The sequence below is a fragment of the Natator depressus genome, chromosome 5 (assembly GCF_965152275.1).
Source record: "Natator depressus isolate rNatDep1 chromosome 5, rNatDep2.hap1, whole genome shotgun sequence".
Lineage (NCBI taxonomy): Eukaryota > Metazoa > Chordata > Testudines > Cheloniidae > Natator > Natator depressus.
The window spans coordinates 71,920,929-72,065,107 of NC_134238.1; the positions used below are offsets into that span (position 1 = coordinate 71,920,929).

General features: G+C 42.8%; 1 protein-coding gene and 1 long non-coding RNA gene across 2 annotated transcripts; both read right to left on the reverse strand.

The window, feature by feature from the left end:
• Nucleotides 1-6,340: 6,340 nt before the first annotated feature.
• Nucleotides 6,341-32,797, reverse strand: CCDC112 (coiled-coil domain containing 112). Its single transcript, XM_074952980.1, has 10 exons — nucleotides 32,673-32,797; nucleotides 28,103-28,224; nucleotides 20,525-20,646; nucleotides 16,899-16,988; nucleotides 13,198-13,273; nucleotides 11,690-12,080; nucleotides 9,805-10,221; nucleotides 8,867-8,962; nucleotides 7,171-7,289; nucleotides 6,341-7,094 (listed from the first exon to the last, which is right to left on the reverse strand). The coding sequence occupies exons 1-10, from the start codon at nucleotides 32,706-32,708 to the stop codon at nucleotides 7,064-7,066; spliced, it is 1,500 nt and encodes a 499-aa protein (XP_074809081.1). The 5' UTR covers nucleotides 32,709-32,797; the 3' UTR covers nucleotides 6,341-7,063.
• Nucleotides 32,798-34,526: 1,729 nt separating this feature from the next.
• On the reverse strand, nucleotides 34,527-97,376 carry LOC141987550 (uncharacterized). The gene is made up of 6 exons (XR_012639564.1): nucleotides 97,214-97,376; nucleotides 51,606-51,678; nucleotides 48,590-48,728; nucleotides 41,528-41,684; nucleotides 39,894-39,945; nucleotides 34,527-34,774 (listed from the first exon to the last, which is right to left on the reverse strand). It is a non-coding gene; the product is annotated as an uncharacterized LOC141987550 (long non-coding RNA).
• Between the last annotated feature and the right edge of the window lie 46,803 nt (nucleotides 97,377-144,179).

Here is a 144,179-nt window from a genome sequence, read left to right on the forward strand (position 1 = left end):
CCCGTGCTCACTGCGCGGTGGAATGAATTATGGGAGCATCAAGCTACGATTACTAATAGTGATAGCGCTCTGGTTTGTTCATAGTTTGTATTTCCAAATCATTTTTTAACTTTTATTGCTGTGATTCGTAGACTACCCAATAAATGATGTTTGAAAGTTTCTTTATAACCAAGGACATCACCAACTGATGTTTTCACAGATTCAAATTTGCCTCAACTAATGTAGTAGCATTAATATTTCTCCTTAAATGATGTCTGAGTAGTAAATATATAGTGAGATGAGGCATAGGAACATAAGCATAGCCCACAACCTTCATCCTGTCTCTGTTCCATTCTCTCATCCTTTTAGAGAAGTCCTCCTTTCTCTTTCCTCATTCTCAGGTTCCCTGTTCAAACCTTGCCTCTTCCCATTCTCCTGTGCTTGCTTCCTATTCGCTCCTCCCCACTTCTCAAGCTGAAGAGCCCACTGCTAAACTCCAATTGCCTTCTGCCAAACTCCATCTTCTTTCCCTCCTACTCCCCAATCCAATCATCATAAGTCAAATCATGTGAATTTAAAAAATTTCTTACACAACAGTGTACACAAGATAAATGCCCTCTGATGCTGTTCTTCAAGCTTTTCTTCTTTTCAGAATATTGAAAATAAGATTCTTGCCACAAAAGGAGAAATGTACACTAAGTCTCTTAATTAGTCTGAAAAACTGTTGTTGTGCATGTAACTGTCGATGATGCATCTGATTTGATGACATAGTATCTGCTACATCTGAGCACAGACACTGTAGAATCAGTGGTAAGCCCATAATCATTTATCCCTCTCCAGTGATATAAACCAAATTAAAAGTCAGGGTTGAAAGTGGCACACAGGAAGCCCAGCAGAGATATTTATGATGTGCCTCTCTCTAGTCTCTAGGGAGGGTACTTGTTTCATTCCTCAGTCTTGCAGTCTGTGGTAGCATTATATTCTGCCTAATTAATTAAGGTTAACATTAAGTGCTCAAAGAAAGGCACCTTCCTTCTCTCAGGTGTTCATGTTGTTGAGCTATTTCTACATTGATTTTATGCTATTGACCAGCCTGTTTTCACTGCTGTTATTAAAGAAATCCTGGCAGTTTAGCACCTTTTTTTCTGCCCTACAAAGTATGCCATAGCATCTTGTCTAATTTTAGAGATACAGGTTCCAACCTCTGTCCTTTTGCAAGCAGACATATCAGTGGCATTGTAACTGAATTTTCTTCTCATCTGAGTACAGAATTTTAATAGAACACTTATCATATATACCTTTAGTGATCCATTGTTTCCATGTGCCCTCTACCAAAGGTTGGAACTTTTTAATATATTTATGGAATATAGCACACCCTATTCAGAGTCAAATACCAAATATTCCTATGATGCACTGACTATCTCGGGCATGGCAGACTTAAAACACCTTCCAACACATATAGCTTACTTATTTTAATGGAAGAATTGCCCTTTTCTGTCCTAATATATTGGACCATTTGATATATTTAGCTGCATTTGCAAACACTCCTTCAAATATACACTCTCATGTTAATCTTAAAGTGCAGTTGCATGGAGAACAAAAATGGAAGACGTACGCAACCAGTATGCAGCAAATATACTCATTTTAAAGAAAAGTGCCCACGAAGAATATTCATGTTTAGCCACAATAGAAGGTGTAACAAAAAACAAAAGGTAATTTGAATAATACTGTCAACTTCACAAGTTACCAAAAATGTATTTGTTTTGAGTTTCTCTCTACAGTGGAAGGAAATTCTCAACTGTGTAATTTAGAATAACCAATATGAGATGACTTTGTAGATCTACACCTATTCTTGCAGGGCAGAATTGTTCCCCAGAGTACATTTCATAGTGGTTTGATCCAGTCTTTTAACAGAACCAACAAATGAAGTTATTTGTGTGAATTACTTGTAAATTAAATCAACATTACTTTTTTTGTAATTTCATAATTTTAAATGAGTCATTTTTAAAAAGCATTATTCATTGTTTTAGAAAAGAGGTTCTCAACCAGGGGGTCACAAGGTTATTACATGGGGGGGGGTCTCGAGCTGTCAGCTTCCACCCCAAACCCCACTTCACCTCCAGCATTAAAAAATATATATTTAACACTATTATAAAAGTGTTTTTAATTTATAAGGGGAGGGGGGGTTGCACTCAGAGGCTTGCAGTGTGAAAGGGGTCACCAGTACAAAAGTTTGAGAACCACTGTTTTAGAAGGCTGTTTAGAATTAATTTATATTTTCCATCGCTCTATTGCTCCTGTGAATAACACATTACGAATCAGGCCTTAGCATTATGAAAATTCCAGCTTCTAGTACCAATACTTTGAGAAATTTAGAATAAATGGCCTGATTCTCCAGCATAAACATCGCCTAAACCCACCAGATCTAGTAAGATGATTTCCTCTGCACAGATCCTCAAGCGGCATAGAGCCAACACAGTAACTTAAATAGCACCTTCTTCCTAACTACTGGCAAAGGGGAATGGCTGAACCATGCGATATCTGCCATAACAGCTCACTGGGGCCACTCATGGCCAGTGTAATTTACACCATGGACTGGTCCAATGCCCAGAATGAAGACAGCAGATAGGTAGTTTTTACATCCTGTAGGAGGAATATAGGTCCATGTTAGAATTGGGTGAACTCTGGTTTTAAACAGAGTGTGGATTTTGATGCGAGTCAGGCCCAAAGCATGCGACCAAAAAGAATGAGATCATGAGAACGAAGGGTTGTTTGTGTCAAACTTGTAGTGATCCTGGAAATAATAGTATTATCTTATTTAAAGTTTGGGCTAAGCAATAGCAATAAAGAGAAAATGTTAACTGGGCACCAGGTGCAGTAAATAATTGGTTAGAAATGCAGAGTCCAGTAGCTACAGAAAAATAGGGCAAAGTGAGATAAGGGGAAAAAGCTTGAAGCAAGCAGAATATAGCCCCAAACTGCTTGAGTTAATTTTAGCTAAGGTCCAATAATAGCAGTGACATCATTTTATTGCAATAGCATGTAAAAAGCAAGGTTTTCTAGACATTCTTTGTCAGAGCTTTTCCTTACCCCTCTGGAGACGCACACTGGGAAGGTATCTCCCAGGCCTGACCCAGTTGTGAGTAGTCAGCCAATGCTTATAACTGCATTGTTGCTGGGTATAGAATATAAGGCAGTATATGCTTATATTGATATTTTGGATGTAACCAACACTAGCTGAGATTTCAACTAATAAAGGAATGCTTGTGTGGAAACTGAGTTGTGGTAAACCTTAAACTTAAAAGGGAAATTATTTCCAATACCGTCCGTATAGCAGTCCTTGCTGTGAGATGCACTAATTTCTCCTCAAAAACCACCTGGGATCTGGCTGAAAGTTTCTTTCCCAGTTGAGGAGCAAGGTATAGAGTTAATACTGTGAAAACTCAGATTTCTCAGGATCTTTAGATGTATTGTTTTACTGCATAGTAAAAAAATGGAATTTTGTGGGATTAATACATTCACAAAAAATATATATATACTAATTTGGGGGAGTGAATAAAAACTGTAGAGGCAGATTCAATTGCACAGAGCCTGACTCTTAGATAAGTTTCTCAGTGAGAAACTAGATTGACCCGTAACCACCATTTTAAAAAATACTGGATCAAGTATAGTACTAATGTACATTTTCTATTGGCAATAGTTTTCCTTAATTTTTGTTACTTAATAAATACCAACTCTGACCTGAAAAATAATGTTAAGAGTATTCAATGTACACACAACTCCTATAAATAAAACTGATGGAAATAAGAGTTCTTTCAAATCTTTGTTTATGGCACTGGTGATGTCATGTATGAATTAAAACTAGTAGATGAACCAGAATATCTGCACTCCAGATATTTCAGGATATTAAGAAGGTTGTAACTTAAAAAGTTATTTAAAATACAGCAATGTAGTCAGCACTACATGCTCTTTTACAATATTATTTTACAAATAAACCTTGGATTTAAAAAAAAAAACAAACCTCCAAAACTTAAATTGTTTAGATCGGAAAGCAGAACTATAAAGTATAGCTTTTCAAATGTCTGTATCACTTACACTGATTCAGAGTTGTGTGCTCCTGCAAAACTGCTAGCCATCAAAAGGTAATCAGTAGGCCAATGGGGAGGGAGGGGAAGCACCAGGCACACTGGATCATAGGCTGCACTGACTTACACCCCATTTAACCAATTATTTCCATAGCACTGCGCTGAGTACAAGTTAGCATGCTGTATTTATGTGATGTTGTCTTGCCTAGTGACGTCAAGGATCTCAATGCATAGTACAACTAACATTCTTGTCCACAAGTATTACTTGTAAACTGAAATAGTAATAGGATGAAATTTAATAATGAGAAGCGTAAGGTCATGCATTTAGGGATTAATAACAAGAATTTGAATTACAAGCTGGGGACGCATCAATTAGAAGCAACGGAGGAGGAGAAGGACCTTGGAGTATTGGTTGATCACAGGATGACTATGAGCCGCCAATGTGATATGTCCGTGAAAAAAGCTAATGCGGTCTTGGGATGCATCAGGCGAGGTATTAGTACCGTTATACAAGGCACTGGTGAGACCTCATCTGGAATACTGTGTGCAGTTCTGGTCTCCCATGTTTAAGAAGGATGAATTCAAACTGGAACAGGTACAGAGAAGGGCTACTAGGATGATCCAAGGAATGGAAAACCTGTCTTATGAAAGGAGACTCAAGGAGCTTGGCTTGTTTAGCCTAACCAAAAGAAGGTTGAGGGGGAGATATGATTGCTCTCTATAAATATATCAGAGGGATAAATACCAGAGAGGGAGAGGAATTATTTAAGCTCAGTACCAATGTGGACACAAGAACAAATGGATATAAACTGCCTGATACGTTTATGGAAGAGATGGCATGATGGGATAACATGATTTTGGCAATTAATTGATCTTTAACTATTCATAGTAAATAGGTCCAATGGCCTGTGATGGGATGTTAGATGGAGTGGGATCCAAGTTACTACAGAGAATTCTTTCCTGGGTATCTGGCTGGTGAATCTTGCTCACATGCTCAGGGTTCAGCTGATCGCCATATTTGGTGTAGGGAAGGAATTTTCCTCCAGGGCGGATTGGAAGAGGCCCTAGAGATTTTTCACCTTCCTCTGTAGCATGGGGCACGGGTCACTTGCTGGAGGATTCTCTGCACCTTGAAGTCTTTAAACCATGATTTGAGGACTTCAATAGCTCAGACATAGGTGAGAGGTTTATTGCAGGAGTGGGTGGGTGAGATTCTGTGGTCTGCATTGTGCAGGAGGTCAGACTAGATGATCATAATGGTCCCTTCTGACCTTAATATCTATGAGTTTAAAGTCTACTCACAACCTTTTCCAGAGAAGTAAAACTAAATCATCATCCAGGCTCCAAATATTTGGGCATAAATTTTAGAATTTGCACCCCTTGGCTCCAGTGGGTCAGAAAAAGAGAAGCTTGAGTGTTCTTGTCATTTGAACACAACACCACAACTTCAGTACATACCATGTGTAATTTTCTTTTATATTCAGGCCCTAAAAGAATGATCTCCTATTGTGAACTTGGTTTTATTCAACTGTTTCCTAATTTGTCTTTTGGAAGGAAGAAAGGGTCATCAAACTGTTGAAATAGGAGAAAACAAGGCATTTAAAAAAAATCTATTTTGGTATGGTGCAGTATAAATCAAATGAAAAACAGAGGTTTTCAGAGGTGATTTCCAGTTTTTGTGTGAGTAAGGAATGAATGCAGGCAGTGTCAAGGAAAAGATCTACAAGCTTGCCATCTTATAAAGGGAATTTTTAAATGTTATTGCTGAAAAATTGCAGTATAAAAGAACTTCAGCTACTAAGTGGGATATTATATTATATACATTAATTGCCTTATCTTATTTATAGGATTTGAATCACTGTAAAAGCCTATGATTTAAAAGGCTATATCAGCTACTCATGTCTTATACAGAGAATAAATTACTATGTTCCCAGTCAAATAAAGATTCTGGTTCAGACTGTAGACGACTAGTGACTAATAGGAAGACCAAATAAAGGGCCAGGGTACTAAAATGAAGCTTATAAAGGTGCAGGGTATGATTTAAGGAAGAAGGAGGAAAGCCAAAAAGCAGAAGGGAATGAGAAGAAAGAAAGTGATTTGAGCAAGATTTTACAGTTATGAATCTAAGTTCATATGCAGGCACCTAAATAGCCTGATTCTTTTTTAAAAGAAGTGCTAAGCAATGCACAATTCCCACTGACTTCAATGGGAAACCAAAGATCTATTCCCAGCTTCAGCATTAACTAGCAGTGTGGCTCAGGTCAAGTCACTTGCCCTGCTCTTCAATTTCCCCTTCTATAAAATGGAGAGAACACCTACCATTTGTAGGGCATTTTGAGATTCTTGGATGAAAGGCACTACACATAACCAAAATAGCATTACTAAAACAAGAAACAAACAAAATAAATATTTATTTTGCAAAACAGCATTGTAGTATTCTTTCTCCAAGTCAAATTAACACTAGTACAAAAGTTTGCATAGATTAGTCATTCTATTATCACTCAATCCAATTGTGAGACATCTTATTTGTTCAAATATAAAAAAACCCAATCTTTTAAAAGTTGCTAATTATGGACACAGCATATGTAGGAGAAAACATGAAGGAAATGAGACCCAGCATTTTTGTTCATTAAAAATACTATTTCTTCCATTGTTTCCCCAAGTGACTATATTATATATGGTCTAGGGTTTAGAATAATGTGTAAGAATGGCAATTTTGATATAATTGTTGTTCCATGACATTATCTACAGTCACCTTTTTATAGTCTATTATTTCATTTTCAAATTTATGGGATTGTGGATGATATGCCAGTTATCAAATACATACCATAATGAATACACTGCTAACATGACAAAAAATTAAATGGTCAGAACTTGAAACCCATGTAATAATACACAATATTCTTCATAACATAAAAAAGTTTTATGAAAATTTCTAAGGACCCAGTTGGTCACTTTATTTGTATGTAATTCATCTTCCTGTATATGCAGATGTTCAGCTATAACCCTTGCCTCCAGGTTGGGATAGCCCTATGGGAAAAAATAAGGATGAATAGCTGGTCATTAAGTCTATTTTAAAACATATAAATCTAAGTCTTTTTCTTACCTATGTGGAATATGTAAAAGTGGCTGCACATCTGTTGGTCCAATCTCTTTTGTGCGTTCCTCCCAACCCTTGGTAGGTTTGTACAGTCTAGATGGGTCCCTGGTTACGTGAACTTCAACCTGTCAACAATACATTGTTATGCAGGGGGAGAGGGAAGGGCAGTTGGGCAGTCACATCAACTCTTGAAGCTGTTGGGTGTGAAGCTGCCGGGTGTGAAGCTGCCTCCCATTCAGGCTACCCTGGAAGCTGCTTTTCTGAATAAATCCCTGGTATCAACTTGCTTACTTGTCTTCTACCTCTTTTGCATAAAAATAGAGTGCAGAATGTGCAACTGCATAACCTCCTGGGCAGTATACTAGTCCAGGTGATTAGAGTGAAGATTTGTACTGGGAGATATCAGAAATGCCAGTTAATAGAGCTTTCTGGTTGAAAGTGCCGGATAACAATTTTTTTTACTTGTATCTCACCCACCTTGTCCCTCCTCTTTTTTTTTTTTTTTTTTTTTTTTTTTGAGGGGGTGGGTGGAGGAGTGGGTGCCTTTCTGATAAACAATGCACGGACAGGGGATTGATTAGATTGCAGCTGTATGTCTGTGAGAGAGTAATGCGGCAAGAAACAGGAGAGCAGCACACAGATTAAACCAGCAAGGAAACCCCACACTGAGTCAGAGGAGGACTTATATTGTGATCAGGAGAAAAACACAGAGCGCTTTTGGGTAAAATGCTGGCAGGAAAACAGCTTGGAACTGTGACCAAAGAAACTGTTTCCTGCTGTTTGATTCCTTGTGCATTCAGGAAAACTGGACTTTGTAAATAAACAGGATTGCATCAAAGAAATACCTGGACTCCATTATCAATTTCTCCTAACAGAACAAAATTTGTAAGACCCCGATTACTGGCTAACAATAGGAAAAAACAGTGCCTTTCCATTTGTCACAAGAAATAAGTACATTGGCTAGATCAACAGCATAAGGAAGGTAGGAGTGTGCCTGTATGATAGTCCTTCCAAGAAATGCAATAAATCTCATTTGTGACAAGAGTCTTTGGCCCACATGGGGCTCACTGCAGGATTGATGCTTTTGCTCCATGTGCTTATGGACAAGAGCAGGGACAGTCTGTCTAACATATTTTCCCCCTCTCTTAATTCTTAGTGAAATTTGTGCAGGAAAAAGGTGCAGGATTGGAACCCTGAAGACTGACGTCCACTATAAATTGACAGAATGAGCAGCAGCTACTGGATGCTCAACATTTGTGAAAAACAGGCAACTTATTTTAAGTGCCTAAATAAGGATTCAGGTGCTTAACTTCAGGCATCCATAATTAAAAATTTTTGGCCTTGGTTCATGTGTGTTTTGATATCTTTATCTGCTTTTAAACCACTAAAGATAGCTATTTAAACACATTTCAAAAGGAAAATAAGTGTGTTGTTCTTTTTAACAAAAATTATGCACTTTTTCCACTATAAAAAGCCAAGACTTTTCCCATTCTGAGGTGGGTTGTTTATTATTTTGCCATGACAAAAAAATAATCTTCAGCTGTAAGGGGTCATTTGGATAGGAAAAAATAATTGCCTTTTAGAAGAAGGCAGCCGAAAGAATAAAGCTGTTAAAAAAAAATAAATTACAAGCATGAAGATATGTTTCATCAGATTATAACAAGAAAAATCAACCAATCAATTCAGTAAATATGTTAGTCACCTTCTCTCTTAACTTTGCCAGTCTTTTTTCTTTTTCTATTTTTTCCTCTTCTTTTGCCTGCTTTTCTAGAATCTTTAGTTCAAGTTTATGAAGATCCTGGAAAATATACAATGGATGAAATATTGAGCACTTTTGGGAATCAAAAAGAAGAATATGTTAAAGTACCAATAGGCTTTTCATATGATCAGAATTTATTTTGAATGCTTTAGAAACCAAATGTGTCCTAGATTTCACACTGTTTTAAGCACAGAAGTGACCATTTGATCATCCAGTCAGACCTGTATATCACAGGCCATTACATTTCACTCAGATACCACTGTAGGGAACCCAATTATTGTAGTTAAGACTAAAGCATTTCAGTCCTCCAGACTCTGAACTTTGTGTACCACAGGCAGAGTACAGGACAAAAAAAACAAAACAAAACCAAGGCACACAATTAAATTACAAGGCCAGTTTCTGAAATTTACCTTTTGGAAACAAACCCTTGATATTGTACTGTTATATATTTGCAAGATATAATTTCCATTTTTGAAAACAAATGGTAATTAAAACAAATATTGACAATGGACTGGTCCCCCTCCTAGGCCCCGATTCAGGAATATACTCAAGCATATACCTAACTTTAAACAGTTAATTAGTCCCACTGAAGGCAACAGGAGTACTCTTGTACTTTAAGATTTGCTCAAGTATCTTGCTGAACTGGAACACTGAGGAAAAGCAACAGAACATTATTTCAGACAAAAAGATGAGCTCTTCCCAGGACACAGACAGAGCTATCTTCATACAGATGTAGTTTGTGAATCAAAAAGAGCTCTTAAAGTTGAAATAATTGTTATTGATAATTAACTCCCTCGTCTTCCACACATTCTAATACTATGTCTACTCTGTACCACACATCCAGAAGATTTGAAACACAAGTGAGGGATGTGACTACTCACTCGCTCTTGAAACTTAGAAATTGCTTCTGCAGCAATTCTCTTCCTCTCTTCCCTTTCAGCCTCCTCCCTCTTCTCCTTTTCAAGTCTTTGGAGCGTCTCCTGTTCCTCCTTCTGCCGAGTGTACTTTTCTAACAGTAGCTTCAATTGGAACTGGCGCTGGCGTTCCTTCTGCTGCTTTTTCTCTCTCTCTTCTTCCTCTTTCTGTCGAGATGCTTGTTTCATTGCAAATTCTATTTCTTTATGTCTTTTCCATTCTTCAACTGCTGCTTGTTGCTTTTTCCTTTCCTCCTCTGCTTTTTGCTTCTGAGCTGCTTCGTGTTGAAGATTTTCTGTCTTGAGCATTTCCTCTGACTTCTGTTTCTGCTTTAAGATTTCTTGTTTTTCTTGTTGCTTCTTCATTTTCCACTTTTCAATAGACTGCACAAGAACAATAAGAAAAAAATTCCCGTACTTCTTATAAAATCTTACTCTTCCAAGAGGATTATTTCCAAAGGAGAGAATCAGGGGACAGAAAGGTGTGATCTAAGGAGAAGACTAGGAGGTAAGAACTCCAGAGTAGTAATTCCATCTCTGACATAGATGCCTTTTTACCTTGGCAAGTAGCTTACTATCTCTTAGTTTCACCACATGTAAAGTGTAAACAACTATTTATCTACCTACCTTACAGTTTTTGAAGTTTAATATCTATAATAATTTGAATATATAAAGTTTTATGGCATTCACATTGCTGCAGAATAATTATTAGGCTCCTTAGTTAACTAGAATCAGATGTTTTTCACTGTGCAAACATTTTTCAATTCTTTTCATATTTTTTATAAAATATAAAAAGTAAAACCAAATTTTTTCTTAAATAAATCTACGTTTATGCCAACTTATCTATTACCATGAAGGAGACCCAGGTCCAGGACCCTCCTCCAAATGTCTGTTTTCAGAACCAGTGGAGCCAAGGTTTGTTGCAACTGTTCTAGTCCTTCTCTCCCCGTCCTCCCCCCACACGTCTGTCTTGTCTATTTAGACTGGAAGTTCTTTGGGGCTGAGACTGTCTACTACTCTGTACAGTGTTTAGCACAATGGGGGCCCCCATTTTTGGTTGGTTCTTAGATACGCCTACAATAAACATGATTAATTGTAATATGCTCAGCTACTGCACACGGCACTCCAACATGTGCTTACAGCAGGGATCAGCAACCTTTGAGAAGTAGTGTGCCAAGTCCTCATTAATTTAAGGTTTCGCGTGCCAGTAATAAATTTTACATTTACAGGGGGCCCCCCTGCTGGTCTGGGGTTCCATCTGCCGCCCATGCTACTGGTCTGGGGTCCCGGCCGCTGGCCCCACTCATCCCACTGCTGGTCTGGATGGACGGAACCCTGGACCAGCAGCGGGCTGAGTGGGGCCAGCGGCCGGGACTCCAGCTGGCAGGGGCCGGCAGACAGAACCCCAGACTGGCAGCGCGTGCGGTACATGGAACCCCAGACCGGCAGTGCACTGAGCCGCTCAGCCCGCTGCCAGTCTGGAGTCCCGTCTGCCGGCCCCGCTCAGCCCGCTGCTGACCCGGGGTTCCGTCCATCCAGGCCGGCAGCAGGCTGAGCGGGGCCGGTGGCCGGGACCCTGGCTGGCAGTACCACTAAAAATCAGCTCGCATGCCGCCTTTGGCATGCGCGCCGCAGGTTGCCGACCCCTGGCTTAGAGCATCATCTGCTGATCATTCCTTAGAACACCACCAGCAGAGTGAAAATTTTAAAGAGAACTAGTTTTCTGCAGGAAAAAAGCTATGTCTGCCATCATAGCTGGAGGTGGATGGAAGAGGGTGAAAAGCGTGTGTGGCTTTTAAGAAATACACTTCTTTAAAATACATACATACTTTGAATCTTAGAATTCTCTTACCTCTTTTTTTCTTTCCTCTAAAATCAGAAATTCTTGATACCATGTCTCATGCTGTTGAATATCCTCTTTTGTTCTTCTAGAGAGAAACTCAAGGGCTTCTTCTATATAGGATGGCTTTCCTTTATGTTTTGTCCATACTTTCAAAAAGTGTTGATGATCATAATCATCCCAGCCTCCTTGTCGTCCTCCTGTTTGCTGAAGGAACCTTTCAAATTCTATTACTTCTTCAGGTAGATGATTTTGCAGTGTTTTGTCTACTGGAATCTTACCTGATGGCAACTTGAAAACTCTTTCTATGGCTGAACTACCCAGTGCCCATGTGTCAATTTTTTTCTGTAAGGCACTGAGCTCATTAGTAGCAGTCTTCTCCGCCTTCATAAGCTCTTCATATCTAAGTAAAAAACAAAAACAAATAAACAAACACTGATTTTTAAATAAAAGATCAGACAATACCCATGAGTTCACTTGAAACAGACTTTGTGATTATTCAATTCCCAGACCAACACTATGGTAAAATGGGACTAAAGTTGAGATTAAGTATCACTAATTTAGTGTAAAATAAATTACAGTAGAACTTCAGTTTTACAAACACCTCGGGAATGGAGGTTGTTTGTAACAGTGAACGAAACGTTACGGTTGTTCTTTCAAAAGTTTACAACTGAACATTGATTTACTACAGCTTTGAAACTTTAGTATGCAGAAGAAAAATGCTACTTTCCCTCCTTTTTAGTAGTTTACATTTAACACAGTACTGTGCTGTATTTGCTTTTTTGTTAGGGGGAAGGGGTTGTCTCTGTTGCTACCTGATTGTGTACCTCGGGTTCCAAATTAAGCGTATGGTTGATTGGTCAGTTTGTAACTCTGGTGTTCATAACTCTGAGGTTCTACTGTATAGAAATTTTGTAATTATCCCCAAACTAAGCATTATAAACCCAGGAAAGTCAGAGTTAAGGTTACTCTTAAAAGAGAACTAGATGGAAATGCACAGTTGGGCTCCCGAACAACCATAATCCTTTCCTATATTGATGCCATTGGGAAGGCAGGGAGATAGAAAAGAAAAAAAAAATGTGCGTTTAAAAATCAGTTTAATCTAATCCAGATCCCCACTATTGGAATGCCTTTACCATATTGCATGATACTACTATAGGTAATCTAGTCTTAAAAAGAAAAGGAGTACTTGTGGCACCTTAGAGACTAACAAATTTATTAGAGCATAAGCTTTTGTGAGCTACAGCTCACTTCATCGGATGCATCCAGCTGTAGCCACAAGTACTCTTTCTTTTTACGGATACAGACTAACACAGCTCCTACTCTGAAACTAGTCTTAAAAGTTTGCTTTGAATATATGTTTACTTAAATGATTAATTACAGAAAAAGGAAATAAAGAAACAGGATGGAAAAAAGGAAGAGAAGAGTGATTTATACCATACATTTAAGTTAAGTTTTGTTTTGGTTTTGTGCGACTGATTTCAGTTATCTCAAGAACTGAAAAGCATGTAGAAACATACATTAGTCGCTGTTCTTCTTTAAAACCATTTATTGCATTTTCAGCTTCTTCCATCATTTCCCTGAGCTTTTCAACAACTACAAAAAACAGAAAGAGGAGTAAATATCAGTTTCCCTATAGCTTAATATAACTTTTATATGCTAGACCAGGAGTCGGCAACCTTTCAAACAAGAAGAGCTTACGGACGCGGGCAGCGCACGGAGACCCGCTGCCTCCCTCCCCCCAAGGGGCATGCAGTGACATGCCAGCAGCCAGCCATTTCTGGGAGTGGCATGGGGCCAGAGCCCTGCTGCGCCGCCGGACTGTGAGCTGCCTGTGGTAAGTGCCTCCTGGCCAGAGTCTGCACCTCACATCTCCTCAAGAAACGGATGCCCGCAATGGGGCAGCCAAAGAGTTGCGTGTGGTTCTGGAGCCACAGGTTGCCAACCACTGTGCTAGACACAAGAAAATGTGACATTTCTTAATAAATTAACATGAAGAATAAAGATATATAGCAAAGCAGGCAGTTTCTACTTAAAACATATACATCCCATACAGCCTCTACTTCATACACATCCCCAATGGGCAAAACAATCTTTTACAAAATTAGTGACAAATATGGATATAGGTAAAATTGGATTTCCTGAAATGAAACTATGCTACAATAATGAATAAATAAATAACTGATGATACAAGGGAATTCTTTATTTGTATTGTTAGAGTATTCTATTCGGAATAGATATGCTTTTATTCCTCTTCATCCTTCTCTACCAGGAAACTTAATGCTGATGAAAAGAATGTGACTGAGAACCTTAGTTTCCAATCCTACAATTCCAATCCTGGATGTGCAAGGATGGGCCCTTAAACTCATGGAGTCCTGAAGAGTGGAAATATGTGAGTATCAGGTGAAGTCAGTGGGACTCCTAACAGGTATACAGGTCTGCCGGCATGCTTCCCATGTGTGCATCTTGGGGTGGGGGTGGGGCAATTGCCCCCCAAACAGAGGTGAGGCATGGGGGGCACATGGGGTTACGTGCCACTGCCCCCCTCCCTCCTAATTTCTGAAAATGCAGAGCAGCCCAGCTCTGAGGCTGCATCTGGTCTCAGGCTCCACTGACTCTGCAGCTGAACCCAGCCTCCTCGGTCCTAGTACAAGTTGTGCTCCCCTTCTGTGTTCTGGGAGCCTTCCTATTTTCTGTGGAACAGTGAGTTCCCACAATGGGGCTGGGTAAGTGATGGTGGGGGAAATGAGGGAAGGGGGGTGAGTGGAGGAGGCAGTGGGGAGGGAAGGGAGGTGGAATAGGGCAGGGGGAGGGGAATGGAGAAGAAAAGGGGATAGGGGACTATCGGGGGAAGGAGGATCCTGGCATGCGGCATCCCCTCGGCAGCAGCTGGAGCTCCCCCATTAAGCAGGCCCATCGAACCCTCACCCTGACATGCCCTACCCCCTACATCCGGACCCCTCCGACAAGCCCCCCACACCCAGAGCCCCACCCCACTGAGCCCCAACCAGCTGCATCTGGACCCCCATCCCATCAAGCCCCGCTCCCCCAACACCTGGACCCCTGAACCGCCAGCCCCAGCTCCCCCCTCGCCAGCCCCATCTCTCCACACCCAGACCCCCCCCGCGAAGCCCAACCACCATACCTGGATCCCCTGCAGAGTCCCATTGCCCCTGCACCTGGAACCCCCACTACGAGCCCCTGTGCATCCAGATCTCCCACTGTGCTGCCCACACCCAGACTGCCTCACACAGAAACCTCTCACCCCAAACCTGGATCCCACCACACTAAGTCCCTCCACACTTGGATCCTGCTGGGCTGAGCCTGCCTACCCACACCTGGTGCGCCTGGTACAGAGGGGCAGAGCCCCGGGGTCTTTCTGGGGCAGGCCCAGACTTTGCACTCTGTTAGGGTCAGATGCAGCCTCACTGTCGAGTCCCTGTACTGGGGGAGGTGGGGGCTTCGGGGTGATCTCCCAACACAATGCAGCCAGTGGCCTGAGCTCCCCACTGCCATGCTGAAGCCACATTTATTTATTGACAAATAAAATTTGCAGAATTTTTAAAAATTATGTGCACATAATTTAATTTTTTGGCACATAATTCCCTCAGGCGTAACTGATTTAATTAACCCAGTGGAATCCCTTGGGTGGACACACTTATTTCAGAGTAAGAGGAGCCCATTCTGGATTATCTTGAAATGATTCCCAACATAAGAACCAGCTTTCTCATGTTACCCTGCCAATGTGCCTCAGTCTTGATTTGGAGAGAGCATCTCTAGGGGTGAGACTCTTAAGCTTTGTCTAATAAGAAAGTTATAGGATAGTACTTCTTCACACAACACACAGTCAACCTGTGGAACTCTTTGCCAGAGGATGTTGTGAAGGCCAAGATTAAAATAAGTTAATGGAGGATAGATCCATCAATGGCTATTAGCCAGGATGGGCAGGGATACAAAACCATGCTCTGACGTGTCCCTAGCCTTTGTTTGCCAGAAGCTGGGAATAGGCAACAGAGGATAGATCACTTGATTATTACCTGTTTTGTTCATTCCCTTTGAAGCACCTGACATTGGCCACTGTCAGAAGACAGAATACTGGACTAGATAGACCATTGGTCTGACCCAGTATGGCTGTTCTTATGTTTTTAACTATAGTCAAACAATTAAAAAGTGATTATCCCCTGTGGTCACAAGGGAGTTCACTGATTTAACTAGCTTTGTTTTTAAAACCCAGTCAGTTAAATTGGTACAATTTCTCATCAGACAAGGCCTTCATTCAGCTTCATGTTTTTTCAATCCTTGGCATCCTTGTTGATAGTTTAGCAGAGAGGCCAAGGTAGATTCAGACATTTGCAGATAGAAATTGAGTTAGATCAACAACATAATTAATGGTTTCAGAATAGCAACCGTGTTAGTCTGTATTCACAAAAAGAAAAGGAGTACTTGTGGCACCTTAGAGACTAACAAATTTATTTGAGCATAAGCATAATACCTTTTTCCACTGAATGCATCCGATGAAGTGAGCTGTAGCTCACAAAAGCTTATGCGCAAATAAATTTGTTAGTCTCTAAGGTGCCACAAGTACTCCTTTTCTTTTAACATAATTAATGTAAGCCACAAAACCTTGAGCTGGTGACAAATCTTGGTCTCTAACCTGGGCTACATTTGTGAACTAGTAAGCTACAAATGCATGGCTCTCTGATTACCAGTGCCCCAAGTGTTTCACTTATCTAATCCCCGAAGTGTGCTTTATTCATTATCAACAGAATATTCCAGTTTATATTGGTACAGATGGCCTGAAAATGTAATTCCCTATGGCCCTTGCTCAACGTCCTCGGCCAACAGATGGAAGAGAGGCACACGACTGTATCTAAGTCCCAAAAATATACTCATTGCACTTAGCATTACAGTACAGTTCAAGCAGAAGGACATGAACTTCAGCACAGAAGGTACCCCACCCCCAATAGGCTGCAGGGTCCCAGGCCAGTGCCAACAGAAAATAAGGAGTTCCACTTAAAGATGATCTCAGGTTTTCCTGACATTTCCAGCCTTTCCTGACACTCCCCTCCCTTCTCAGATTCACAGAAGGACAGGCAGAAAGGACATCCAGAGCCTGCACTGATGGCACAAGCAGAGACTTTCCCTGCAACACAATTATCCAAGAAAATTAAACTTTTGTCTATAAAAGGCAAGTATTTCAAACTTCATCAACAAGACTTACATTCTGGTGTAGGCTTCACATCTTTCAATTGTCGTTGAAGTCTCTTAACATTATTGTGTATTTTTGCTAGTTGTTGCTGGATTTTCGCTTCTGTGGAAGAAAAATAAGTTAATTAGTCATGTTAAAAGTTTAATTATACATCAAATTGAAATTTCTTGCCCTTACCCACAAACCTCTAAGTCATGTAACCCCGACATATCTGGTCTGGTCACCTTTCACATCTTCTCTGACGCACCCTCCCATTCCAACAATGATGCTAGCAAAAATGTCAGTATTCATCTTCATCATCTTCTCATAGAAGCAACTCCATCCATTCTTTCATTCTGCCCCTGGTGCTGGGAACATCAGTTCTGACTCTGTTTGAATAGCCACTTCCCTTGCCCCATTCAAATCCCTCCTACTCACCTCTGTCATAAAGCCTATAAAATGTGGAGGGGAGGATAGCTATCCTTAACAAACAAAACAGCACCATCAAACTGTGTACTAACTTTACTGAGGAATATGATCTTATTGCTATCTTTGCCCTTCTTTTCCCTGCTTTGTGTGTTTAGTTAGACCCTAACATCTTAGGTCATGTTAGTTTGTATGCTCTTCAGAATATGTAATGTGTCTACAGACGCTCCCCGACTTACGTAATCATTCCGTTCCGGAACGCCTTGTGTAACTCGAATTTTGCGTAAGTCGGAAACACATACCCGACCATTACACCAAAAACAAAACAAAACAAAAAACCAACCTCTCCTATTTCTAGCTTACGGAACTTTTTCCATAAGTGCAAATTTGCGTAAGTTGGGTCTTGCATAACCCGGGGAGCATCTCTACAGGGCCGTCCTTAGGATTTATGGGGCCCTACGCAGTATTATTAAACTGGTGCCCCTATGCCCGACGGCAGCCCGAGCTCGCAGCCTGGTGGGGGCTGGGGAGGGACGAGACAGCAAAGGATAATGAGATGCCCGGCCCGTCTCATGGTGGTGGAGAGTCACAGTTCCCTGAAGAGACCCCCTGTACCCTCTCCCTCATGCAGAATGGACATGCAGAAGGTACCTAATTAAAAGCAGTAAACTTGAGAATAAAAAAGGTCAGTCACAGGTTTTTTGATATGCTCTGAAGTTTATCAGACATTTATTTGCAAAAACTTTGTAGTAAGGGCGAGTCAACTGTCCTGCTGAATACAACATTAAATATTATGGAATACATGATGCAGCTCTTCTCTGTTTTACATTTTCTTAATCAGTATTTCTAAGCTGATTTTATATTTTAAATGTACTCTTAAGCCTTCATAAAGTAATCATTCCAGATGACTACATATTTAACTCACTGAAACAAAGACATTATTTAAATTAATCAGTCACAGAGGTTCATAACAATGTTCATTGCTTTTAGAAAAAGGGAACACTAATTTACTTTGTGTGATCTCCATAACAATAGACATGTTTATGAAATTTCACCAACTTTAAAAAATATGTTTCCAAAGATTTGAGGCATAACAAAGGATTTTATATCTTACTAAGGTACTGATTTTGCTGGAGGGTTCTCTTAAAACTAGTTCATCAGATAGTCAGAAGTAATGAAAGGGAAACTCTTTGTCCAGCTATCTGGAAGAAAAGCAGTTTTGTCCCTTTAAAGGCTCTCTTCAATAGGGGGCTGGGGAGAGGGGGGGGGAAGGGAGAAAGGGATGGACAGAAAGGACAGGAAGACTTTGGAAGCACTTTTTTTTTTATTTAAAAAACTATATGTCTGAAGATCCAAGCATTTAAGGCTAAAGATGATTGTGCATCTAAAAATCTATGCAAGGATTTTTTAGAGATGTGATTTTATAATCTTCACCAACTCACTAATGAAATATTTTTAAAGCAAATTTTAAACTAAGGTCCTGTAGACACATGTTCTGAGTAAATATTACAGTAATGCACAACTGTTTTTGTCAGTAAATTCAGAAACTGACAGTATATACCTGGGGTTTGGCAAATGCCTGTTAAATAGCTTCATTACCCCTTGAATGGCTCTTTAACAGTTTCCTTGTTGTGCTAATAGGTCTGGCAGGCTGGAACACTTTTTCACTTTTACAAAAAGAAAGGGAGTACTTGTGGCACCTTAGAGACTAACCAATTTATTTGAGCATGAGCTTTCGTGAGCTACAGCTCACTTCTACTAGATCCCCTTCCAAGGAAGACTCACCAGGCTGCAGCAGCAGCAGATGCAAGAGCTTGCAGGAAGGGTCGAACAGGGATAGGAAAGCCGGGTGGGTGGACACTAAGACCCAGTGATGCCACAAATTTTCAGGTGCCCTGTGCAGATGCGTATGTTGCATATGCCTACGGACAGCCCTGCGTCTGTACTTATTTTGTGAGACACCTAGCACATCTTTGGGAGTGCAAAAAATAATTTAAAGATTTTGTGTTTTGGGACTTTTTGAAAATGCCTATGTCCAGTGATGGTGTTACCTTCCCTGAATGACACATCAGGTCTTTTCTGAATATGACAGGTTTCAGAGTAGCAGCCGTGTTAGTCTGTATTCGCAAAAAGAAAAGGAGTACTTGTGGCACCTTAGAGATTAACAAATGTATTTGAGCATAAGCTTTCGTGAGCTACAGCTCACTTCATTGGATGCATTCAGTGGAAAATACAGTGGGCATATTTATATACACAAAGAACATGAAACAATGGGTGTTACCATACACACTGTAACGAGAGTGATCACTTAAGGTGAGCTATTACTAGCAGGAGAGCGGGGAGTTGAAGGGGGGGAATAAACATGGGGAAATAGTTTTACTTTGTGTAATGACCCATCCACTCCTAGTCTCTAGTCAAGCCTAAGTTAATTGTATCCAGTTTGCAAATTAATTCCAATTCAGGAGTCTGTTTTTGAAGTTTTTCTTGTTGAAGAATTGCAACTTTTAGGTCTGAAATTGAGCGTCCAGGGAGGTTGAAGTGTTCTCCAACTGGTTTTTGAATGTTATAATTCTTGACGTCTGATTTGTGTCCATTTATTCTTTTACGTAGAGACTGTCCAGTTTGACCAATGTACATGGCAGAGGGGCATTGCTGGCACATGATGGCATATATCACACTGGTAGGTGTACAGGTGAACGAGCCTCTTGATAGTGTGGCTGATGTGATTAGGCCCTATGATGGTTTCCCTCTATTTCAGGAGCATTCAATGTGTGAACCAGCTTCTGCAGGCCACTCTGCAACCAACATACCTTCTCATGCTGTTGTCTATCCTTACCAGCCCTGGAATAAATAACTGGACATTTCAGTGCCTGGATTCTCTAGGACCCACCTCCAATGCTTCAAGCTTCTGCAAATCCAGACACTGAAATATTCTAAGATCTACTTCTTTTTAAGTGATCAGTGTGGGAGACACTGAGAATCCTTGATTATTTTGTGGTGCTGTCATAAGTTTATTATACATTAACTAAGCTAGATTAAATCTTGTTATATTTAGGTTCATACTTTTTGATTCTTCCACAATACTGTTTTTATAGGGCACTCTCTCTTATAAACAGTACATATACAGTAGCAAAAATACTTTCATGGGTCAGTATCAGAATTTGCTTTGTTCTATGAGCTAATACACCACTTAAGTGAGTTAGTGTGGACACGGAAAGGAACAAATATCCTACTTTCAGCTTTCCTGTTGTTAGTCATTTTATGTTCCAGTTCTTCCAGTGTGCTGTATTCCACCCTGAAATCACTCTTCTTGCTGTAGAGATGGCCATTTTTGTCTTTTTCTATATTCACAAGTCTGGGGAAAAAAAGGTTGCTTGGCTTTGAAATCATATTTTAAAATCACTTGAAAATTAATTAAAAATATAAATGCACAGTCATTACCATTTAGAAATTACTTACACTAACTAGTGGTCATTATTTTTGATTGAATAAGTTAGTTTATACAAGTGTATCGTTACAGAATTTAAAAACTGGGCTTTAATACAGGGAATATTAATCAGAATAGCTGCTTTTAATTTATCATGTAACTAGAGTGTTATCACTTGGAAGGATTAGATTTGAAAGACCTGGAAGGATTAGATTTTTATCGGTAAATGTCAATGAATCGAAAAAATCAGGAACATCCTTTGCAAGATTTTTGCTTAGTGCAGGCCAGACTAAGTCTGACAGAAGCAATTAGAAATCTGGTACTCAACAAAGGCAGACTGATGTACATTTCTGCTCTTCGCTTTAAAAAGATCATGCTAAATGGTGATTTTATATCTAATGGCCTTTGGGTCCTTCACATCCTTTAAAACTGTCTCACTTTCTCCCTCAATTTATAACTACCTTCTTTACACTCAAGATTCCGCATCAGATGAGCCTTATAGACTATGTACTGTTAGATGCCACTTTCTTCCTCAGAAGTGGCCACACTTCAGTAGTAGATGAAGTGGTCCTTACTTATCCATTATCTGCTTCATAGGGGTGTGACTAAGCATTTTGAGAAACAGATGAAACTCATTACATATGTAGAGCCCAACCTGTTTCCCCCTCTCCCCTCTGACATTCCTTGCCATGATTATCCAGCGGTTAGGGCACTAGCCGAAGAACTGGGAGACCTGGGTTCAATTTACTGCTGTACCACGGATTCCCTGTGTGACCCTGGCAAATCATTTAGCTTCTCTGTTCCTCAGTTCCCAGTTTGTAAAATGGGGATACCAGTATTTCCCTACCCTACTTGAGTGTTGTGAGGATAAATATATTAAAGTTTGTGAGGTGCTGAGCTACTACAGTGATGAGGGTTGCACAAATAGAAGAATTAGACCTAAGTCAGGGGTTTTACCAGTCCTCCCCGGGGATGGAAGGGAAGGAAACAAGTGGTTGGTTGAGAATAAGCAAATAGAAAGCTTGATTTAAGATTTAGTTAGAGGCGGGGAAGTCTACTGCCTTGAAGCTGTTGCTAAAACTGCTCCCAGACAATGCTGCAAATCCCAGGCCAGATTAATTATGTAAGTGGCTAGAGTAATATATGTTTGTTTCAAGGTTTTTATTTTTTTCAGTTGGTATCTAAGTTGTAGGGTTATTATTTTCTAACTTTGTTTTTCTATTTTTGTAAATAAAAGAGTCAAAGGAATCTACTCCTGTAGGGTTCTATTTATATTTTATGTTTAGTGTTTAATATTTCATTTAAAAACAATAACACAATATTATTTGTGTTCAGCATCCTATTTAGTTTTCCTGATGTTTCCCCAGCAAAACTGAAACCTGCTAAAAAAAACATTTATACTGTTCTTGGACAAACTGAAAAGGAGAGAATGGATGTTCTCTGAGGAAATGAATGGATTAAACCAAGAAAGAACACCACAGGGGTAAACTGAAATACATTTTGGGGCATGAATTCTGGTATGCAGGAGACTAGATTAAAAACGAATTAACATGGTTGTGATCTAGGATAGCAGTTCCCAAATTCTGTAGACAAATAAAGTCCATGGAACACTTTCCCAGTCAGCTGCCTGGTTTCACAATGACAGTTCTTTTCACTGTCCTCCTGCTGGATCACATTAAAGGAAGCTAAAAATACATTAAATACCTCCCTATTATTACTTGTCTATGTGACAAATTGATGTAGTTGCCACACGGTTGTTATTTGATCATCAACGGTAGGGGAGGTCTTCCAAGTAATCTTGAACGAGGGCAGAGATAATAAAGAAATTATCTTGTTGACTAAGACTGTGGTTCACACTATAAAAATGTATGAGAACTGATCTAGGTGCATAGTGCAGTGCCAGCAACCCTTACAAAGAGCTATCACTGAAAGGCTGAGCACAGCATGGTGGAAGAGAGCAGGGAGGATGAACTGCACTAATGTAGTTCCATACATAGGTGGAGCTGTAATGTAGATGGACAGATTTGCTCCAAAGTAATGTGCTCCCAATGCCTCTACAACAACAGGGTGATTGGAATGTGGATACGAGATGTTTTAGAGATATTAAAGGTGCTTGAAATTGCTAACTTTGATAGTGGCATTTTTTTATTTTTAAATACACAGATCCATAAGTAATTTTTGTTTCTTTACTGTGGTCAATGGTGTAACAAAATATACTTACAGCCAGAGTCCGAAACCGTTACTCATAGTGGGTAGCACCTTGGTACCTTGATTTCAGTGGAACGACTTGGGGAGTAATGGATTACTGAGTGTAATTAAGATGATCAGAATTTGGCCCTTGATGAATTTGAACAATGGGCAACTCTCTCATAGTTCATGAAGGTTTTTATGTCCGTTTAGTAGCCTCATTTATCCACAAGCATTCCTAAGTATTAAACCTTCTTAATATAGCTTCTGCTAAGGTAGTTCAACTTTTAGAGTTCCAACAGTAACCGCATCCCCTTATTGTTTTAGGCTACTCTGACCCTAAGAGCACCCCAAGCCCAGAGGACAAGGGGCTCCCTGGTATCTAGCAATAAGCCTCAGCTGGTGTGACCAGCTGATTCTGATTGTATTCCAATTTACTGTTGCCATAATCTGTATTTAAAAGGTGTTAGGGAAGGTATCATATGCAAACTGGTAACATGCTGGTCATTAATATTACTGCATGGTATATGTACAGTAGTATATGAAAAATTATAAATATGGATAGCAAGAAACAGTCTACAAATGCAGTAGAAGCAAGAGCAAGCCAAAGACAGGATTAGATCCGTTACTCAATGAGGAGGGGAAAACAATACCAGAAAATGTGGAAATGGCAGAAGTGCTAAATGTCTTTTTTGTTTCAGTTTTCACCAAAAAGTTTAGTAGCAATTGGATATTAACTTAATGAATGACAGTGAAGGGAAAGAACAAGTTAAAAATTACTTAGACAAATTAGATGTTTTCTAGTCACCAGGGCCTGATGAAATACATCCTAGAGTACTCAAGGAGCTGACTGAGAAAACATCTGAGCCATCAGCAATTCTCTTTGAAAAGTCATGGAAGATGGGTGAGATTCCAGAAGACTGGAAAAGGGCAAATATAGTGCCAATCTATAAAAAGGGAAATAAGGACAACCTGGAGAATTACAGACCTGTCATCTTAAATTCTGTACGCGGAAAGATAATGCAGCAAATAATTAAGCAATCAATTTGAAAACACCTAGAAAATAATAAAGTGGTAAGTAACGGCATGAATTTATCAAGAACTAATCATGTCAAACCAACCTAACAGCTTTCTTTGACAGGATAACAAGCCTTATGGATAAAGGGGAAGTGGTAGATGTGGTGTATCTTGACTTTACTCTGTCTCCCATGACCTTCTCATAAACAAACTAGGGAAATACAACCTAGATGGAGCTACTACAAGGTGGGTGCAGAACTGGCTGGAAAACTGTTCCCAGAAAGTAGTTGTCAGTGGTTCATAGTCAAGCTGAAAGGGCATATCGAGTGGGGTTCTGCAGGGATCAATTCTGGGTCCGGTTCTGTTCAATATCTTCCTCAATGACTTAGATAATGGCATAGAGAGTACATTGATAAAGTTAGCGGACGATGCCAAGCTGGGAGGGGTTGCAAGTGTTTTGGAGTATAGCATTAAAATTCAAAATGATCTGGACAAACTGGAGAAATGGTCCAAAGTAAATAGGATGAAATTCAATCAGGACAAACGCAAAGTACAGTGGAACCTCAAAGTTATGAACACCTTGGAAATGGAGGTTGTTTTTAACTCTGAAATGTTCGTAACTCTGAACAAAATATTATGGTTGTTCTTTCAAAAGTTTACAATTGAACATTGACTTTATACAGCTTTGAAACTTTACTGTGTAGAAGAAAAATGCTACTTTCCCTTTATCCTTTAGTAGTTTTTGTTTAATACAGTACTCTACTGTATTTGCTTTTTTTCCCCCCATCTCTGCTGCTGTCTAATTGTGTACTTCTGGTTCCAAATGATGTGTGTGGTTGACTGGTCGGTTCGTAACTCTGGTGTTCATAACTCTGAGGTTCTACTACATTCCACGTAGGAAGGAACAATCTGTTGCACACATTCAAAATGGGAAATGACTGCCTAGGAAGGAGTACTGCGGAACGGGATCATAGTGGATTACCAGCTAAATATGGGTCAACAATGTAATACTCTTGCAAAAAAAGCAAATATCATTCTGGGATGTATTAGCAGGAGTGTTGTAAACAAGACACAAGAAGTCATTCTTCCACTCCACACTGATTAGACCTCAACTAAAGTATGTGTCCAGTTCTGGGTGCCACATTTCAGGAAAGATGTGGACAAACTGGAGAAAGTCCAGAGTAGCGCAACAAAAATTAGTAAAGGTCTAGAAAAAATGACCCATGAGTGGAGATTGAAAAAAATGGGGTTTGTTTAGTTTGGAGAAAGATGGGGGGGGGGGGGACGACCATGATAACAGTTTTCAAGTACAGAAAAGGTTGTTACAAGCAAGAGGGAGATAAATTGTTCTCTTTAACCTCTTACGACAAGAAGCAATGGGCTTAAATTGCAGCAAGGGCGTTTTACACTGGACATTAGGAAAAAAGTTACGGTCAGGGTAGTTAAGCACTGGAATAAATTGACTAGGGAGCCTGTGGAATCTCCATCATTGGAGATTCTTAAGAGCAGGCTAGAGAAACACCTGTCAGGGATGATCGAGATAATACTTAGTCCTGCTTGAGTGCAGGGAACTGGACTAGAAGACCTCTTGAGGTCCCTTCCAGTCCTACTATTCTATGATTCTATGTGTTGGAAATATGTTTTTAAAATGTGTTTGGCAAGTAAGGCTGAAGTCACTCCACCCTAGACAAAGGAATGTGATCCCACCTGCTTGAAAGTGTCTCCAGTATAAATTGAGCAAGGAGAGACAATGCAAGTACATTTACATAAAAGGCAAAGTCAATAAACTAGCCAGTGGAGGAGTATGACAGAACGTACCTCTGTGTCCACATCCTACACTATTGTAATAATCATTGCTCAAAGTATGCCTTGTGAGGTATCATTTGAAAACTTATAATTTTCTGGTCATTACTATCCTGGTAAAATATCTGTGGAAACACTGTATGTGAAGTTACAGTAGAACCTCAAAGTTACAAACATCTTGGGAATGGAAGTTGTTCATAAATATGAAATGGAATCATAACTCTGAACAAAACATTATGGTTATTCTTTCAAAAGTTTACAACTGAACATTGACCTAATACAGCTTTGAAGCTTTACTATGCAGAAGAAAATGCTGCTTTTAACAGTCTTAATTTAAATAAAACAAGCACAGAAACAGTTTCTTTACCTTGTTAGTTTTTTTTCTTTTCCTTTAATTTTTTTAGTAGTTTATGTTTAACGCAGTACTATACTGCATTTGCATTTTTCTTTTTTCTATGCTGCTGCCTGGCTGCATACTTACAGTTCCAAATGAGGTGCGTGGTTGACCGGTTAGTTCGTAACTCTGGTGCTCGTAACTCTGAGGTTCTGCTGTATAAGATTCCACTGTATGGTTTTAACAACATTTTTTATTAACATGTTCCAAACTGCGGTTAGCAAACAGGTTTGTCTCAAACAAAGGAATGTACGCTCTGCTTAATTTGCATTTATGCAGTAAACAGTCATCAAGCAGGAAAGTGAGATAAAGGAAGTTCAAAAAGGTGAGGAAAAGCAGTAGGGAACATCCTTCCCCAGAGACTCTTTGCCTCCTGAATCTTAGCTGGAAATGTTTTTCAAGAGGGGGACTGAAACTATAAAAAGGACAGAGAAACACTCTGAGATCCCCCTGCTCCTCCACCTGCCCATTGCATTCATGCACCTGAAGCATTCGTTGGATTTTGGGAGAAGCGGTCCTGACCTAAGAAGTTTGGTCAGTACGACTGAGAAAAGCATGTGGTGAGGAAACTTTGCTCTGACTTTAACATAGTTTGTTAAGTTAGGCAGCAGTTGTATTTTATCTTTATTTTTCTTGTAACCATTTCTGATTTTTATGCCTTGTCACTTGTACTCACTCAAAATCTCTGTAGTTAAACTATTTTATTGTTTTATCTAATCCAGTGTGTTTAAATTGAAGTGTCTGGGAAACTCCATTTGGAGTGGCGAGTTGCGTGCATATTACAGTATTTCTACTAAAGAAGTAATGGACTTCATATAAACTGGTATTGTCCAGGAGAGGGGTGGGCAGTAGGGGACATTCTGGGAGAAAATCCAAGACTGGGAGTGTCTTGGGGTCACGCAGCAGTATGACCAAAACTGGTAAGAGCCAAGGTATGGCTTGCTGGCTGCAGCACACACACACAGACATAACTGGGAGTGACTAGCATGTTGGAGGCTGTTTGTGAGCAGACCAGGCTGGAGGCTACAGAAGCAAAGCATTGTAAAAGGTACCCCAGGTTAGAGGGCAGGGGTGACAGCTAATCATTAGGCTGGACTGTATCCTGGTATGTCACAGGGAGATATCCTCTAAACTATCTTGATGGGGGCAACAGACTTCAAAAATTAACATGGCATCAGCTGCCTGGTGGACACAGCAGGCCTCCTGGAGTCCCCAAGGAGGGCTTCCTGATTCTAAAAACAAAGATAACTTTTGAAGATATAAGCAAGGACAGAGAGCCATTCTGATATCCTTTACTGGGCAGATACAAAAGACTAAAGCTCTTGTACATCCGAGAAAAGTGGAGGGTTGAAAGGGGCTTGAAAGTCTCTGGAAACTGGCTACACCTGAGAAATCTACTTCAACCAAGACTCTAGTTAGTTAAGTTAGAATATGCTTCTAAAACTAAAACCTTACTTTTGTTTGTCTGTAACCATATCTATCCTTATATTTGGTATCACTTAAACCTCATAGTGGATAAAGTTACTTTACTTTTACTATAATCCAACTCAGTGCTGTAACAGGATTAAGGATTTGCCAACCCCACTTAAGTTAATAACCTGCTGTGTATTGTCTCTTTAAAGGAGCAGCAAAACGGATACGATTTTGTGAGTTACAGTAAGTAGAGGCTGCACACTACAGAAAGATGTCTCTGAGGAACTTGGGAACTGGAGTTCACTGACTGTTACCTGCTATGTAAAGTTTGGACTGGCAGAGTCCTGAAGAGTTTGCTGGAAAGGTAGACAAGCTGGTGTGTCCAGAACTTGACACACAGCTTAGCAGCAGCAAAGCTCTCACTTGCTGAGGCTGAGAGGGTTAACACAGCAGCTCAGAGTTCCGGAACCCCTGCTGATAGTCACAAGTACTAATCTTAAATCACCTCAAAAGCTGTCACCCACAGCAATGCCATGCAGAATGTGTTTATGGTTATATTCTTTAACTTACTGATTTTTTAGTTTTTCTGCTGTTCTTATGAATTCAGCTTTCTTAGCTTGATCAGCTTTAATCATCCAGTTCTGAAACTGAAAGTGTTGACCGGAATCTAGAGTACTGAAAGAGCAGTCACTCTGTACAGAACACAAAAGAAGGCATTCTTTATTAAGAGAAATTAGTCTTGTATTTTTAAACAATTATTCATTATCAGTAACACGGTAGCTAAAAGACAAACACATACTGTGGACGTGATTTACCACTGTGTTACTGCAGTTTTACACTGAACTCAACTGTTCAGTTGTGTAACTCAACTGATTTTAGTGGAATTACACCAGTGTAAAGCTGGTGTAATGCAGTGGTGAATTGGGAATTGTATCTGTAATATGCTCTTAAAAAGAACAATAATACAATGTTATATCACTACAATTAAACAGTAGTTGCCTGTAATAGGAACTGCCACTCTGGATCAGACCCAGGGTACATCTAGTATTTGACAGTGACCAATACCAGATGCTTCAGAGGAAAATGCAAGAATCTCACAGTACACAAATGTGGAATAACTCTCCCCCCGGTCTCTTCCTGGTCTTATCCCTCCAATCATTGGGGATTGGCTTAAATCCTGACGCATGAGGTTTAACAGCCCATCCAAATTTTTTTTTTTTTATAACCCTGGATATTCTTGATATCATAGCTACTAGTAATTTAGTGTGCAGTTTTGCAATCCTCACTCACGGCCTACAAAAAGGTTGACAACAGTTAGGCTGCTGATATGCTAAGACCACTGTCTATCATGCTGGCCAGCATTGTCTCATTGTTTCTTGGTGCCCCCTACCCATCTGTTTCACTTGTTGTCTCTTGTTTTATACTTAGATTGTAAACTCTTTGGGGAGGGGACTATCTTTGTTCTCTGTTTGTACCTAGCACAATAGGGTCTTGGCCCATGACTGGGGCTCCTAGGCGCTACTGCAATACTAATAAATAAGAATGTTGTGAAACACTGATGTGGGTAATCCCATTTAAGTTAATAGACAACCTGACAAAGTGATACCTAAATTTGAGTAATGGCTGTAAAGATAAGGGCCTTTAGCTCTTACATAGGCAGGTTCAGTAGTATTCCAAGATCAGTGACTGAATAACCATTTTCCCCCCCTTAGACTAAGCCTACCTAAAATCAGCACAGGGTAACAGATTAACAAGAATTAGGAGTTGTCTATAGGAAAAGTCATCCTTAGAAGTTAATGACTTCTCAATGGGAGGGTGAGGAGAATCGAACCCCCATGACCACTGCAACTGGAAGAAAACTTGACTATTTGGCTGGGAGCTTATTAAGCCATATAGAGAATAAATGTCTCCTCTGCTGCACAGTTGAATTAATCTGACTACTCCAGCTAAAGAGTTATTTATTGGAGAATCTGAACTAGCATCACATTAGTAGAAATGCCCCACATTCTGTCTATTAGGGTTGCCACATTTTTTTCTATTGGACAAATACAAACTGGAAAAAAATGGAAATAATAAGGTGTGTACTAAACAGACTGCTTACTGGCTTTGATCTGCTTGCAATCTTTCATCCCCCATTTCCTTCACCAATATTTTCTCTATTTAGAGTGTGACTTGAAGGAGGAATGCTATCCTTATATCGATCTGTAAAGTGCTTAATGAATTGTTGATACTATAAAAATAAATATCAACAAAAACATTACATGCTGAGATGAACTTCTGCATGGAATGCTAATGCATCATCACAAGCTGAAGACAAACGAAAGTTAAAATAAATTCAGCTCCTAGATCACTATCTAACCATGTTTATTTAAAGCACCCATGCTCAAGCAAAAAGTTTACACTCTGTAATCAAAGTGGATTATAAAGGGGTTTGGCCAGCCAGCATATACAAGGGCAAACTATATCATAACTGGATTTTTAAACAAAGCATTTTCTATGTCTACTTAGACTGCAGCTTTGTTTTTTAACCACTTTGAACTGTAGTTTGGCCATGTCCATGATATATTTAAAGAGGTCACTCTTCAGAAACTATAAAAAATGACATCATGGAGTACCATGTTTATTATGCCTCCGTGAGTACATATCAAATTTGATCAGTTTGGAAGACCATGAGATGGTATGGGAGTCCCAGATGGCACAATTTAGTCAGCAGTACTCTTATTACTGTGATCATGCACTGGAAGAACCCAGCTTGACTTTTATTCATCATGCCACAGTCAGTCACTCAGCAACCACTGAGATTCTGATCTCTGTAGAGTTAAAAACCTACATGACACCTGTGGGAATCCTGCAGTTCTCTCAGTTACATTATATTATCCAAATGCTGGAGTGGAGATACAGAGTTAGGATTATCAGTTGGAAGCCAACACCACAGGACATCGTACCGGAAAAACCCTGCAGAACACAAGATGAAACCAAGAACTAACCTTCAATCAAATATTTTAGGTACTTCTAGAGATGAGGTGGGTGAAGTAATATCTTCTATTGGGCCAAACACAGAAGTTGGTCCAATAATAGATATTGTCACCTTGTCTTTCTAATATCCTGGGACTAACACTGCTACAAGACTAAATACAACTTAGATCAGCGTGGAGGCCGCCTCTCTGAAGACGTCCACACAGGGTGCAGCGGCAGTCAAAAAGCAAACAGGATGGTAGGAATCATTAAAAAAGGGATAGAGAATAAGACAGAGAATATCTTATTGCCCTTATATAAATCCATAGTACGCCCACATCTTGAATACTGTGTACAGATGTGGTCCCCTCATCTCAAAAAAGATATACTGGCATTAGAAAACGTTCAGAAAAGGGCAACTAAAATGATTAGGGGTTTGGAATGGGTCCCGTGAGAGGAGAGATTAAAGAGGCTAGGACTTTTCAGCTTGGAAAAGAGGAGACTAAGGGGGGGTATGAGAGAGGTATATAAAATCATGAGTGGTGTGGAGAAAGTGAATAAGGAAAAGTTATTTACTTGTTCCCATAATACAAGAACTAGGGGCCACCAAATGAAATTAATGGGTAGCAAGTTTAAAACAAACAAAAGGAAGTTCTTCTTCACTCAGCGCACAGTCAACCTGTGGAACTCCTTGCCTGAGGAGGTTGTGAAGGCTAGGACTATAACAGGGTTTAAAAGAGAACTGGATAAATTCATGCAGGTTAAGTCCATTAATGGCTATTAGCCAGGATGGGTAAGGAAAGGTGTCCCTAGCCTCTGTTTGTCAGAGGGTGGATATGGATGCCAGGAGAGAGATCACTTGATCATTTCCTGTTAGGTTCACTCCCTCTGGGGCACCTGATATTGGCCACTGTTAGTAGACAGGATACTGGACTGGATGGACCTTTGGTCTGACCAAGTATGGCCATTCTTATGTTCTCCCTAGGGGGGGCACTAAAGAACATTCAGGGTAGCCAGGCCAACCAGCCCCAGCTCTGCCCCAGCTGTGGCTCCCAGCCTCCATGCCCCCCCCCCCCGGCCTTGGCCCCTTCCTGCCCCTGACTCTGCTCCCAGCCTCAGCCCCGGCTGTGGCTCCCTTCTGGGCGCCAGCCCAGCTCCCAGCTGCAGCCCCCTTACTCCTGTCTGCCCTCCCCACAAGCTACAGCTTTGCTCCTGGCCTCACTGGAGGGGGGGGGGGAAGAGGGGGGCGGCGCAGACAGCAGTAACGGCTGGCACAACTGTGAAAAGTTTGGGGACCACTGACTTAGGTACTTCTAAAGAGCCTATCACTGGGGCATGTAATATCAGCGTGATGAACAACAGGACAATCACGTAACAGGGCAGAAAAGTTCCAGAGCAGACTGAACTGGCTATGCAGAGTTGCTGTAGCCAAGTGGGGCCCAGGATATTGGAGACAGGGTGGGTGAGGTAATAGCTTTTATCAGGCGGATTTCTGTTGGTGAGAGAGACAAGCTTCCCAGTGCCCCACAGGGCTCTTCTTTAGGCCCTCAGCTGGGCCAGGTACTTTGGAGGGAAAGAGCAATGGAAAGGCGCAGAGGTGCGGACTGATTTGGGGTGCAGCACTGATGGAAGGAGGGGCTCTGGCACAGCCCTGGTCCCAGCACAAAACCTGCGAGAGCCTGGATATTTTTTTTTTTTGGAGGTGGGGGGGAGGTCATCTCACAATTTTCGCCACTGGCCGGCCGCTCTGGGGCCCCCGCCACGGGGCACAGGGCGGGGACGGTGGGGGGAGGGGATGTTACTGTGGCGGCCGCGAGCTGGGCAGGGGCCGGGACGGCAGGAGGCGCTCCCTGACGTCACAGAACGTCCGGTAACTGCTGTGACCGCAGCGCCGCCCCTCACCCCCAGGGCTGCACGCGCCCCAGCTACGGCGGGCAAGCGGGGTCCAGGGGCGGCCCCGGACACGGTCTGGGCCGCAGCAGCGTTTCTCTGGCAGACACAGGGCCCGTTCGGAGCCTCCCCGCGTTAGCGGAGCCAGCCTCCCTCCCTGGGCTCTCTCCCGGCCGGGGGAAGGAGGGAACAACCCAGAATCCCTTTGACAAGGATGAGCCGCAGCGAAGTCACTGCCCCGAGGCGCGATCTCATCGCCGCGCGGCGGGAACGGTGCTGCCGGCCGGGCCTTTACCTGCTGCTGCCCGGACGCCGTTGCCACGGCCGCCATCTCGGAGGCCAGCACGGCTCCCTTCTTCGGGGAGGGGGGGTTACGCGCGCTCCGTCGGGGTCTCAGAAACACGGACTAGGGGCAGGCCTCCACAGGGCGGGGCTTTGCTCTGGCGCACGCGGGCGGCGCGCTCTTATCGGGGGTGGCGTGAGAGGCGAAGCTCCGCCCATCCCAAGCGCGCGGGGGGGGAGGGGCGGGTAGTGTCTTACAACCTGAGACAGACACGTGCCAAGTGGCTGCGTCTCACGTGTGGCGCCAGCCGGAAGCGGTGGCGCAGGCCGGGTTGCGGGCCCTTCTGACCATTGTGCGCACGGTGCGTCTGGTTCTCTGCCCGAGCCCCAGTTACGCAGCCATATCCAGCGCCTGGGGCCTGCGGCTCCCATCAAACGTGTGCCGTGCTCACCTGACGCCAGCGTTCACAGGTATCGGAGGTGTGGCACGTTTTGAGCCGTTAGAAGCACAACCTGGCTGTTTAGGGGACTGCTTAAGAAGAGTCAAATTGTACCACCTGGTTGTCCGCACGTTTAGATGCTTTTACCCAATCGGTGTGATTGGATTTTTAGCACTAGTCTTGCAGAATTTATGCAAGGGCTTCCGCGTGAGTGTAATCTAATTTATCTGGTGTTAGCCACCAGGTACTTGCATCCCAGGAGTAAGGACCAGAGATCAGATTTGTACTGGCAAAAAACTTCATTAACGTTGTATGTTAAATTTACAAATTTGGAAAATGTAGTCCTTTAAATTAATGTTGTATAGCTAGTTTTAGGCAAGGGGTTTGTTCAGAAAGGATTTTGCAATAAGATTTTGGGTTTTTTGAAAAAAAATATGCAATATACTGTTTTTCCAGTTGACACAGCTTTTTTTTCCCCACAGCTCAGCTGTAGTTCAAAAACAAGAGTGAATCTATATTTGAGTTCAGCTACAGCTTAGTTGTTTGTACATTTTTTTTTGCCTTTGCAGTGATTAACAATAGAGAAATGTTCCTACAGAACTACAATATTAGAACCATCTGAGTCAGAGTTGCAGTCAGAATATGGTGCTGCTGTTAGTGCTCATGATGTGGAAGGAAAAAATGTATCTTTGTATGAATCTCTCTGCAGATTACAGTGCCTGTTATATTTTTCCATCTCTAATTCAACTGCTATTGATTGAAGGCTACTGGCAACGGCCATACAGTCATCTGCGATTAACTTGACTGCACTTGAGAGCAGTAATAACCCTGTGGAGCTTTTAGACACCTGGAATAAAGGTATGCAGTGTGGCCGTGGCCATTCAGCACTACGGCCCCTTGCTGACTAAGGGCATTGGTGTTGTGTTGTTGATTGAATGCTACCTTACTCTACTTACCCCAATAGGTAATGGACACCGATACACTTCAGGCTCTATATTTCTCCTGTCACATATAATTGTGTTGTATCATACAAAGGAGGGATATTTTGCAGCACTTGTTTAACACACAGTTATGGAGATTGCATTATACACGTTTTCATTTCTGTTACCAGTTATTTGGAATGTCAAACCAGTGGCTGGTTCAAGTAGGGCTAGTTGAGGCATCCTGCTTGAATTGCCATTGCTTCAAGGATGTCAAACCACTGTATTCCTGCTGCCAACTCCATTACAATTACTACCTTAGAGGCCTGATCCAATGCCCATTGAAATCTGTGGGAAGACTACCATTGACTTAACTCGACTGTCTGTCTTGTGTAATTTCAGTACTTCTCCAGAATGGTCACCTTTTTAGTGTGTTTCTCCAGCAGCTGAGAAAATATAGCACAGTGTAATAAAGGATTATCTGGTACAGCAACATCCTCTCCAGCTCATTGAGGAATAGAAGTTTATTGATAAACTTCACTACTTCTTGAATGGGAGGACAGTAGCTAGGTGGCCGAGCCTGAGAGGGAGGAGATTTTAATGGCGAAATAAAGGCAGTGATTCTCCAAATGATTAAAAGAGGTTCTCGTGGACAAAACCTTCTCCTGGACACTGACTTCCCAATCCTGCAAGGTGTTGAGACCTCTTCTCATCCCCTTTTAGGATTGGGCCTTGAATGCCTCACAGTCCTGGAACTTAAAACAAGAAAAAAATATCAGAAAGGAGACAGATCAGGTGACTGCACTGGGATGACTTTCAGAGTAACACTAGCAGCTTAAACCCTAACTGAAAGTCTCTGAAAGAATCCAGGGGAGATAAATTTCTCTAACCAGGAATGAAACCAGGCAAAATTCAATGGAAAATACAAGGAAGCCTCAATTTTTTACTGCTTAAACTTTAGAAAACTTGGTTCTCAAGTAGTTTATTGGACTTGCACTGTTGCAGCCATCATGTACAAGATCTCCTTTGTAACTAGTACAAAAGCCATGTAATCAGCAGTGAGGTCCCTATAAGTAGAAAACCCTGAAACGTAAGAACAGCAAGTTATGCTACTACTTTCTTCTCCCCTATAACCTCAACCCTTCATGTTAGGTTTGTGGCTGAGGTAAGTCAGGGTAAGCCCCTGCAGATTTTTGAGGGGGACCCAGAGACAAATGGCTGATATATACATATTGTCTCATGACCGAAGGAGCTGGGAGATGTTTGTTACTAGCTCAAGCTCTATTTATTTCTGGATTTAAAAGTTTTCATATTGATTTATTGATCCAGGAAGACTAGAGCATATCCTTTGTTATGCTGCAAAAATGAAGAAAATCTTTTAAAAGTACTCAGTAAATTTTGTGATCTAATGATCTAATTTTTCTGTTCACATCCTTTATTCTAGTTAAACTTTTAAATAACTGTCAATGGAATTTTTCTGCACACTGGAAATAATCTGTTCAAATTGTGGCTTTGCTAGCTAAAGAGATTTCAGGAACTGGTGCTGTTCCCAGCTGCAGAATACAAAAGCATTCACAGATGCTAACTAAATGGCCTATGCTGAAGACATTTTATTGCCTAATTGGTGTTTTTAAGAACATTTTCCTGCTGTATTTTTCCTTTTTGTTTTTTATGATTGATTGCAATTACATTTGATTTCTTTGTGTTGGTGATTTTTATATATCAACTTCTGAATAGAAATTAGCAAGGAATAGGAAATGTTTCAAAACCTGAAAATAGCTATGCATGTAAATTGAGGATTGTTCTTACAGACTGCTACCTCCAATGGTCTGAAAAATATCTTTATTCTTTCCATTACAGTGTTTCCTAATTTTCTTTGTCTGTTTCTTGCACTACTCTGATATCAGAGAGACAAGATGTACCCTGTAGTACCTGTTTGTATTTGCTTTGCTTCATCCACTGCTGCTTTATCAACCATTCTGAGATTTCCTTTAGTGGAGTTAGCAATTGAGAGCAGTTCAGGCTTTGAGCTATGCAACATATCAGGCATTAGCAAGCAAATTTGTTGGGGGTCTCTCAATCATACTATGATTTCTCACTCATTTCCAGATGGCAAAGCCATATACAACAATTAACAATATATTCCCCATATGCCCCAGAATCCTTTGCATTATTTCTCACTGCACTTAGTTGGAGGTCCATGATAAACGTAGTGGTTCATAGGTATTTCTGGCATCTCCGCCCATTTCCGTAGTCCTTGAGACATCTGCTGGTACTCCTCTTGGGTGGTCACTATGCACAGGTTGAGAACTACTGATATAATTCCAATGGCGATCACAAGGTTGATAAGTCATTGGAGGTGGGATACAGTTCTAATTTGCGTCATTTATTTTGTTTGCAGTAACTGCTTCTAATTAACCAGTACTAACCAGCTAAACACATAGAAAAGAAAAGGAGTACTTGTGACACCTTAGAGACTAACAAATTTATTTGAGCATAGCTCACAAAAGCTTATGCTCAAATAAATTTGTTAGTCTCTAAGGTGCCACAAGTACTCCTTTTCTTTTTGCAGATACAGACTAACACAGCTGCTACTCTGAAACATAGAAAAGAGTAAGGCTGTCAGGATTTAGCTCTTAGTTAAATCTTACTCAGGCAGACTCCCACTGATTGCTTGATTTGGCCTTCAGTGGTAACAAAGGAAAGATACGCACTTGCTGAGAATGTGAAAATATCTTATTTGCTACCCCTCTGTTTACTTTATGTGTATAGTGCACGACATTGCATTCATGACACACGATGCTACTACAGTTAGTTTACATTCTTTACCAGTGGGCAATTTTGGGGGAAGAAAGGATTTGCCAGGTAGAGGATATTTAGGCCAAAATTTACTGATTTTGGGTGCCTCTATTTGTGGATGCCCAGCCTGAGATACCTTGTGCCTGACTTCCAGAAGCATTGAGTATTTGTATCTCCACATCAGGAGATGTGGGTGCTCAGCACCTCTGAAAATCAGGTCTAAGACTGTTCTCACATATGGCAGGGCACACAGCAGCTACAGGACTGGGGGAATCCAAAGGTGAGCTTTACACCACATTTGCACACCCACAGCTTCAAATCAGTGGTGTGCAATTCAGCTGGACATCAGGATCTGGTCCGGGGGGGGGTTTAATAATGGCTTCTGCTAATTCAGTTGTGCTGGCCAGTGTGACTTGAACAGAATTTTAATTAAAAAGTAGGTTTGTAAATAAAGTAATGATCTAGTCTGGAGACTTTTTTTTTAAAAAAGCAGTTTTAACAAACCTGTGCTCCAGACACGCCACCCAGCACAGCCACAGTAGCAGAAACCAGTACCAAAACCCCTGTTTTAAAATGACTTCTTATCAGGAAGTAAAGGTTTGTCTAGCTGGGAGCCCAAATATTAACATTGTTTTATTATGTGGGTAACTGGAAAAGGCCCTTGTTTAGAATAGTCATGGAAACCATGCTAGCAACAACCATATTTAGTTGTTGCTAGCATGATTTCTATTGTAACGTAGGCAGAGTCTAATCAAAACAGGTTTGCTGTGTTTTCTGTGACTCACGATATGCACTCTGCCCTGACATGCATAATATTCAGCCTAGAAAACAGACAAAAGGAATTTTAATCCTCTTCTATGATGCTTTGTACTTTACACTTTTATGACAAAACATACACACTATTGCTAGAATTGATGTAGCTCCAGAAGTAGTAGCAATGGGGGAAGTGCTAGTGCAGACAAGGCTCCCTCAGCTGCCAGCATTTTTAACACTGTCATTTGGACCTTCTCTGAGCAGGCAGTTAGAGTAGTTCAAATTTCTGCAGAGTGGTCCAGATCCTGAGGTTCATTTACTCAGTCCTTACTGAGGCAAACTCCTATGGAAAACTATGTAAGTACTTCAGGATTTAGCTTTACAATGTCCTGTCATTTTGACCCCCTTTCAAATGCCTGTAACACACCTTCTATTCACATATTAAAATGTTTACAGTGGTGCACAAGCAGTGTAGAGGAAGGATGGTTGTGGATAAGGTGCTAGCCTAGGACTTTGGAAACCCAAGATTCCTGGGGCAAATCAGATAGTCGCTCTGTGGCTCAGTTTCCCATCTCTAAAATGAGGATCACATAGTTCCCTCCCTCAAAGGGGTCTTGTGAGGATATATACATTACAAGACTGTAAGATGCTCAAACATTAGCGTGATGAAGGCCATTTAAGTACCTAAGATAAATATAGGGGGACATGCTCTGGGCAAGTCCAAACTCCATTCTATCCCACAGTTAATGGGTCCCTCTGTTACAGGGCCTGTGTGGGCAAGAAGTGCAAACTTTGCAGCTGCAACTGTGCAATTAGTCCTCCCTTCAGTGACAGATTTGACATTAATAGCTCTCACTTGTCAGCCCACTCAGCTATTGGCTGCACGTGGGCCTGTGAGCATCTGAAGCGATGCTCAACTGGTCACAGCTTTGCCCCTCCCATCCTCAAGAACAAACCTCAGTGTAGTAAAGGAGGACACAAAAACACAATGAAAAAATACTTTATTAACACTGTGACATTCTATGTAACCCCCATATTCCTCATTTTTATGTAATTGTGATCTGACATATAAAGCTTGCCTTGTGAGGTATCGGGAAAGGTTATGGTCTGCTGAAAGTCATTTCTCTGTCCATATATGTATATCATTAATGCATATGCAGTTATGAGAATTATGTTGTATGATTGTCACTAAAACATGCTGTAAGTTGGGGAGTCAGCCAGATGTTAGCTCCCCAGAGGCAATAGCAAGGAAAGTAACCAATGCCCAGGCGGGGTGTCAAACAACCCATCGACAGCCATTGTCCAGCAAGGGAGCTACAATTCAATGACTCGCCTGCATGAGGCCACACCAGGGGAATTGCTCAAACTTGCAGGGAGACTCAGCAGTGCCCCCCCAGACATGCCTGGACTTGTGTTCCCCCAGCACCTGGGACTGAGTTTATAAAACAGAACACAGGGGCCCCATGCTTGGCCTTTCTCCTGCCACACCTATGCTGCCAGTAACAAAGGGCTTGTCTACACTGGCAACGTTAAAGTGGCTTGTGTGGGCATGTAGCACAGCACTAGGAGAGAGTTCTCCCAGCGCTCTAAAAAACCCACCTCCATGATGGACAAAACCTGTATACTAAGGACTGTAATGTCCAGTGGGGTGAGAAAAACTGCTTAATCTAGATGTTGCCCAGTCTAATTGGGTTGAGAATTTAGACTGTGTGCTTTTATTTTATTTTATTTTGGTAACTAATTCTACTTTTTGCCTGTCATTTATAATCACTTAAAATCTATCTTTTGTAGTCAATACATTTGTTTTACTGTTTATCTTCACCAGTGAGTTTGTATGAAGTGTGTGGCAAAACTGCTCAGGTTTGCAAGACTGGTGTATTTCCATTGATGAAGCGGTAAACCAATTAATTAATTTGCGCAGCTCGTCCTGAGCAGTGCAAGAGCGTATATTCCTGAGGTACAGTGATGGGAGCTGGAGGGATTTGGCTCTGGTGCCTTTCTCTGTGTGAGTCATGAGTGGCTCTGGGAGCATTCATGCAATCTAGCTGGGTGTGGGGTTCCACATGGTTTTGTGCTGAGTGATAACAGCACCTGGAGGGGTGTGCTGCTGGTCACTAGTAAGGCATTGTGAGAGACAGCCCAGGCTGGAGAGAGTTAAGGGGGTACAGCGGTCCCACAGTTCCAGGCTGCACCCTGGGGGTCCCGTCACAAGCATATAAAAAAATACAACACATGCATTTTGAAAAAAATATTAAGCTGGAAACACAAAAGGGAAAAAAAAAAATCAAAGATTTGGTAGCAGCTACCCCACAATATACTTACTATGTTGGGATGCCAGAGCTGTCACAAGATTGCCTCAGCAGCATCTGATATCCTAAAACCAGAACAAAGAAAAGGGATTACATAGCAATGTACCCATCCACCATATCCCCAAGAAAATGCATTTATCTCAATATGCTGCCCCAGCATCCACTTACTGCCCCACTGCAACCAATGAGGGATACAACCCCTGGCAGCCCAAGTGCATTAGGCAGGAGAGGAGGAGATGAAGGAACTCTCTGGGCTGGCTTAAGGGGGCTGAGAGGGATGTCCTTCCTCAGGGACCTAGTGCCCAGACTATCTCTGGATGAAAGAGTGAAACCATTAGAATTGCTACAAAACAAGGACCAGAAAAGTCAACCCAAATTAAAGACACAAAGTTACTTTAAAAAAAAAAAAAAAGAGAGAGGGGGAACTGGGCTTATTTAGTTTGCAGAAGAGAAGAGTGATGCGGGATTTGATAGCAGCCTTCAACTACATGAAAGGAGGTTCCAAAGAGGATGGAGCTAGGCTGTTCTCAGTGGTGGCAGATGACAGAACAAGGAGCAATGGTCTCAAGTTGCAGTGCGGGAGGTCTAGGTTGGATATTAGGAAACACTATTTCACTAGGAGGGTGGTGAAGCACTGGAATGGGTTACCTAGGGAGGTGGTGGACTCTCCATCCTTAGAGGTTTTTAAGGCCTGGCTTGACAAAGCCCTATCTGGGATGATTTTGTGGGTGTTGGTCCAGCTTTGAGCAGGTGGTTGAACTAGATGACCTCCTGAGGTCTCTTCCAGCCCTAATCATCTATGATTAATGAATGAAGTCAAACTCCTTACCTCCAAGAGGTAACAGCATTCACTGGAAGAGTGCCTAAGCATCCAGACAGGCTGGTGACCCTCTACCATCTACAATTGTGAAGTCAGAGCAGGGCATAACCCCTAACCCTTATGGCCCCTTGGGCAGGACAAACCCATTCAACGAATCCATTGGGATAACAAAAATGTAAACAGGGGCAAATATACATTATAGATTCATAGAAAAGCATTTGCTCCAAGGAGCTGTGCCAGGAATTATGGCAACAATCCACAAGCCCTGTAACACTAGCAAAAGGAAGGCATGGATGTTGAGCACCAAGTATACCTAAATCAGGATCACTAGTGTGGATGCACTGCACTGTTACAACTAGTACTGATAATGGTGCAGTTCTTTACTGTAGATGAGGCTTAAGTGCTAGTCACTGTCACACTGAGTTAAGAGAAGAAGAGATTTACATTTCCTGGAGTTACTATTCCAACTGTCTCTGGTTTGCCCACCAGATGTCATCTGAAAAACACCTAATCACTTGTAGCAGCATTGAATTTCCGGATAATTTTTCTTTATAGAAACAAACAGCACATATGTTACAGTCTCTGATACACATAATAGAATACTGATATGTAAAACCAAATGGGATAGAAAGTTTCTGAATGGAAGTTTTCTAGGAGGGAGTTTAAAGTTTCCTTTATATGCAATACACAAAGAGGTTCTAAACCTTGTCCCTAACCTCCTTCCCTTTCTTCTCCCTCCCACCTCACCACAACCATGCCCCAGCACCACCAGATGCCTTATAAATACATAAAATGGACAAGAGTCTGAATATAAGAGTGCAACTAACCCTTGGTAATTTGGTACGACGTGCAACCATTCCAGTGTACCCCAGAAGTCTTTGAACTGGTTCCTGTGGTATTTCAAAGGAAACTCCATTTTCCTAGTATTTCTTCATAGAAATCATATAGGAATCAAAGCAATGGTTTTGTGGGGTCTTCTGGAATCTATAGGGAAAAAGTTGCAAGTTGCTTTTCTGTAATAAAAGAGCAAACTAAGAACTGGAACATTGCTGCAAGGCATAATGCCAGAGAAAAATCAACATGAGGTGCTTTGATGGTAACAGAAATAGCTAGTTGATTGTAAATGATGAAGGACCTTGACATACTTCCAAAATGATAGTTGAAAGAGAGAGAAGTGAAATGTCACACTGATTACTAATTGTTTGCTTGTTTTGTCCGGAATAGCCCCCTCAAATGTCCATCAGCAGACACTATAACAAAGGGCATTAGTCTACTAATAAAAATTGTGTTTTTTATACAGGATTCCTAAAACTTGTTGGTCTGTCTCACATGCTGTATTAACACACTACACTTCCACACTGGAGCCAATCCAAAATTACTGTTTGTACTAATAAAGGCTGTAGATCCTGCCCTAAAACAGCTATATCATGCAATACATATAGCCCTAAGGCCTGGATAATAGTCGGGGCAGAGAATTATATGGGCCCGTGGTGCTCCAGCAATATTCAGGGCCTGTGGCCCGGCTCCACCAATGTTTGGGGCCGGGTCTCTCTCCTGGCCCTGCCTGCCGCCCCCGTGCGCCTCCCCTGAGCGTCCCTGCCTGCACTCTGGGCAGCGGGCGGCTGCCCTGCCACTCCGCTCTGCCGGCTCCTGGCATCAACTGCCACCGCAGGGTCCTAGCACCTCCAAACCATAGTGCCAGGGCAGGATGACCCTGACCCTGCCCTTCCGCCTCAAACGGACAGACCCTTCCCTTTTCCGGCAGGACCCTCCACCAGCACAGGGGGCCCCATGACCACAGTCACTGCTCCTGCTCTATGCTGGGCAAGGGGCAGCCCCATCCCCCACCCCAGCGAGGCTACAGTGAGGGGCGGCAGCAGCAGGGGAGGAGGCGCACACGTGATGGCAGCCTGCAGCCCTCATCCCTGCACCCCAACGCTCTGCCCAAACCCCTCTCACATCCCAAGCCCCTCAGCCCCACCCCAGGGCCCTCTATTTTTAAAAATATATATTGGCTTACATGGGGGCTGGGGGGGGGGGGGGGGACTTGGACCCGTTCTGGCCACCAGCAAAAATTATACAAACGTGTCACCCCTGATAACAGTGTTATCCATCACAGACCGATTTGTTTCATGTCCTGCGTATATGTACGGTACAGATCCTGCAACACAACAAGAGTGAAATCCAGGGGAACTGAGGATGCTCAGCACTTTACAATGGTTACTCAGTCCCTTGTGAGACTGAGCCTTAGTCTGCTCATTCTCATGTTCCAATTAGTTCAGGCAGGCCGGACTACCTCCCTACAACTAGAGATACAAAGGAGGCCTTCCCTGCGCTGCACCTTCATCTCAGTGTCAGAACCCAGAGTATGCCCTGTCCTGCCAGTCTCTAAACAATCCCACACTCCAATTAGCTCTAGACTACTCAGTGATTATACTGCACACATCCCTTGACTTTCTCCAGATCAACACACCCCATCCCACTGGCTCCAGAAAATGTTCACATAAAGCCAAGATAGTGCAATGGTTCCTCCTACTAAAAAGGGAATGTGTTCAGCTGCTTGTGTAATGGTGAACTTCACAGGGTTGGCTTTTTGTTTGAAACATTTTTGTACAGTTTCGCTTCAAAGTCCTTCTGCAAAGAGCCCAAGTATTAAAAAAACAGAGAAAATTACTAGGGGCCTGGAGACAGTGGCCTAGTTTCAGCAAGTATTCCTGGAGAAATTAGATGGTAGATAAGATAAAACTGCCACCTACTATCCTCAGGAATATCCACTAAATTAGGCCACCATTTTCAGACCTTTGCCATGCTGTCTGTTCTCATTTTTTAAAATTATTTATTTTTAAAATACAAAAGGAAGTGTCTTTCTATCAGGAAAAAAGCTGCTTTATGCTTACCCAAAGTGAAAGTTGAATTTCCACAGTAAAAGTGAAGTGAAATACAGAATAAATAAATTCTTTCTAGGATCTCAAATGAATAAAGGAATCCTGAATTGAAGTGCCTCATTCGCTCCTGATTTACAGCCATGTAACTGACACCAGAATTAGGCCTTTCATTAGTTCATCCTGATTCTTCCCTTTTCCCCCCCTACTCCTTTTTTGCCCTTTTCCATTCTCTAAGATTTCCTTACATTTCCTCACTTGCAAGCAATCCCAGGACTATTCTAACTCTTCTCTCTCCCCTCACTCCTGTTCCTCCAGAAAAAGAACAAGAAAGTTATTACAAATATATCGGAAGGAGAAAAACAATGGAGTATTACATATACAGTAAAACATGAGAAGTATTTTGTAACTAGCATAAATTAAATCTCAGAGTTGTAAACAAATTGTTTTCAATGTGCCAAAAGCAATGCAATGCTTCAAAGTCCAATGCACAAGGAGAGCTGCATAACAGCAGTGATTCATGTTAGAGCTAACAACAGCATGGCAACCAAGGATAAAGCTGTGCTAAAGCAAAACTACAGAAAGCTTTAGGTTAAGCCAAGTCTCAACAAAGCAATAAAGCAGAGGCTCTCCCTCACACACATTTGTATACACTCTTTCACTCAGCAATCTGAGCTGCTGCAGGTAGTTAAAACTGGCAGACGTCTTAGACCCTCAGTCCTGTTGGACCTTCAAACCTTCCTCAACAGCTGTTTCCTTCAGCTCTTCTTCACCATGACTCCTATCAGCTCCGATGATTCTCTAAAAACGGTGTGTCTTCATTCCTGACTAAAGTAGTCAAACTTGGTGCACTTTGTGCCTTCTCTTTAGAAGACTTCCTTTTAAAGCACCCTCACAGGAGAGGTGCCTTCTCAATTGAAAGGTTTTGGCTGCCTGGAATCCTTTCTTCCTTCTTTTATTTAAAGGGCAAGATACCACACCACCTCAAATCACCATGAGCAATACTCTAAACATAATAAACAAGAAGCCAGAGATAGATAAAATAATTCCTCAGCAACATCATGAAGATTTATTCGAGAAGTGTGCCCTGCAGAAAGAATTACTCCCAAGTTTGTGAAGAAAATGGCTTACAGGCAACAGCTGACCTTAACAAGAAGAGCAAAGAAAATGTGGCTGTTTAGGCATGTTATATCACAGACTGCAAAGAAAGATTCATCTGGTTCTGTCACTGATTTAGTACCTGATCCTACCCCCAGTAAAGTCAGTGGGAGTTTTGTCATTGACTTCACTGGGGCAGAATAAGGTCTTAAGTTTTTAATCACATGCTTTTACTTTTCTCTTCTATTTCCTAGAATGCATCATAATGAGCATAACAACAAAGTGATTACATTAGTAGAGACTGGAACTAAGGAGCCAATTTTTCATATTTGCTGTGTCCATAATTTGTATTACAATCACAGTAAATCTGCATGCAAATAACCACTTAGGCAACTCACTGATCAGTGGTGTGCACAGTTAGTGACTGCAAACCATCACAGCAACCACACCAGCAAATTGTGAGCAAACCGTTTTTGTGCATGCATTTCTGAAGATGTCTAAAAGACCCAAATCATGTGAATTTCATTTAAAATATTCTTCACGGAGACAAATCTTTGCAACTCAAAAGAAGAAACTATAAATTAAAAGTCTGCCTTTAGCAATTGTAAAGAAATATTCATACTATCCAAATCCAGGTCCAAGATTGAGCTTTAAATGGCAACAGCAATTACTAATGATCAGGGCTGTAAATGTAAAAGACGGTAGGAGAACACTTCAACCTCTCTGGCCACTCAGTAAAAGATTTAAGGGTGGCAATTTTGCAACAGAAAAGCTTCAAAAACAGACTCCAAGGAGAAACTGCTGAGCTTGAATTAATATGCAAGCTAGATAACATTAACTTGGGTTTGAATAGAGACTGGGAGTGGCTGGGTCATTACATATATTGAATCTATTTCCCCAAAGTTAAGTATCCTCACACCTTCTTGTCAACTGACTAAATGGGCCATCTTGATTATCACTACAAAAGTTTTTTTCTCCTGCTGATAATAGCTCATCTTAACTAATTAGCCTCTCACAGTTTGTATGGCAACTTCCAACTTATCTGTATGTATATATATTTCTTTTTACTGTATGTTCCATTCTATGCATCCGATAAGTGGGCTGTAGCCCATGAAAGCTTATGCTCTAATAAATTTGTTAGTCTCTTAGGTGCCACAAGTACTCCTGTTCTTTTCTCTGGAGGTGATAGGCATTATCAGGACAGGATTGTATTCCTAACAGCCCACTAGCACCTTATTTCAATGTGACTAGTTTGGAATGTGAGGATGTGACCGTTCGCTTCCCAGCTTCTGGCTGCCTCTGCTGCTTAGCCAAAGATCTTAGCCTAAGAACAGGGCCTCAGACTGTCACAGTAAGAGAAGGTCCTTACACTGGCAGACAGTGATTTTGATTCTTTCTTTTATACCTCTATAACTAGCTAAGTGATAAGAATACACCTAAATTCTTAGAGTATAGGCCTTTACAGACAGGCCTGAATATCTATATCCTAACAGGTATGTCTACACTGCCATCAGAGGTGCGATTGCAGCTCAGGCAGGCATACCCATGCTAGCTTTAATCTAGCTAGAGCTGCTAAAAATATCAATGAATGTGTGTAGCAGTGCAGGCTCTACAAGCCCACCCACAATCCTAGGTACATACTTGCATTGCTAGCTTAGTCTGAGGTCTGTGCCACCATGTCTTCACTGCTATTTATAGCCACACTAGCTAGATTAAAGCTAGCCCTGGTATGCCTACCAGAGATGCAATCACATCTCTGATCGCAGTGTAGACATATTGTAAGTGTCAGACAAGCATTTCAGGTATCTGAGTCGGAACTGGAAACACCAATTTTCTCCAGCATAGACAGGGATGAAAAATAGTGGGCCAGATCCTCCCTGGGTGTAAATCTGTGTCACTCCGTTGTCCTTAGTGAACCTTTGCCAATGTATAGTCCTGGAGGGTCTATTTTCTGAATTGTTTGGGTGGACTAATGCCACATTCAATGAGTATTCTTGAGCCAAATCAACTCCAATAACAAGACTATGTTCTCACTATTTTTTCCTTATGTCAGAGATGTGTCCCTTTCAAAGCAGAAAATGAACATAGGTCAACAAAGCACTTTTGGCTAACCCCCAAATGTCGCCAAAAAGAGTTGTGCGTCAAGCTGATGTTTTCACTGGAAATGAAGAGAGCATCAAGATGTACCAAATACCTCAGCCTACATTGGAGGAGCATATTTCCTTGACATGCATAATATGATATCCAATACATAAGGAACTGTAGGTAGCTAGAATAGAGCAGAGGCAGCATGATACAGTGAACAGGAAATATGACTGGGAATCACAAGATTTGGATTCTATCTCCAACTCTGCTACTGAATTGCTGTGTGACCTGGCACAAATCACAATCTTTGTGTGCACACCTCCCCATCTTTACCATAGGGAAAATACGTTTCTTTGTGAAGTACTGTGAAAGCTATGGATGGAAAATGTTGTGTAATTACTAAGCATCATTACTGTTACATATTTATGTTGTTCTCCTTAAAATAAGAGCCTCAACTTTATTTAATTATGTGGATTGAAATATAAATACACCAAATCATTTTGAATATCGTTGGCAGTTTCCCTCTCACTTTAGTGACATTGCGTTATCTGATTAATATCTTTGTATTACTTGTCAGCCACATGTCTGAAACACATTGTGCAGAAGATACATTGCCCCAGACAAACATGCAGTCTGTGGACAGTAGTCTCTCCATTTTAACCAGCATGTATCATAAACCCTCTGTGAAACAACAGCAGTTAGTTATATAACCTGCACAAACTTGTTGTGACTGAAAAGCCATTGTAGAACATGGCAGCGACTGTGAAGTATGCTCATTTGCCCCTGTCACAGCACTGACAGGATGTTGTAGCCGACTGAATTATTTGGTCAGCCACCAGGTATTCTGCAAAGTTGATCAAATAGTCGGGAAAGATGAGGGACTGTAAGCCTGATTCTCCTCTCACTTACACTGGTGTAAATCAGGAATAACTCCAGTGATTACACTGGCATAAGTAAGAGGAGACGCTATCTGGCTATGAAACATATCTTGGAAGATGAGTGGGGAGGGGGTATGAGCAACCATGCCATCTGTTGCATAGCTCACTGATAGCTTTAGCCAAAATGTGTTGAGCACTATACCGTACAGCTTTAGGACCTGTTAATCAGGTGAGACAGTTAATAGGGAATCACAAGGATAATAGGTCAGCAGAAATGCAGCGGATAAAAGTAATTATTTGTAGTGAGCTGAATACAAGTGTGGACTGGAATCTAAAGACTGCAACCAGAAGGCTAGCAGTTTAAATGCTGGGTAAAGCAATATACTCACAGAGCCAGCTGCTAAATAGGTCTGTGGTGATGTCCGTGACACTGCTTGATGGCATGTACAGGTGTCAGTTTTTCACATTTCCCATTCATACTAAACACAATAGTCCTCACACCATTAATACTATGGATGATTCTAGTGGCAGGTATTATGGATCTGATTCTTCTCTCACTTATATCAATTTCCAATCAGGAGTGATTTTATTTTGCACTTGTGTGAGAGAAGAACCAGGTCCTGCAGATTTGGTCCAGGCTCACGCTATGGCCCTCTTTGTGCTGTTTTGGCAGCACAAAGGGGCTTTAATGTTCTTCTACATGGATAACTGAGGACTGTCTCATGCTGGCACTGTCCCTAGAATAATAGGTGTGGTGAGGACATGCCAGTGGTGAAAGGAGGTATAGTTTCAATGCTCTGCCCTTGGGATCCAGCACAAGATGTCATAATTTGGAGTTACCTTCAGGCTGTTCCAAGTTACATCCAGGGCTAAACTACTCCCCGAGCAGTCCTGGGGGCATGAGAAGTACAAAGACAAATTAAAACTAACTTTGCCCCAATCCTACCTTCCATCCCAAAATAGTTATCTGATATGTTCACTTCAGCTCTTGGTATCCACATACTACTGAACCAGCTGCTAGACTTCTAGGCCTTCTTTCCTTTCCAAAAGCACATGGCTGTAGAGCACCTAGACCCTTCTCGATGCTGTAGAAATAAAACAACAATAACGAATACTGAAACAAAACACCATTCAGACTGACAACTTGCATTATCAAAGCCTATGTTAAAAAAGGTATTAAACTGATAGCAGAGGACTGCAGTATTTCATTTGGTAATGTATCCTAGATTTGAAGATGATAGAATTGGAATTTGGAAAACATCTTTCGGATCATCTAATTCAAGCTGAAAAGAACCTACGCTATCAACTTATCAACATTTTCCTCTGAACCCTTTAGTGATTGTGCTGCAACGTCCTTACCATTAAACACTGTTCTACTCTGCCTTATCTTCTCAACAGAAAGCTTTTCCTAATATCCAAGCCAAATTATTTCCCGCCCCCCCAACTTGACTCGTTTTATCAATTCATTCCACTATGAATAATGCTCTCCCCTCTTCTATACCATCTCCTTTCAGTTAGTTAAGAAGAGTTATGTCCACTCCCATTAAATATAGTTTTCCTAGGAGGAGCAAATACAGATCCTTCAGTCTCTCCTTGTAAGTCAGAGTCTCAAGACCATTTATCATTTGTGTTGCCCTTCTTTTAACTTTACCTTTTGCATTGTAAGACAGTTTGTTTTGTTTCTGCAGCACCAATACATAGAGAATTTATAAAAAGTTTATCAAATCAAACAGCCATTTGGTAGGTCCTGGGGACATCTCAAATGGTTGTATGATTGGATCCTTCATTTCTACCTATGCTCTGTATTGTTCTTTATGCTTAGAGCATCCTGATTCTCTGACCCAGCCCAAGTTTAGTTTAGAGCCCCTTGCAGGCTTTAGAATCATGCATTCCAAGTCCAGAAGGGACTATTGTGATTATCTCGTCGGGCCACAGAACTCCCCAGAATAATTCTTAGAGCAGATCTTTTGGAAAACATCCAATCTTGATTTTAAAATGATCAGTGATGGAGAATCTACCATTGGTTAAAAATGTTTGCATTATTTCCAGTATAAATTTCTTTAACTTCACCTTCCAACCATTGAATTATGTTATATATTTCTCTGCTAGATTGAACAGCCCATTATTGAATTTTTTTTTTCCATGTAGGTGCTTATAGACTATGATGGCTCTGAACCCACTGAGGATCTCCTATTCATGGAGAGTCCCCAGCTGGGAGGATATGGGTGGTTTCCACTCTTTTTGCCTCACTCAACTGGCATAAAAGGAACAGAGTGTGGTGGTGAATCTGTCCCATTATCTTACACATCTTTACATTAAAGACCTGAAGTCAGAGCTTCCTGTACAGTAAGGCTGCTTTGTATCATGCCTTAAAGCTACTTGAACAGGCCCTGGAGGATTTACCCTAAGTTGGGGGATCCTCAGGTGGCACAGAGCTGCCATAGTGGCTCCTATGAGTTCCTTTTTCCCTGGCTGATGATGCAGAGGATGTGGCTGGGGAAAAGCTAGCTTGTCTGGAGCATCCCTATGCACTGACTGCCAAAGTGTTGACTTAGGGATATAAGCAGCTGGTGCAAAAATGAACAGTCCTGAAGTTGATCTACTATATGATGGGAAGCAGCCTGATGGCTGGACATCCCCAGGAAGAGCACAGCTCACCTACAGCTCAGGGTTTGGGGAACTGCTTTCCATCCTAGTCTCAATCCATCCTCTTTGTGAACACAATGCATATAATTTAGACTTCCAACAACCAGGTTATTCCTGTGCACCCTGTTTCCTCCCCACCAGCTCCATTTACACATTACTGCATGAGCAAAACTGTGTGTCCCCAAATAGCAAGCCCCAAATATCCTCTCACAAATTAGTCTGGCAAATTTTCAAACTAGCGCCATCTTTTTCCCCCTATGCTACAGGCTTTATATCTACAAATTTAATCCTTGTCAAATTTATAGTCTGCAGGATCCAGCCCTTGGTGTAACCACTTACACACACAGGTAGCTTTACTCACTTGAGTGGTCCCCATTACTAACATGAGTAAAGTTATGCACTTGCAATAAATATTTGCAAGGTTGTGCCCCAATTTATTAATGTATAACACCCGTCCCAGTACAGATCCTTAACGGACCCCTCTTGAGTACATCTGACCATTCTGATTTAATACCATTGATAATAAGCTTATCTATCATCCCTTTATTTTCTTACCTGGATGTTATACAATAAGGTTATGTCCCTATGAGCTTCCTCTGTAGTAATGTACCTTACTAAAATCCAAGTAAATTACTGTCTGCCCACCCCCTTGTTCTTATCCATCTGGTCTGTTGCTGTACCTTACAAGACCTGTTGTAGGGGATAGTTTAATTCTTTTAATCTGTATTTTTACAGAGGGTAGCTTTCAGCTATATTTTGAAGATGTGGAAAATGAAATAAAAATTCAAGAAAGGTATTTTATCTTATTTCAACCTGAGTTTTACTATCCCCTGAAAGAATGACTGAGATCTTTATAAATATCCCAGAGGTGCTTCTGAAGAAAAACAAAGCCATCTGCTGGGGTCATGATTGGCAATTAGGGGAAATCACAGCAAAGGAATCTATGCTTATTGTTTGTGTCTCCTCAGTGCAGCTCCTGAGAATTAATACAGAAGAATTATTGCCAAACAAAATACACAAACATCAAGCTTTTCCACAGCCATTCCACTTGCCTAGCTGATGTTGTAGCAGACTGGTAACACATAGGGTATGGTCAGAAGGTGTTCTGTAGTGATATCAAACCAGGCTATATTTCTCACTACAGTAAATCCACCTTCAGCAACCACCCAAGGGACAGAAAAAAATGTTTGCATAATTGAGGGTAGTCTTCCCAATAAAGGTGAAGTAAAATTGTACTAAATGGGTGAGATCCTGGTCTGTGCTGTGCCTGCTTTCCACAACACAGCTAACACAAAGTACTCGTAAAGTGTGCATACCTGGACCTGGGACGATCACTCCAATGGGGGTTCTTTCAGTGTGGTTGAGCTGGAATAGCAGCTCCTATTAGAACTGGTCAAAAAAAAAAAATCGATAGAATGGTTTCTTAGGTCCAAGATATATATAAAGAGAGACTACCACCCCACCACCTCTCTCTCTCTCAAAATTTTTCAAAAGGTCTTGGTTTTGTTCTGATGCAGAACAAAAACACTTTAAAAACTCAAAACATTTCACAAAACAGAATTCTTATTTTCTAGCCACCCATAGCTCCTACACCACCTGCTTCTTCCTGCAACCAGTGTAGAGGGTACAGATAGAAAAAGTAGGCACTGCTTGTGTTATTAACAGCCCGTGCAACATACAGCAGGTCTAATTGTTCCTTTCTGCTGTGTGCTGCCTGGTTTTTATGACAATCACTGGATCCTACACATCTCTCAGCTTTTGCTGAACTCATCTAAATTACACACACAGAGTTCTCTGGGGGGCGGGGTGTCAATACTCAGCAGGCTTTGGGGAACACCAACTCAGCAGCTTGAAAGTTTGGCCCTTAAATGGCAGATCATGTGACTCTTCAAATATATTTCATTCACTTAAACAGAAATTAAAAGGTACAGCGACTAGAGTGAAATCCCTGCAAGCTGCATGGACACTTTTCAAAGTCACCATAATAGAGGCTCAACTTAAATGAATACCCCGAATTAAAAAACACAGTAAAAGAACTAAAAAAGAGCCACCGTGGCTTAACCACCATATAAAAGAAGCAGTGAGAGATAAAAAGGCATCTTTTAAAAAGTGGAAGTCAAATCCTAGTGAGGTAAATAGAAAGGAGAATAAACACTGCCAAATTAAATGTAAAAATGTAATAAGAAAAGCCAAAAAGGAGTTTGAAGAACAGCGAGCCAAAAACTCAAAAGGTAACAACAAAATGTTTTTTAAGTACATCAGAAGCAGGAAGCCTGCTAAACAACCAGTGGGGCCCCTGGACAATCGAGATACAAAAGGAGCACTTAAAGATGATATAGTCATCACAGAGAAACTAAATGAATTCTTTGCTTCAGTCTTCACGGCTGAGGATGTTAGGGAGATTCCCAAACCTGAGCCGTCTTTTGTACGTGACAAATCTGAGGAATTGTCACAGATTGAAGTGTCATTAGAGGAGGTTTTGGAATTAATTGATACACTTAACAGTAACAAGTCACCGGGACCAGATGGCATTCACCCAAGAGTTCTGAAAGAACTCAAATGTGAAATTGCGGAACTATTAGCTATGGTTTGTAACCTGTCCTTTAAATCAGCTACTGTACCCAATGACTGGAAGATAGCTAAGGTAACGCCAATATTTAAGAAGGACTCTAGAGGTGATCCTGGCAATTATAGACTGGTAAATCTAACGTCAGTACCGGGCAAATTAGTTGAAACAATAGTAAAGAATAAAATTATCAGACACATAGAAGAACATAAATTGTTGTGCAAAAGTCAACATGGTTTCTGTAAAGGGAGATCATGTCTTACTAATCTATTAGAGTTCTTTGAGGGGGACAACAAACATGTGGACAAGGGGGATCCAGTGGACATAGTTTACTTAGATTTCCAGAAAGCCTTTGACAATATGCCTCACCAAAGGCTCTTATGTAAATTAAGTTGTCATGGGATAAGAGGGAAGATCCCTTCATGGATTGAGAACTGGTTAAAAGACAGAGAACAAAGGGTAGGAATAAATGGTAAATTTTCAGAATAGAGAGGGGTAACTAGTGGTGTTCCCCAAGGGTCAGTCCTAGGACCAATCCTATTCAACCTATTCCTGATGATAACCTACCAAAATGTAGCGGCATTGTCGCCAGCAAAAGCTAGAGCCAGAGCCTGCAAACACACACATGAGTAGTTCCATTGATTTCAAATGGAGAGTTTATAGGAGGGAGGATTTTCAGGATCAGGTTCTTATGTTGGTCACAGACACTAAAGGTAGGAACAAAGCCAGTTAAAGTCATCTTGTTATTTTCAACTGCCTAGGGAATAAAATAATCAAAAATTGGGCTGTATAAGCTAAGCAATTCAAGAGTAGAATCCTTTGCGCTGCTGTTGGAATCTGATACTAGTACAATGACTGCCCAGAGACACATGACTCTGGCCAACAAATGGCCTGAAATAGTTGTCAAAACTGATAAATAGAGTGGAAACGTGCTAAGAACTTAAACTTGACAGATATATTCTTACAGGTCTATTCTTTTAACAGATGTTCATAAAAGAGGGCTCCACTGTCCTGTAATGTGTGTTGTGAATGGTATTTAGTTATTTAACACATATATGTCTTTAACAGAAAGAGATTCAGTTTCTATTTTACCATCTGGAGTCCAGTAAGTTTTATTCTTGTATCAGGTTTATTCCATTCTTGATAAACAGCAGCCTCATTATACTTCTAAGCAGCTTTCAGTTTGTGGCACAAAGCAATATGGGCCAATTTATACTTTTAACAGATATTCTTTAAATTAGCCCTTACTTAAAATCACCCTTGACTATTCAGAGCCTTTCTTCCTTATCAGGTGGCCTCAATACTTCTTGGAGTGGAATAATTTGTGAAATATAAAGGCATAGGTGAATGTCAACACTTTGACCTTCACACTCATGAGGCAATGGACTCACTGGTACTCTTATTATTGTGATAATCTGCATTGCAATAGTGACTACTACAGACTCTAATCAGGATCAGGGCCCCATTGTGTTAGGCACTATTCAAAGGAAGACCCACTCCCTGCCCTTAGGAATTTACAATCTAACATGTTGCATATGTGCAGCCGCCTGCTTCCATGCAGACAACAGGGCTCTGCAAAGGAGCAGGAGGTCTGCCCATGCAGACAATTACAGGAGCCAAGGCAGAAAAGCAACATTAGAGGGCGAAGGAGAGGAAGACAATCAAATACATACATTTATCACTTGATTTCACCCTGGGCACTGAGATTCAAAACATCTGATCAAAAGCACTCGATGGAATCCCTATGAGTCATGACTAGCAATGGGACTTGATCCTGACATGGGGCTTGATCCTGCTTACATCGAACTCTCTAGCAAAATCCTAGACTTCAGTGGGAGCTGACTCAGGCCCACAGATAAAGAATATAGGCCCTCTATCAAAGAACCCAATTTCTGTGTAAAAAAGACTATTTCTCTAAGGGGCATTTGGGCTCTGAAATTCTAAGCAGAGCAAATCTTCCTAAAAATAAAACCTTTACTCTTTGAAGAACATTTCTTTCACAAGCACTTCTGTGGGAGGAGACTTTGAAGTGAATGTTCCTCTTTTTAAACTCTGTTCTGAACCACTACAGATTTGTCACCCTTGTTTTTTGCCAGGACTTAACTAGCTTGCTAATAAATCATAGGCACCCACTCTGTGGGTGCTATGGGGCTGGAGCACCCATGGGGGAAAAAATAGTGGGGGCTGGAGCACCCAGTGGTGATGCCACTGATCAGCTCCTCCCACCCCAGCACCTGCTACGTAGCCGATCAGCTCCTCCCCAACCCTCCCAGAGCTTCCCGCCTGCTGCAGATCAGCTGTTCAGCAGCACGCAGGAGGCACTGGGGGAAGGGGGCAGAACAGGTCAGGAAGAGGTGGGGTGGGGGTGGGGCCTGGGGGGAGAAGGGGTGGAGTGGGGCCAGGGCCTGGGGTGGAGCAGGGATTGAGCTCCCCTGGGGAAATTAGAAAGTCGGCAGTTTTGTAACAAATGATGTGTTTATCTGATCTGAGAACAAAAGAATTGCTGCATTTCAGAAAGAGTTCTAATGGAAGTAACTAGAATCCTCATTTCTCTTGCTCCTACACAATTTTCAACGTTTCCAAAGGAACCATAAAAGCCTGAAACTGTAACAACTTCTGAGCTCTTTCAAACAGCTGGAAAAAAAAGGGTGGGAGGTGGCAAGTTTCTTGCCTAGTTTTTCAGAATGAAGAGGAAGGTATTTAATCAAGGAAACAATTCCATTTACAAGAGAAAAAGAGCAGGCAAAGGTATTTTTCTGTATCCAAGGGAACTTTAGCAGAAGTTGTTCTAGTTCACTTTTAAAGGGGAGCAGCTCAAGCTGTCTCGACAAGTCTGATTATCTGAATCGTTACAGAGCAGGATACCCTGAACCTTTCCTTGGGGCAAACCAAAAAATATTTCTAACTAAAGTCAAATTTATTACTTGCTGTGGCTCAAAGTAGGGAGAGGTTAGATTAACACAGATTGTTGTTATTAAAAACTGGGAATATACAGGTGTATAATGCAGGTCAGGTCAATTTCATTATCTGGCATATGTAGGCACAATTCCATTGAATAGATTTTGTATTTTTACTTCAGAATTGTAATGATCACATTCCGTTCTCTCTGCCTAAGTTTCCTGTGGGGTATCAACTATATGCCAGGGGCCTAATTCTGAACTAACCTAGACCAGTTTTACATTGGTGTAACTCCACTGACTGCAAAAGAGTTTGTCCTAATTTATACACTTGTATCAGTGAGCTCAGAATCAAGCCCAGTATTATTCATTTCATGTCTCAAACTGTTAGGTAGTATTGTTGTGTGCTTTTAGGTTCTGGTACAGTGGTAGGCTAATGTGAGCTGTACCAGGCCTTTAAACACTATAGGTAGTTGGAAAATTTTTGTGAAATATTATTTTGCCGTTTTTTAAAAAAAAACTACCTCAGAAATGGCTGTATTTTAGTGGTGGGTGAGGAGGTTCTTGTGGGCATGATTCTACTGCCCTGTGCAAATTGGATAGTACTTTCTCATGTGGGTAGTCCCATTCGCCTCAATGGGAGCATGCATTTAATTACTACCCGACAAGAGTAAAGGTCTCAAAATTGGGTCCTGTGTTTGTAAAGCAATTTAGAACGAAAGGTCCCTTCATAAAGTTAAATGATTATTGTTATGGTAATTTCTTTCTTGGTTTTGTATTTTTACTATTCATTCAGAATACCTGACTTTCTTTTTCACAAAATCAGCAGAAATCCCCCTTATTAGGATACCAGAAGAAAAAATAAAAATAAATGACATTTTCCTGTCCATATCTGAGCTTAAACACAAAACAACATACTGTTCTACCCTTTTGTTCCTACAGGGGATATATTGTATAATGACAGATATTTTTAGAATCAAGTAATTTGCAATTATAAAGAGGGTAACTCCATTGGGACTGGAGTCTTGTACATGTCTAAGGGTTCAATGCCAAGATCTCTGCAGAAGGGCATTTAGCACTGTGTACTTTTCAGATCATACACAGTAGAGCCAGCTGCACTAAAAAGACAATAATACTTCCTAGTTTCAGCTATTGCCTTGCAAGGACATACATAAATCTGCATAAGTACTGAATATGAAACTGTTTCTGAGCCCAAATGTCAATGATGTAGTATTATTTGGGTTTCAAAAGAACACACAGTAAAGGAACTGCAATAGCAGAACAGAAGGATGGTCCAGTTAGTCCACTATCCTTTCTCCAACAGTGGTTATTGCTGGATATCCAGAGGAGGGTGCAACCCCACATAAGTCACAGAATGTGCAATACTACTACCCCATGGGGAAATTTCTTCCTGACACTAGACAGTGATCAGTTCATGTTCTCAAATTTAAAGCACACATATTAGATTTTCCTTGCAAGTTTAATAATCATTCCTATGTAATTTTAAGCTATTCTTACTCATATAAATGCTTATACCTTTTCTTCCTCCATCCCCCTGTCCCCGTCCTGACAGCCCACCTGCTTCCCTCTAATGAAATAAACTCTTTGTGAATTAGTGGGTTTGCATTTAAAGTCTAAATCTTAATGAATAAGTATTTAGATTATTTAACTTCTTTACAAGATATGTATGAGGTGCAATGTAGCTATGTTAATGCTGCAGAAGAAACAAAGTAATCTAAATTCACCTTTACACTAGAACAAACAAGTGAAGGTCCCATGGGGTGAAACATCTACAGGGCGGGGGAATACTGCAGACGGCTGCTACATCTCCTATCCTGGGGGAGGGATTCATGGGACTTAGTACAACCCGAAAAGTGGATGGTACTGTCTTGGCAGGGAGTGTGGCCCGAACAGCTGGGCTTGTGCTGATTAGTTCATCCCCTCAGCGGCTTCCACTATAACTATATCCACAGAGCTCCATTGAAATAAGCCACCTCTGGGATGCAGAGTAGCAGCCAAACGCACAGTGAATCCACAGCACACTGCATAACTGTATGGAGAGATGAGACAAAAGGAAGAAGGAAGTAGAGCACATCAGGAGTTTGCTTAACACAGCTTATTCTCCCTCATGGCCATGGACAAAGATTTTGCTGTCATTGGACGAATTTATTTTGCAGTGGAACAGAGAGAGAAGTTAAAGGGGTAGATGCCTTACAAAAGAAATTCCATCCTCAGTAAAAGGTTCAAAATCCTCAGTGGTATGGAATCAAAGCTTTACAGGGTCTTTTCGGCAAAAATGGGCAAAAATACTGCCTCCAAGGAGTAATGAAGCAATGCTGACTAGGGAGAACCTTCTCACTTCATGGAGAAGCCCATGAAAACAACAGATGAGTTGCCAAATGTCTGTTGAGCCATACCAAAAAGAGTTGATGGTCCTGTCTAGCAAAAAGTAACATTTAGGAAACTCATGGGAATAAGTCTGCAAATAACAAATCACCACAGAACTGATGATAGTGACAGTGAAACCAACACATACAAGCTACTGTGTGCTGGAGGCTTTGTTTAGGATTGATCACAATCTATATTGTTTTGATCAGGCCAGCCGAGTTGAGTATGTGCAGATTATATGAATGAATGCTTGTTCTTTCTTCATGGTAAAATGTCTCTATTGAGTTTTTTCCAAAATCTATATGTAAAGTATTTATGGTTTAGTATTGAAATGCTGGATGCTACTATTTGTGTGTTCCGTTCAGATCTGCTGTCTAGGGTTCCTACTCAAAATCCACTAGGGTGTCATCAGCTTGTCTGTATGGAGTGACTTTTGACTTGATTCTGACCTTGCTTACATCAATTTTGCACTGATGTAATTCCACTACCATCAGTGGAGTTACTCCTTATTTACATCCATGTAAGGGAGATCAGAATCAAGTTGTCTATCTGAAGATCGAAAAAAACAGGGCTAGCTAAACTTGGGGGGGAGAGGGGAGGAAATATATCTATAGTTTTCTCAGTTTTTGCTGAAAATGAGCCTGACCAAGTACACCCAGGTTTATCAGATGAATGTGCATCATCAGGTATCATTTCCCAACCCACTTGCTTTGATCATATCTAAATTCATTTGTGAAGTTTATCTTGTGAATGGAACAAAGGGTTCACATAAACACTGCCTGAGCAGAAAATTGACTTTGATCAAATATCAGAGGACAAGAACTGAATTGCTGAGCTGGTTCACATCAACTTTAAAGGGCTCTTAAAATCGATTTCCTTACTCCTCCCCCGACAAGGGGATTAGCGCTGAAATCAGCCTTGCCGGGTCGAATTTGGGGTACTGTGGATGCAATTAGACGGTATTGGCCTCCGGGAGCTATCCCACAGTGCTCCATTGTGACCACTCTGGACAGGACTCTCAACTCAGATGCACTGGCCAGGTAAACAGGAAAAGGCCCGCGAACTTTTGAATGTCAATTTCCTGTTTGGCCAGCGTAGCAAGCTGCAGGTGACCATGCAGAGCTCATCAGCAGAGGTGACCATGATGGAGTCCCAGAATCGCAAAAGAGCTCCAGCATGGACTGAACGGGAGGTGTGGGATCTGATCGCTGTATGGGGAGAGGAATCCGTGCTATCAGAACTCCGTTGCAGTTTTCGAAATGCCAAAACATTTGTCAAAATCTCCCAGGACATGAAGGACAGAGGCCATAACAGGGACCCGAAGCAGTGCTGCGTGAAACTTAAGGAGCTGAGGCAAGCCTACCAGAAAACCAGAGAGGCGAACGGCCGCTCCGGGTCAGAGCCCCAAACATGCCGCTTCTATGATGAGCTGCATGCCATTTTAGGGGATTTCACCCACCACTACCCCAGCCGTGTTGTTGGACTCCTTCAATGGAGATGGAGGCAACACGGAAGCAGGTTTTGGGGACGAGGAAGATGATGATGATGAGGTTGTAGATAGCTCACAGCAAGCCAGCGGAGAAACCATTTTTCCCGACAGCCAGGAACTGTTTCTCACCCTGGACCTGGAGCCAGTACCCCCCGAACCCACCCAAGGCTGCCTCCCGGACCCGCCAGGCGGAGAAGGGACCTCTGGTGAGTATACCTTTTAAAATACTATACATGGTTTAAAAGCAAGCATGTTTAATAATTAATTTGCCCTGGCATTCGTGGCTCTCCTGGATATACTCCCAAAGCCTTTGCAAAAGGTTTCTGGGGAGGGCAGCCTTATTCCATCCACCATGGTAGGACACTTTACCACTCCAGGCCAGTAGCACATACTCGGGAATCATTGTAGAACAAAGCATTGCAGTGTATATTTGCTGGCGTTCAAACAACCTCCGTTCTTTATCTCTCTGTGTTATCCTCAGGAGAATGATATCATTCATGGTCACCTGGTTGAAATAGGGTGCTTTTCTTAAGGGAACACTCAGAGGTGCACATTCCTGCTGGGCTGTTTGCCTGTGGCTGAACAGAAATGTTCCCCGCTGTTAGCCACGGGGAGGGGGGAGGGTGGAGGGGCTAGCAACGCTCTGAGGGGAGGCAAAATGCAACCTTGTAACGAAAGCACATGTGCTATTTATGTAATGTTAACAGCAAGGTTTACCGTGAAAGAGTGTACCCATTGTTCTAGAAAATGTGTCTCTTTAAATACCACTGTCCCTTTTTTTCTCTCCACCAGCTGCATGTGTTTCAAGGATCACAGGATCTTCTCCTTCCCAGAGGCTAGCGAAGATTAGAAGGTGAAAAAAACACACTCACGATGAAATGTTCTCTGACCTCATGCTGTCCTCCCACACTGACAGAGCACAGACGAATGCGTGGAGGCAGACAATGTCAGAGTGCAGGAAAGCACAAAATGACTGGGAGGAGAGGTGGTGGGCTGAAGAGAGGGCTGAAGCTGAAAGGTGGTGGCAGCATGATGAGAGGAGGCAGGATTCAATGCTGAGGCTGCTGGAGGATCAAACTAATATGCTCCAGCATATGGTTGAGCTGCAGAAAAGGCAGCAGGAGCACAGACCACCGCTACAGCCCCTGTGAAACCAACTGCCCTCCTCCCCAAGTTCCATAGCCTCCTCACCCAGACGCCCAAGAACGTAGTGGGGGGGCCTCCGGCCACCCAGCCACTCCACCCCAGAGGACTGCCCAAGCAACAGAAGGCTAGCATTCAATAAGTTTTAAAGTTTTAAACTTTTAAAGTGCTGTGTGGCCTTGTCCTTCCCTCCTCCACCGCCCCTCCTGGGCTACCTTGGTAGTTATCTCACAATTTGTGTGATGAATGAATAAAAAATGCATGAATGTGAAGCAACAATGACTTTATTGCCTCTGCAAGTGGTGATCGAAGGGAGGTGGGGAGGGTGGTTAGCTTACAGGGAAGTAGAGTGAACCAAGGGCGGGGGGTTTCATCAAGGAGAAACAAACAGAACTTTCACACCGTAGCCTGTCCAGTCATGAAACTGGTTTTCAAAGCTCCTCTGATGCGCACCGCGCCCTCCTGTGCCCTTCTAACCGCCCTGGTGTCTGGCTGTGCGTAACCAGCAGCCCGGCGATTTGCTTCAACCTCCACCCCACCATAAATGTCTCCCCCTTATTCTCACAGATATTGTGGAGAGCACAGCAAGCAGTAATAATAGCGGGAATATTGGTTTCGCTGAGGTCTAACCGAGTCAGTAAACTGCGCCAGCGTGCTTTTAAACATCCAAATGCACATTCTACCACCATTCTGCACTTGCTCAGCGTGTAGTTGAACAGCTCCTGACTACTGTCCAAGCTGCCTGTGTATGGTTTCATGAGCTATGGCATTAAGGGGTAGGCTGTGTCCCCAACGATAACTATAGGCATTTCAACATCCCCAACGGTTATTTTCTGGTCTGGGAATAAAGTCCCTTCCTGCAGCTTTTGAAACAGACCAGAGTTCCTGAAGATGCGAGCATCATGTACCTTTCCCGGCCATCCCACGCTGATGTTGGTGAAACGTCCCTTGTGATCCACCAGTGCTTGCAGCACTACTGCAAAGTACCCCTTGCGGTTTATGTACTCGCCGGCTTGGTGCTCCGGTGCCAAGATAGGGATATGGGTCCCGTCTATGGCCCCACCACAGTTAGGGAATCCCATTGCAGCAAAGCCATCCACTATGACCTGCACATTTCCCAGGGTCACTACCCTTGATATCAGCAGATCTTTGATTGTGTTGGCTACTTGCATCACAGCAGCCCCCACAGTAGATTTGCCCACTGCAAATTGATTCCCGACTGACCGGTAGCTGTCTGGCGTTGCAAGCTTCCACAGGGCTATTGCCACTTGCTTCTCAACTGTGAGGGCTGCTCTCATCTTGGTATTCTTGCGCCTCAGGGCGGGGGAAAGCAAGTCACAAAGTTCCATGAAAGTGCCCTTACGCGTGCGAAAGTTTCGCAGCCACTGGGAATTGTCCCAGACCTGCAACACTATGTGGTGTTGTGCTTGTTTCCCGAGCCCAGAATCAGCATTCCACCGCATGAACCTGCCCCAGTAGCACCATGATGCCCACATTGCAGGGCCTGTGCTTTGAGAGAAGTCTGTGTCCATGTCCTCATCACTCACGTCACCACGCTGACATCGCCTACTCGCCCGGTATCTCTTTGCCAGGTTCTGGTGCTGCATATACTGCTGGATAATGCGTGTGGTGTTTAATGTACTCCTAATTGCCAAAGTGATCTGAGCGGGCTCCATGCTTGCCGTGGTATGGCGTCTGCACAGAAAAAAGGCGCGGAACGATTGTCTGCCATTGCCCTGACGGAGGGAGGGGCGACTGAAGACATGGCTTACAGGGAATTAAAATCAACAAAGGGGTTGGCTTTGCGAGAAACTGAATGGCCCCCTCAAGGATAGAACTCAAAACCTCAAGGATAGAACTCAAAACTGGGTTTAGCAGGCCGTTGATTTCACGGAGGGAGGGAGGAGAAAATGAATACAAAACAAATCTGGTCCATTTCTTGTTTTGAGCCACTTCATCTATCTTTATACATCTTGCTGGCAGCAGACTGTGCAGTACGACTGCTAGCCATCGTCAACACCTGGGTGCTCGGCAGAAGACGGTGCAGTATGACTACTGGCCATCATCTTCTGCTAGCTGCAGATTAAAAGACAGTGCGGGACTGAATGTCCATGAGACGAAACAAGGGAAGTGACCTGGCTGAGTCACTCCCATGTTTGCCCGGGCGCCCGGTTAAAAGAGCACCCAGGACTACGTCGATGACGGCTACCAGTCATACTGCACTGTCTGCTGCCAAAAGGCAATAAACTGCTGTTGTGTAGCAATGCAGTACCACGTCTGCCAGCACCCAGGAGACATACGGTGACGGTTAGCTGAGCGGGCTCCATGCTTGCCGTGGTATGGCGTCTGCACAGGTAACTCAAGAAAAAAGGCGCAAAACGATTGTCTGCCCTTGCTTTCACGAAGGGAAGGAGGGAACAGGGGCCTGACGATATGTACCCAGAACCACCCGCGACAATGCTTTAGCCCCATCAGGCACTGGGATTTCTACCCAGAATTCAAATGGGCGGCGGAGACCGGAAGTCGACGGTTGCCTCGGTACTGTGGACACACTCCGCCGACTACATGCACTTAGAGCATTTGTGTGGGGACACACACAGTCAACTGTATAAAAACGCTTTCTACAAAACCGACTTCTATAAATTTGACCTAATTTCATAGTGTAGACATACCTAAGTTGAAAAAAAGGGCTTCGTTGTGTGGACGGGTGCAGGGTTAAATTGATTTAACGCTGCTAAATTTGATCTCAACTCCTAGTGTAGACCAGGGCTTAAAGTGCAATGAACAGTAAAATATCTATTGTTATTGAAGGGCATTTGCACAGTTTGCATCAAATTGTAAAACTCAGGAGTTAGGAATTATTAAAAAAATCCTTCCAACAACATTGCAAACAGATCTAAAAATCAAGAAGAACCCAGAGAACATAGGAACTTGGACTATAATAAATAGTGTGGAAAGTGTATAAAATATTTGCATCCTACAAAGGCAAACAATCATTTGAAATGAAATCAACTGTGAGAGTGAGACTGGCACATACTTTTGTGAAAATTATTACTGTTTAGTTTGAGTCAACAGTTGCACCAACATATAGTATCACATGCCATTTTGTTTACTTTGTTTTATTTTACTCTTCTCCTGTTTTCCCTTGCAAATGGACTCAATAATCCTAGTAGTCAATGTGCTGTTTGATGAGCCATTACACTATGTCATTGTGTCGTGTAGAATTAATGTGAGCTGTACACTTTTGTTTGCTTTACTTTGTGGTGATAAATTCTTAAACAATAAAAAGAAAATCTTTAAAAAAATAATTTGGGGGGAAAAGGTAGTTCTATGCCACCTTTGTGATCTGCTTATCCTGGGGCTGGCTAGGGAATAGTCTGGTCCTCACCAGAGCAGCCTGAGGGTTGCTCTAAATTATGCCTGACTATCCAAGGGACCGTTCCAAAGGCTGGGGGACTGCTGAGGCAGAGGGAAGCCCTAGCTATGCCCCACTCCCTGAGGAATTCCCACTGCACCAGGGAGCAGGAAGAGGGTAGCACAGAGTCACAGCACCAGCTCTGTGTCACACAGGGTTTTTTGTACACCGGGGAAATCAGCGGAGAAGCAATTAAATTGGCTGGCTAGCTGTTTTATGCCACTGGAGCAGTGCAAATCAGATGGATTAGAACAGAGAATTGTACTCTGCATTTATTTACATTTTCCAGTGTTTATATTTTTGTATGAATCATTTGTTATGGATTTTGCCAAGTGCTGATTAAAAAAAAAAACCCTTCCCATTTTCACCTGTCAGTACCAGCTGTGCAAAAATGCTTTTTCTAATCATAACTCATCCACAATGGCCTCTTTTCTCTGTTTAGTTGGGTGATGGACTGTTCTCAACCTAAAAAATTCTGATGTTAAGCTCAAGTGTCAGCGAAAACTTTGCGGAGCTCAAAAATGGACATTGTACCCACATTATTCAGGGCAAGTCTGCTGCTGACTAGACAAACCAGGCATTTTGGGGGCGGGCACACACACACCAGATTATGCTCTCAGCAGAGGAGCACATTTTATCATTCTGCAGGTCATCTGAGGTATTTGGAAAGTCTGGCATTTCTTCTTACATGTGAACACACACTGATCATTTCCATTGTCCGCAGGTTAAATTAGTGCAATTTGCTCCTTCTCAGACTTCTCTTGAAGTTGCCTGAAAGGCTACTGCTACATTCCAGTATAGTTTTAATGCTGAAATCATGGATAGAATCCCTATCAATGTATTTCGTTTCATTGTTGAGGAGTCACCTTAAACACTGTCTTTGCACAAAAGAACCATGATGGTTTCTTTAGATTTGTTCTGCAACCTGGATTTGTTAGTTTCTGGCCAGGCATATTTCTATGACTTTTTCAGAAAAGTGAAAGTTGGACGTTCATGAATAACGTTCATGAATTGTGCTCTAGCTTGTAAATATTCCAACGCATGACTGATCTGTATGTGCATGTGTGGGGGTGTGTGTGTGCGGTGTGTACATGTGAGCACATGTATGCATGCGCACACGCCTCTGGACCAAGCTTATTTATGTAAAGGCTACTTGGAACGATGACATTTTCATTTGTACAAGTGCAACATGCCAAGCAGTCGAAAACCATACTGAGTTTCAGTTCTGGCACAATATCAAGGCTTCAGTTGTTTGGCAGAGTCCACAGCTCATATGAAGCATACACTGCGTAGCAAAGTCCTGTTCCAGTCTGGAACTAAAAAACCCATCAGTGGTGCAGAATCACCAGATTAGTAACACCAGAGTTGAAAGAGAAGCATGCCAATTTAGTGATCGGCCCAATTATAAGAACTCATAGAATACTCTTTGTGGGGAAATAGTCACTTCTGTTTCATTAATATAATAGCATGACACATTAAAACATTTTAAAATGTAGTAAAATTGACTAGTTTAAATACTATAAATAGAACAAAGAAATGGTCTGAAGAGAACAAAGGTCCACGCAGTGGGAAACTTATGCTAGCAAACACCAATTAACACCTAAAAAGATGGAATTGCTTTGCAGAAAACACCAGGTGGGTCATTTAAATAGCCTACATTTAGTTATGAAACAAGCCCTTCAAAAGAATTACACTGGATCTATTCTCTGATTAGTAATCATCCTCCTTAAGTAAACTTCCTGGTGCAGGGACAGTCTCTTACTACACATTTGTACAGCATCTAGCACAACAGGGTCCTGATTGTGATTACAGCTTCTGGGGCATTCTGCAAAAGAGATAATAAAAAATACTCTTTCTACTGAAGTGGCCATGTTCTTTTATACAGTAATCTGTATTCTAGGACAGTGCAACCCCATGATTCATACAAACACTTGACATCTTTTAATAAAGAGGGCTTCAGAAAATCTGGCTGGTTAGCTTTTGTGATAAATAAAATCAGGGGGAGGGAGCTCCCTTTTATGAATATCCAGCCAGCCAGTTAGCTGTAAAATCCCTCTTGATGTCTGTTCTCTGCTTGCTTTACCTGTAAAGGGTTAACAAGCCCACAGGTAAAAGAAAAGGAGTGGGTACCTGACCAAAAGAGCCAATGGGAAGGTTAGAACTTTTAAATTTGGAAAAGAAACTCTCCCTTTGTCTGTTGTTCTCTGGGCTGCAGGGATGGAGCAGCAATGCTGTGTAAGGCTTGAACCAGATATGAAAATTCATCTTCCATACCTAGAAGAAATTATTTAGACAGGGAATGTTTAGTTAGACACAATCAGGTTTCTTTTTTATTTTGGCATGTGGATCTCCTCTGTGCTAACGCCAAATGCTTTTGTTTGCTTGTAACCTTTAAGCTGAACCCCCAAGAAAGCTATTTTGGGTGCTTAATTTTTGTAATAGTTTCTTTTAAGACCTAGCAAAAAGCCTAAGTTCCAGATGTAAATTTTATTAAAAACAAAAAGGGGAAAAAATACCTTTTTTAAGAACAGGATTGGATTTTTGGTGTCCTAAGAGGTTTGTGCATATTGTTTGATTAGCTGATAGCCACATCTAATTTATTTGTTTTCTTTCTCTGCTCTTCCCCAGAGGCAGGGGGGATGGGAGGGGGAAGGGCTTGAGGGTACGCCACAGGAACAATTCCCAAGTGTTCCTTCCTGGGTTCAAAGGGGTTTTTTGCATTTGGGTGGTGGCAGCATTTACCAAGCCAAGGTCAGAGAGAAGCTGTAACCTTGGGAGTTTAATACAAGCCTGGAGTGGCAAGTATTAATTTTTAAAATCCTTGCAGGCCCCCATTTCCTGCACTCGGAGTGAAAGAGTGGGAATTCAGCCTTGACAGTTTTGAAGTCAGTGCTCAGAGGGTGTGAATCATGGTTTCCCATGGCCTCTTTATGCACGCTCTGCCAGCGTAAAGGGGCTATAATGCTATCAGAACTGATTCACTAGGGAACTTCTTCCTAGTGTAACTGGATTCCCACATGGCAAAAAGGACATGTTGGTGCATTCTTGGTGGAAGAAGGGCCTTGGCTGCAAACCTACTGTGCTTTGCCTATTCCTGGCTGCTGGAATTTAAATAGTAAGTAAATAAAATCCATTTATTCATGTCTGAATATTGATGGCATCATAGCAGAATTTTTGGAAGCCTTCTCAATCCATTGCTGACTGAGCACTCAGCAGTTGACCTTCCAGTGATCTGCCACACACCATTTATCCATATCCTCACTGGGTATCCCCTACTATGGTGACCCATCACCATTCCTTCTCTGGTGACTTTCTCAAGATTATTTCCACCTCTGTGCCCATTGATTTCCCACAGCAGGGTCTGCTTCTCTCCAATAATATTTCTAACACAAGCATTCATCTTCTTTTCCATCCAGGATATACACAAGAGTCTTCACCAGCACCACATCTCAAAGGTTTAAATATTCTTAACAGCAGCATTAATTTCCTACAATTCACATCCATAGTTTGCTATAGAAAAAATTAAGCTTCACAACTGAAGTGTACATTCAAGAAGCCTCAGTTTTTCCAAACATTCATAAAGGAGGACATGGCTGAGCAAGCCATCCCTAGTCGTCTTCCAATTTCTTTGGAACAGACTCCTTGGTTGGATATGAATGATCTCAGATAATTCAATTCATCTACTGCCTCTGTAGCTTGACTGTTGATAATGATGTCCGCTTGCATCCTGTTTGTTAATCACGTCAAAGTGCATGTATTTTGTTTTCACCCCATTCAGGGATTGTCCATATTCCTCACTAATGGCTTTTACAGACTAGCATTTGCTGCATTGCATCATAGATTGTAGTAAAGAGCATGGTGGCATCAGCATATCTGAGGTCAGTTAAGAGTTGTCTACCAATGGAAATCCCTTCCAATTTATCAAAACCTTCCGGGGTTTGTCTCATAATAAATTCTATGTTCATGTTGAAAAGACTTGGGGACAGAATACATCCTTGTCTCACACCCTTCCCAGCAGGCAACATTGAGTGGTTTTCTACTGATGTTCTCACTCTGGTCCGTTGTGGATAGTAGACACTTGCTGGTTTCAGAGGGGGATGAGGAATACCTAATCAAATCATGAATATGTTCAATGAGATGTTTTGGAATCCCCATGTTTGCCAGTATCCCCCAAAGACGGTCATGTTAGATGGTGTTGAATGCTTCTGAGTAGTTAATGAAACACATGATCAATGGGTGTTTGTCCGCCTTGCATCTTTCAACAATGTGACAGATATTCATGATTTGATTATGTGTGCCTCATCCCTCTCTGAAACCAGCTTATTGTGGCGGTAGTTCCACTTCTATCAATCACTTTATGCGATCATGGATGGTGTAGTGCAGCACTTCATTCACATGTGATATCAGGGAGATCTTATGATTGTTTACACTGTTATGTCTCCCTTCTTTGGTAAGGGTAGAAAGTTTCCTTTCAACCAGTTGTCTGGCCAATTTCTAGTCAGTCATTCATACATCGTTGCATGTTTTCCACATGAGATCAATACCACAGTCAACAATCACTTTTAGCAATTCTGCTGGTACATTATCTACCCTGGTGCTTTTCCAGGCTTCATTTTCATAATAGCCTGCATCAGTTCCTCTGGCAGGTTTGATGGCTCCGGCTCCATACTCTCCTCTCTGTCTTTGTGTATTGTGAATGGCTCTTCAGATGAGGCATACAGATTGGCAGAATAATCTCTCCACCAGCATTTGATATCATCACCTTCAGTGAGGACTCTGCCATCATAATCTTTTATTATGTTCGATCACAGGGAGAACTTTTTGGTAAGAAGTTTGGCCACTGTGAACATACCTTTTGTATTATTTTTCTCTTTGTAATTCTCAAGTTCTGCACAATTTCTGTATTCGCTCGTCTCATCTAGTCTGCCTTTGTATCTGTCTGCTCAGTTCTTTATATTCTCTCCTATGTTCTTCAGTCTCCAAGTCATTCTCATTCATCCTACGTTGTTTTTCCTCCAGCTTAAACACCCTCTCAGTTAACAATCGTGCAATCTGATGCTGACTTTTCAGAATGTGTGTTTTGGTGGCTTTCAGCATGATAGTTTTCATTTCTCACCCTAAATTTTGTGGTGTACTGTTAAATAGCTGCTGCCTCCCCCCTACACACCTGTTTTTGGTAGTAAGTGAAGCCCATATTTAATTCCTAAAGCACATTGTGATCCTTTCAGATGACAGATGTTATATAAGTGTAAGAACTTATTAATTGCAATTACTTTATTCTATATTTAGATTATGATGGGGGAAAAGGATATGAAATGTAGAGACCGGGGGAAAATTCTGAAAGACTAAAGAACTCCTCTTTGGAAAGCATGAAAAGTACTTACCAGATTTTTCTAGACCAGTTCTATCACTTTTACTCAGATGAAAACAAAACCACCTGAAGCTTATCCAGTGATTTCTGGAAAGATGGTGAATAAATCAGTCCTCTGCAGCTCATTACCGAAAATGTGTGACTCTTCAGTACTCTATTTTGGGAGACTATTCATAATAACTAACTAAAGAGAGTCTAGGAACACTGGGACAGAATTTTCAGAACTCTGCAGGAGTAAAGGGAGAATATGCATGCATCTGTGTACTTAGGTCATGATCCTGCGAAGTCCTTCAGCTGGTCCATCAACTCTGATCTGATCCTTCCTAGGAGATTTCAGTTTGAGATTACATCAAATGCATTCTTGCACCTTCCTCAAATCACACTATTAACAAAGCAAAATGCTATTCAATTGCTGGAAAGTTTTCATTCATATACCAGTAACTATAATGAAATAGATAGTTCGTTCAGTCATAAATACACTATGATATGGACTCTCCAGTATCCAAGGAAACAGAGAACACAGACAACTTGTGTTGTAAAAAGCTAAACAAATTATCCTGTATCATTGTACTATCCAAAGTGCCTATTCTGTTGCTGAAGTGCACAGGTCTAAAAATACAAACACTCACACACAATCAAAAGTCAAGATGGACCCAAGATAAAAAATTCAGAACCCATTTTCAACGCCCTTAAAATTTACAGAGGTGTTAGATCTGGGGGTCTTATTTGGTCCATTATAGACCGAGACAAATTGCAAACCTTGAGTATGATCCTAGCAAGAGCTGATCTCAGGCTCACATCTAGAGCTACATTTGGAGTCCAAACATCCACAAAGTCTGCATATATTTTAAACTGGAGGTTTACTTCAAGCCCATCAATAATCAGAAGGAAATTGTACTTGGGTTGTTAGTCAGGAGATGAATGATATTGTAGGGAAAATATTAAAGCACTTTCCAACAATCTCAAAAACAATAAAAGAAACCCTTATACTCAGGCCTATTCCTGTTTGCATAGTAGAAACACAAATCTAAGAGACTTTCCAGCTGTTGGCAAAAGATGATGCTGAGATCCGGAATTTCTCGTGCCAATATTGGGCACGCGCACGTGTGTGTGTGTGAGAGAGAAGAGGAAATTGTTTACTGCCTTTCAGGCAGGCAGCAAGGATAATTTTGTCTTTTGCTCTGCTTTGCATAGCACAGTAAAACCTTTGTTATGCTCTTAGCTTTGTTGCTTGTTTCATATATAAACAAGCAAAGAAATGCAAATATGTAGTTTCTTGCTCTTCTTCCACATACAAAGCGTAAAAGGGTGGGAACAGTGGTTGTACAACAACCTTATGCTTTTCCAGTCACCATGGTTGCTGGGGGCCTGTTTGGCCCTTGGAACGTGTTACGTTGGCTGGTGGTAACCCCCAGGGAGCAATTATGTCAGCTGGGGATTGCTGTGGTGCATCAGCATTCTGCCCATTTCTCTTCCCTTACGCAGTCCCCTTATTCCAGGAATGAGGGGCATAGAGCCCGGGATCTCCCCCATGGTGGAGAATTCCTGAGCTACTCATCTTGTCTACACTTGGAAATAGTAATTACTCCAGAATAGTTATTTCAGTGTAACCCCTGTGTGAATACACTTAGTCTGGAATCAGAGAGTGTCCACATGGAGGCTTACACTAAATAACTATTCTAGAGTAATTACTCTGGAATAGCTATTCCAGTAAGTTTCCAAGTGTAGACAAGCCCTTGGGCATGATGAAAAGGGGACAAACGGGGGCTCAGGATCTGACTGTCAGTCTCGATAACTTCCCTCATCTACAATAGGTCAAGGAAGAAAGGTCAAAAGTAAAAGCTCTGTAACCCTGCCAGGTGGGGCACCAGCAACAAGGGCCAGGTTTAATATCTAGGGGTCCCTCTTCATATTACAAAACAGAACCAGCTTGAGCCCCAACCCAGAAAACGAACCACCACTATGAGCACCTCTAAGAGACACTATATGCCCACTCACAAGCACTGAGTTTATAAATAACAAAAGAAAATTAATTAAGGGGAGAGGGAAACGGTATTAATTTGGGAAAACACCCCGATGACTCAAAAGTATGCAAACACTAGGTGAACACCCTGTCCCCACACACACTATTTTGGGCAGAAGTCCTTTGCCTCAGTTTCTCACTGTAGGGGTATAAATGTCCCTTTTGTCAGGGTGTGATGTTGCCAGGGATCCTCATCTCTGGTGCCCCCTTCCTCAGCCTGACAACAACCTGTCTTTCTTGGGGTCCCCTGTAGCCTGGTACTCTGCCAAGTCACCAAAAATTTCAATCCTTTCTGGGGTAACAAATGGTCCAAAGGGAAGTCCAAAAACAGACACCCAAACTAATAATTCTTCTGCCCCTCAGGCTCCAGTGAACTTCACTGCTCCTTTGGCCCCTGTAGCGCTTCTCTTATCTTGCTTTAACCCCAGCAGGATTCCCCAGGAATTCTGACTGCTCCTTGTAGGCCATATTTCAGGCTTCATATTTCAGAAGCCTACCTGCTCCCTATGGGTCCCTTCTGTGCCCTGTTCCCCTTTCTGATCTCTTACCCCAGGGCTGTCTCCCTGGTTGCCTGGTCTCTTGTTCCAAAGGCCCACCACAAGAGTTAGCTCTGCTTCTGTGGCTCAGCTCTCCAGCCACAGCCAGCCCCAAACCATTGGGCCTTTCCCGAAGGAGAATCCTGCCTCCTCTGCAGCCTCTCCCCGAACTGAGTTCCCTCAGGCTCCTCATAAGGCCTAGGCGATGAACAGCTCATCCCCTAGCTCTGAACCCTCTGGTCAGGAGGCTTTTGGTCAGTCACCTCACAGTTGGAGCATGTCTCTAATGTTTTTTCCCCCACCTGTGGCAGGTGTTGGGGGTTGAGTCCATACACCCCCCTTGCAGTGTAGAAGTCCAATGGACAAATGTCCCTTTAACACACCACTCCCTTTCCCTTCCTCCGTGCCCCACTCATGGTTTGTTGTCCAAGGTCAGCGAGGTCCCAGAATCCAGCAATGCATTTGGGTTGATTCACCTCCCATCCCTGGGGTTCGGGGGTAGCTGGGTGATACCTCCACCTCTGTCATCGCTCACCCCGGTCGCTATCACTGCCACTGCCACTTCTGACAACCATTGCCTTTAGCTGCAATGCTGTTTTCTGAGGTCTCACCACTTAGCCCAACGCTTAGTGATTTCATCTCATTGCTGCTGTCACCTCTCTGTTTTTCACAATGCTGTCCCCACACCATGTCTAAGGCCTGGTCTACACTACAGAATTAGGTCGAAGGAAGTTGCCTTAAGTCGACCTGTTAATGTATGTGTGTACACTACTGGGTCCTTTACGTCCACCTAAATTGCCTCTGATGTCAACTTCTGTAATCCACCTTTGTGAGAGGCGTAGCTCTTAGTTTGATTTTCATGGGTCGACTGTGAGGTAGTGCAGACGCAGCGTGTGTAATTCGACTTAATTGGCCTCCAGGTGGTGTCCCACAATGCTCATCTGTGACTATTCTGGAGATCATTCTCAACTCTGCTGCACTGCAGTCAGGTACACAGGAAACAGCCTCTCCCTGGCTAAAGCCCCAGGAACTTTTGATTTCCCATTTCCTGTTTGATCAGCATTTGGAGTGTGCCAGCTTGAGCACAGCTGATCATGGAGACTACACACCCCAAACACACTCCAACCTGGTCTGCACAGGAGGTTGTGGATCTCATCACTGTGTGGGGAGAAGAGTCTGTGCAGGCAGAGCTCCGATCCAGCAGAAGAAACGCTGACATCTATGCAAAGATTGCTTGTGGAATGAGGGAGAAGGGCTACACGAGGGACATACAGCAGTGCTGTGTGAAAATAAAAACTTTGCCAAGCGTACCAGAAGGCAAGGGAGGCGAACAGTCGTTCTGGTGTTGAACCCCACACATGTCGGTTCTACAACGAGCTGCATACGATTCTTGGGGGTGACCCTAGCAGCACCCCCACAAGCAAGGTGGATACCTCACAGGTGTGTGAGTCTGGGGACAACAAGGAAGATTATATGGTGGATGAGGAAGAGGAGGAGGAGGAGGAGAACGGGAGACAGGCGAGCGGTGGATCCATTCTCCCCGAGAGCCAGGAAATATTTTTAACCCTGGAGCCCTGTGGGTCACAGGACATCACGGTGGCCAACCATGATGCTAGGGAAGGCATCTCTGGTGAGTACACCGTTACAATGAAAGTCCAGTTAAACTTTAGCAGGCACACGCATTCAGTGGTATTGCATGTTAACTGTGAAGAAGAAGCGAGGTGCTGTGGCTCTCTGCTTACAAGAGGCTGCTCCAGAGGGTGGCCCCTGGAAAAGACTGTTTATGTGGACTAGGATAGCCCGGGAATCCTCCATGGATATCTCTAGGAAACTTTCATGGAGGTACTCTGCAATCCTTTGCAGAAGGTTTCTGGGCAGGGCAGTCTTATTTCTTCCACCATGGTAGGACACTTTCCGCATCTCCTTCCTTTCCACCTCTGTTACCCTCAGGAGACTGATATCACATCAGATTGCTTAGGCGAAATGGGGGAAGTTCTCATTAAAAGTGCTCTTACACGGAAAAAAAGGGCAGGTAGACCCCCACCCCCACCGCCAAACCACGCGGCTGCTAATGTGTCTTTATTGTACTCAGCAAGTAGTTTAAAGTGGCTGATAGGGAACTGGGGCCCCACATGAGAGATTCCGCAATTTGGGAGTGAAAATGTTCCCCCACGCCCCATTCGTAAACAGCTTCCTGTGGTGCTATGGGGAAGAGCCATTGTTCGACTAGCTACCTCTGCTCCCAACACGAGCCTGCCATAAACTTCATTAAAAGTGCGGTCACCCAGGACCTGGGGGGACCTACTCACCATGGCTGGAGCAGCAAAATGGTACATTGAACGGTTACGGATTCTGATTGTTATGGCTTGAACCTAGTGTAATAGGGTTGTTTTTTTTATGAAAATGGCCTTGCTATGGAAACATTTTATTCATGTACAATGGCTCCTTTATTTTTTCCCGACAGCTGGAAATGTGTCCTTTGGCGGGTCATCAACACCTGAAAGCAGACTTTCGCTGCTTAGAAGGAGGAGAAAGAGAATGCGGGAGGACATGTTCACCGAGATAATGAACGCCTCCAGGACAGCTGACACAGAGCTGACAGCGTGGAGGATTTCACTGTCTGAGAAGTTAGACATGGACATGGAGAGCAGGTAAGCTTCCAATGAGCACGAGCGTGCAATGCAGGATGAGATGCTTCGGATTATGATGGACCAAGCAGACATATTGAGGCACCTGGTTGAACTGCAGGAACAGAAGCAGGAGGGTAGAGTCCCTCTGCGGACCCTGGCAGACAGCCAGCCAGCATTGCCTGGTGCAGAATCCCCCTCCCCCAAGCGTTCCCTGAGGTGCTGGTGAAAAGTCCATTTTCCCTTTCACTTAGTTCAGGGGTGGGGGAGGGTACAAGGAGCAGAAGGCTCCCATACACAGACCTTTGATGGTCTGGAATGCGGTGTTATGTTACACAGCTGAAAATGTTTCTCCCATTCCAACTTTACAACCCCTTTTCCCCAAGGTTCCCTTTTCTTTCTGCTCTCGCTCTTTACTTATGTTTGTTAAATACAGTAAATGGATTCGAGAAATACATATTCTTTATTGAGTAGAAGCAGTGGGCTTGGGCGGAGGGTTGGCTTTAAAGGGACAGTGATACAAGCCAGGTGAAGGCTTGGGAAAGCACAATGTAGACAAGCAGCTCACATTACTGTGACTCATTAATGAAACGGCTTTTCAAAGCCTTGCAGATATGCAGCCCGCCTTGTTGTGCTCTTCTTATTGCCCTGGTGTCTGGCTGCTCAAAAATGGCTGCCATGTGATCTGTCTCCACTGCCCACCCCTGCGGAAAATTTCCCCTCTTTTTCCCCACAGATATTATGGAGCACACAGCAGGCAGCTATAACCCTGGGAATATTCTCCTCACTAAGGTCCAACCTTGTTAGTAGACTTCTCCAGCGCCCTTTCAAATGATCAAAGGCACATTCAACCACCATTCTTCACTTGCTGAGCCTATAGTTGAACCTGTCCAGATGGCAAGTATATGGCTTCATGAGCCATGGGAGCAAAGGGTAGGCTGGGTCCCCCAAGATAACTATAGGCATCTCAACATCGTCAATGTTAATTTTGTGGTCTGAAAAGAAAGTCCCAGATTGCAGCTTTTTGAAGAGACCCAAGTTCCTAAAGATGCATGCATCATGAACCTTTCCCAACCATCGCACATTGATATTGGTGAAACTCCCCCTGTGATCGCCCAGCACTTGCAACACCATTGAAAAGTATCCCTTTCAGTTTATGTACTCTTTGGCAAGGTGGTCTGGTGCCAAGATGGGGATGTGCATGCCATCTATCGCCCCACTGCAATTAGGGAACCCCACTGTGGAAAAACCATCCACTATGTCCTGCAAATTTCCCAGACTCACTACCCTTCATAGCAGAAGTCGATTAATGGCCCTGAACACTTGGAGCACAGCAATTCCCATGGTTGATTTACCTACTCCAAATTGATTCCCCACTAATCTGTAACTGTCTGGCGTTGCAAGCTTCCAAATAGTGATCACCACTCGCTTCTCCACTGCCAGAGCAGCTCTCATTTTTGTGTTGCTGAACTTCAGGGCAGGGGAAAGCTCTGCACAAAGTTCCTGGAAGCTGACCTTCCATATTCGAAAGTTCTGCAGCCAGTGCTCGTCATCCCATACCTTCAAAACGATGTGGTCCCACCAGTCACTGCTTGTTTCACGGGACCAGAAATGGCACTCCACAGAGTGCAGCTGTTCTGTGACTGCCAGCAGCAACTGTGAATTGTTTTTTATAATGGCTTGCAGCAGGGCTGCTTGCAGTACATCGCTATGTTCCTCACGGCAGACCCTACTTCAGCTCTGGGAACACTGCAGGAGAAGGCGTGAGGTGTCTGAGATGCTCACAGCAGGAGTGCACAACTGAGCAGGCTCCAGGCTTCTGGGGTTATGGCATACACATGGCGGTTTTAAGTTGTGAAAACCACTGGGTTGTTTGCCTTTGCTATGAGAGAGGGAGCACAGTGCAGCATGGGATGCTAATGCAATGTTCCCATTCTCCCTTGCGACAATGTTTTGGTCCCATGAGGCATTGCACAAACTTCCCAAAACACACTGCGGGAAGTTGCACTTTGGGATAGCTACCCATGATGCACTGCTTTGTGCATCAATACAGGTGCTGCATGCTCCATCGAGACAATGAGCATGGTGTGGCCATGCACAATCGACTTCATTAATTTGGGGGCTCGAGGTCAAATTAGATAAAGTTGATTTAATTTTGTAGTGTAGGTAAGCCCTAAGGCTCAGTTCCCTAGACCATCTAATCAGAGATTTCTGCTCTAGTGATCTCTGAGAAGAAACAAGGACTCTCAATTGAGTTTAATCATCTCCATGCCCTAAACACTGGAGAAGGAGGATTAAATGGCGCATAGACCCCTTTAAACAGAGTCCCCTATCCCCTCTCTTTCAATTGGATTTGGCATCACTACCCCCATGCTTAGCATGTGAGGTTTAATTTAGAATGACCCCCAGCAACTAGTTCTGCTGTCCTTTAGTCATCCAATAAGGATAATAATATTTCATTATCACTGTATCCAAGACTTAAATGAATTTTAACCCAAAACAACCAAAATTGATCACTTTGGTAAAGCAGGTATGTCTGCTGACCACCTAGGCAAAATAGGTGTGCCTATTCAAACAGGATCTGCTCCTGACGGTCTTGCCCCCCTGGTTCATCAGAAGATGGCAGGAGAGAGATCATTCAGACCACTCGCTGAGTGAGTGAGTGTGAGAGAGAGAGAAGTTGTCTCTCTTACTCTTAAAGCCCCTCCATCGTGAATCATCTCACAGCACACATCTCCCCAGCAGCCAAGGAGAGGACTCCTCACATTTAAGGTGAATTACACAAGACACAGAAGCATAACATCTCCTCAGGTATAGAGCCACATTCATACCATTCCAAAGCTTCTAAAATGAGTGGTCTTTCCAGAATATTTTGGGCCTGATTCTGCTATCAGTCCATATGCAAAACCTCTGTCAGCTTCAATGAGAGTTGGCCCTGTTATTATTATTTAACATTCATATTTCAGTATTGCCAAGAGGTGTTAACAGATGAAGACCCTATTTTGTTGGCCACAGTACGAAATATATAGTAAGTCACAGTCTCTGCCCCAAGGAATCTACAGTCTAAAAGACAAGATGTGGCAGGTGGATGAGACAAACAAGGAGGTAGAAGGGTGGGGGAAGATGAGGTAACAAAAATAATGGGGTGTTTAAGCACAGACTAGCAGTGCATACAATTCTGAGCCAGTCAGGAGCAGTGATCACAATTCGCCATCTGCCTGGACTTGAAAGAGGATAAGGTTTATGGATTTTGACTGAAAACTTTCCCAAGTAGAAGGATTGGTGCTAGAGAAAGCACAGAAATACTTGTGGAAGAAAGACAAGTGGGCAACTGAAACTGACATCCCTGGCAAAATGAAGGTGAGAGTCAATCTCATGATAATAGGGTGGATAGGTCAGGAGGAACTAATTTAGGAGGGCTTTGAACACGCCATGCTTCCCAAATCGATAAAGGGAATGATGTTATTAACTATTAACATACAGTTACCAGTGTTGCTAGCTCTCACAATACTAGTGTGAATCTTGTGATACGGTGTGTTTTTCTTAAAGCCCCAGAACATGGAGGAATGTGATTACATAAGACTCTCAGCTTTTATTTTAAAATAAATGTAAGTTTCTAAACCTGGCGGTTGTGGAGAAAAGCTTGAAAACAACAGCCACCTCTGTGCACCTTTAAGGCTCAAAAGTTAGACGGCAAATATAAAGAACCCAGCATTGTGCTTTTACAGCCAGCCAATCTCATGATTTGGGGGAGGGCTTAACTCATAATTTTGAAAGGTTTGGGATTGGCGATATTGCAGAAGGCTGAAACACAAAGGGCCAGTTTCTGCAACAGTTATTGCCTTTGAGCACTACTTAGGTGCCACAAATAGTTCCACTGACTTCGGTGGGACCATACACCCGCGTAAGCAATAATGAAGGTAGGAGTTGAAGAATCTGGCCTAAAAATAGATTAAGAAAATTAATAATAATCCTATGGAATTAGGTTTGTTTTAGCTCAGGCATGATGAGGTTTATGGTCAGAAAAATCCCTTTCCACCCTAGTCAAGAGCACGCTGTTAAAAATAACTATTTAAAACACTGCTTTTGCCAGCTCCAGTGTGCTCTCTGTGTAGAAGGGCTGATGAATGCTCACCAGATCGGATGGCTTCAGAGTTTTCTCAAGGATACAATGTAAATCCCTCTTAAATATTTTTTTTTTCATGTGGAAAATACTGACCCTGACCCAGACCCAGGGGCTGAGCTTTAATAAAATGCTCTCTTCTTTTGAGTCTAGATACCTCTGTTTTCCAGCGACTGCTTAAAGCTCTTCTTTGTTAGTCAAAATATGACAATAGTTGAGGACTAGGAAACAAGCCTTCCATAACTAATACTGAGTTCATTTTTCTTTACACTAGAGAACAAAATATTATTCAATTCTGAGGAGAGCAGCAGATAGCATGACAAGACATCATCAAAGTGGGGAAATATTTGTTTAAGATTCAAGTTAATTGAACACTCTTTACCAGTTCTGTAGTTTCAATTCCTGGCAAACAGCTCTCCCCTTCACCATTGGATATACTATAGGCAGAGCTGGCTGTGATGCCTATAGTTAAGGTTTCCTGACGCTTCCCATTATTACACCCTGTTTTCAGTTACTTATACCTTCCACTGGTCAGGCTGAACTTTTCAATTCCAGGCTTCTGCCTCAGGCTGATATTTTTTTTGAAAATTGCAGCACAAAGAGTCCTGCCATTTCTCAGGATAAGATTAGGGCAAAACACATTGCTTTCCCTATATTAAAACAATATTACACCCAGGTCATGGAGAAGGTCTAGCTCTCCCATCCTTTACAGCAGGGACTTAAATTCAGCAGCAAAGGAGTCAGACTCCGCTAAAGAACAGTGAGGATGTTTAGTCCTGGTTTGGGAAGGGCAGAAAAGAGGAGATGGGGGAGAATTAGAACATGCCCATATCCAGAGCTGAGCAGTGCATGGTACAGGGAGGGGAGGAAGGATCTGAAGGAGAATTATAGCATGTGAGCATCCTGAGCTGGGCAGTTATTTGCTGACCTTTGCCAGGGAAGCATCACTGTAATTGAAGACACCAAGTGAGGATGTGCAATGAGGTAAAAGTATCCCAGCACTAAGAGACCAATACTTGTTTATAGCGTGACCTAAGTGCACTGATAGGTTGCTCAACACATTTAGAGCAGCAGTGATTGATTACAACCACCAAAAATAAAGCTGCTGTCATATTCCACTGTATTATATATCGTTCTAACACTCGCCAAGTTTGGGGGCCAAACGGAGACATTTCAGGTGCTCTGAAAGTTACCCTTATAGGAGAGTCCTATAGAATTCAATAAAAGCCACTTCTCTAGGCTTTTCAGCCATTCTGTAGAATTGAGCAGGGCATAGTATCCCTGCAATAGAATTCTATAGAATTTTTCAAAAACAACAGAACAGAAAGGTCCTGCATCTGGAGACTCCGGTACTACTCATGAATCTCTCCACTTAAGAATGGATGCCCCGGGGAAGTGCATTGGCACTGAAGGACTTCACTGCTCCTAAAGGAGGGGATGTTGAGGATGCCCTAGGGATTGGCCTTACTGGAACAGCCAACAACATTTTCAGAATCGAGGAAGCTGGAACTGAGACCTCTAATCCATCCATGCACCTCTGGGTGGTGGTGTTTCTACATCCTCCCATGTGACAGCACCATATCCCCTGGGGCTGAGGCTATTGTGGGCAGAGTAGAGTAGAACTGAGGCTCCTGCAAGCTTTGGGTCTGACTGACACCTTGGATCTGAGGGAGGCTCAGCACTGACAAAAGCATGCTGAGCCAGACGTTTCCCCAGTGCTGAGATGATCTCTGGCACAGAGGGAATTGCACTAGCCAGTTCTAGCCCTTGGCACTGAGGATTTTCAGAGCCCTTGGCACCGAGGATATCCCAGCACTAATAGATTCAGGCAATGGATTTAGTTTCCTCCAGGGAAGCCCCAGAAATAGACTGTGTTCTGCTGGCTTGGAGGATGCCAGTCCTGCCACAAAAGTTTTCTGTTTCCCTACTTTTAGGGGATTTGAAACCACACAAAGGCTTACTCTTTTCTAGCAGGGCAATGCGGCCCTGACCCAAGGATGGGTCTGGCACATAAAGACACTTAAGGCAAGTGCCTGTCCTTTCAGGATCAAGGTGTAAAGGCCTGGGACAAAGAACAATGATCCAGAAAAAGGCCCTCTCTAAGTCACATCAACCAGTGGGAATGTGTGTCCAACTCCAGGAGGACAGAAGGGCACAAAACCCAGCTTAAACCTGGTCTTTTTCTCTCAGTCTTTGGGGTCCAGTTCAGATAGGATGAGCCCAGAACCACAGTGAGAGCCAGGAATTTAAACTGTAATGGCACAGAAATGACCTAACATTACCCAAAGCCTGTGTAAATAATCTATTCTGTGTAAAACTACAAGATAACAGGTGATTTGTGTCAATAACAAAAACTCACTCATCTTTGGTCATGGAATGCAGGCCCCTATGCACACAATTAGCTGCGAGGAGGAAGGAACTGGAGGAGCTGGGGACCACCTAGTCTTTTATAAACTTGTCTGTAAACTTGGGGCTGACCCATGCGGTCCCAACATGCACTGCCCTTCTAGAAGGTTACCAAAACTCAGCTGCTTTAGAGGAACAAGCCCACAAGTGAGAAGATGCAGAGGCCAACTTGAAGACGAGAAATAGTTACTGATTCTGTTAAAACAGGGCATAGCCTTCCACCTGCCATTCCACCACTCAGCAAAGCAGTTCATATTGTCCGAGGCAGCACACATTCAATTGTCGTGGACTTCCTGGGTTTTGCCTTTGCAATCCCTGCACTAAGCTTACTTCACTCATTATCACATTGTAAAGTGCCTTAAAATATTAAAGAAAAGAATCACATAAAACACAAAGCTATTTATTCTGTGGTGATCCCCACATCAGATGCAAAGAGGCCCACCTTCGCAAACCGTGAGGCTGTCCTTCATTTCTACAGCACACCAGTGAAAAAACACCCACTGGCAACCTACGGTGCATCGAGACCCAAGAAAGGTAGGATGGTGTACGTGCTCAGAGAGATTAAATGATTAGCTGTTCTCTCTACCACTTGTGATTCAAACATTCAAAAGCTTCATGTGCTTTGGGGGGAAAGCAACTAATAGCTAAAGAAATAGCAACCTAAAGACTCAATAATGCTGCAGAACCTTACTGAACTGAGCAATCTTTAGTCATGTAAGTAATCGTACTGAAGTGAATCAGATTCCCTACATGAATAGACTTTACGCACGATCAGATTGGCAGATCAGGTTGTAATTTAGATATTCTTTATTCTTTCAGTAAAACATCCTTTTGTTTTGGGATGAAAAACTGTACTTATTTAAATTTCTTAGAATATACCCAAAAAAAGCTGCTATTTATTACTCTCAGTGCCTTTGACATGATGCCCCTCCACCCCAAAACAAGTTAAAATACTAGTAAACCTGTCAGTAGCTACTATCAACAGTCTCAGGGAACCCAGCCAATGGCAACACAAAAAACACATCTCTGAACTCTTAAAACTGAATGTGGATGATCCCATATATGCGAAGAGGGCCATGTGATAACAAGAAACAACACAATGGAGAGAAGAATCTATTACCGATACATGTGACCAGTAGAGAAAGCTATTAGCAGACAATGCCATAGAGGCAATCATTTCACTTACCAAGACGATAAGATATTGCTCTTCCCTGTCCCAAGTTCTATCTCACAAGCACATTGGAAAGAGTTTGTACCTTCTAAACAGGTGAATGAAGACATAGGAGTGGAAACAGCAATATTATTCCCAGCAAAATTCTGAGTAAGTTATTAATACAAAAAAAAATCGACATCTTCTGAGGCATTAGTTCATTGAAGACTCTGCTGGCAAAGAGCCCTAGAGCCAACCATTCAGCTTTTCTGAGTTCTCAGGAGAAGAGGACTAATATTTTTCCATTTTAATTATTGTCTACTTAGCAGTATTTTGAATCCTAATCCCCCAATTTACCAGGCTCTTTAACCCCACTGAACTGCAGACACTTACTATCTACATTGTCCTGCAGTGCCTTACTTCTTCTTTCACATTTGTTTAACAGTAGCGTTAAGATGGCAGTATACAAAAGTGAGCACCATAAAGGGATCTTCTGTGGGCTTTAATAAAAAAAGACTTTATTTTTCACAGAGTGTACTTTAACATTTGACCCAATGTACTGTGAAAGATGGGTTTCCTTTCTGGGAAAAATATTTAAGTTAAGTTAGCTAGCTATTTCTATCTACAACAGAGATTTGATTTGTGTGTCTTGCTTTTATTGTATTTGCTATCTTATTCTTTATTTCAATGGGATATGTTCTACTTTGTTGCCCAAAAATCGTAAGGGAGTATTATTTTAAAAGTGTGCTAATTATTACCAGTTGTGATGGTGATTTTGTGACATAGGCCTTTGATTATTAAGAATCGGCCTGGGATTGTTGCTCATTTCACATAGGTCACCATTCAGCTACCAGATGGTGGTGTTAGTATTCTGAATACTTTTATTTACCAAAAATACTCAAACCGTTTCATGCAACGTATAGAACTTTTGAAAAGTTTTCAAGGTTTTGCAAAAACTCAGAATGCTTTCGGTTCTTTCCTAGTCGAGTTTTACAGCAGTTACAGCTGGGTTGTACAAGGGATTTATTCTGCTCAAGTTAGCATAACACAACACATTGATACTGCTGTCAGATTTTACTGATCCAATTAAAAGAGGTTTCAGAGTAACAGCCGTGTTAGTCTGTATTTGCAAAAAGAAAAGGAGGACTTGTGGCACCTTAGAGACTAACCAATTTATTTGAGCATGAGCTTTCGTGAGCTCATGCTCAAATAAATTGGTTAGTCTCTAAGGTGCCACAAGTACTCCTTTTCTTTTAATTAAAAGAGGGGCGTTCTCAGATGGAAAGCTCTGGTTAAAACGATCAGTAATATAATATGTTCTTGTGACAACCCTGGTGGGGGTTTTTTTTTTTTGCTTTATCTTTTTAATTTAAATTTGAAAAATGGCACGGAAAGCAAATTTGGCGCAGATTCATTGCTAAATGTTATAGCTGGATTGAGAATCTGCTTGAGTCCCAAAATGCCCTAGAGCCTTTGGGGTTCTAAACCTATGAAGAAGTTACAGGGAAAATAGCGAGTCCTGCAGTAATGCCAAGGGACCAGCAGAAATACCACTGAAACATAAATGGAACAAATAGTTTCAGGGAAAACGTTTAGTACTCAGAAAAGAGATATCAGATAAATAGAACTGGCTGTCCATATGTACACATTTTATCACAGCTCTGCAAGTCTATCAATGACAATCCACTTAACTCCAACTACTTTGAATCAATACTCTCATGTATTTGGGTAGTAGTGTCACTTGTGATCACATACAAGCCCCTTCTGCTGTTGCCCTGTGCTTTGACCACATGAGCATTTCCACAAGTTAATTTCTGTTGGGAACTGAAGAATCTCTTCTGTTTGCCAGGAATACAGAAGAAACGTAGCACACTAACCCATCTACCATGACACTGGATTTCTCCTCATGTCACCAGCTTCTGTGTCCTGAAAACATGACAAGTAAAGTCTGGTCTACACTATAAAATTAGGTCAGTTTAACGATGTTGGTCCAGGATGTGAAAAATCCACATCCCTGATTGGTGATGGTAAACAGACGTAAGTCCCAGTGAAGACAGCGGTAGGTCGATGGAAGAATTCTTCTGTCAACCTAGCTACCGCCTCTTGGGGAGGTGAATTACATTTGCCATTGGGAGAACACCTCCTGCTGGCGTAGGTAATGTCTAAATAGAAGTGCTACTGTGATGCAGCTGTAGTGTTTCAAATGTAGACATACCTTAAGTAATGTTCTCCACTCCTGCTGTCATTTCTTTATTATAGTGACTATGGACAGGCAATCGCTAAGGGATCCCGAGTGATATGATAGCTTGTATAAATAGGAATCCCTCATTTGGTATGTCTGCCGTCAACTTGGAGAAAAACAATCTATGAGCATATTGGGCTTGAGATGATGTAGAAGCCTTTTTGTTCAGTTAGTATGTGTTTTGAGAGTGAATTCATCCGTGTGTATAGGGCAGCACAAGGCCAGTGCACCACTTAAGTCCTGCTTAAACTGTCAAGAATTTCTGTGATATATAGTAGAGCTGGTGAAAAGTGTTCTGTCAAAACTGTTTTTCATAGGAAAATTGAATTTTTGACAGCCAGGAACTCCCATAGAAGCATAGAAATGCAGGGCTGTAAGGGACCTCTAGAGGGTGTCTAGTCTAGTCCCCTGTGCTGAGGCAGGACCAACTACACCTAGACCCCCAGACAACAACACTGCAGCTGTTTGTCCAACCTGTTCTTAAAATTGTCCAATGATTTAATCTTATTAATTTCAGACCAATTTTCCAATTTATCATGACTGACTTTATCTATGAGGGGAGACCGTGGTGCATCATGGGAGATGTAGTCTGACCAAAGAGCTATACAGAAGTATGGAAGCATGAAGCATCCAAACTACATCTCCCATGAATGACTATGGCAGCATTTCCAAATTGAAATATTTCAGTTTTCTGCCAAAATGTGTCAGTTTTCAGTCAAAATTTTTCAGTATTTGAATTTTTGCTGAAAAATTTAAATTTTCTGTCGAAAAAAATCCATTTTCTGACCAGCTGTTGTGCCTAGACCTTGTGCTGGCCCTCTGTACAGGGAGAATTGTACTCTTAATGCACAAATGAAGTCCCCTACCAACTCCCCACTTGTTTAGCATCTATAAAACACAGTTTCAGCACATCTGCCTTATAATGGCTCACAAATGGTACGCAGTATATGAGCATGGGAGTAATTATTATTTATCCAGCTGTGCCATGCACTATACAAGCAGGCAAGAAGACATGGCATCTGCCCTTTTGGTTTAAGGCAGACCATCCTAGACTAAAAGTTAGCTGTGATCAAAGTACCATGACTAAGCAGTGGTGTTGGGATGTTGTGTTATTGAGTTTAGTTTTATATATTTGCATGTTGCAGTTTGGCAACACATGGCTTTGTGGGGAGAACTAGGGTTTATAAGGCCTCTTGGGGAAAGTGTGCTGTCCAAAGGAGCTTGAAGGAGAAGGTGAGGAGGGCATGATTGACTGGACTGGGGAGAGGGTTCCAGGCTTAAGGAGCCATGAGGGGGATGGCACAGAGAAAAGTGGCACTGAGGGCATAGTTAAGCACATGGTTTGGGCAGGGAGAAGCAGTGTGAGACAAGAACAGAGAGCTATGTTGGAGCCGGGTTGTTAGAACCAAACACAATGTAGTATAGTGTGGATACGTGCTACTGGGCATATTCCTTAAACATACCAAAAAATAAAAAATCACAGTCTTGTTTCTTTTCAAAAGGCACAGGATGATTGTCAGAGGACGACACACTAGCTCTGAGAGAGCAAGTCGGTTATTGGAATGAGCTCACCCAACTGCCCCGAGAGTGAGTTGAATACACTCAAGTTCTATGAAATACACATAGCTGCTCTATAACAAAAAGACAACAAGTATGGGGACTCTTTGGGGTAGTATCTCTAAGTTGCTGTGTGTCGAAAAATTCTCTACCCACTTACTGGCTGTATACCCAGAAACCAGTAGAGCAAGGGCAGCCTCAGGTAAACAAACAGCATGTGCGCCAGCTGAAGGCCGGATGGTAGCTCAAGGCAGCCCCAAGTGCTACAGGGTTCATGCTCATGCAGTTTTGACTTCGAGCAACCCATGAAGTTTTAAATGTCATGTGGAAAGCAGTCTACACTTTGTCTGGGTTTCAGTTTTTAAGTTGAAAATAAGATTTAAACTACTATTGCATTGTTTTCCTTACCTTGACCCTGTAGCGGGCTGGCTGGCAGCCCCTCAGTGACTAGGGTCATGCTACAGGCAGCCTGCCTCAGTTTCCCCTCTTGGACCAGTCAAGTAACTCAAGAAACTCTTTTGTGCATCCCCATCTCTTTACAGGGTGTGCTTTCTTCAACTAACAACCATTCAAAGTAAAGTTTTCAAGTCCACCCAAAGCCCACACAAACAAAGGTTTCTTTTCTTCCTGCCTGGGGTCTTTCCTGCTTTGGCAGGCCACTCCCAGGCCCACCCTGGCTGGAGTCTCAATCCTAGCTCTCGGGACTCTCTTGAGCTGCTCACTCCAAGCAGTCTTTAATCCCTGAGCATTTTCCCCTGCTGCTCTTTATAGGGCAATCACCCCAACTTCTGCTGGTGGGGCAAGCCACCCTGTTACAGACCCAAATTAAACAAAAAACAAAACTGTAAATACTGTCCCTTTCCATACCTCACTATGAGTCCCCTGCACAATACAGGCAGTATCCACTGAGTGACGCTTTAGGGACACTAGCAAATCTGTTGGAAAAGGTACAGTGCCTTCCCATTTAACACATTATATCCAAGGAGATCAAAGTGCTGTGCCAGCATGTGTAGATCTGGAAACAGGGAGATTGGGAGATACATTGCCTCCTTCCCCGCTAAAAATAAATAAATAAATAACGTTTTCTTCTGTAAATGCCCCCACTTTAAATACTTTCCTCTGTGGCAGCCTCCAAAAACTGAGAATATTCTGCTCTCAATGCCTGTAGCAGACACCCACTGAACTTTTATCATGCCAAGGACAAACAACTGCTCATCTTGAGCTGACACTATATAATATTCTTAACAGACAAAGCAAAGAGGAGTCCCTGTGCAGCAAGCAATTCTTATATAAACTGTGGCTATCAACATTAAGAGCAGTGCACATCAGACAGCAAGAATATGTCAGGCTAGCGTGAACCCACACCTGTCATGCTGTTATCTCTGCTCCCTATCATTAATTCACCAGTGTAGCTTTTGGCTTGACTAGCTGGTAATTTGATCTCTTGTTATTTTTAATACATGTTCTTTTCTGCTTTACCAGGGAATGAAAGAGCAGACCTTCCAAATGAAGGCCATAAAAACAGACTGTCTCCTAGTAAACAGGTGTCAGCGCTGGGTGATAACTTGGAAATGAAACATTTCCTTACATGTCTGATAAAGTGTGTGAATAAAACATCAATGTTCAGAATCCCCCAGAGGAACCTAACATAGTAGATAGATTCTGGTTTACAGGTGGGTCGCATCATACGCGCATTTAACTTATGCGAATTCAACTATATGCGCTTGGTGAAAAAAAAGAAAAACAACAAGATACCTGTAAATAGTGTGGGCGATTCCACCCACCATTCCACTCAATGAGCGTATGCTCCGGAGTGAGCGTGAGATGGGAGATGTGAATCTGCTGTTTCCTCAGTCGGTCTCAGTTCCCATGTGCCTCTCATAGTGTGAGCATCTTGCCGCGCTGAGTGTGATTCTAGTGTTTAAAGATATGTATTTTTCGTACAACACGGCCCCTAAACGCAAGCCAACTACTTCATCTGGTGCTCAACCAAAGAAACGGCGATCTGCTCCAACGCTGGAGGAAAAACTGGCTGTGTTGGACTTATTGAGAGACGGTATGTCAGTCTCCAACGTGGCGCGTAAATATGGCCACAACAAATCTAGCATATGTGCCATGAAGATTCGAGAGAGAGAAATTTGTCAAGCTGTGGCATCAAGTGCTCCAATAACTGCTAAAGTGACGAGCCAGGTGCGTGATAAGACTTTAGTGAAGACTGAAAAGGCATTAAACTTATGGCTGGAAGACATGAACCGTAAATGTGTGCCTATCGATGGCAACACGTTGCAAGAAAAGGCTCTTAGCCTCTACGCGCTGTTGAAACCTCCTGTCAAAGAGGGACAGCCTTCTGCTGAGAAGGAATTCAAAGCCAGCCAAGGTTGGCTTAACAGTTTTAGGAACCACTTCAGCCTCAAAAATGTGCAGATTACTGATGAAGCTGCATCTGCCAATGAAGAGGCAGCAAAAGCCTACCCCGAACAATTAAAGAAAATCATGAAGAAAAGGGCTATCTTCTGGAACAAGTTTTTGATGCTGACGAGACTGGGCTCTTCTGAAAAAAAATGCCCAACCTCACTTACATTTCAAAATCTGAAAGACAAGCCCCTGGCTTCAAAGCAGCTAAAGACCATGTGACTGTGTTGTTTTGTGGCAATGCGGCTGGGCATTTAATAAAGCTGGACTTGCTCTACAGGGCTGCAAATCCCCGTGCCCTAAAAGCCAAGAACAAAAATCTCCTGCCTGTGTGCTGGCAATCAAATAAAAAGGCTTGGGTGACGGCAGCATTATTTCTGGATTAGTTCCACAAGTGTTTCGTTCCGGAGGTCAAGAGGTACCTCGAAGAGAAAGGACTTGACTTTAAAGTGTTGCTGATTGTAGACAATGCTCCTGGCCACCCTGCAGCACTCTGATTTGCGTATAATGACGTTGAAGTCATCTTTCTCCCCCCACAATAGCACCTCCATCCTCCAACCTCTCGACCAAGGCATGATTCACCATTTCAAGGCCATGTACACGAGGCTTATGTTCTCATGGATATGTAGCGCTATGGGTGCTGATCCCAATCTTAATGTGATGGAGTGTTGGAAGTCCTTCAACATTGCCGATTGCATCACTTATATTAAAACAGGCAATGGATGCAATCAAGCCTGAAACAGTCAATGCATGTTGGCGAAACCTATGGAAAGAATGTGTGAATGATTTTAAGGGTTTCCCTACCATTGACAAAGAAGTGAAACGCGTTGTTCAGGTGGTCAGGCAAGTGGGTGGTGATGGCTTCATCGACATCCTTGAGGAAGAATTAATTGAAAGCCATAGAGAAACATTGACTAACGAAGCGTTAGAGGAACTGATAAAATCGTCTACAGAAGACGAAGATGATGTCGATGAACAGGAAGAGCCAGCAAGTTGAAATCTTCATAAATTTGCTGAAATGTTCCAAGAGCGAAACACTTGAGTGATTTAATTTCTGAATACGATCCCTCTATGGAAGGAAGCCTCAAAATCACATGTAGTATTACGGACCATTTGAGACCATATCAAGAAATGTTTGAGCAGCTCAAGAGACAACAGTGACAGTTGCCGATCACCATGTTTTTCAAGGAAAAACAACCAGCAGCAGATCAACTTCTCGAGTTGAACCAGAGCCAACCACTTTGTCTACGACTCGCTCTCTGTCACCTCTGTCTCCTGGATCAATATCAAGCCCTGACGCCCCCCTGTAATTACCCCAAGTAATTAAAAATACAGTACTGTAAAATTATATTTTGCATATGTACTCTATTATATACTGTACATATTACTGTACAGGGTTGTATACACAAAACCATGTACAGTATACTGTACTTTGAGTGATTTAAGGGATTTTCAAGGGTAATTTTGACTATACGTGATTTTCACCTTATGCGCTGACTTTAGAACCTAACCCCCGCATAAGATGCGACTCCACCGTACACTTGATTAATTTCCTGTACGTTTTGATTTTTTTCCTCTTTTGTTAAAAACATGGGATGGCTCCTCTGCCCTTCCCACACTGAAAGTCCCATTGGATCTTTCTATTTGTTAAGACCAAACTTGGCTAAATTCTGCTCTCAGTTACATAGGTGTAGCTCTCTGGGCCATTAAGTGTATGACTGGGTAAAGCAGTGGTTCTCAAACTTTTGTATTGGTGACCCCTTTCACACAGCAAGTCTCTGAGTGCAACCCCCCCTTATAAATTAAAAACCCACTTTTTAAATATTTAACACTATTATAAATGCTGGAGGAGAAGCGGGGTTTGGGATGGAGATTGACAGTTCGTGACCCTCCCATAATAACCTCAAGATCCCCTAAGGGGTCACACGCCCCAGTTTGAAAATCCCTGGGGTAGAAGGACAGAGTGGGTAAGATTGCAAGAGTGGGTAAGATTGGCCTGTGAACGTACTTGTGTCTTTGGAACAATTTATCCATCTGCTTTAGCGCAATGCTAAGAAGAAAGACTTTCAAAGATGCTGAGCAGCTGCTGCTCCCATTGACTTTTGATGGGATTTATGGGTGCTCAACACCTTTGGAAAAATCAGACCATGACTTCTGGAAACTAACACTCAATGTTGGTTATATAATCACAGCAGTGATTTTATTTTTCTACATGCAAGTAAAATATTCTCTACATTTTGTTAAACAAATATTTACATAGAACTGCAGCCATCTCTAACAAGAGAGAAAGTCCACCTCCTTTTTAATACAGCATTCACATCTCACTTGGTATGTGTCATATGGGACCAGGTCAATATTTGCATGAACTCCCAGGAACACAAACAGGCTATATAGGAAGTGGAGTATTACACACTTCCTTCCCAATCAGTACTGAATCCATAGTCCTATACCATTCTAGGAGACACTGTGATGTTAGAAAGTGCTGTCTTTCAAATAAGAGATAACACTGAGATTCTGAGTTGCATGTAGTTACCCCATGGAAATTTCCATGAACACAGGGGTGTTAACCTTGCTGTCCTAGCAAAATTCCAAATTGATGGATTACTTTCTGCCTCCCTAAACTCCCCTTGGCGTTTCAATTAGACACAGTATTCTCCCTGTCCCAAGTAATTATGTAGCATTGCTGTACGATATTAAACAGCTGCTGCGTTTCACACCAAAGATGGTTACATTTGAGCGGCATGCAAAGTGATTCCTCTGCAGAGTTTGCATATCAGCAAATGGTAAAGCAATTTGGAATCCTATCGGACAAAAAGTTCTCACAAACACACACGTGTAGTGTACACATAGTGGTCTGTACCTATGAAAAATTCATGGGTTCAAATACATAGATCTCCCCTTCCCCCTTTCTGCTACTTGAGAGAGTTGAGGATTTGCTGGTGATGAGTCATGCCTTTGAGCATCTGAGTTCTGGAGAGAAGGGCTGTGTTTTATCCCACTATGATCTAATAAAACTAATATAATTTCAGTCCTGGCATCACAAAGCCTTCCCTTTTCAATGGCCTTGCACACTATATCCTTTGTTCTTGTGTTCTCTGTATTATAATTAACACCTATAGCTATAGCCACACGCGAGCAATACTTGGCATTTGGGCCCTACAGCTGCTAAAGACTAGTTCCTTGTATGGTGTCTTGGCTCTTCATGATGCTAGCTTGGTTGTTAACTAGGGAATAAAATCTGAGGCTGTTTAGGGTTGTACTGGTTACAACCCTAGGCTAGGCTGTCCTGTTCTTGTCTTTGAACATCCTATTATCTTCAGACATACTTTTCATTTTAATGCAGTTCCCTTGAATGTTAGTTGTGTCTCCGATTATACAATAAAGTACATGATTACTGGGAGTTCGGTCAAATTAGGAGAGGGACTCAAGTGATGATTTTTTTGTTTATTAAATTTGTGTAAAATACTATTTTTGTATTTTACTTTATTGATAAGGGTGGCCAAAATACTGAATAGTTGCTCTTGTATTGAGTGTAGTAGAGCTCCAAACAAATAAAAAATACATGATATCGATACAATGCTAGCCTTCCTTGTCCTGAGGCATTTTACTTTGATGCATCTCGTTTCAGAACAGATCAGCAGCTAGATCTCAAATTTTTTGCCCTGCCAAAATAGTGAAGATTGTCTCTGTAGAGAGGACCTAGGATGTCATTGCTTTTGAGGTTATAGACCTTCTAATGCTCAGAGAAAAGTAGTCCATGAGTAATCAGGATCCATTTCTTGTGTGAAGATATAGCCGTACACTGGAGGAGAGCCAGACTCCTCAAGTTGAACTTACAACCTTCGTGTCCAGAAGTGAAACTCCAACATGTGATTAATTAATTTTCTATGTATCAGCTGTCAAATTATTTCTTTTTAAATAAACTGATTAAAATATGTCCTTTCCTCCCATAGAACTAGCTATTGTATAGCACATTATAAACTGCTTTCTACTAAATGTGTAGCAGACAGATTTAATGGCAGTTAATTTTGTTTTCATAAGCATAAGAATGGTAATGAAGAAGGTAGCTTTGTGCAGGCTCATGATTGTGAAGTTATTAAAGGATCAAATTCTGACGTCCTTATACAGGCAATCTATGGGAGTCTGCCTGAGTAAGAACAAAGTAAAAACTAAAGCATAGTGAACAGTTTGTGGCAAATTATTTCGTTGATAAGTACCAGTTTTACTGTGTGAGGTCTGCCAGTGCCAGACTTTCATTGGTTCCACGGTTTGGGAGAGTCACTCAAAATGTGTGCCACAAACCTATGTATTCAAACACTTGTTTTCCAGAAGTGTTTGTGTAGCTGAGACAATGTTCTACTCAGTGAAGGAGAGCTTTTCAAAGGCATAAGTGACTTTCAGTAGAAGCCAGGTGCCCTTAGGGCCTTCGAAAAACAACCTCTGCGAGTTTTCCCCCCTAGAACTTGCAAGCACAACAGTGAAAAAGTTGGATTTCAGTAATAATATGCAAAGTCGAGTTTTCAGAAAGTGAAGCCTAAGATCAGAGCACAAAAATGTTTGTGTTTGTATATAAATGTATTGTGTGCAATGAGATTATACACAAACATAGGTGAAAAAATGTATTGTATGCAAGTCCGATATTAGCACGTGCAAATGGCTATTTAGGCGTACAGCTAGCCATGTATCTGCATACCTATCTGATTTGCACATGCATGTTTCAGTGTAGCTTTCAGATTTCTCTTTCTGAAAATTTGGCCCATACTGTTTACTTCATATCCAGTATTCAATCAAGTCATGTTGTCAGTTGCACAGGTATAACTTTTTTCCTTACCCACATTTTAAAAGCGGGGTTTACATAAGGCTGTTTTTCATAGCAATACATCGACAATATAATCTCCTACAAGTACTGTGTGATTTAAACAGACTGAAGTGTTTGGTTGACTTAAACCACTAGATCCCAACAAGTTTTGTTTATACAGCTGTGACTTTCTGCAAACCTACCACATCATGTGAGTACCATATAAATATAACTTACTGAGAAGGACTTGAGGCTATAAGCCCCATAGCAACTGATGCTATATAAATAGAAAAATAGTCTTCAGGAGTCCACTCTATATTAGACTGCCATTTCTTTTCCTCCACTGGTAGCCTACAGACTACCACACTACTTCTCATAATCTGAAGTGACCCAAACTAAGGGCCACTCCCATGGAAAAATTCACTGTGGGGAGCCAAGAAGGAGGAAATATCTGTCAGCTTTATACCTGGGCAGAGTGGGGGGGACGAAGGGAGAAGGGGTAGGGCATAAGAATGTCCATACTGGATCAGACCAAAGGGCCATCTAGCCCAGAATCTTCTCTTTTAACAGTGGTCAATGCCAGGTGCCCCAGAGGGAATGAACAGAACAGATAATCATCAAGTGATCCATCCCCTATTGCCCATTCCCAGTTTCTGGCAAACAGAGGCTAGGGATACCATCCCTGTCCATCCTGGCTAATAGCCATTGATGGACCTATCCTCCATAAACTTATCTAGTTCTTTTTTGAACCCTAATTTCCAGAATTTCCTCTCCTCAAGGAACAAGCTCTTGAGGGCAAAACTTGGATCACTAGTTCCTCTCCTCTGCCCCCTTCAGTCTCTCTCATATGTAATACCTCTTAACGTAAGCAGACTCCCATAGGTTGTTGCAGGGAAACCATGCACATAGCATACAAGGTCCTGTCCCTGCCAATGAAGAGATCACTGACCCTAGTGGAATATCCTGCTTGCAGGAGGGAGCGGTGGAAGAGGAATGGTGCCACCGAGGCAGCCTCCCTCTGGGGCAGGGACTGTTTTCTTTGTTCGTTGCCTGTACAGTGCCTTGCACAGTGGGGCCCTGATCCTTGATGGTGTTTCCAGGCATTACCATAGCATAAATACCAATAGTAATCAAAATAACCAAAAGCAAGTAAGCCAGCTAATTAGCATGGTCACCTTCTGGTGCTGGAATTTATAGGCAGCTTATTTAATGTGGGCCAAATCCTGAAGTCCATACTCAGGACTTCACTCTGGGAAAGTTCCACTGAAGTCAATGGGAGTTTTCCTGTGCAAGATGTGACAAAATAGGTAACTAGGAGCACAGGCTTCGGCCCATGAATGTGATTGTACCTGGCAAGCAACAATCCATCCATAGTCCACTCATGGATTGTGCTTAACCAAATCTTCTGACATTCATTCTTCATAATCGAAACACAAATTGTCAGTCAAACTCTGTGTGAGTGTTCATCTGTTCTATACTGTGTGACATTTATAGGAAGAGACTTAATGGTATCAGGCTGAGTTTCCTTCACTGATGGTTTCACAGGAGAAGACCTGGAAAAGTCACAATCCTCTGATGTCAGTTATTTTCCCAGTAACTAATTATGTCAGAAGATCTTAACTTCAGAGGGGGCTAAGAAGCAAGAGTCAAACTAGAAAGTGTTCATGGCAATGGCCTTAGTCATTCAAAATGGGGAAGAACAAATGCGTCCCTCCTATCTCCTTGGAAACTACTACTTAAGCAATGTGGCTTTTACCCAAAATTCTTCACGAGACATTAGTGGATCTTTAATGCTAATGCTGCAGGCATCATCATTATTCCTATGTGAGAACACATTTCTAAAGCACCCGTCACTTTAGGATCTGGATGCTAGAAATTTCCCCTGCTTTCCAAGAGAACCACTGCCCAACGTCTAATACAGGAATGTGGAGTTCCTTAGTTGCTGGACTAGAAAAGGAGACCTTTTCATGGACAACAAGGGTCCAACTGGCACTGCAAACTTTCAGGGGCCACTAGCTTCAGTCAAGGATATATTTTAATTGTCTAGAGTTCTTAGTTTTTGCAGCCCTATCCAAAAATCTTCAACCCCTTAAAACTTTGTCCTAGTAAAATACAGCATTCCAAGGCATACTTAGAGTAAGCATAATAAGAATATGCATTGGCAAATGGGTAGTATTTTTAATCTATTTTTTTCCTCACGTAATGACACACATCCCTGTTCAATTAGATGAATCATCATCTAGTCCATCAGTAGCATGCACTAAAAACAGGGCAAAATAAATTTGTAACAATTAACTGCTTCTTCAAAAATTTATGGTCAATCAACTGTGATATAATGAAACAAGACTAAATTCCATTTATGTCATTTAAAATGATAGCTTGGCCTATTTCATTGCATTCTCCTTCTTTTAAAAATGGCAGTACGTTTTGTGATTCATATCCATACCCCCTGTCACATAATCACATGTTTAGTTCTATTTTACTGCCTACATATGACTTTTTACCTTCATTGTGTTGCTCTTTCATGCTTCGCTTAGGCTCAGGCAGGTTCCAGTGCTCTTTTAAGCAGCAGTAACAGAAACTGCTTTATTTTTAAGTTTCACATACAGAGCTGTACCTATTCTCAAAGCGGAAGCCATAGACATTTAATTGTACATTATTACTTTCCTAAAATGTTGTCAGAAAACGTAGCTGGTGTTAAAAGCACAGCACAACAAATACAATCACAGATTGCCTTGTGCAAAACTGACAGTAAACAGCGTAGAAAGGAACTCTGTGCACACGTTAACTTTTCAGCCTGTCCCCAGTAAGATGGCCTTGCAACAAAACCCCAGCTCTGACCCCCGCAGCGTGCCCCATTTGTCAGGGACACAGTTTGGAATCAAAACCAAGATTTGGATCTGAATTTAGTGCCTAGCCCCTACCTCTGTAATGGACCAAACCAAGCCCCCTTCCCCCACTCCAGATCTCAAACTTTGCAGGGAGGGGGTTAAATTTGGATCCACATTTTGCATCACAGCTCCACCTCAAGTTCTTAGAATTTGGAGACCAACCCGTCTGCATTACAGAGTTCAGGATATGCACACTTTGGGTAATAATATGAAAATGTCACCAATATGCCTCATACATCTCACGTTGTTTCTAAAATTCACATAGCCAGTAGCACCTAAAAGCTTGATTGTGCCTTGCAGACATAACCCAGAGTATAGGGTGATACGTGAAGCCACACCACCCCTAAAGGAGCACTGGGAGCCATTCGGCCTGAACACATCTGACCTATCCCAGGAATAGACAGGCTCAGCACTCACTGCTGCACCCACTGCCACCCTGCATAAGAGGATGAAGCTTATTTCCTGCCATACTGCCAGCCAGCTCTACTGACTGATGTGTGAAAAGGGTGGAGCCATGGCCTTGCCTCCTTCCACCCCTTGCCACCTTCTTCTGGGTGCTAATCACACAAATGGGGATGAGCACAGTCTTGGCAGTCCCTTTGCACATTTCAGGTGAAGCGCCTTGCACGGGGCTCGTGTGAAGCCCCTCATGCTGGGGGAGGAGGGGAACTCCTACACTCCAAGTGCTCTAAATATGTAGCCTTTAGAACTGGAGCAGAGCTTACTGAAGTCATCAGGTGAACATTTCATCTGGTTAGACACCATTGCAAATCTAAGAGGAAAATTTACCAGCTTAGACACAAAATCTACTCACAAGCCTTACCATGATGATTGCTGATAACGAGAACACCAATACTATTTTAATTGCCCATCAAAAAAAAATTACTTACCCAGCACAAGCAGGATGTTGCAAGGCTACTGTTAGGTGTCATTAGCATGGTAAAAGATCACAGACAGACATTATTACAAACTGGGTTGCTACCATACATTTTCAAAAGACCTTGAGGTATTAGAAGTGCTCCCAAAGATGCTGTACTTTTCTGTGCTAGGTAGTTCAGTGGGTAGCAAAGGAAGGCGCACATTTGTTGTCCTTTGGATAAGACATTAAACAGAGGTAATTTCTAATGCCTGACCAGACCGAAGTTAATGATTCACGGCAAAGTGAAAAGGAAAAGTCAGCTGAACCTACATTGCTGTGCTTCCTGTTCCTATTAACTAGGCTGCAGAACATATTCAGCGCAGAAATAAGTTTTAAATTAATTCTTTCAATTCTTCCTCCCTTCCCCCCTCTTTTTTATTTTTTAGTACTTTCTAGTTCACTGATAGTATCTTAGAACATGATGTCAAATACCATGAGTTTCACTATAACCCATGCAGTCCATATTTATGAAGGTACAGGATGATCAGTTCTACCACTTCATCAAACCTAGAAGCTGCATGAGGACTTCGCAGAAGGAAAAAATTGTGAAAAGTTACAAAAGCTTTCCATGTCATAGAGAGTCATAGTCATAGAATTTAAAGCCAGAAAGGACCACCAGATCACCTAGTCTATCACATATATCATAGGCCATCAACACCCAGCACCACACACTGTGTTTATCGATAGGCAAAGATTGTGTTTATCTACCCGCAAAGCTTTTGTGTACCTGTCACCATGATGTCTAGGCAGGGAGATACTTGGCACAGAAGATATGTCTTTAACTCAATTTAAATTGTTCATTTGCAGTTCTCTTTTCAAAGATTGGTCTATTTAGGCCTTTATGCCATGCCTATGACTATTGTTTGCCCTAGATGATCTAATAATTCCATAAAAAAATCTGTAAGTGCTTCATTAATTCTAAACATAGGTTCTCATCATTATTATTTTTTTTTCTTCCACCCAACCTTATACAGGTGGAGTATTTTCAATTTTTTTGTTATTAATATATTTCGGGTTGGAGAGCGATGTCAAAAAGAATGATCTTTGTTATGTCCAGAAGCATTTTGTTTTAGGTCATTCTTAATGTTTTTAAAGGATGGAGGGAATGGAGTTCCAAAGCTGCAGGTCAGCTGCTAAGCAGTCAACGTCACTGAAATCCAGTAGTTTCACTATTGTAATTAACAGTTCTGTTGCTCCCAAGGAACAAAATTGCCAGCGTATGTCTTTGTCAGGGAAGAAGTTGCAGTCCCTCAAACAACCAGAGCCAAACCAGGGCTTTGGAAATCTAAATTAGGAGCTGCAGCTTAGCTCAGTATTCAATGCTAAGCTAGTGCAGAGACTGGAATGCCAGGGGGGATGTTTCCATTATATCTTGCATAGGTGAACTGGGAGGATGTTGCATGATGCATCAGCCAGTACACGTGGTTTCAATGCAGTGCAATTCAGGTGCAATGCATTGCCTTAGTGAAGCCTGGAGACCACAAAAGTATGGTCTAGTCACATGTCTGTCAGGATGGGGAGCAATCTCCTGACCAACCGTACGGTGGAAGGAGACCTTTTTCGCAGCTGTTACTGTTTGTGTATCTGGTATCACTAAGGAATACAGAAGGACATGCTTTGATGTCAGTTGGAGCTTTGCCCAAGTTAGGACTGAGTCAAAGCCAAAGAAGACTTCAGGATTTGACCCAGAGGCAGCAGCTGTATTTTTATTATTAATTATTATTATTATTTTGTATCTCAAGAGCAGCAAGTTTAACAGTCAGTTCCCCCAAATAAATGAAATAGCTCATTCTTACTTATTCCTGAGATACTCAGAATAAACCGAGTAAACTAAAGCAGTCTGCAGAAGGGTCCCATTCAAAATCTAGGCGATTGGAGGGTGGTGCCCACTTTATAAATTTTAGCTCAGTGGTTAGAGCATTCACCTGGGATGTAAAAGACCTGCCTTCAGTTCCCCTCTCAGGCAAGATGCGGAGAAAAGATTTGAACTGATCCTGTGTTCTGTGGGTTTATTCATTGTTTGGAAGCATTCTCCAGGTTGTTTATGTGTACACATTTCAATTTATGGGTTGTTCATGAACTGCTCATTTGGTCTGTTTAGTATACTGTGATTGGTTCCTTAAGTCACATGGTTTCTGCTTATCAACTGGATAGGTGAAACTTTTTAAATAGAAGCAGAATGAATGACAAACAATGAACAAAACACTTATAGCATGATTTTTCAGATAACGATCTTTGGAGCTAAAATTCATGAAATGTTCATGATCCACAGTTACTGTCAGAAATAAACTGTCATCTGAATACTTACAAACAAAAAAATAGCAGGGTCTTACCAAAACCAGACAGGACTCACCACGTTTATTCACAAAAACATTTGCAAATCACTTTGTATTAACTGACCGACTCTGCTATGTCTCACATTAGAAATATGTGTAGTGTTTTAATGAGGAGAAGCAGAGCTGAATTCTGAAGTTATCATTAATACCCAAGTTTTTAAAATGGAAATGGTACAGAATTAAAATCAATCTAATCTCTTGAGTTTTATTCTAATTCAGATTCATCTAATGCTAGTCTCACCTGCAATTTATCCTCTTGGATACAACAATATTAAATGGATAACATGACTATAGTTAGGGGCTGAGCATCTCTTTTTTTTTTTTTTTTTTTTCTTCCCTGTGAACCAAAATAAGATGGATTGAAATAGTCAGGCTAACTTTTTCTTTTCTTCATATTTTCCATATTTCCCACTGAACTTTTGGATATATTTTCTAATTTTTCACAACCTTAAAAAAATGCTACAACTCTGGGAAGCTTTATAACAAAGAAGGGAAGCTTGCAACTTTTTTTTTAAATTGACTGCACCCAGACTCATTCCTATCAGAGCACTTCAAGCGAAACTGATCAAATCAGCCTCTTTGCCAGGTTCGTGACTGAATGGAAATGCTTTCACTTCTTACCCAGTCTATTTTGCAATTTTCACTATGAGTGAAACTAAATTGTGCATAAGTGGAGGCGGTGGGAAATCTAAAGGTCAATGTTTAAATTCAGCAGTTCTCTAATCTACTGAGCATCTAGAAACCAGCCCACCTTGTGTATGAAATGTGTCGGCAGACAGGAGAGAAAGACTGTGCAAACATGGGAACATCAACTCTGAGAGGCCACTTGAGAAATAATCAGCATTAGCACCATGCTAGGGCAATACCAGAGCCCCAACAGCTTAAAAAGGAACCTTTATTAATGTGAGGTTCCACACGGCCACCCCCACATACACCCCACTTCTTGCAAGTCAATTTCATCATAGGCGCCAGCTTACTCAGATCCAGGGGCTTGCTCGACCCCCACTCTGCCCCAGACCCCGCCCCAACTCCACCCCTTCCTCTAAGCCTCCACCCCTGCCCTGCCTCGCCTTTTTCCACCCCTTCCCCCTTCCTTGTCCCCGCTCTTCCCCCTCCCCCAGTGCCTCCTGCACACTGCGGAACAGCTGATCGTGGCAGACAGGAGGCGCTGGGGAGGGGCTGACCCTCAGGGCTGCCTGCAGGTGCTCAGCACCCACTATATTTTTTTCGTGGGTGCTCCAGCGCAGGAGTCAGTGCCTATGAATTTCACTACGAGAGAAGCACCTGTGCATTGAGCCACTAACAAGTATTAACTATTACATTTTAAAATGCAACCTATTTTCCTCATCTCTACATGCCCCTGTTAACTCCAGGAGGCTTTAGATCAGGCTTTAGATATATGTTGGGTCAACTGTGAGCGATACATAGTCAATAGTGACTGTAGTACTTTGAAACTGATATGAAGGGTCATCTGTATGTAACACCAGCTCCTTGCAGGTTTTAAGAAACTGGATTCAGAGGGTAGTATACGAAGTGGTAAGATAGACTTGGGATTTTTTTAGTCCTTATACTTGGATTTCAACGTAAGAAAGGATATACAAAAAAAAGTTATGCACCATATGCCATCCTTGTAAACTTAGTTCAGCAGTGGGGAAGGTTATGGCAATACTAATCAGAGATGGAAGAGCACGGCTATAAAGTTATCATGGATTCACAAAATAAAAATCCTACCCTAATGTGACAAAGTAACTTAAAAAAGAAACAAAAAAACACAGAGGAAAGAACTGAGGGACATCATTACCTGAACTTTAGAAAAAGATACTGGTACAATAGCAATCAAAAGATTAATAGAATCAGTATATTTTAAAAAAACAAACTAACCCTGAAAGCTTATATGCTAAATAGCACAGATTAGAAGAATCTGGTAGCTAGAATGAAACTTTCAGCACTGCAGTACAGTGCTTAATAGTATTAAAACATACAATTCTGGAATATAAATAGAGGTGCTGTGGTGAATAAGTGAGAGAAAATGTCTGACACAGAATGAAAGACTTCTCACTAAAGAGACCACATTAGTATACAGGGTAGAGAACTGATTGCCTTATTAGATAAAGCTTACCACAGACATGGAGAAGGCGTAGTGAAGGGAAACCAGAATTGTACAAAGATTCAAAGAGCTAAGGTGTTCAAAAAGGCTAGAGAAATTAAATCATATATAAACTATTAAAAGATGGAGTAGTTGAGGGTGAAAGTACCTATCAAAGATAGGAGTGTTAAGATCCTTACAAGATATTATAGTTATTAAAGGCTAAGCATTAAAAAGTCAAAAGAAAAATCAGAGGTAAGGTTAAACTTACAAGAAAAAAAACACACATATGAAAGTATGCAAATGACCCAGACAAACTTAACTCTGCCCCTTATATGGCCCCCATCAATGTAGTGTCTGAGCACCTCACAATCTTTAATGGATTGATCGTCACAACACCCTGTGAAGTAAGGAAGTGCTGTGATCCCCATTTTGCAGATGGGGAGCTGAAGCACAGAGAGGCTAAGTGACTTGCCCAAGGTCACACAGGACGTTTGTGGTAGAGCAGCAAATTTAACCTGGCCCTAACCACTGAACCATCCTTCTTCTGCCCAGTAGCAGTGCATTCAATCAACAAGAGGACTGTTATGGGTGCTGGATGCATCTAAGGGCTGAATGTTACATAGGCACTTGCTAGTTCTATCCTTCAGGCTGCTCATTAGCCTCCTGGTGGTTGATCACCCCAGGTGGGACTCCCCCCACACTCCACACCACTATATTCAGCTTACTTACGAGGTCCCTGCTTCTCCCAGTAATGAAACTTTTGAGGTCCTCATTACTAAGTGCAGAAGTGGTACCAGGAGGTATGCAGCTTTCCCAGTAACATGAGCCTTGTTAGGTCTTGCATGTCTGAGGAAAGGGACTTGTTGGAGAAATCAGACAACCTGCAGAGCCCAGTACCTGCATAACAGAGGCTGTGCTGTAGCAGAGCTTAGGAGTTGTGCAAGCAGGCATTTTCCTCAGCAACAGACCTCCTCTTAGGGCCATAGGAGCAAACCAGAAGGCAGCCAGAGCGTGTACCTTGATCATACTGACACATAATGGAATGGCAGGAAGCTTTTGCCTCTCGGAGAACGGACTGCTCAGTGACTGTGAGCTTCCCTAACCCATACACCACTGAGGGAGGGAGACAGAACACACAGTGAGTGTGGCTTTTCCTCTCTTTAGGCTGATTTCTCAATGAAATTTGCTGCAGTACAATATGTTCAAATAAGATCTGTAATCGTTCTACCCCAGAATCTTGTCTCTTCAGAAGGGATTGAAATTTAGAAGCCACTCAGAGATTTATTTGTAAGGAACATGGGGGAGTTAGGAGAGCATGCACACAGTACTATCCATTTCCTGGCTCTTCACAGCCAGGACATTTATTTTTCCTTGTCCTCTCAGAAGTTTTCCCATAGTTTGTGTTTTAGTTGCTAGATGTATGATGACCTCCATCTGTAGCAATGAGATCTTTGTGATCTTTACCACCCTCCTTCAAGGAAGCTCATAATTAAATCACTGAAGCTGGAACAACTTGGGTTTTTTAATGGCAGCAGAGGCCAGTTGCATTCCTCTCGGTAGTTCATACTCAGTAGTTTGATTAATGGGAAATGCTCAGTCATAAAGCAGCCAAAAAAGTGACAAACAATAAAGTAGGGACTTGAGTTATTGTGGATATCTTCCAACTGTCAGTTCAAGAGCCTTCTGATTGTCACACCAATTTGAGCAACAGAAAATCACAATTCTCCAGCCCCAGCCATCTCCCTCTGCAAATAAGGACTCTGGGTATGTCAACATTAGAGTCCATTCAAGTTCATTGCTAATTAAATCTAGTTAGATAACATGTTTGTACGTGTTAGTCTGTACACCTCACAAATGTTTGTGGTTTACCCTCTGATGAGCCCTCGGCTAAGCCACAAATGTGTGTATTAGGCCTTGTCTACACTGGGAAATTTCTGCACAGTAAAGCAGCTTTCTGCGGTGTAACTCTCAAGGTGCAAACACAGCCAAGCCACTCAGTGCGCAGAAACTGCGCAGTTGCAGTGCTGTAAAAAATCCACCCCAACGAGAGGCATAGAGCTTTCTGCGCCGGGGCTACAGTGCCGTGGTGCCAGTGTAGACACCCTACTCGATTACAATGCTGTGATTGGCCTCCGGGAGGTGTCCCATAATGCCTGTTCTCGCCTCTCTGGTCATCAGTTTGAACTCTACTGCCCTGCCCTTAGGTGACCAACCATGAGCCCCACCCCTTAAATTCTTTGGGAATTTTGAAAGTCCCCTTCCTGTTTGCTCGGTGATGGATGCAGTGGTCTTAGCACATCTTTCCAGGTGACAACGTTTGCTCCACGCACCCATTTGGAGCAATGCCGAGCTGCTGGACCGCATCAGCATTTGGGGAGAGGAGGCTGTGCAGTCCCAGCTGTGCTCCAGCCATAGGAATTATGATACCTAAAATACTCTTTACTCAAGCACAAGTTATTAGGCTCAATACAGGAGTAACTGAGTGGAATTTGCTGACCTGTATTATAAAGGAGCTCAGACTAGATGATCTAATTACCCCTCCTGACCGTAACATTTATGAATCTATGTACCTGCAAGGAACAATTGTGGAATTCCACTCTGGTACATACAAACATGTTAGCTAATTCAAGTTAATTGGCAATCAATGAACAGAAGTTTAAAAACTCTAGTATAGAACCTTGTGTGTCATCTGAAGGACACTTTAGGCTAGAAAGAAAAGTGTTTTCTAAAAGGTGTTAACACATTTTAATTAAGTGCTGTTAAAAAATGTGTTAGCACTTAGGGTATGCCTACCCTGCAGCTGGGAGGAGTAACCCAGTTTGAGCAGACATACACTTTAGCTAGCATGCTAAAAATTGCAGTGTGGTCACAACAGCAGGAACTGCTGGGGCTAGCCACCTAAGTACCTAGAATATTGGACAGAATTGTACTGTGTACATACCCAAGATGGGAAATACCCCTCCCAGCTGCAATGTAGATGTACCCTGAGTGTAGGCAGGGTTAGCTACTCCTGATAAACCTTTAAAAATGTATTAGCTAGTCCTGGTAAACCTTCAGCTCCCCCATAGGGCTTGTTTTGATGGGCAAAAAGGGCTTGTTTTTCCAATTGTGCTAGCTCAATTTAGTTAGTGAGAAACCCTTGTTAACCTTTGTTAAAAAGCAGGCTAGCATGTTTGAAGCCATGTTAGCTGGCTGTGGTCTAGCGCAGGCACCCCCCTAGGCTTTAACTCTACCAATTTAGCACGTGTTAAAGGTAGCATGCCTTGTCTACACTAGACTTTTCAAACCTGTTTAACACATTATAACAATACTCATTCTAGTCTAGCCACGGCCTCCATTTGTTTCCAAGAGAAAATTTAGAGTCAAGATTTACTTGGCAATTCAAATATAACCTGCAATTATGTGGCAATTTTGGAGGCCTGCCGAGATAACTCCCATACATGCCACAGCTGGGCTCACGAGCATTCCAGTGTTGAGAAAATTATACTCCTTGCTGTTCATGCTGTCCCTGAATTGAGGGATTTCATTTGTAGTTCTATCAACTGGATATCTTCAGCGAGCACTAACATTCACAAAGGAAACAAACAAAAGCCAAAGGCCCCCATATTCAGTCTCCCTTGCCCTTAAAAAAAAGACCCCAAACAAAGTGCAGTGCACAGAAAGGTACAACTTAAGCATGTGTTTTCTAGAATAATAATGCATCAGAAAAGCAACATGTCATCTGCTGTAGCCAATCCAGCTATTTGTACAAATAGGTTAACAGCAAAGAAGCGCTAACCTTTGCTGATGCCAAGAATTGGGAGTCAGGGTTTTCCCATGTGACAGTATTCCCAATATGGCACATGTTGGCAATATCATGCCAGCACCCAGAGACTGTTGTGAGAATGCTTTGGAATCAGTCAGGCTCATATGAGCAAAACATCAGAGCTACACTTTATGAGATGATTCTCGGAACTTGAAACAGGGATGTCCCAGCTGCTAACGCCTGAAGCAGAAACTGACTTCTGTATCCCATTTGGCTAATAGAAAGCATTACCTGTGAAAACATGCAAATCAAAACAGAGTTTTAGAGATTGGTGCATTTGAGTAGCCTTGAAGGGAGAAGGGCTTTTGATACTGCAGTTTTAAAGGTTGTACCATTAGGGCCCATTAAATATGAAAACATCTTCTCTCTCTCTATAAGACCCAGAGCTCATATTAAAAAACGTCTTTCAGTGAAAGATAGAGAATTACCATTGAGGGGTATTTATGCTGTAATCATTTTGTTAAATAGGCCACGCAGTAATAAAATGAATCCAATGAATTTGCAATTCTGATATTTGGTTAATTAAATTAGTCACCCTTTTGGAAATGATAAATTCCTGCATGCTCGGCACTGATGCTGTTTAAAGCTGTCAGAAGAAGAGTTAATAGTTGGGTTCTTAGGAGTTGAGATCATTTTCTGTTCTCTGCTGTGACCTTTTCTTTGTTCTGTTAGTGGACTCTTCACTAAACATTGTGACTATATTACATCAAAACTGAACTACATGATAGAGATAAAATAAAGTAACTTTGGCTTACAACAAAAACTGAAGAGTATTGGATTGTCTACTATATAGTCTTCACTGGCACTTCCACATCAGTCTACCTTAAAAGAATCTCAGCCAGAAACATGACTCAGAGTGTGGTATATGTCACTAATCCCTTGGTGCCAGGGTAAAGAACCATGACTCCTTTATCCCTGTGGCTTCAGCCTTAATTAACAAAGCAGGAAAACAAAATCACCACTTTCAGCTTCTAGAAACGTTGACATTTTGGCATCAGAAATTAACTGAGTCCTGTAAGTATATGTAGTCGTAAAAACAATGATGCTTAAAAACAAAAGATATAACTTCAGAACAATGAGACTACATCTGCAGGAGGGCCAAAACCATTAAAGGAAATTACTACAAAATACTTTATCAGAGGCAACTCACTCCATTTCAGCTAAGGAAATATATATATAAAAAGGGAGTAAAATGCCAGAGAGGATGGGGCCTTTCTGCATATTTGGTGGGAATTCCTAAGATAATAGAATTTTGGATGAAAATAAATAGAATTTTCAAAACAACTGAAGTAGGTTTCCCACAGAATGCATGATGATTCTCTTAGGTTATAGTTTCAAGGAGGTCACTGACTCAGGGAAGGACCCATTGATAACACACTTACTACTAACAGCTAGATGAGTGAGAGCTTGTATTGGAATAGGACTGCTCCCCCAACATTAGTGGCATGGAAAAATAAGGGATGAAAAATCATTTTAAAGGAAAACAATGACAGAGACTTATATTCGGATCAAGCAGATTTTACAAAGTATGGTTACCATTTTTGGAATTTGAACAAAATAAATATGCAGATAAGGTTAACCAAGCACAAGTAAGTACTTTAAAAGGTAACAAATATAGGAGAACAAGAAGAAATGGAGCAGGGCAAATGATTCTCATGGGAAGGGACATATACAGCAGCTGCATGGTTTATAGAGGAAACAATAGAAAAAAAATTCTAGACATTCTCATATGTGGAAGTTGGAATAACTTTATATTTGGACAATGTGTGCTGCAGACTATAGACCAGGTCGTCTAAACTGGTATTTATGTTGTCACTGGCTAGAGGCCTGAGACCCTGAGGCCTGAGACCCTACTTTTTTTTTTTTTAGGTTAAATAAGGTGGAATTAGAAGGTGAGATGCGTGAAAATTGTTATGAACAAGATTTTAACGCATGTTGTTATTAGGTTAACTTTAATAAGGAGACAGCTGTATAATTTGAAAGATTACATTTTTTCAGTTCATTTTTGTTAATAATGACAAAATAAAAGGTTTTTAAAAAAATTAGACTTTTTGGTTGTCAGTGTGCTGCACCTTTACGTTTCTAAGATTTCTCCCTGTGTTCTTTGCTCAACAGCCATTTTGTTCTTAGGAGAGATGCTGTCTGTCTCCCAGAGACTTTATTTTTGTTCTTTCTTGTTTTTCTATACTTTAAAATGAAAGACACTCTAGAATGGAAGTACACCTTATTGTTCTTTGGGTAAGGAAGCATACAAGGATCAATGTGTCATTGTGTGTCATAAGAAATATACAAAAGTTTGTGAAAGAAGATGTAATTTTCAACTCCTCTGCATTTTGCATCAGTTTATCTCAAGGTATAAATAATCTCTATGAATAATTATGCTCTGATTGTCTTCTGGTCAGCATCTAAAGGCAGAGTAGCAATGCTGATTTCCTAGTCTACATAATATTATAGTAAAGGAAAAACCCAGTTACTTTAAACAGGATATAGAATTAGTTTTAATGAGAAGACATCAAAAACAAAAAAAACAAAAAACCCCAACTCAGCTAGTCCCTTATCCAGCAAAACATGTAAGCATGTGCTTATCTTGAAGCACCTAAGTAGTCCCATTGACTTGGTTACATGTTCTGCTGGATCGGGGCCATAATCCCCATTATGGGCTATGCTAGGATACCTTTTAATCCACACTGAGTAGCACCTGACTCCAAAAATCAGTTAGGAGACCCTCAAGGAGCAAGGTTCTCACTGTGAGTAAAGGTATCACAATCTTCCCCTATGTTAATACCGCATCCAAACCTCTCCAGTTCTCCCTGTCCTTCCTCGCCCTTCTTTACAGCCTGCCTTCCCAACCAGATCATTCTTCCTTTGTCGGTCACCAGTTTCCCATTCCCCTTATCTCTCAGCTCCTTTTCCCTGATCCGCCCAAATTCTCCCACCTTTGGAATGGGCATTGGGACTGGCACTCTACTTGGCTTTGGTCAGAGGCTGATATCAATTCTTCCATACGCCAAGATTATCTCTGGTCAGAGGCAACCTCAAAACCATTGCCAAATCCCCCAATCTCCAGAATTTGGAAGGTCAAGAGGAACAGAGGTTGCTCATCCAAATCTTTTCTGAATCTAAAAGTTACTTGGAATTGAAGATTTGTGTTGCCATTCAAGATAGTTTTCAGTTTTTTTCAAAGCCAATTTACCCATGCTTAATTTTGAACTGTCCCAGCTGAATCAGCTCCTGACCAGAGCTGCATGAATTGTTCACAAGGAAAACACAAAACAGAATCTCAGCTGATTTCTGGTTTAATTCAAAACTGGAAACTCAGATATAAGAACATAAGATCGACCATATTGGGTCAGACCAAAGATCCATCTAACCCAGTATCCTGTCTTCTGACAGTAGTCAATGCCAGGTGCCCCAGAGGGAATGAACAGAACAGGTAATCATCAAGTGATCCATCCCGTCACCCATTCCCAGCTTCTGGCAGAGCCAGGATGGGCAGGGATGGTGTCCGTAGCCTAACAGCCATTGATGGACCTATCCTCCATGAATTTATCTAGTTCAGATAAGGTTGGTTCACGGGTTGTTCAAGGTTCATGATCCTCTCAATCAAATCTGAGCACAGTTTCCAGTGAAGATGGAATGCCTTCTGGTTTTGCCATTCATGCAGCACTGGTGAGTTATACAATTCACAGTCTTACACCCACAACAAAACTCAGCATACAGAATCATGTGAACTCTCCTGTTTCTAAGAGTAGGCGAAGCACAGAACCAACCAACCAACCAATTAGTGCTATGTACTCATGAAGGAGCCACATGTTTACGGCAACAGAAGTCCACACCATCCATTAGCTGAAAACCAAACTGCTCTTCAGTGATCACAACAGCAATAAATCCCATTGAGTAGCTTGCATTGTCTTGTGTTACCTGTGAATGCTGGGTTTGAGACGGCTATCATTGCGGGCACCTGATATACACTGGACAACCACACACACACACACACACACACACACACACACACACACCAGCTATTGCAATTTACAGAACCTGTAACTTTTAGTTCCTCCCCCAGATTTTGTCTGGGAAGAGTAGGGAGTCACCGCTCTGTCACTTAGCTGACATAGTTAGTCACGGCATACACTTACTGGCTTGACAGCCCATCTCTTTTCATGGGTATTAAAAAGGGAGAGAAGACAAGAGCTTAAAAAAAGGCAGAGGAGGGACAAATTAAGAGATATATGAAAACAGAACAACACATAGTTAGACAGTGTTAATGCCACCAAATTTAACATTCCATTTTCCCCCCAAATTTTTGAACCCCCACCCTACCCTCAGATTAAGGACACAATAGTACTCACCATTTCAGTGTTTTTAATACAGATATTACACAGACAGCATACATTTACTTGCTATATCTGAAGGGAATTTTCTGTAAAGAAAAAGGTCCCAATCTTGCAATGAGATGAGAACCCTGACCCACAAGAAGTCAGTCGGGCTCTCCAGAGATACAATCTCCATCCATACAGTTCTCTTTACAGGACCAGGCACAAGGTATTTTAAAATGATATTAAAATGTATAGTTTATATAACAGTATTGAAAATATAGGATACGAAAACTTGGAGTAAAATGTGACTCACAAAAGTAAAATAGTGGTCTAGAACAGTGGTTTTCAAACTTTTTTTTCCGGCGGCCCAGAGAAAATTGTTGAGCTGGGGATGAAGAGCTTGGGGTGTGGGAAGGGCTCAGGGCTGGGGGTTTGGGCTCAGGGCTGGGGAAGGGGGTTGGGATGTGGGAGGGGATCAGGGCTCTGGGCTGGGGGTGCAGGAAGGGGGGGCTCAGAGCTGGGGCAGGAGATTGGGGCACAGGGTTGGGGCATGGGCTTATCTCGGGTGGCTCCTGGTCAGTGGCGCAGTGGGGGGGCTAAGGCAGGCTTCCTGCCTGTCCTGGCACCATGGATCACGCTGCACCCCTGAAGTGGCCAGCAGCAGGTCTGGCTCCTAGGCAGAGGTGCGCAAACGGCTTCGCACAGCTCTCGCCCATAGGCATGGCCCCTGCCCAGCTCCCATTAGCCAATGTGAGTGCGGAGCCGGGGTGGGGGCAGCACACGGATCCCCATGGCCCCCCCCCCGCCAAGGAGCCAGACCCGCTGCTTGCCGCTTCCGGGGTGTAGCATGGTGTCAGAACAGGTAGGAACTAGCCTACCTTAGCTGGGCAGCACCGCCGACAGGACTTTTAATGGCCTGATCAGCGGAGCTGACCAGAGCCGCTGCGACCCAGTACTGTGTCACGACCACAGACGCTGACTTCCCCTCTTTCCTGTTGGTACTTGACCCCGCCTCTGCCCCTGGCCACGCCCCCATTCCACCCCTTTCATGAGGCCCTGCCCTACCCCTTCCACCCCTGCCCCACCCCCATTCCAACCCCTTCCCCAAAGTCCCCACCCTCCCTGCTTCTATTCCAACTCCTTCCCCAAATCCCCACCCTGGCCCCGCCTCTTGCCCACCTCCTCCCCTGAGCACGCCACGTTCCCGCTCCTTCCCCCCTCCCTCCCGGAGCATGCTAATGCTGCCAAACAGCAGTTTTGCGGCAGACAGGCAGAAAGCGCTGGGAGGTAGGCAGAGGAGCAGGGACGCAGTGTGCTCAGGGGAGCGTGGCTGCTGGTGGGTGCAGAGCACCCACTAATTTTTCCCTATGGGTGCTCCAACCCTGGACCACCCCCAGAGTTGGCGCCTATGGTCATGACCCGCAGTTTGAAAACCACTGATCTACAATACTTGCAAAAAACAAAACGGTTTTGCTATCACTCAGTGAAACCAGTAAGATGACTGATGGGAAATGCTTAATTTGAAAAAGCAGTGCATTAAATGCAACATGCCACTCATCCTTTCTGATTGCAACATTAAAAGATCTGATTTATTAAAGCAAGGTAGGTGATGGTGATGGGGGACTTCAACTACCCAGACACCTGTTGGGAAAATAATACAGCAGGGCACAGATTATCCAACAAGTTCTTGGAATGTATTGGAGACAATTTTTTAGTTCACAAAGTGGAGAAAGCTACTAGGGGAGAAGCTGTTCTAGATTTGATTTTGACAAATAGAGAGGAACTGGCTGAGAATTTGAAAGTAGAAGGCAGCTTAGGTGAAAGTGATCATGAAATGGTACAGTTCATGATTCTAAGGAACAGTAGGAGGGAGAACAGCAGAATAAAGATAATGGATTGCAAGAAGCAAACTCAGGGAGTTGGTAGGTAAGATCCCATGGGAAGCAAGTTTAAGGGGAAGAACAGTTCAGAAGAGTTCAATGATCTGAAACTCAAAAAAGAGTCCTATAAAAAGTGGAAACTAGGTCAAATTACAAAGGATGAATATAAATAAATAACAAGTATCTAGGGTCTAAATTAGAAATGCCAAGGCACAAAACGAGATTAAACTGGCTAGAGACATAAAGGGTGACATGAAAACATTCTACAAATACATTAGAAGCAAGAGGAAGACCAAGGACAGGGTAGGCCTGTTACTGAGTGAGGGGAAAAAACAGTATCAGAAAATGTGGGAATGGCAGAAGTGCCAAATGACTTTTTTCTTTCAGTTTTTTCCAAAAAGGCTAGTACGTCCAATATAGTGAATGCCAGTGAAAATAAGGTAGGATCAGAGGCTAAAATAAGTAAAGAACAAGTTAAAAATTATGTACACAAATTAGAGGTCTTCAAGTCACCAGGCCCTGATGAAATACATCCTAGAATATTCAAGGAGTTGACTGAGGAGATAGCTGAGCCATTAGCAATTATTTTCGAAAAATCATGGAAGACGGGTGAGATTCCAGAGAACTGGAAAAGGGCAAATATAGTGCCAATCTATAAAAAGGGGGAAAAGGACAACCTGGGGAATTTCAGACCAGTCAGCTTAATTTCTGTACTGTGGAGAAACTAAATGAATTCTTTGCATCAGTCTTCACAGTTGAAGCTGTGAGGGAGATTCCCAAACCTGAGCCATTCTTTTTAGGTGACAAATCTGAGGAACTGTCCCAGATTGAAGTGTCATTAGAGGTGGTTTTGGAACAAATTGATAAACTAAACAGTAATAAGTCACCAGGACCAGATGGTATTCACCCAAGAGTTCTGAAGGAACTCAAATGTGAAATTGTAGGACTATTAACTATAGTCTGTTACCTATCATTTAAATCAGCTTATATACCAAATGACTGGAGGATAGCTAATGTGACACCAATTTTTAAAAAGGGCTCAGAGGTGACCCCAGCAACTACAAGCCGATAAGCCCAAATTCAGTACCAGGAAAACTGGTTGAAACTATAGTAAAGAACAAAATTGTCAGACACACAGATGAATATAATTTGTTGGGGAAGAGAGTCAACATGTTTTTTGTAAAGGGAAGTCATGCCTCACCCATCTACTAGAATTCTTTGAATTACTTCTCGTATCTTGTTTACGATACTCCTGCTAATATATCCCAGAATGATGTTTTCTTTTTTTTCCCTTTTCTGTTTTTTGTTACACTGTTGACTCATATTTAGCTTGTGATCCACTATGATCCCCAGATCCCTTTCTGCAGTACTCCTTCCTAGGCAGTCATTTCCCATTTTGTATTTGTGCAACTGGCTGTTCCTTCCTATGTGGAGTACTTTGCATTTGTCCTTATCGAATTTCATCCTGTTTACTTCTAACTAGGGCTGTCAAGTGATTAAACAAATTAATCGCGATTAATTGCACTGTTAAACAATAATAGAATACCATTTATTTCAATATTTTTGGATGTTTTCTACATTTTCAAATATACTGATTTCAATTACAAAGAATACAAAGTGTACAGTGCTCACATTATATTTATTTTTGATTACAAGTATTTGCACTGTAAAAAAACAAAATAAATAGTATTTTTCAATTCATCTAATACAAGTACTGTAGTGCAATCTCTTTATCATGAAAGTTGAATTTACAAATGTAGAATTATGTACAAAAAAACTGCATTCAAAAATAAAACAATGTAAAATTTTGGAGCCTGCAAGTCCACTCAGTCCTACTTCTTGTTCAGCCAATCGCTCAGACAAACAAGTTTGTTTACATTTGCAGGATATAATGCTGCCTGCTTCTTGTTTACAATGTCACCTGAGAGTGAGAACAGGCATTCACATGGCACTGTTGTAGCCGGCGTTGCAAGATATTTATTTACATGCCAGATGCGCTAAAGACTCATATGTCCCTTCAGGCTTCAACCACCATTCCAGTGGACATGCGTCCATGCTGATGACAGGTTCTGCTCAATAACAATCCAAAGCAGTGAAGACCAACTCATGTTCATTTTCATTATCTGAGTCAGATGCCACCAGTAGAAGGTTGATTTTCTTTTTTGGTGGTTCAGGTTCTGCAGTTTCTGCATTGCAGTGTTGCTCTTTTAAGACTTCTGAAAGCATGCCCCACATGTCTTCCCTCTCTGATTTTGGAAGGCACTTCAGATTCTTAAACCTTGGGTTGCGTGCTGTAGCTATCTTTAGAAATCTCACATTGGTACCTTTGCCATAGTCAATCAACTAAAATGAACAACATGTGCTGGGTCATCATCTGAGACTGCTATATTCTATACTTAACTTCCACTATCCCACTCCTTTACTCTATACGAAGTGGGGAATTTTAGCAGCTCAATTCCTGTCAGTTACCGCATCTCGTTTGTCATTCCCTTCTGCTGATTCCTATGTACCCATCACATTGAATTAATAACGGAAGGAGATACTACTCTTGGCGATAACAATGGTTAAAGCAGATGGATTTTCAGCCAAACCCACAGGGGAGAAGAATTGTGTTGTCAGAACAAGTATTGAGGCTGGTGATGACAAAAAGTAGCACAAATGCTTATTTTTTTCCTGACATGATCTGAACTTACCCTGTGTTGATACTTATTTATTGCCTCTTTATATGAAATCACACAGTACACACCTAAGTTCCTGATGTAAAAGATCTGTGAGGCAATCATTGTAATTATTGTTTATACAAATCAGCTCTACACATAAGAGCCTGTATAGTGGAAAAAACTGGTTGGATCTTATTATCATAAGCTATTAGGTAAATTATTTCAAGATGTTGGAACAAAGTGTCCAGTTAAATCCCCACTGTTTTCTATTTGACATCACAACATTTTAAACAAAATGCCTATTAAAGGATTTCACAAAAACTGGAATTACCATTTCAAGAAGAGTAATATGCAGGCACAGCTTGTGGGATTAATTAATGGTGTTGTTTTTACATACCTAAAGCAACCATATACCTCCTGTTAGAAATGAGGTGTCTAGGTTAGGAGCACAAACAAACAAAAGTAAAGTCTCCAGGCAAAGGCATGTTGTGCTTATCTCCTCTGAAACTGTTAGCACAAAACTCGGCCTTGTCAAAATGTCTGATTGAAGCTGCAGACAGCAGACTCCTGGAAATGTAAAGATGCAGTACACAGAAGACAAGACATAACAAATTCAAGCTTCACCACAGCCATCACTGTACAACTTTGATTGGAAATCCATTTGGAGCTCCCAACACTCCTACACAAAAGCTGAATTTTGTAGCCTTAAATTTCACTATATCATGCTAATGACTGGGACTATACCCTGTCCATTTAGGACGATGTACTCAGTGATCTGATAGGTATTTTTAATCTCTAATTACTCTGATGCTAAATAGACTTTTAAATGCAGGCCTTTGGATACATATGCATTTTTCATTTGCAAAGGAATCATCATATTGAATATAAAAAATCTTAGAGTATAGAGAATTATATCCCTGCTACAGAATTCTATGGGATGGTTAAAAACACCTCTGTCAAACAGTATATGATTTAGAGTAATTTATATAGAAACCTATTAAATTTTCATAGAATCTAATTGCTTTCATCCAGAAAACAGTTTTCTGTTATGTCCAGAATCAGGTCTACAGTGTGAGAGTAGAAAATAATTCTGTTTCATATAGTGACTGACAAACTCTTTGAAAGTCCTCATTTCAAAGTGGTTGGCAAAGGAATGTATGTTGAATATTGGCAATGCAGACTCCATAACCAAACACAGCAGTCACACGCTCAGCAATTGCTCACACATGACCTTGGACATTAGAACCTGGTTTATTTAGGGGACGCTGAGGCCATCCCCTACTTTTCAAAATGTATCACAAAATCTTTACATTCTAGCCAGAGAGAAGCCAAAGACCTCAGTTTCATGTATCATTTGAAGGACAGCACTTCTACCTATCTCACTAGCTCCTCCCACTCCTCCAGTGAAGTTCATAGAATCATAGAATCGTAGAATATCAGGGTTGGAAGGGACCCCAGAAGGTCATCTAGTCCAACCCCCTGCTCGAAGCAGGACCAATTCCCAGTTAAATCATCCCAGCCAGGGCTTTGTCAAGCCTGACCTTAAAAACCTCTAAGGAAGGAGATTCTACCACCTCCCTAGGTAACGCATTCCAGTGTTTCACCACCCTCTTAGTGAAAAAGTTTTTCCTAATATCCAATCTAAACCTCCCCCATTGCAACTTGAGACCATTACTCCTCGTTCTGTCATCTGCTACCATTGAGAACAGTCTAGAGCCATCCTCTTTGGAACCCCCTTTCAGGTAGTTGAAAGCAGCTATCAAATCCCCCCTCATTCTTCTCTTCCGCAGACTAAACAATCCCAGCTCCCTCAGCCTCTCTTCATAAGTCATGTGCTCTAGACCCCTAATCATTTTTGTTGCCCTTCGCTGGACTCTCTCCAATTTATCCACATCCTTCTTGTAGTGTGGGGCCCAAAACTGGACACAGTACTCCAGATGAGGCCTCACCAGTGTCGAATAGAGGGGAACGATCACGTCCCTCGATCTGCTCGCTATGCCCCTACTTATACATCCCAAAATGCCATTGGCCTTCTTGGCAAGAAGGGCACACTGTTGACTCATATCCAGCTTCTCGTCCACTGTCACCCCTAGGTCCTTTTCTGCAGAACTGCTGCCTAGCCATTCGGTCCCTAGTCTGTAGCGGTGCATTGGATTCTTCCATCCTAAGTGCAGGACCCTGCACTTATCCTTATTGAACCTCATCAGATTTCTTTTGGCCCAATCCTCCAATTTGTCTAGGTCCTTCTGTATCCTATCCCTCCCCTCCAGCGTATCTACCACTCCTCCCAGTTTAGTATCATCCGCAAATTTGCTGAGAGTGCAATCCACACCATCCTCCAGATCATTTATGAAGATATTGAACAAAACCGGCCCCAGGACCGACCCCTGGGGCACACCACTTGACACCGGCTGCCAACTAGACATGGAGCCATTGATCACTACCCGTTGAGCCCGACAATCTAGCCAGCTTTCTACCCACCTTATAGTGCATTCATCCAGCCCATACTTCCTTAACTTGCTGACAAGAATACTGTGGGAGACCGTGTCAAAAGCTTTGCTAAAGTCAAGAAACAATACATCCACTGCTTTCCCTTCATCCACAGAACCAGTAATCTCATCATAAAAGGCGATTAGATTAGTCAGGCATGACCTTCCCTTGGTGAACCCATGCTGACTGTTCCTGATCACTTTCCTCTCATGTAAGTGCTTCAGGATTGATTCTTTGAGGACCTGCTCCATGATTTTTCCAGGGACTGAGGTGAGGCTGACTGGCCTGTAGTTCCCAGGATCCTCCTTCTTCCCTTTTTTAAAGATTGGCACTACATTAGCCTTTTTCCAGTCATCCGGGACTTCCCCCGTTCGCCACGAGTTTTCAAAGATAATGGCCAAGGGCTCTGCAATCACAGCCGCCAACTCCTTCAGCACTCTCGGATGCAACTCGTCCGGCCCCATGGACTTGTGCACGTCCAGCTTTTCTAAATAGTCCCTAACCACCTCTATCTCCACAGAGGGCTGGCCATCTCTTCCCCATTCTGTGATGCCCAGCGCAGCAGTCTGGGAGCTGACCTTGTTAGTGAAAACAGAGGCAAAAAAAGCATTGAGTACATTAGCTTTTTCCACATCCTCTGTCACTAGGTTGCCTCCCTCATTCAGGGTCAGTGTAACCTATTGGTCAGGTGTTGTGTCCACTCTGAGATCCATCCTTCGAGGATGTAAATCTGCTACAGCTCCATAGACTGATTCTTTAGCTTAAGCTGTGGAAAGGGCTGTGTTTCGCTCTGGAGGTCCTCAGTTCAATCTTGGGTGCTGGCCAAGATGGAAGCGGTGAAGGCTTGGCTGGGATTTTAGCTTCTGAGGGCTGTAAATGCTCAGGATGAGCTGCTTCTGCTCACAGGAAATATCCTATCAGGGTCACAGTGTGTGTTATGTGTAGGGCTGCCAGGTATCCAGTTTTCAATAGGAACACCTGGTCAAAAAGGGACCCTGGGAGCTCCGGTCAGCAATGCCGACCGGGCTGTTAAAAGTGTGGTCGGTGGCACAGCTGGGCTAAGGCAGGCTCCCTGCCTGCCGTGGCTCCACATGGCTCCTGCAAGCAGCGGTATGTCTCCCCTCCAGCTCCTACGCTTAGGGGCAAGCAGGGGGCTCCATGTGCTGCCCTCACCCCAAGTACCAGCTCCACAGCACCCTAGTTATGTGTCCTCCTCATTGCCCAGTCCACAGGGAATGGAAGTCTGTTACTTCCCTCAGTTACAGAGGCTGGTTTTACAGCTCAAGCTGTAGAAACTCATGCTTTACAATCCAGAGATCCAAGCTGCAGCCCTTGGTGCACTGGCCAAGATGGTGGTCATCACATCAACAAGGGTTGTAAAACTATTTGCAAGATAGGATTCAGCCCTGCTGCAACAGGAGTGGAATGGCCACCACTGCTCTCCATGAAGGGTTCTGCCCAGGAAGAGGGCAGCATTAATCTCTGCCAGGGGCTCCACAGGAATCGCATCACTGCTGAACAAGCACAGCCTCATCTGTTGTGCTTTGCCACCTCCCATTGCCAGAGCCATGCATACCTCATGGGGAGGTTACAGGCACCTGGCATCCACACAATTCCACTGGAGACAGGCTTTCTACTGCCAGGAGCACTGCACTAAGCTCTGGGCTTGTAGAAGCCAACACAGACCCTGTGTGAATCTGAATTCACAGCTTTCCGACCAAGAGGAAAAGTGCAAACAAGTGAATTAGACCAAGATCTGCATGATTATATGCCAATAAACATACCAGGCACTGCAGTTATGTCTTTGAACCACGTCTACACAGAAACAATATCCTTTGTTATTCTGTTCATTGCAGAGTATGTGAAAAGCAAGTTATGGTGCATCTCCAGCTTGAAACCTTAAGTATGAATCATTTATAATTCCAGGCTATGGAACAAGTTGTCTTGTCTTTGGCTTTCACTGGCAATTTCATTGGGCACTTAATGATCAGTGCATTCTTATAGATGGTTTCATAGTTTACTGGAATAACCAGTTCTACCCTGTCATCTGCTGGCTTAGATGAACAACACATGTGACAAAAGAGAAGCCGGGGGTTATTTTTGCTGGCCTCAGTACTAATTTTAATTTTAAATTACTATAGCAATTGCAAAAGGTGTTAGATTCTCATCCTGGCAGCTTGGAGTTCTTGGTTTATTCAGGAAAGCATGGGGAGTGGCAGGCCAGACTTCCCCACCCTGGCCTGCCAACGTGCCTCACTAGTGACATGGAAGGCCCACCTCCCAGGATGACAGTGTAGTTCAGTCCCCATGTTTATTAGCCTCAACCAAAAGGCTAATTCATGCCAACTGTTGTGATGGTTGGAGCGAGCTGGACACCTGCTCACTAGGACAAGGGCCTAATGCAGAACATGTTCTAAAATCAATAAAAAGAAACTGACTGACTGTGGACAGTGATTCAGAAAAACCTCACAATACACCAGCCCCGCTCCCTCCTTCCCTCCACAAGTGCCGACAATAGCCAAGTGCCCAAGCGCTAGCACAATCTCTTTCCCACAGTGAGAGGTCTATATTGTTCTTCTGCATGTGAATATGAACATGACTTTTGAGTATCACTGCACCTTGTGATAATCAATGGTCAGATGCATCCCTTTCCCTCCAAAAAATTGGCACTCTCTCAGCCCATGCCCTTTACAGTGTTCAGGCCTGGGTCTGAACTCAGGTTTCCCACATGGGAGTGAAGAGTACGTTTTAGTCCGTGCTTCATTTGTAATGAAAGAGGTGCAGGGTTCAAGCAATTTTTTTACATTCATAACTGATGCAGCGAGCCCAAAGTGCCGGGGCTCAGTCCTGGCAAGCCCTGGCACAAACTATGCACTGGTTTTAGCCTGTACCAATAAGATTTGAAACCCCAGAAGATTATTAAACAAAATGACCATTCCACAGCATTTGACCAGACGTACACGTCTTTAAGAATCAGCACAAAACAACCAGCTTCAAAGTAGAAATGAAAAGGAACTGAACACATGATCCCTCTTTCTCTGAGCACAACACTTGCTACCAGTCAGCTGTTGGTGACAGAGTTCAGAGCAGAACGTGGCAAACTCCCAGGAAGGGAACAGAATGAACATTGTCTTCTTCAGACATCGTTAATGGATTCTAGCACATTCCGGCTTTATGGGGTTAGTTGTATCTCCCCAGTTACTTCCTTACCTGGAAGGATTTGCCTCCATGGCTAACCGTTGATTAAGGGTCATTGCTCAGTAAATACTTGCAAATTCACAGAAAATATAAATGGAAGAACTGCCAGATTGATAGTCCTGAAGCCCTCCTTTGTTCTTCCATGGAATAGGTACAACATAGTCAGCGCAATGAGAGTGTCCCCCACTTGTACCTTAGCCTGAAGCTGAAGGGACTACCTCAGAGAGAAAGTGTGATCCATTCAGTACCCATTCAGTACCACAATGTCGAGGTGCCAAATGCAGTGGTAGCTTATGATGTTAAGCCCAAGTACATTGTTGGAGTTTAAAAAACAAAACAAAAAACAAACAGACAGTCAATCATAACGGTTCACTAGGGACTGGACTGCTCTCACAGAGGCCAAACAGCCTTCAAATGGTAAAAGCCATTGATCGCGACTGACCTTGGGCAGACTGGAGCTGGTGCTCTAGAAGTGAAAGTTTCAGAGCTTATAAGCAACTACTAAGATTTCCAAACCCCCCCACCCCCCGCCTTATTTCAGAATCAGTCAAGGCATATGGTATTGCTCTTTAATAGGTGCATTTGATTACTCTGGGTATAGTACGCAACCTCAGGAATGCGCCAGTGTCACTGCCTTGTTTTGAACACGGAATTCTATTTCGGAACAGTTCTTGGTTTTGTCTCCTAGAATAATCCTAGTTGTATAAGTTTTTTCTTGACAAAAATTGCACACACTCTGCTCACTAACAAATGGAAAAATCAGTACCAATCCTGCTTCTTAGCAGTACCGATCATTTCATTTTTTCCATCTTTGTATTATTTCATTACATCTTTTATCTCCAAGTGCACACACACACACACACACACCCCCTCTGTCTAATGACACTCAGATTTATTTGCTTTGTTTAACTAATGCCTTCAAAAGTATGTTAAGCAAGAACCACAGCCTAAGAGGAGCATTTACAAGAAATTAGCTTTCTTTACACATACAAATATAGAGATCCTTACTTTGGGAGGACTTAATTTTTATGATGAACAATAACCTGGCATTTTTTGTTCAATAAGATATTCATACTGGTACTTTTCTTTGAAAATTCTTTATTGTTGCTAGTCATGAAGCAACCCAATATTACGGCGAACTAAAGAACAAAATATCCACCCCCATTATTTCTTTGTTTTATTGCCAAAGCAACCTGCGCAGCACCTGATAGAAAACCAACCAGTTACACAATGCATTGCATCTCAAACTACAGTTGCATATTAGTGCAAACAAATACTTTTTAGAGTTGAAGGTTTTGTTCAATACACAACACAGCCACTGTAATTGCTATAAGCAGTGTAGAATTCCACAGCATGAGAAGGGGGTCTGCAGCATATCCTTCCAGTGGTCACAGAGGCAGCAAAGTAGTGATTATAAAAGGACTTTAGAAAATTATGTATTCTGATTTGCCAATAGCCAAAGCAATAATCTGGTGCCATATCCCAGTTCAGAACTATGACTTTGATCCTGCAAACCCTTCATCATGTAACTAATTTCTTTGACTAGCAAAACTAGATGTTTGTTTCTGTCTGCATTTGAAACAAGCATTAGGTATACATATACTTCCACAAACAATACATTATGGATTAGTGTGGTATATAGGTTTTATTTGCATGAGTTTGGGCGGTCACATTACTCACACATGGCGATATCATGCCATCCCAAATAGTAAAACATTGCCCCCCCAACACACACACACACACGCCCTGATATAGTCTCTATATGCCACATAGGTTACAGAAAACTACTTTGGGAATGTTTTAGAGAGAGTCCTTTAAACACACTGTGATGGGGTGGACTAGGCCTTGAGGCCCCCTCCTGGAGGCCTTGTGGCCCTGCCGTACCCCACCCCAGAAAACAGCAGTAGAGAGGTTCTCCAAGCTGCTTAGAGTGGCTGTGTGGGACACAGACAATCAGGAAAGGGGCTGCAGAAAGCAGCCAGTCAGGACCCAGCAGGCTCCTATAAAAGGAGCTGCAGGGCCAGCATGAGTTCAGTCTGCTGGCAGGGACCGTGGGAGCAAGAGGTGCTCCTGGGGCTGAAGCAAGCAGTTACTGGCAGGGAGCAAGACTAGCTTCTGGCTGGTTGCCAAGACTCTACTAGGATGGGCTACGGGGAAGCGGCACAGGGATACGTAGAGCGGCAATTAGTAAAGGGATGCAGCATGAGGCTGCTATACTTAAAGGGTGCCTGGGTTGGGACCAACCCCCCAGCCACTCGGGGGAAGTGGCTATGCCCTAAGGAAGGGAATTAGAACGGTGGCACTGCACAACTGGGACTGCAGGGAGCTGTGGTCAGCAAACTGAGCCCAAGAAGGGTAGCTCAGCAGGAAGGCTGGGGTCACTGAGGACTTAAGTAGAGGTAAGGAGTTCCCAGGGAAGAAACCCTCTGGGCGCGGCTCAATACCAGAGTAGGAGCCTTGCAACCTAGCCGGACAAAGCGAGGGTACCTGTGATGGGCCCTGCTGGACTGTTTTAGAAGACTGAGCCCAGGGATGACTGCAGAACATTGAGGACATTTTGGACTGTGTACCTCAGAAGGGGTTTGTGTGTTTTGCACATGGACAGAGTGAGACTTGGCCAGAGGGCTGAGTCACCAAAGACACGCCTGATGAACACAGCATCCAACAGGGGGCACCATAAGCAGAGGAAATTGAGAAGAAACTGCAGGCACGCACACTCAATCAAAGGGCGCTCACAAGAGGTGAGTGCACCCCATTATATTCACACACACAATTACTTGAATCTCTCAGCTTACAAAGCCAGGTGTCTTAGTCACCATGAGTCCAGATGTCCAGAGCTCAGAGGACCTCTACCAGCAACCTAAAATAGCTTTTCTAGCCACAAAATGTCAGGACTGCACTGTCTATGGCTAGTAGTGAATGCTCAGTAGCACTGAGATTTGGGAATCCTCCCATCCTAAAGGAGTAAAACTTCCATTTCTAGTCCTATAGGGAGAAGAGATTCCAGCCTTTAAAGTCATGATGTTGTTATGTATAGGAAAGCTGATACTTCTGGTTACAGGTGCAGGATCGAATCTCATCCATCCTGGGCCTCAGGCAGTGCAGCTTGGGAGAAATATCACATATCAGGGTCATATATCTAGGACTCCTAGGTACCCAGATTGCCCACTCTCCTGTTGGAATTTCAGAGGGGGCTGGAGCTCATCTCATGCTGACATGAGAAGCTCTAGCCTTCTCATCAAGTTCAGCCCTTTCAGAAGCCTCTTTCTCATTGGCAGCGGGTGGAGCCCCAATTCAGCCCCCTGCTCCACCCATTTCGCCCTCCCAGCCCCTCCTGCAGCCCAAGGCCCTCAGCTCCACCCCACGGCCTGAGACACTCTGCCCCCAGTGTCTGGAGCCCTGGGACCGCCTGGTCCCCTCCCCTGTGGCCAGCGGAGCCCTGGGCCAGCCAGAGCCCTGAGGCCCCCCGTGCAGCTGCTCCTCCCCTCCGCAGACCCCAAGCCCCTCGTCAAAATTCAAAAGCTCTTCTCTTCTTCTCTTTTCCAGAAGAAGAGCCTGAGCTTTTGCTATGTCCCATGCAGCTTCCAGGGTGGCAGAGGAGAGGGTAGGTTTTACTCGGTATCCCGGGTTCACTGGTAATCTCCCTGGACTCCAGGGAGATTACTACTGAACCCAGGAAGTTGAATAGCACATACCACCTCCTCAGCCACCACGGAACCTGAATGGGGCATAATAAAAAGCAAAAATTTCTCCCACCAAACCGGCAACCAGGTACCCACAGCAGCGGCTGCGCTACGGGAGGCAGAGCCTCCCCTGGCCTATTATACCCGCCACCCATGCTCTCTCTCCTTCACTCACTTTCTCACTGGGGGCGAGGGGGGAGAGGAGGAATCAAAGAGCCCAGCAGCTCAGGATGGCTCCACTCCCCCCACTCTCCCTGGTGAGCAACTGCAACAGGATGGTGCCTCTGCTCCTTCCCCTTCCCCCCTGCAGCACCAGGCCTCGGAAGGTGGGATGGGGGCTGAAGAGATTCTGGGGCTGCTCCCCCAGCCTGGGAAGAGGGAGAGGGGACCTCACTGCAGGCCCCCCAGGCCTGGTGGCAGGGTGTGAAGAACCCCAGGAGGAACAGAAGTGAGCTTGGGACAGGGGCAGAATTGATTGGGATGTGGAGGGCTGAACTGATGTGGGCAGTGCTGGGTAGGGATAGGATTGATTTGGAGTTTGTGTGGGGCAGAATTAGCTGCTGGGCATGGGACAGACATGCACACAAACCGTTAAGGAATCCAGCAATGGTAGGGTGGCAAAAACTGAAGCCCCCCCGACAGGTGTGTAAAAGGCTGTAACAGCAGCGGGGTGAACTTAAATGGAGCTCAGTGACAAACCAGCATGTTTAAATAAGCATAATTGAGTATTCTCATGAGGGGAGTCTGAGAAGGAGATATGGACTACAGGGCACACCAGGCCTGAAGCGCTTCCACTTTTGCAGGTAAGTTTTCCTCATGGCAGGTTTTCTGCTACTCAGCAGCACTGTCTGAACTGCAAGGGAGCAGAATTGCCTGAGAACCATCTAGGAGTGAGAACTTGAACTGTGATGATGAGAGGTTGGAGTGGATTATAGTGCCCAATTCCTGGGTTCGGGAAGGCAAGAAGGCAAACTGCTGAGATGTCTATGCTGTGGAAGATGCACCAATTCCATAGCTTTATCGACACTGCACATAAAGACTGGGATCTTGCTCTTCCCTGGCCACTCGGTTGTCTAGCATTACTGTGGCTGAGTGGTCCCCTGATGGTGTTTAGGAAGCGATGACAAACGTGGCAAGCTGCCCTGAGTTCCAGAATGTTGATGTGGAAGGATAACTCTCAGGGAAGCCTGGGCTGTGAAGTCCTAGAGATGAGCACCCCAACCTAGCAGTGAGGCATCCATGGCAACTATCCATGTGGAGGATAGACATGAAAAGGAAACTCCCACACAAAGTTTGTAAGTGTTCTTCCAGCAGTTGAGAGCATTGAGACGCTCGTTTGGAGAGAGAGATGGATGCATAAGTATATGAAAGTATGCATACTAGGAGATCAAGAGGTGACAAACTAGTACCCAGGATCTAAGTATGGAATTGCCATTGCTGGGGCCACCATCTTGAAATGTTGCAAAAGTATAAAGGTGTTCAGAGTCTGAGGTCCAGGATAGGTCTCCATCATCCTGTTTTCTTAGAAACCAAGAAGTACCTGGAGTACCTTTCCCTATGAAATCAGGAGAATGGGTTTGATTGTACCCCACAAGCAGGATAGATTTAATCTCCTGCCTTAAGAGACCCTCATGAGAAGGGCCTCTGGATAGGGATGGGTGTTGGGGAGGGAACTGGAGTTGAATTGGGTGGAATATCCAGTGGTAACCACTTCTAGGAACTACTTGTCTGAAGTGATAAGCTCCCAGGCAGGGAGGAAATGAGAGAGAAGGTTTCCATAGGGTGGAGGAAGCGTGGTTTCGTGCATCAGGAGATCCAAAATAAGGAATGATCTGTGACCCTCAACCACTGGGTCAAAACAGTCACTTATAGGCAGCTGTAAGTTGCATGGTCACTGTAGATGAAGGCCCCTTTTTATGAAATCTGGACCTTTTTCTGGGTGGTTCTGTTGGTCTCAGGGAGGTTTGGTATCAGACTGGGAGAGATCATTGTGCCATCTGTGATTTACTGAATCTTTTCTTTGTTGTATGTGCACATATACACTGAAGAATCACAGAGTCACCCTGGAGTCTTTTAGTGAATGAAGAGAATCATCTGTGCCATTGCTAAAGAGCTTACGTTGGTATTTTGCACCCACTGGGTAGGCAAGATGCTTGTAAACAAGAGGCTTGACACATGTCAATGGTGGTAGCCAATGAACACAAGGTTGTGTCCTCCATATCAAGAGAAGCCCGTAGCAAAGCTTTTGCAATCATCTGGCCTTCCGTAATTAGTGGTTGAAACTGCTCTTTTTGGTCCTAAGGCAAATGATCAATAAAATGTGAAAAGTTACTGGAACTGGTGAATTAATATTTTGCCATCAAGGCCTGATAGTTCACAGCTCTAAATTGGAGAGCTTTCAAGGAGCAGCTTTTGTGATCAGAAAGTTCCAAGCACTTTTTATTGGAGGCAGTCGACCTGTCACAATATTGTCTATTTCTGACACTGACAGCATTGACTACTAAAGAGTTAGGGGTGGAGATGAAAGGGGGAAAAAAATACTCCAAACCCTTAGTCGGCACATAATACCTTTTTGTCAGCACTCTTGTATGTGGGGAAGATCGTAGCTGGTGTCTACCATAACAGATGGGCTGGTAAGAATAATGTTTTCCTGAGGGGAGGTATACAGAATATCCACAAAAGAGTGTTGAGTTTCTTGTATCTCCTCCAATGGAATTTGTTGAGATTCTGCTATTCTTTTCATCAGGTCTTGAAGAGCCCTGAAATCACCCACATAGGATGGTAGTGGGGGCATAATTACCTTGTCAGGTGAGGAGGAGACATGTTGGATGGTGACATGTCCTCCTCAATCACTAGCTCCTGCTACAGGTGTCCTCCTGGCAAGAGAGTCCTGCAGTATTGGTGACTGTTAGTCTGGACAGATCATTGTGGGTGAGCACATGCTATAATACTGATCACCATAAGGGGCCATGAGATTTCAAAAAGTCCACTGTGGTGGAGTGTAGGGAAAGGGAGCAGGACCCCAAAGGTGTTCCTACCAGAGCTGATGTGGAGGACATTGGTTTGTTCTGGGGATCTACTCCTCAAGAAATACCTCTGGAAAAGAAGGTTAGAATGGGTAGGTGGTGGACTCCTGGACAGAAATGTCCAAATCCGAGGAGGTGTCATCTCTCCTATCCGATGGAGGAGTTACTGCTATCAGTACCAGCAGTCAAGGCGAGACTGCCAACCAAGTTGGTACTGGAGGCTAAGTCTTAGTATGGGGGTGCACTAGCACTGATAAGTAGAGCCCTGCGTGGATACAAAATTTGTATCCTCATCCAATCCAGGATCCACAAATATGGTCTGCAGATATCTGCATCTGGATACCCATGGATATAAAGCAGATATCCACAGGGCTCTATCAATAGGTACTCCAGTGAGAATGTGGGTACTAGCCAGCGTTCTCTGTTGGTACCCCTTAGAAGAAGAGATCGGGGTTCCTCCACGACTTGGAGGTCCACATGGGAGAGGAATCTGGTCAGCACTAGTGAACCTGGGCGGAGCTCCACTAGGACACTGAGTGGCACCAGGAGACAATATGGGATGAACAGTCCATACATTCTTTGTGGCCATGACCCCAAAAAGATGGTACCAAAACGTGTCAAGGAGAATTTCTCAAAGTCTTTGCTCCTGGAGGGGTCCTGGTGCTTGAAGGGCTCTGATTCTGGTACTGATGACAGGGCCATGCAAGGTTGCTTGCCCATTATGATTTGAGGTGGAAGTCTTTTTAGCAGGTACCAGTATCTCAGTAGTAGGGCCAGTAGAAATCTCGGCAATACCCACATCAGGACACAAAGTCTCCTTGTTCCCTGGCCTTGAAGGTGACTTACCCATTCTTTTAGCATCCTCTCTCTAGGGAATGGGTTTTATTTTTCTGGACACTTTTTGAAGTATTCAAATCTACCCCAGGGTCTCTGCTTGCCTAGGCCACAGAAGTCACCTGAGTACCCTAAGTGGTTAAGGCCAATGTACAGAAAGGAGATTTGGATCCCACAGGTCTCCGGGTTCACTCATGAGGAGGACCTTTAGTCTATCCGTTCTTGAAAACAGAGCAGACCTTGTACTTAGATGGGACACGGAACTCTCTGAGGCCGCTGGAATGCCCATCGCTGAGGAGAAAAGACATGTGGCAGATCTGGCAGGGTTTGAAACCAGGGGTCATTGGCATAACTCACTCAGAAAAGGCTTCAAACAAACCAGGGCCGACAGTAAAGGAGGCCCTGTCCACAAGGAGGAGGAAACCACACAGAAGCACAACCTTGTGCCAAACAACATAAAATGATAAAAAAAGAAAGTAAATAATTAAATAAATGAAAAAAATTGAAGAAAGCTGTAACACTAATAAGTGGACACCGCAAAGCTCAGTCTCAAGCCAAAAGCTGTTGAGAAGGAACCAGAGCAACAGCAGGTCCACCTCTCCTTATATATCCACATGCCAGAGCACAAGGATACATAGCGTGCAGGTGTGGACCTGTGGACAGTAACAAATCTCTAGTCAATAATGACAGGCACACACACATCCTGTTGCAGAGCACCCATAGGGCTAACAACTCAGAGAAGAACCCCAGAGTACATTGTGAGGAACGAATCACTTCCTGAGTCTTGCAGGTGACTGACTGATTCTAAATATTGTACAGATAGTGCATGTACCATTTTATCCACTCTGACTTCCCCCCTTAAGCAGTACTCTGCAGAATATGACAGCTGAAGGTGACCTTCTCCAGAATTTTGAAATCTCTTCCCTCGCTATCTTATACTTCTTTACACTGAATTTCATAAGCAACTTACCTTCTCATACTCATGGTTTAAGTAGGGCATTCTGAATTTAGTTACTGTCCTCCTTTTGTAGAGATCCAATCTCCTTTTATATTTCTGCAGCTATCACTTAGCTGCACTAGTTTACTACTAGTTATTTCATGATGGTAGCACCTTGTACCTCCTACTGGAATCCGGGCTCACTGTGCTAGGCACTGTATAAATACATGGTAAGACACAGTTCCTGTCCTGAAGAACTCAACATCTGAACAGATAAAACAGACAAAAGGAAGTGTTATCAGTGCTTAATTTGTGCCAGGCTTCTCAGGGCTGAGCCCTGGCACCTCTAGGCTTGGCAGTTCATAGCCCTGGCACCTCTGGGCTTCCTGCATCAGTTATGAATGTAACAAAATTGCTTGAGCCCTGGCGGCTTTCATTACAGATTAAGCACTGAGTATTATTGTCCCCATTTTATAGATGAGTCACAAAGAGATTAGGGGACATGCCCCAAAAATCACACAGGAAGTTCATGGCAGAGCCAGAAATTCAACCCAGATCTGTGTCCCAATCCAGTGCCTCTACCACAATGACTATCAATTCCTCTCTATTATTGCTTTTGATTTCCCAGCCATATATTATTATTATACCTTTAACTTTAAACTCTTTGGTACTATCAAAACTAGAGAAATTTGACATAACCACTTTGATCTTCAACTATGACATAATACACCACCTGTCCACACACACACACAAATGCTTCCAACAGCATACAGGCCATTGCACTACCATTTGTATAGATTTCAAGAAAGACTGAATATGATGTAGTCCTCATTCTAATGGTCTCCACTGGCACAATCCCAGTGTGAATGAGAATCAATGACCCAATAACCCTAGTGAAGCAAATAGTCTTTCTAGTCTCTTTCTGCACTGCACAGGGGCCAAGTTTGCCAGAAAGTACTTAAATAGCACGCTGCATTGTCCATGGTGGTCATTTGTGCACTTATTTCCCTGTGATAAACTACACCAGAGACAGACTTCATTCTGCTTCAATTGCCAGCATGTTCTGGAGTGGTCTTCTGTTACAGCTGATTAGAAAAATAGGTTTTCCCCAGCCCCACCTTCCACTTAAAAATGTGACTTTTCAGCAAAAAACGGAAAGCTGAAAACTTTTGGTTTAAAGCTGTGAATGCCACTGCAGTGCCTCATGTACCCCTTCTCTTCTATAACCCCCACTCCATGACTAGACTACATTTCCCATGATACACCACAATCTCCCATATTGCTGAGCCACTGTATTACATCACTGTGGTCCCTGATCATTATCCATTAAGAAAGATGTGGTCCAGGTGGAGAACCCAACCCATAGAGGAGAATGAGGGCATGAGGCATTTGAACTACAATTCCCATGAAGGACCATGGCAACATTTCAAATCGAAATATTTTGGTTTTCAGGTGTTGCCTTTTTTTGTCAAAAAAGGCAACATTTTGCAGAAAGCAGACAATTTTTGTGAAAAATTTCATTTAGTCAAAACCTTAATTTTCCATTAAAGACACTTTGAGCTATCCCAACTTCCTATGAATGTGCTGCTAGCTGAACTGAGGCCAACGTGTGAGCACAAGTGACTATTTGGCAAGATCCAGGGCCAGTTGAAGTTAGTCATAAGGAATAATTTGCGATATGACAAGTTATCTGAGTAACTAGCTGAGATGGGCATTACTTGGAGTGGCAAGCAGTGTCATGAAAAGATTAGTATCCTTCAGGTCCAATAGAACAAGGCATGGGACAATAGCAGCTGGTCTGGTTCTGAAAGCAAAATTCATTTGTTCTTTGAAGAGCTAGACTGAATTCTCAGAAGCCAAACTTCCATGTAGCCCAATGAGCTACTGGATAACACAGAAAACAGTTCCAGGCAGTGCTGTGGTGAAAGATGTTGAGTAGGAGGAGAACAAAAGCAGCATTCCACGAGAGAACATTATGCTCATGTACTGCATGGATCTGGCTATTCCAGGAGTGAAAGGCACATGACCACTGAAACAAGAACTCCATCAGCTGCTGTGCTTGGTCTCTGGTTCTCCACAGATAATGCAGGAACATTCTTCCCTATCTCACCTCAGCCACGTAAGTTTCTTGTGACAAATTTTCAAAAGCTCCACCAGAAACCTTCCTTACTGAGCAAGGAGCAAGAACAGAGGGTTCATCCTGGCCTCCATTCTGAGAAAAAAAAAAACTTGGATATGGTGCCAGTTCCTGGAAAGTTATGAGAGTTTCCTATGGAATTAAAGAGACAAGAGACAAACTTGGGCGCTTAAATTCATATCGTTGTTAGACACTAAAAATCATAGACTTAATAAAGACCCTGGATTTATGGCTCATTGGAACAGTTTGTAACCCATTAACCCACCTTTGTCCTAGAACTTTAGAGGTATTAACTGCCCACTTCACCTTGAATGGTCTCTTATAACACGTTAATTGTTGATGCTAAACAATCTGTTCCACCTTATACTTAGTTGTGACACTCTGAGTACCTTTCCCAAACCTGAAGAAGAGCTCTGTGTAAGCTCCAAAGCTTCACCAACAGAAATTGGTCCAATAAAAGATATTACCTCACCCACCTTGTCTTTCTAATATTTTAAGACCAACAGGGCTACAACCACCCTGTAAACAAATATGGAATTATGGGAATTGGACTTCTGCCACAATTCTGCTGAGTTGTCAAGAGGCCTTTTAAAATCTCCCAGAAGCCACTGCACTGGAGAGTTGTGCTGGAACAAGCGTAGGTACAAAGAGGGCAGTGCACCATTTACAGCAGAATACCGCGCAAGTAAGGATATGGGGCACATTACAGCCAAGGTGGCACACCTCGTGTTAACACATTGCACACCACTGGTGCTTACACCATATTCTTTAATTGGTTCATTTCTCTAACGTAGATGCAGCCTCTGTTTATCTAGCATTTGATACATGCTTTCAGCATTTTCCCCTCTACCAATTACTGACAGTAGAAGTAATAGCTCAGTCCTCTTGATAACAGTAAAAAAACCCAGCTCTTCAACACTTTGTACAGCACAGACATACGCTTTCCTGGAAAAATCTCAGCTCTCAAATCTTCTGGGGTATATTGTTTTTCTGACCGAGCTGACATGTTTATCTACAATTCTCTAAATAGCATGGCCCTGGAAGTCCTTTTAGTTTAAGGAATGAACCATCTGTAAACACAGAACTGGTTAATTTAATTTGAGATGAGCTGATTGTAAACCAAGCAGATTTTTGAAATAGAAACTCTTCTGCACTGATTAAATGCCCTGTTCACTGAAATATGAATGTGTTCATTTTTTAAAAAGTTATCTACAAAAAAGCTATATTTGTTAGTGAAACTGCTCTAGCCATTTCACCTTAGGGTGACTACATTCAGAATCAGCAGTAGTGTATTAACATGCCACAGTATTTTAACCCTTTTCATGACTCAGATGATTTCTGCACTTCAGCTACGTGTACACTTAAAACATTACAGCAGCACGCCTGCAGCTGTGGCATTTCAGCGTAGAGACTTACTACGGCGACAGGAGAGGTTCTTCCATTCTGTAGGTAATCTACCTCTCCAAAAGGCAGTAGCTAGGTCGATGGAATTCTTCCATCTGCCCAGTGCTGTCTACACCAGGGGCTAGGTTGGCTTAACTACACTCTGGTCTACACTAGAAGTTTAGGTTGAATTTAGCAGCGTTAGATCGATTTAACCCTGCACCTGTCCACACGATGAAGCCATTTTTGTCGAATGGGCTTAAAAGGCTCTTAAAATCAATTTCTGTACTCCTCCCCGACGAGGGGATTAGTGCTGAAATCGACATCGCTGGGTCAAATTTGGGGTAGTGTGGGGTAGCTCCCGGAGACCAATACCATCGAATTGCGTCCAGAGTTGTCCATTGTGACTGCTCTGGACAGCACTTTCAACTCAGATGCACTAGCCAGGTACACAGGAAAATCCCTGGGAACTTTTGAACTTCATTTCCTGTTTGGCCAGCATGGTGAGCTCATCAGCACAGGTGACCATGCAGTCCCAGAACTGCAAAAGAGCTCCAGCATGGACCGAATGGGAGGAACTGGATCTGATCAGTGTATGGGGAGATTAATCAGAACTCCATTCAAAAAGACGAAATGCCAATATATTTGCCGGAATCATAGAATATCAGGGTTGGAAGGGACCTCAGGAGGTCATCTAGTCCAACCCCCTGCTCAAAGCAGGACCAATCCCCAACTAAATCATCCCAGCCAGGGCTTTGTCAAGCCTGACCTTAAAAACCTCAAAGGAAGGAGATTCCACCACCTCCCTAGGTAACGCATTCCAGTGGTTCACCACCCTTCTAGTGAAAATTTTTTCCCCAATATCCAACCTAAACCTCCCCTACTGCAACTGGAGACCATTACTCCTTGTTCTGTCATCTGCTACCACTGAAAACAGTCTAGATCCATCCTCCTTGGAACCCCCTTTCAAGTAGTTGAAAGCAGCTATCAAATCCCCCCCTCACTCTTCTCTTCTGCAGTCTAAACAATCCCAGTTCCCTCAGCCTCTCCTCATAAGTCATGTGTTCCAGTCCCCTAACCATTTTTGTTGCCCTCCACTGGACGCTTTCCAATTTTTCCACATCCTTCTTGCAGTGTGGGGCCCAAAACTGGACACAGTACTCCAGATGAGGCCTCACCAATGTCGAATAGAGGGCAACGATCACATCCCTCGATCTACTGGCAATGCCCCTACTTATACAGCCCAAAATGCCGTTAGTCTTCTTGGCAGCAGGGGCACACTGTTGACTCATATCCAGCTTCTCATCCACTGTAAACCCGAGGTCCTTTTCTGCAGAACTGCTGCCAAGCCATTCGGTCCCTAGTCTGTAGCAGTACATGGATTCTTCCGTCCTAAGTGCAGGACTCTGCACTTGTCCTTGTTGAACCTCATCAGATTTCTTTTGGCCCAATCCTCTAATTTGTCTAGGGCCCAGTGTATCCTATCTCTACCCTCCAGCATATCTACCTCTCCTCCCAGTTTAGTGTCATCTGCAAACTTGCTGAGGGTGCAGTCCACGCCATCCTCCAGATCGTTAATGAAGATATTGAACAAAACCGGCCCCAGGACCAACCCTGGGGCACGCCACTTGATACCAGCTGCCAACTAGATATGGAGCCATTGATCACTACCCGTTGAGCCGGACAATCTAGCCAGCTTTCTATCCACCTTATAGTGCATTCATCTAGCCCATACTTCTTTAACTTGCTGGCAGGAATACTGTGGGAGATCATATCAAAAGCTTTGCTTAACTCAAGGAACAATACATCCACTGCTTTCCCCGCATCCACAGGGCCAGTTATCTCATCATAGAAGGCAATTAGATTAGTCAGGCATGACTTGCCCTTGATGAATCCATGCTGACTGTTCCTGATCACTTTCCTCTCCTCTAAGTGCTTCAGAATTGATTCCTTGAGGACCTGCTCCATGATTTTTCCAGGGACTGAGGTGAGGCTGACTGGCCTGTAGTTCCCAGGATCTTCCTCCTTCCCTTTTTTAAAGATGGGCACTACATTAGCCTTTTTCCAGTCGTCCAGGACCTCCCCCAGTTGCCATGAGTTTTCAAAGATAATGGCCAATGGCTCTGCAATCACATCCGCCAACTCCTTTAGCACTCTCGGATGCAGCGCATCCAGCCCCATGGACTTGTGCTAATCCAGCTTTTCTAAATAGTCCCAAACCACTTCCTTCTTCACAGAGGGCTGGTCACCTCCTCCCCATGCTGTGCTGCCCAGTGCAGTAGTCTGGGAGCTGACCTTGTTTGTGAAGACAGAGGCAAAAAAAGCATAGAGTACATTAGCTTTTTCCATATCCTCTGTCACTATGTTGCCTCCCTCATTCAGTAAGGAGCCCACACTTTCCTTGACTTTCTTCTTGTTGCTAACATATCTGAAGAAACCCTTCTTGTTACTCTTAACATCTCTTGCTAGCTGCAACTCCAAGTGTGATTTGGCCTTCCTGATTTCACTCCTGCGTGCCCGAGCAATATTATTATACTCTTCCCTGGTCGTTTGTCCAATCTTCCACTTCTTGTAAGATTCTTTTTTGTGTTTAAGATCAGTAAGGATTTCACTGTTAAGCCAAGCTGGTCACCTGCCATATTTACTATTCTTTCTACACATCGGGATGGTTTGTTCCTGTAACCTCAATAAGGATTCTTTAAAATACAGCCAGCTCTCCTGGACTCCTTTCCCCCTCCCTCATGTTATTCTCCCAGGGGATCTTGCCCATCAGTTCCCTGAGGGAGTCAAAGTCTGCTTTTCTGAAGTCCAGGGTTCATATTCTGCTGCTCTCCTCTCTTCCTTGTGTCAGGATCCTGAACTTGATCATCTCATGGTCACTGCCTCCCAGGTTCCCATCCACTTTTTCTTCCCCTACTAATTCTTCCCGGTTTGTGAGCAGCAGGTCAAGAGGAGCTCTGCCCCTAGTTGGTTCCTCCAGCACTTGCACAAGGAAATTGTCCCCTACACTTTCCAAAAACTTCTTGGATTTACAAAAAAATCTCCAAGGGCACGATGGACAGAGGCTACAACAGGGACCCACCGCAGTGCTGCATGAAAATTAAGGAGCTCAGGCAAGCCTACCAAAAAACCAAAGAGGCAAACAGCCTCTCCAGGTCAGAGCCCCAGACATGCTGCTTCTATGATGAGCTGCATGCAATTCTAGGGAGTGCCCCTACTACTACCCAGCCCCTGTCCATGGACACCTGCAAGGGGGTAGTCTCACGTAACAGGCATGAGGATTTGACGGACGAGGAAGATGATGATGGGGAGGGATAGCTCAGTGGTTTGAGCATTAGCCTCCTAAACCTAGGTTGTGAGTTCAATCCTTGAGGGGGCCATTTAGGGATCTGGGGCAAAAATTGGGGATTGGTCCTGCTTTGAGCAGAGGGTTGGACTAGATGACCTTCCGAGGTCCCTTCCAACCCGGACAGTCTAGGATTCTATGCTGAGGAGGAGGAGGAGGATAGTGCACAGCAGGCAAGCAGAGAAACCATTCTCCCCTACAGCCAGCAACTGTTTATCACCCTGGAGCCAATGCCCTCCCAGCCCTCCCAAGGCGGGCTCCCAGACCATGAAGCCGGAGAAGGCACCTCTGGTGAGTGTACCTTTGTAAATTAATACATGGTAAAAGCAACCGTGTTTAATTATTAATTTGCCCTGAAGACTTGGGATGCATTCAAAACCAGTACAGCCCCTCCTTTTAAATGGCCAACCCAATGGGTGCTTGGTATGGGAAAGGAGGGCGCTGCTGTTTGAAACCATTCCCACATGTTATGAAGGTTGAAGAAGCCGAAAGACTGTGGCTTACCATGGCTGCCTGCAAGCCGAATTCTGTTGCCCAGCCCTGCACGCGTGATCTCTCACACCAAACCGGCAGGCCCTCAATATAAGAGGCAAAATGCAACCTTGTACCAAATACACACATGCTATATAATGTTAACAGCTTCGTTCACCATGAAAGAGAGTCTACCCATTGTTCTCTAAAATGTGTCTTTTTAAATACTGCTCTCCCTTTTTTTCCCCTCCCGCAGCTGCAAATGTTTCAATGCTCCCCCTATCATCTCCGTCCCAGAGGCTAGCGCAGATAAGAAGGCGAAAAAACTGCACTCGTGATGAAATGTTCTCTGAGCTCATGAAGTCCTCCCTCACTGAAAGAGCTCAGCAGAATGTGTGGAGGCAAACAATGGCACAGTCCAGGAAAGCAGAAAATGAACACGAGGACAGGAGGTGGTGGGAGCAAGATGAGAGATGGCGGGAGCAAGATGAGAGGAGGCAGGATGCAATGTTGAGGCTACTGGGGGAATCAAACAGATATGCTCCGGCGTCTGGTGGAGCTGCAGGAAAGGCAGCAGGAGCACAGACCACCACTGCAGCCCCTGTGTAACCGCCCGCCCTCCTCCCCAAGTTCCATAGCCTCCTCACCCAGACGCCCAAGAACGTGGGGCTCCGGGCACCCAACCACTCCACCCCAGTGGACTGCCCAAGCAACAGAAGGCTGGCATTCAATAAGTTTTGAAGTGCAGTGTGGCCTTGTCCTTCCCTCCTCCCCTCATCTACCACCCCACCCGGTGCTTCCCTCCTCCCCCACCCCTCCCGGGCTACCTTGGCAGTTATCCCCGTATTTGTGTGATGAATTAATAAAGAATGTATGACTCTGAAACAATGACTTTATTGCCTCCACAAGTGGTGATCGAAGGGGGGATGGCGGTTGGCTTACAGGGAAGTAGAGTGAACCAAGGGGGGTGGGTTTTCATCAAGGAGAAACAAACAGAACTTTCACACCGTAACCTGGCCAGTCATGAAACTGGTTTTCAAAGCTTCTCTGATGCGCACCGCGCCCTGCTGTGCTCTTCTAATTGCCCTGGTGCCTGGCTGCACGTAATCAGTGGCCAGGCTATTTGCCTCAACCTCCCACCCCACCATAGATGTCTCCCCCTTATTCTCACAGATATTGTGGAGCACACAGCAAGCAGCAACAACAATGGGAATATTGATTTCCCTGAAGTCTAGCCAAGTCAGTGAACTGCGCCAGTGTACTTTTAAACATCCAAATGCACATTCTACCACCATTCTGCACTTGCTCAGCCTATAGTTGAACAGCTCCTGACTACTGTCCAGGCTGCCTGTGTATGGCTTCATGAGCCATGGCATTAAGGGGTAGGCTGGGTCCCCAACGATAACTATAGGCATTTCAACATCCCCAACGGTTATTTCTGGTCTGGGAATAAAGTCCCTTCCTGCAGCTTTTGAAACAGACCAGAGTTCCTGAAGATGCGAGCATCATGTACCTTTCCTGGCCATCCCACGTTGATGTTGGTGAAACGTCCCTTGTGATCCACCAGTGCTTGCAGCACCATTGAAAAGTACCCCTTGCGGTTTATGTACTGGCTGCCAAGGTGGTCCGGTGCCAAGATAGAGATATGGGTTCCGTCTATGGCCCCACCACAGTTAGGGAATCCCATTGCAGCAAAGCCATCCACTATGACCTGCACATTTCCCAGAGTCACTACCCTTGATATCAGCAGCTCAGTGATTGCATTGGCTACTTGGATCACAGCAGTCCCCACAGTAGATTTGCCCACTCCAAATTGATTCCCAACTGACTGGTAGCTGTCTAGCATTGGAATTTCCAGAGGGCTATTAACGCTCACTTCTCAACTGTGAGGGCTGCTCTTATCTTGGTATTCTGTCACTTCAGGACAGGGGAAAGCAAGTCACAAAGTTCCATGAAAGTGCCCTTATGCATGCAAAAGTTTTACAGCCATTGGGAATCATCCCAGACCTGCAACACTATGCGGTTCCACCAGTCTGTGCTTGTTTCCCGGGCCCAGAATTGGCGTTCCACAGCATGAGCCTGCCCCATTGCCACCAGGATGTCCAAATTGCAAGGGCCCATGCTTTGAGAGAAGTCTGTGTCCATGTCCTCATCACTCTCATCACTGTGCTGCCATCGCCTCCTCGCCTGCTTTTGCAGGTTCTGATTCTGCACGTACTGCAGGATAATGCACGAGGTGTTTACAATGCTCATAACTGCCACGGAGATCTGAGCAGGCTCTATGCTTGCCGTGGTATGGCGTCTGCAGGAGAGCAGCACTGCAGAGTTGCACCGGAAGCGGTGGCTAAAGATGGATGCCACTAGAATAGATATTTATAGAGAACGATGAGAGGACCTGCGAGGTGGATTCATGAGAGCAGAGTTGCAGTGGAAGCAGTGGAGGACGATGGTTAGCACCACGCACATTTCCTGAGGAAGAACACACGTACCCAGGAGCCCATGACAGACAACATGGAGAAATTTGCTATTGAGACAATAGCAGCAGAGCAGAGTTGCAGCGGAAGCAGTGTATGATGACAGTTAACAGCACCCAGGAGGACCAGAACGGATCCCCCGAGCTGCAGGAGAGCAGAGTTGCAGCGGAAGCGGTGCATTTAACTCAATCGCTTCCCAGATTCCCAGCCCTATTTCTTTAAAATCTTTTAACAAAACACTTCTAGTGAATAAGAGCAAATGTATCTGCCCATTTCCTGTGAGGCCATCAGTGCTTTGTCCAATCTAAATCAATTTAAACCAGCATCATAACCTTTTTAGGGCAGATATGGACAGATTATGTTAAACATAAAAAACATACATACCTATTTTACACTATTTTATTTTTCCATAAGCAGCTAACCTCGACAAGAATTTTATGTAACACTGATATCAGGCAACTGTATATGCGTTTATGTAGAATGTATGTTACCATGATAACATTCACACACAAGCAAATATGAACACACATCAAGAGTAAACAGAATGGCTATTAATCATATTAGTGCTTATGTAGCCATTTCATTTTGCAAATATTAACTCAGGCCAAAATGTTCATAATCCCAAATTAGTGGCCAGTATGCCAGTTGTTGGATGCCCAATCTGAGACACTCCAAGTACCTTCAGCTCCCATTGACTTCAGCTGAAGTTGTGAGCACTCAGCACTTCTGAGAATCAACCCTAAGATGTCAAGTTGAGCACTCAAACTGAGGCACTCATAATCAGTAGGCAGTTTTGAAAAAGTTGACCTAAATGACTACCTCAAGGCCCCAGCGTAAACCATTGTCAGACCTGGGATTAGAACTCAGGAGTTCCTGGCTTCTATCTGGTGCTATTTAGCTAGACCATGGTGCCTTGATGTAAATACAGTGGTAAATGTTGATATTTTCAATAAATGTGTGGTTACATTTCATGACAGCAGCATTTACTGTTATATTAAATCAGAAGTTCTCCAATTGTGGTCCATTGAGAAGTGGCTAATTCTGGCTCTATTTTTTTCCAGTCATTAAAGATTGTTTCCTACTCTGTAAGGACTTCTTCAGCAATGCCCTTCAAATAGAGTTACCAGAACTCAGTTTAACAAGGAAGTAGAGTGACCAGATAGCAAATGTGAAAAATGAGGACACTTCTTTTTTTCCGGCGAGGGGGGTGGGTATAGTTGCATATATAAGACAAAGCCCCTAATATCGGGACGTCTTGAAGGAAGGCACCATTTCCATCTGGTTCCACTCATGTAACTAACTGGCAGAGTCCTGAGTGAAGAGTCTATGTTTCCCTGACCATTGCCAAAGCCAACCATTTCAAATACATTGTGCAGAGGGCCAGCAGGAAACGGAAGGAGGTCTGATCATTGGTCAGAGACTGGGTTAGTGAGCAGCCGCTCACACCCCAGACTGGCTCCTGAGGAAGCTATGCTGGAACTAGGTTTCCATTCATATGTTTGGAAAACAAACATTTCCATTTAAGGAAGTGATTTCATTTCAAATAGCCAGAAGAGTGGCACAGAATGATTTCAAGGAGTGGTATCTTTACCTTTGGAAAGAAAATTGCTTTCATGGTATTCGTTTGTTTTATTCTCAGTTTGTCATTAAAATTATGAGCCAATTTCTGCAGAGCACTTTAGGAATCCAGTCTCCTAGCAACACCCCTCCCACAGACAACAAGAAGGCAAGACAGTATTAATTCCCTCTGAGTGTTAGGAGATTCTGTTCACGATGCAGATCGTGCTGTACGTTTACCATGGGAAGCAGAGCTTGGAAGAAGCTGCCCTTGTTGGACAGATACCACATCAAATATTCTCTCTGTGACTAAGACAAATTCCAACCTTGTCCTAAAAATAGACTTGGGAAACTGATGTCCTTTTTCCCTCCCGTAGGGGATTCCATGCACAGAGTTCTGTGAAGAAAATGTGTATTTAATATACACAAGCCCCCACTACCCTAACATTGATTTAAATCAAAGGGTTTATTTTAAACAGCATGTTCCTTTTCTAATACACCACCATGATTTACTGGCTGACATACACAACCATGCAACAATTCTATTAATAGAGCCTGAACCCTCATGAAAACCTCTGCAGCCAGCTCTTTTCAAAAATAATTTTCTGACTCAGACAGCACAGACTTTTAATGATTGTTTGTCTTTTAATATCTAGGCAAAATAGTCCCCCCCATATTTATGCCACAATCTGCTTGAGGATATGTGATATTCAATCACTAAGGCCTAAATTCAGCCCTCAGATACAGGACTCCAATTTGAAGGCAGAATTTGCCCTTAGTTCTAGGACAGTAGCAGGTATTATGTGGTCAGGTTTGCAGGGTTTAAAAAAAACAAAAACAAAACCCAGCTTACCTATATTTCTCCATCCATTTAAGAAAGCAAAACAACATGGTAGGGCAGTTCTCCAATTGTCTGTTGACCACTTGTGGTCTGGGGAGCATATCCAAGCTATTCATAGAGCTACTTCTGTCACATTGATGAAATCTGTGTCAGTGTTCAGGCTGTAATGACTCCAGTAGTTGTAGCCCCATCCAGGATGCTATTAGGATTTCCAGAGGCTTGTTTAATGAGCTAAATTAAAGAAACAAGCACCTCTACACACTGCGCCGGCTTCGTGCCTCGTTTCATTGGGGGTTTCTTAGTGTGATTCCAACTATGATCAGATTTGAAGACAGCATCAAAACTAGAGGAGCAGACAACACTCCAGAAGCCAAAACCAAACTGCAAAGTGACCTGGAGAGATTAGACCAGAAGGAACTGCAAGCAACATGAGGAGATTTGGTACTACTAAGTATATAGATCTATATAACTACCACAGCAGGGGGCAGGCAACATAACTAAGCAGGTGTATCCATTACAATAAAACAAGTGTAATTTAACCTTGTCTCCTTTATGCAGCCCTACTAACACTATTTCATGTAACTAAGCACCACAGTAACTACACTGCTGGCAGAGGAGGTGAGCCATAAGATGATGCAGTGTCATCATATGGTGATAACATTCTTTTCATTTCACTAGTATCTCTGGAGGATGCTAAACAGAAGCTACTAAAGTTAGACATTTTTAAAATCTGTTTTAAAATAGCTGACCGTGGAGCTTGCTGGACCGCTAATGTTGATTTTCAATAAGTTTTAGAGCACTGGGCAAGTTCCAGAAGACAGGAAGAAAGCTAAAGTGCCAATTTTTAAAAAAGGGTGGATGGGGTAATTATAGGCCTGTCAGCTTGACATCAAACCCAGGCAAGGTAACAGACCAGCTGATATGGGACTCTGTGAATAAAGAATTAAAGGAGGGTAATGTAATTATTGCAGATCAGCATAGGTTTATGTAAAATAGATCCTGCCAAACTAACTTGATATCTTTTTTTATGAGATTACAAGTTTGGTTCAGAAAAGCAATAACGTTGGTGTAATATACTTAGACTTCTCTAAGGCATTTGATTTGGTACTGCACAATATTTTGATTAAAAAAAATTAGAGTGATCTAAAATTAACATGGCACACATTGAATGGATTAAAAACTAACTAATTGATAAATCTCAAAATGTAACTGTAAATGGGGAATCATCATCAAGCTGGTGTGTTTCCAGTGGGGTCCCACCGGGATCAGTTCTTGGCCCCATGCTATTTAACATTTTTATCAATGACCTGGAAGAAAACATAAAATCATCACTGATAAAGTTTGAAGATGACACCAGAATTGGAGGAGCAGTAAATAATGAAGAAGACAGGTCACTAATACAAAGCAAGCTAAAACTACAAGCATTTTAATATCACTAAATATCAATCTATCTATCTATCTATCTAGGAACAAAGAATGAGGTCACACTTATATGATGCGGGACTCTGTCCTGGGAAGCAGTGACTCTAAAAAAGATTTGGGGATAGTAACGGATAATCAGCTACACATGAGCTTTCAGTGAGAATCTGTGGCCAAAAGAGCTGATGTGATTCTGGGACACATTGACAGGGGAATCTCAAGTAGTAGAGAGATTACTTTACCTCTGTTTTTGGCACTGGTGCGACTGTTGCTGGAATACTTGTGTCCAGCCCTTGAGCCCACAATTCAAGGAGGATACTGACACATTGGAAAGGGTTCAGACAAGAGTCACAAGAATGATTAAAGGATTAGAAGACATGCCTTATAGTGATCGAGCTCCTTGAGTCTATCTATTTAGCTTAACAAAGAGAAGGTTAAGGGGTGACTTGATTACAGTTTGTAAGTATCTACATGGGGAACAAATATTTAATAATGGGCTCTTCAGTCAAGCTGAGAAAGATATAACAGGATCCAATGGCTGGAAGTTGAAGCTAGACAAATTCAAACTGGAACTAAGGCATACATCTTTAATAGAGAGAGTAATTAACCACTGGAACCATTTACCAAGGGTCATGATGGAGTCTCCATCACTAACACTTTTTAAAGCAATATAGGAGGTTTTTTCTAAAAGATACATTTTAGGAGTCAGTTTGGGGTCGTTCTATGGCCTCTGTTATACAGGAAATCAGAGGTCCCCAAACTTTATACCTAACCTTGCACCCCACCCCTTACCCCTGTCCGCACTCCCCCCCCAGTCCCTCGGAGTTGGGAGCGCGGATTCAGGGAGCAGAGCCGGGATAAGGGGGCTGAGGCTGGGGCCACAGCTTGGGGAAGAGCCAGCAGCCGGGGCCCTGGGCCAGGAGTGGAGCCCCGGGTACAGGGTTGGCAGCCAGGGACCCAGGTGCAGGGCCATTAGTGGAGTACCAGGTGGAGGGCTGGGACCCAGGGTTGGGAACAGAGCCCCAGGTGTGGGGCTAGCAGCCAGCAGTGGAGCTGGGTGGCGCTTCCTCCCCGCCTCCCCCGTGTGGGCTGGTCCGGGCCTTAGCCATGCCCCACAGATCAGGGACCTCTGGACTCGATGATCACAATGGTTCCTTCTGGCCTTGAAATCTGTGTGTATTTTAAGACGTGCTCTGTACAATGAGTAAGAGAGAGCGAGCGAGTGCCGTGCGCACTCAAGAAGCATTGTTGTCGGATTAACAATCACCCATATAACCTAATTCATCCTGTATAGCAAACATTGTAAAGATCACTATTATGTAATTACAGGATCTTGTGTAGCCAATCTGCAACTGCTAGCAGCGAATATCTCCAATGGCTGGTGATGGGGCACTAGATGGGGAGGGCTCTGCATTACGACAGAGAATTCTTTCCCAGGTGTCTAGCTGGTGGGTCTTACCCACATCCTCGGGGTCTAACTGACTGCTATATTTGGGATCAGGAAAAATTTTCCCCTGGGTCGGATTGGCAGAGACTCTGGGGGGTTTTCACCTTCCTCTGCAGCATGGGGCACAGGTCACTTGCAGGTTTAAACTACTGTAAATGGTGAATTCTCTGTAACTTGAAGTCTTTAAATTATGATTTCAAGACTTCAGTAACTCAGCCAGAGGTTAGGGGGTCTATTACAGGAGTGAGTGGGTGAGGTTCTGTGGCCTGCAATGTGCAGGAGGTCACACTAGAGGATCATGATGGTCTTTTCTGACCTTAAATTCTAGGAGTCTATTTCCCCTTGAAATGAGAGGGCTATTGCTTCTTCGTGTCCTTTGGGCCAAGATCTAGTGTCATGCAACTTTATATCAGATAATTCCTTTACTGGGGGACTATATCCTATAACTACAGGAAGGGAAAGGCTCCATTTAATATGTCTTTTCCATTAAAAGCTTGTCTATGTTAAAATACCCATATTTTATCACACAGACATATAAAATATGTTTAGGCAACATGAGGGTTGTAACACAAGCCAAATAAAGCAGAAAATGTATTGTGAAGGAT

Excerpts from the sequence above, each read along its gene's own strand:
- CCDC112 (XM_074952980.1), bottom strand. The coding sequence starts at position 32,708 with ATGGCGGCCGTGGCAACGGCGTCCGGGCAGCAGCAG. Across the intron at positions 10,222-11,689 it reads TAGAGGAAAGAAAAAAAGAG|TCTATTGAAAAGTGGAAAAT; the intron begins GTAAGAGAATTC and ends GTTCTTGTGCAG. Across the intron at positions 8,963-9,804 it reads TTTCTAAGTTTCAAGAGCGA|GATCTTCATAAACTTGAACT; the intron begins GTGAGTAGTCAC and ends TATATTTTCCAG.